This window comes from Zootoca vivipara, chromosome 3, assembly GCF_963506605.1.
Source record: "Zootoca vivipara chromosome 3, rZooViv1.1, whole genome shotgun sequence".
NCBI classification, from domain to species: Eukaryota; Metazoa; Chordata; class Lepidosauria; order Squamata; family Lacertidae; genus Zootoca; species Zootoca vivipara.
Genome location: NC_083278.1, coordinates 8,665,796 through 8,806,383, shown reverse-complemented (window position 1 = coordinate 8,806,383; position 140,588 = coordinate 8,665,796). Strand labels below are relative to the sequence as shown.

Here is a 140,588-nt window from a genome sequence, read left to right as displayed (position 1 = left end):
CAGGACCCTTCCTCCTGCAGTCTAGCTCCTTCTCCCTTTTCCCCTTATTTTCTTGTTCAATTCCCTTCCCTTCCCCCCCCCCACCTCCAAAACAAACCCTTGATCTTTTCCCCACATTCCTTCCCTTCCTTGGAAGGGAGAAACTCTGAGTGTTTTGTGTGCCCAGAAAATGTACCACCTAGCGCCACAATGAAGCTCCTTTCAGAATGCAAGCTCCTATTCATAGAATCGTAGAATTGTAGTGTTGGAAGGGACCCCGAGGGTCATCTAGTCCAACCCCCTGCAATGCAGGAATCTCAACTAAAGCATCCACGGCAGAAGGTCAACCTCTGCTTAAAAACCTCCAAGTAAGGAGTATCTACCACCTCTCATGGGAGTCTGTTCCTCTGTTGAACAGAATTTCCTTCCTTCCTTGTAACTTAAAGTCATTGGTTCGAGTCCTACCCTCCAGAGCAGGAAAAAACAAGCTTGCTCCATTTGCCATGGAACAGCCCTTTAGATCAGTGTTTTTCAACCTTTTTTGGGCAAAGGCACACTTGTTTCATGAAAAAAATCACGCGGCACACCACCATTAGAAAATGTTAAAAAATTTAACTCTGTGCCTATATTGACTATATATAAAGTAATTCTCTTGAATAGGAATCAAATAAACACAAAGAAAGTATTTTATATAATTACTTTATTATGAAATAGTAAGTAAACAGAAATATGAAAAATTATAAAATACTTTATTCAGTGCGCAACCTGGGCCTGTTTGGCTGAACACAAAGCTGATATTCTGGCTGGAATCGAAGAAAGACACACACGTAGCTCTTCGTCAACAGCTCTCAGTCTCTCTCTGTATTTAGTTTTTATAGCAATCATGCTTGAAAAGCTCATCTCACACAGATATGTAGTGGAAAAATGGGAGCAATGTCAAAATAGCTTTGTTTGCCAGAAGGGGGAACTCCTTGGCAGTATCCAACCAAAAACTGTCCAAAGGTAGATCAGCAAATCTTAGCTTGAAACCACGATTTTGTCTCAATTCAGTTAGTTCCTCCTGCTCCTGTAAAGATTTTTTTAAAAAAATCTTTCGAATTTTTCAATTTTTCCCACGGCACACCAGGCAACATCTTGCGGCACACTAGTGTGCCGCGGAACAGTGGTTGAAAAACACTGGAAGATGGCTATCACGTCTCCATTCTTCTCTTTTCCAGGCTTCTCTTTTCACGTCTCCATTCTTCTCTCTTCCAGGCTAAACATACTCAATTCCTTCAACCGTTCCTCATAAGGCTTGGTTTCCACCCAGACCCTTTATCATCTTGGTTACCCCCCTCTGCACACGTTCCCGCTTGTCAATATCCTCCTTAAATTGTGACGCCCAGAACTGGACACAATTTTCCAGGTGTGGTCTGACCAAGGCAGAACAGAACAGTACTCTTGCTTCCCTTGATTCTGGACACTTTACTTCTGTTGATGCAGCCTTAGAATAGCATTAGACTTTTTGGCTGCTGCACCACACCGTTGACTCATGTTAAGCTTGTGGTCCATTAAGATCCCTAGATCCTTTTCACAGGTGTTACTGGCAATCCAGATGTCTCCCATCTAATTATATTACATAACCTGTGCTGTGATCATGAGGTTCTGTTATTTTCCTTAGTGGGTCATGCAAACCGCTGTCCTGGATAATGCTTTTTATAGGGTAGGGTAGGGGGCACCGAGGATGAATTTATGGACCCAAGTGAGTGAAGGCTCAAAAGGTTTGGGAACCACTGATTACATTGTCTGCCATGCTTCTTCCACTTTGCATCCTTATTAAGGACCTCACTTAGGATACCACCTAAAATTCATCTCCAACAAGGCTAATTTAAAAATTTGCCATGTTTCTCTTTCTTGCTGGTTTCTGTCCTAAGGAACCAAAGTGTTTTGCTGAAGGCTGGTGGGAGATGTACAGAACTGCTGGCTTTTATTTTATTTAAAAATGGGGGAATCCGCCTTTTTGTGTCCCATCACCCTGGTAAATCAAGAAGCGATAGGTTTATTTCTATTAAAACAAAACAGGCGAGATAATGAGATACATTTCTGAGAAATCAGTAAGAAGTCCTTATGCACAGTTAACTAATAAAGCCACATTCCTAAATAACAAAAGAAAGCAATGGCTGATGTATTTTGCGTTATGAACTTAAGGGGCCTGAAACTGAGATACAAATAGGTGTGTTCTAAAACTTACCTACAGGAGGCTGTGAGCTGCCAGAAGTAGACTCACTCACTGGACACTGGCAAGGTGTGAAAGCCAAAGCTTGTTATTTAATTTAGCCAATGAACCTTGGAGTCGAGATCAAAGCAAAGATTTCTCGGTTGCCCCAGATGGGTCATGTGTGTGGCTCATGAGTCATTGCCATGCCGGTAGTGCTGACTCACTTGCAAGAAAACAAAGGTCTTTAAGTTAAAAGGGTGCTTAGATAGGAGGTGGCATCCCCCCCCCCCTGTTCTGGCCCTGATCCTGTGATTTAGCAGGTGAATCATCCATTATTTATATCTGTGGAAAGACTTCAACCAGCTAGCTAACTGTTCAGAAAACAAGTGGCAACCCTAGAAGCTAAAGGGGGGCTACTCAGTTTACAATCTGACAAATGGCTCCGTTCATCATCATAGCCACTAGGGTTGAGTGGCGGTGGTGAAGAGGCCATGGAGAAAGATGGAAGCGCCTAGGAGAGGCAGCTGTATATTGACAATTTTTAATCATGGAGATGGAAGTCAAAAAGATGGAGTGAAGGGTCAAGACAGGGAAAGAAGCAGTGAGAATATGCTTCTGTGTGAGTGTTTCCTAAACTTGGGTCTCCAACTGTTTTTCCAGACTACAGTTCCCATCATCCTTGACCACTGGTTCTGCTAGCTAGGGGGACGGGAGCTGTTGTCCAAGAACAGCTGGAGACCCAAGTTTGGGAAACACTGATCTATGTGAACCAGGGGGTAGGGAAACTGTAGCCCTCCTGATATTGTTGGACTACAACAGCCATCATTCCTGACCATTGGTCATTTGGCTAGAGATGGGGGGAGCTGGAGTCCTGTAGCATCTGGAGGACCTCGGCTTCCCTCCCCATGATGGAAACCATTAGGACCTTTCAAAATAGCAGTTCTGCGTATCCTTTTTGGGAGGATTTGAAGGGAAAACGAGGTAACCCGCTAGCCCAGGGGTCGGCAAGGCTTACCTTGCCTGGGCCGGTTCACTCCAGCGGAGATACCTCCGTGGGCTGGATCACGTGTGCGCCCAAGCATGCGCGCCCGTGATTTCCAGCATCTGCATCTGCGCCTACGCGATATTCGGCGTCTGTGTCTCCGTCTGCGCAGAAGCGAGTCCCTGCACTGTGCCACACCGCTTTAGCGCAGCGCATGGGGACTCGCCGAGCAGGCAGCTCAGTTGGGGGGCGGCTCATAGGCCGGTTAAATGACCCCCGTGGGCCGCTTGTGTCCCATGGGCCTTAGATTGCCAACCCCTGTGCTAGGCTATAAGACGGGGCTGGGCCACATGGTCTGCGGGACTCCTTCCAAACCTAGGATTCTGTGCCCATAGCTAATTAATAGTGAATTGGTCCCACTCTGTGTGCGTGAGACCCACCAAGGCAAAAGCAGCCCATCGGCTAGCTATTACGTGACTTGCCAGGCAGTTGGCAATCCCCCGCCCTGGTTTTGCTCTCCCAGACAGACTGCAGAAACCACGTGGGCCATCAGACGTGGCTGGTGTGATACAGATTGTATATGTTTGCATTTAATGCACACCCCAGGACTTGCCGAGCTCTGTAAACAGCTCTTTTAGCACAGCAGAGGGTGTGAGTCGAGAAATGAGATCATTGTTCCTTTAAACCTCATGAAAACAAAAGTCACTTTGAGATGATACCAGCAGGCTGTTGACATGGGAGCACCCATCATGCTTTTCGGCTGAAAGGTAAAACTAAGGTCAGTTCACTAGGTCTCTTGCTTATTGTTCTCCCCTCTGCTCCTAGGTGCAGTTCTTTGTCCCTTTTGGCTCTCTTTTCACCTTGAAAGTGTCTTAATTCAAATACACATGCAGTAACAATGGAAGAGTGTTAATGGGAAACTGAAATTTTCTCCCTACTCAGCCCTGCAGGCAGGAACAAATGGCCAAAACAAAAGGTAGAATGCCCAAGTTTGCTGAATGTATTGTCCATGAAAGCTGGCCACATGCTGGGTCCCTTGCATAATAATAATAATAATAATAATAATAATAATAATAATAATAATAATAATATATTTATACCCCGCCCATCTGACTGAGTTTCCTCAGCCACTCTGGGCGGCTTCCAACAGATTAAAGTACAATAATCTATTAAACATTAAAAAGTTTCCCTATACAGGGCTGCCTTCAGATGTCTTCTAAAAGTCTGGTAGTTGTTTTTCTCTTTGCATCTGGTGGGAGGGCATTTCACAGGGCAGGTGCCACTACCGAGAAGGCCCTCTGCCTGGTTCCCTGCAACTTAGCTTCTCGCAATGAGGGAACCGCCAGAAGGCCCTTGGTGCTGGACCTCAGTGTCCGGGCAGAACAATGGGGGTGGAGACGCTCCTTCAGGTATACTGGACCGAGGCCGTTTAGGGCTTTAAAGGTCAGCACCAACACTTTGAATTGTGCTCAGAAACGTACTGGGAGCCAATGTAGGTCTTTCAAGACCGGTGTTACGTGGTCTCGGCGGCCGCTCCCAGTTACCAGTCTAGCTGCCGCATTCTGGATTAGTTGTAGTTTCCGAGTCACCTTCAAAGGTAGCCCCACGTAGAGCGCATTGCAGTAGTCCAAGCGGGAGATAACTAGAGCATGCACCACTCTGGCGAGACAGTCTGCGAACAAGTACAGGGTCTCAGCCTGTGTACCAGAACCAACTACATGTGGATATTACCTTGGAATTATTTTTATACTTTTGGGAGATTATAGATAGATAGAGGTGTAGTATGGGGGGCTGCAGGGGGGGCGTTGCCCCAAGTGCAGTTTTTTTGGGGGGCGACGCTTTCTTCACGATGCCCTGCTCTGCCATGAGCTCTTGCATGCTTCTCACACTGCTCTCCAGCTGGTGGGTGCCTTGAGAAAGACACAACAGCTCAAGGCACTCGGCAAGCCCTGTGCCATTTTTTGCAGGTCTTGCAAAGCAGTGTTGGGCTTGCAGGGCACTCTGAGTGCACCCCTCAAAGCAGGGCAGGGCCGGCCAAGTCGGCTGACTGGGCTCCTCACTACATGGCTGGGCAGGCGGCGCAGCATGGCTCCACTTAGCTCCAGTGAGCGGGAGTTGCTCTGGTGCTTTTTCTTGTCCTGGGCGCCAGCAGAGAACGCTCTGCCACTGGTTAGATAAAAATGCTCAGAAGAATCCACCTCTACAAGCCAAAGAATTTATAACGGCCACACCCAGAGATCAAACAAAATAGCAAGGTATGGACAATGCCTGCCACCTTTTGATTGTTTCCTAAAACCATAATTTAAAAAGCACTGTGGTTTAATGTGAATATTGAGCATGCCACTTATATGCTGTAGAAAAGTTCTGCTCCTCCTATCCTACTGATGCTGAATTGTCAGGAAACAAGTCCCTGACGTGTGGCAACATTCAAATTTGAGCTGGTGGTTTCTCTCCAGACCACAAGTCCAGGGTTGAACGTCATGACAAGCCATACTCTAGCTTATTTCTGAGCAGTGATACAGGAACAGGAAGAGTGGAGCAATAACTTTTGAGCAGTATGCACTAGCATGCTGTTTGTTCACATTAAGCCATAGCTTGTTTTAAACTATGGTTTAGTGTGATGTGTGACCAGGAAGTGGTTGCTGCCTTGTACTTTGTAGTCTGATTGGCAGGGCATGGTAGGCCAAAGTATGACATGCAGGGAGCACACAGACCTGGGATCATAGTTAAGCCCTCTCCTCGCTAATGATAAACTGCAGCTCAGAACTTTCAAGTTCCCATTCTTAGCGCACTATACATGTGCAAGCCTTATCGGGCTTTTTGGTCAGATTTTGTCTATTTTTTGCATGTGCAGTATTTACTGAAGGGAGAAAGGGGGGGCTTCTGAGCAACCTGTGCATTTGTAACTTTTTAACGCTGTTCTTATTTGATTTAATAACACAGAGGATTTGGGGGATCTTGCCTGTTCTAGATGGAGTTGCCCTCTGAGGGAAGACGTATGCAGCTTAGTTGTGCTATTGAAAACCTATTTGTCCATGGAAGCCGCTCCATTGACCTCAAATAGCTGGAGTGGAAGAGAGATTTGATGCACAAAACTACTGAAATATTGACCACATTTCCGTTCAAGGGCCCCAGCTGCTTTTTCTTTGAATTCAAAATGTCCTGCTTAAGAATGCCATTTTATAGGTGTGAACTTCATCATCACCTGTAGCACGCTTGACTCTGAGATAGGTGAATGTCAGGGAAGGGGAGGTGGAAGAGCTAGAAGTATAGGGTGATATGTATGGAGAGGCATACATAGAGGCAGTGGGTTAGAGAAAGATGCAGAGGTGCCTTGTGTAATCACAACCTACTTAGAAGTGAATTTAATAAGAGATTTTTCACTACCCTGAAGAATAGCATTTCCTTGTTAAATTCTATTTAGTGCTCATTACAAGGAGCTTTTGTAGGTGGCAGAATGCTTGTTGGAAAAGTGTAGTCAATTCACCCCCTGGCAGTTTATAAAATACCCTCTCACACACAGTAAACGCTTACGCGTTCATTTCCTCCCCACAAAAAAAATATAGTCCAGCGGCCCCCCCCCCAAGGTCTGAGGGACAGTGTACTGGCCCCCTGCTGAAAAGGCTTGCTGACCCCTGGCCTAAAATCATTGCATTCCTGCCTATTTTGTGGAATATGTAGTTTTTGCATTTCTTTAAGGGATCATTCAGATGGAGAACTCCTGGCTGATGTTCTCTTTTATTAAGCTAAGCAGCGTGCCAAAGAGCATAAAAAAGCACATAATCTTGTTCCCCAGAATTGGCTGCCCTTTGCTTCCGATTTATGATGGAATCCAGGATTCTCAAGATCGAAACCATCAGCAAGTTAATGCCATCCTCTGAAAACAGAGGTCTGTAAATGGGGACTTGAAGCTTTGTGTTCTGCATTTTCCTGGTCAAGGCAGGTTTTTGTGTGTCACATTTGCACTTGAAAGGTTTTCACTTAGTCTGCTGTAAATAGAAGAAAAAGCCTTGAAGCGAGCTACTATTTTGTCAGGCTAAAGCTGAATTGGGGTGTGTGTGTGTGTGTTAATGAAACAAAGGTTACTCCTGTTAGAGCAGGTAGCCTGTTGGCAATCACTACTGAACTCAGCTATGTGAGAAACAGCTGGTGCTTGTGGCCAAGATTTATTTTGGTAGGTACACTAAAAATGACTTTATTTGCTCCTGGGAAACAAGGATCCTGTCTCTGTCAGGTGTCAGGTATCCCATGCAATGCCTAGGCTGGACAACTATAACATTACACAGGCTGTTCAACAGCTTAGTTGGTGCAGAATTCCTTAGTCCTTTCCCCAACAGAAATATTAAAACACTATTCTGCAGAGAATCTTCTCTGTGAATCTCTCTTTCCTTAAACTGGCAAGGGGGAATCACATAAGGTAGATCAGCTGCAGGACAGAGCATATCCATTGCTGCTTGGATGTTGTGCTCTCCAAGGATGCACATACCTTCAGGTTTTAAACTAAGGTGCAGACCTCTTTTTAAAGTTAGCTTTTGAGGATTAGGGCTGATTCTGTGTTGTTCAGTAATCTCTTTAAAAATGTCAAAACATGTATGTGAGATGGTTGTATTCAGTTTCTAAGCTACCTGAACTCAAGGAATACACAAACAGATACTGTACATTTAAATGTAAGGCAATAATTGAGTCATCTCAGATTTCAAGCTGTCAAGGAACACTATTATATACTTTTTGTACTCATAAAAAGGTAGCTTTCCATTCTATGGGATTTGTGTCGGTAAGTGTTGCTTGTGTCTCTGCTCAGCTTAGCTGTCTGCTTGCTACCCCACTGCATGCACGCAGCTGGTTTCCCTTTGTGAAAATGCCAGCTGTGTGGAATCACCCAAACCTGCTCCTACCTAGCTTGATTCCCCAATACCTCAACACGAATAGCAGCAAAACACTATTCTGAAGAACAGAACCCAGAATTCTCCAACTCGAGAGGTACTGAACCATATGGCCTTGTTGTTGCCATAACAAACTACTCCCAACCATATTTTGCACACTAGCAAATTATCACAAGCTCGGCTGCCTCCAACTTCTCTCCTTGTTTTTATACAGAGACTTTCTAGTTTCTTAAACTCTAATGCAGGCATAGGCAAACTCGGCCCTCCAGATGTTTTAGGACCACAACTCCCATCATCCCTGACCACTGGTCCTGTTAGCTAGGGATCATGGGAGTTGTAGTCCCAAAACATCTGGAGGGCTGAGTTTGCCTATGCCTGCTCTAATTTAAGCAGATGGATGGATGGATGGATGGATGGATGGATGGATTACAGTTCTTGACCAGCACAATTAAGCAGATTTTTAATAGTGGATGTCATAGGAAACTGGTTTAAGAAGCGAGGTAGTCTCCTCTGCAAACAAAAGGAGCAGGGAAGGAGCTCCAGCTTGTGGCACATTCATATGCAAACTGGTATGTTGGAGTGGCCTGTTGCATCTGAATTGCGTGGCTTGTTTCTCTTTAGTGATTTCATTTTTCTAAGTCCAACAATAGTTCCTGCTGGCTTGAGTGGTGGAGCTTTCTGAAATGAAGGCATCCAAAAACAATGCATATCTAGATTCCACATTTGGAATACATCATGCCAGCTGAGCTGACTCACAGGTGGCACAGTTGTACTGTTTACAATCTAGATTTCTACAGATTTCCAGACCTTTGCTTTGGGGTAGTACAAGAGATTCCAGACCTTTGCTTTGGGGTAGTACAAGAAGTGTGGAGGATCGTGAGAGAAAAAGGAACACGAACGATCTTAAGTGGTTCAGTGAATGCAATGTTGAGATTTAAATGTGGGAGATCTGGGCTGAAAAATAAAGTAGCTATTGACTTACTGCCTAACCTTTGGCAGGTCTCTCGCCCCTTAGCTTCAGCTACGCATTATATAAACAAAAATATGAATTACCTATGTCTTTATAAAATAAATTAGGTCACTTTGCTAATGAAAGATGCCCAAGACACCATACAAAAATAAGCCACCTCACAGGATTGCAGTAGAGATAAATTAGAAAGGTTTTTTAAGCCCTTTGCACAATTATCTGAGTGATTACAAATCGTAACAAAGAAGCAGAATCCTTTATCAGCATACAAGTCTTCAAATGAAAGACAACACGATTAAAGCAATATATATACACATTTATGGCTTTGTACAAAGGATTATTTTATGTTTTTTTCCAAACATCAGGCACTTCCCCCCCCCTTACAAATATCCAAATGAAATTCTGCAGCATATTAGCAGTGACAATCCTCCAATGTTCTTACAATTCACACAAACAGCATGCAAAGTATTTTCATGTCAGCAGTGCTGCTTACGTAGAAAGTGGGGGAGAGCATAACAAGGAAGATGCCCCTCTATAGCAAAAGTCCCATTTTAATGCAGAGTTACAAATTTATTTATTTTTTGCTTGCATGAACCACAGTATTACTTTCAGTAATTATAAAATACAAAAGAAAATTTACCTTACTTAAAAATTAATTTTAAATTAACAAGCCTGAACATTTCATAATGTGAACTTAAAATATTTTAACAAAATAACACCAATCCAGTTATTAATCAAGTGCAAACTTAAGGTTACAATCCTAACACACACCGCCATGGAAGTAAGTCCCAAAGAATACAGTGGGAAGTACCTCCAAGCAGATTTGTGCAGAACTGTGCTGTAAGACTGTAAAAGAACTGGTCCACTTTAATAATCTTTTCTCCTTTTCCTTAGGGATGCTCTGTTGAACTGTCAGCATTCAAGAATACATCTGATTACCATTTTATGCAACTTTGTCAGTTTATCTAAGCCGAGGTCTCAGTAATGCAGGTAATTAATATAACACACGAACAATATATTACAGAATTAGAACAGTTCTGTTGCAGAATACATTTCTCACAGACTAACAGAGGTGTGAAAATCCCCAAACAAGGCTGCTATATATATATATATATATATATATATATATATATATATATATATATATACGTTGTTGTTGTTTAGTCGTTTAGTCGTGTCCGACTCTTGGTGACCCCATGGACCAGAGCACGCCAGGCACTCCTGTCTTCCACTGCCTCCCGCAGTTTGGTCAGACTCATGTTGGTAGCTTTGAGAACACTGTCCAACCATCTCGTCCTCTGTCGTCCCCTTCTCCTTGTGCCCTCAATCTTTCCCAACATCAGGGTCTTTTCCAGGGAGTCTTCTCTTCTCATGAGGTGGCCAAAGTATTGGAGCCTCAGCTTCAGGATCTGTCCTTCCAGTGAGCACTCAGGGCTGATTTCCTTAAGAATTGATAGGTTTGATCTTCTTGCAGTCCATGAGACTCTCAAGAGTCTCCTCCAGCACCATAATTCAAAAGCATCAATTCTTCGGTGATCAGCCTTCTTTATGGTCCACCTCTCACTTTCATACATCACTACTAGGAAAACCATAGCTTTAACTATACGGACCTTTGTCGGCAAGGTGGTGTCTCTGCTTTTTAAGATGCTGTCTAGGTTTGTCATTGCTTTTCTCCCAAGAAGCAGGCGTCTTTTAATTTCGTGACTGCTGTCACCATCTGCAGTGATCATGGAACCCAAGAAAGTAAAATCTCTCACTGCCTCCATTTCTTCCCCTACTATTTGCCAGAAGGTGATGGGACCAGTGGCCATGATCTTAGTTTTTTTTGATGTTGAGAGCATATTTTGTGCTCTCCTTATATATATATATATATATATATATATATATATATATATATATATATATATATATATATATATCCACACAGTCCACAAAGCCATCATGTACATTTTTAAATCTAAAGTACTATAAAAATTAAGATCTATAGAGAAGCATATTCAATCCGCGGTTACATGATTTGTTTCACTATACCACCCCTTCGCTAATGTTTTGATTCCCTAGAACTACTTAGCAGATTCACTATGCTACGTAATTTGGAATCACAAGTGTGGGGAGAGCACTGTTGTACCCAGAGGTCCAACTTTCAGGCTTCTCATAAGCAACTGGTTGGCCACTGTGGGAACAGGATGCTGAGCTAGATGGGCCACTGGCCTGATCCAGCAGGCTCTTAACATTTTGGCTACCCAGTGTCCTAAGTAAGGCCTTTCTGCTTTCAGGGATATGCTAAAGTGTATGTAGGGAAAATTGAGCTGAAGACTGGATGAGACGGATTTATGTTTAATTAAGCCCAGGAATTTTTTTTCTGACCTCCCCACTCCACTCCCAGGTATATATTATATTATATATTAAATGTTTTGAAGGGATACCAAGTCTCAGTGAGACCTATCCTTGGGAAAGAGAAGCTGAGAGCAAGGGCAAGGAAACGCATGCTTCCTGGCCAAAAGCAGGTTTTGACCACCTAGGAAAGAGTAAACATGTTGAAAGGCACCTTGGGGACTACCCTAACCTTCATATGGATGGTTTATGGCACATGCTCATCACCCCTCACCCTCTTAAAAAACATCAAAGTATTCCACAAAACTTATATAAATCTGAAACAGGGACACAGTGGCTCGCTAGGTATTACAAGGCTCCAGCTCCCCTCTTCTCTGATCAATGAAAGGAGGTTGATACCCAATGATGTTGGTATGCCAAGGAGCCACCAAAACAATAGCTCACAGTTTTTTATATTCTATATAATTACTCGCCTCTATGTTGTAAACTTGCTCTCCTAAACCCCTTCAAAGAGAGTAAACTGAGGGCTCTGAGGAAACACCAGCTAAAGCTATTGTTATTTCTATTATTTGAGACTGCAAAGTTAGTCGCTGAGGTTTTTTCCTGCAAGATGTGGTCTTAAACCATAATGTAATAATAAAGCAGCTTCTGGCTCTTTGAATAAATAAGAAAAGGAAGCAATGGAAAAAGAAATGACAGACCCTACAATTAAGAACAAGTGAAACTAAAAATGGATTGCTAGAGCGACGTTAAACTGAGAAGTTTTTGCTCCTGGAGTTACAAACATTATAAAACTCTAGTAAAATAAATACAAAAATGAGTATATGAATATACAAACCATTTAACAACACTTAACACTTTGGGGTAGTCAGTGTTAATATAAGAAATATAAGTTTTCTGTATGGATAGACCAAGGGATCACCTTTGTGCCAGGAAACCACCTCCCACCAAAAATTATACCTAAATGTCTTCTCTTTAGAAATCTTACACAGTGCTAATAAAATCCCCCCATATCTAGTTAAAATACTGTATACAAAATGTTATGAATGTTATTAGTCATCTTGGATTCTGCAAGTTTTTAAGGAGCTCATATAACAAAGTAGAGATGTAAGAAAAATATCTATATGCCTATTACAAAAATTCAAGTTGATCAATAAAATTGAAATCAATCAGGAAGTCAGCCCCACAATAAATCTACATAATCAAACACATAGGCGACAAAGCAAAGCTTTCAATCTGCTCTCTGATTTGGAAGTCCAAATGGCCAACAACTTTGGTTAGATCATATTCCACGATGTGTTCTCATACAAAATGTACAATTTTAATACACTTAAGGCAGTTAATCCGGCTGTCTGCAGCTCTCTATGAGTTCATCAGATCAAAAGATATATGGGATGAAAGTTATGAAGGTTTAAAACTATCACAGTATTAAAAGCTTTAACCTTTTCTTGGGTCAATGCAAAACATGATGCACAAGTATTTTCTTCGTTTCTACGACACTGTAGTGAGTTTGGCACTTCCAAATAAAGACATTTCCAATGGCACATTTCTCACCAATAGCAGCAAATAATATGCAAGTATCTTGCAAACATCCTGAACAGGAAAAATCTATCTGCTGCCAAGTCTGACAAGAGAAAATAAAATAAAAAAAGAAAAAGCAAAGAGGTTGAAGGACATCTTTGGACTTCCTTGTTCACTTCCTGCAGTCAGAGATGTCTGAAGTACTTTAAATTGCAGCCTAGGATAATGGAAAGAAAATACACGTTGATGGAAAGCAAAGAAAAACATTCAGCCTGCAAGACAAGAATGCATATAGAAGTATCCAAATACCTAAGAGAACCAAGAAACAATTAGTCCACTGCTTTATGGAACACATCAGTGTTTTATAAATGTGAGCCAATTTCAGTATAATATTGGCAAATACATGTTAATTAAATTGTTGTAGAATTTGTTGGTCTTTTAAAGGACTTTCCTGGAAATGACCATTCCCGGATAAATACCTTAATGCATGACTGCAGGCACATTTGCAAGCTTTTAATTCCCATATGATAGTCAATGTATGTCTTAGCTTTGAGCATCTTTACATTTCAAAGCCCTTGTTAAGACATACTTCATATTTTTCTTGTGTACTCTACTGATATAAAGTAAATGTATGACTCAATTGTAAATCGAGATGCTTTGGGGTCACAAACTTTAACTGAGAACACTGAGGAATCCATACCTCAGAGTGATTGGTGTAAGTTCACTCTTAGCATAATAGTCTCAACAGATTTTAAAGAGCACAAATTTAAACTGATTTACATGACAATTTGCCACCCTATAACTATATGATGCCCTTTGAAAAACCTCCTTCTTTGACATAGTGACCAGCCTCACAAATTGTAGTTTATCTCTTGGACACCTGCAAACTGTGGGGTTTGACCTAAGGTGGTAGCTTGTTCAACTTCTACACAAGCTGATTTCATGAATCAGCTAGTGTAGAACAGCCCATTTCATTTTTTCATTTTTAAAAAGTTAAGAATAAAGAGCAAGACACTGTAATCTAAATAAGACCTCTGCCTTCACAACTCTACTATGGCTATCTCTGATTTCCAGTTTCAATTAACTTCCCTTAATCTTTTTTTTTTGTCCAGAAGCTACTACGGTGGTATATCACATGAATCAGCATTTCATCTCTTAATTACTCTTCAAAACCCCATCTTTCAACAACAAGGTAAACACTGTGTCAAACTTTCCCTTCTAGAACTTATCCCTAACACTGCAAATGATTGCTTATTATCTTTGGTGTATATTATTTTCCCATTTCATTCCACTTTTAAATGGCAAATGTTTCTTCTATGGCAGTTAGGGTAAGCCACACTGGAAAGTTGTCAGTTTGCAGGGAATTTTTCTGGTGCCCTAGAGATTTAGCATGTTTATTTTACTTCTGCTTCATGAAAATGAAGGTTTTGCAGTACCAATCTTACCACCCGCTTACTGTTACTAATGAACTCATGAAAATGATTTTTTTCCATGGAAAGAAATAGCACTGGAAAACTACTCATCCCACCTAACTGCTTCCCATCCCACCTCACTGCACCTTCATGACAGAGAAGGGTACAGTATGCATAGCCTCTCCCATTAGCATTAGACGTTGGACTGGTCATGTTGTGCGGATGCCTGATGGTCGTCTTCCAAAGCAACTACTCTATTCTGAACTTAAAAATGGAAAGTGTAATGCTGGTGGTCAACAAAAGAGGTTTAAAGACTGTCTCAAGGCAAATCTTAAAAAATGTAGTATAAACACTGACAACTGGGAAACACTGGCCTGTGAGCGCTCCAGTTGGAGAACAGCCTTTACCAAAGGTGTCATGGGCTTTGAAGAAACTCGATCTCAGGATGCAAGGGAGAAAAGTGCTAAGAGGAAGGCACGCTTGGCAAATCCACACCGTGATCAACTCCTGCCTGGAAACCAATGTCCCCACTGTGGAAGGATGTGCGGATCCAGAATTGGCCTCCACAATCACTTACGGACCCATTGTTAAAATCGTGTTTATGGAAGACAATCTTACTCGGCTACGACTGATCACCAAAGAAGAAGAAGCACAATATTATAATGGAAGAAGACACGCCTCCTGAATTTTGTCCTGCCATACACCTGCTGAGGGTACAGGAGCATCCTTTTAGAGTCAGGAACTGATAACATGTATGTATAAATAAAAGAGAACCACATGTATGTATAAATAAAAGAGAACCAACCTTATCCCGAAACCCAGCTGTGTGTTGTTGTCTTTACGCCATGCGACAAGCTTTGATTAGGCAACACACTGTCAAAGTTAAAATCTAATGTTTCCCCATCCATGAGCTCATTCCGAATTATTGACTCCATATCACAGTCCAATCGTTCAATCGACATGTCATCTAAGTCACTGGGAAGCTTCTCCTGATGGAAAGAGACAATTCCCATTCTTCCATAGCCATTGCAGCTGTTCACAGTGGTATAAGGGTTTATGCTGTTCATCTGCATTGGGTGGCTCATAGGCACTTGTACTGAGTTTTTCGCGGCGGATGAACGATTTAAACTCGATGCATGAGACACAGTGCTAAGTGTGAGAGACAATGTATGGCTGTTAACTGCTGGTGTTTGTTGGACATGTCCCTGGTGTGGGTGGGCACTGGGGGAAATTATTTTGTTATGGGCCTGTTGGCTGCCATATGGTGATATTGCAGAGTTAGTGGCCATCAATACATTCTGTCCTAGCACTCGGCCACTAGGCTGGGAAACATGAGTATCTACAGATGCCAAGATCTCATTGTGTGGAGGTGAGTCAGAAGTAAGCAACTCCTTCAGAAGTCCTACAGGGCAGTTATATTGGCTGAGGTTTCCATAGCTTGGTTTACTATCTTGAAGAGCTTGCATAGGTATATGCGACAAGGAGTTCATGCTAGGCTGACCATAACTGTATTTCCTGTAGTCTGCACTGGGCGAACCTATACTTGTGTTGGATGAAGTATATGAATAGCCGGGAGACTGCTGCATCATGGTAGTGGGTGGGGACTGGGTTGATCCGGTCAGGGATGTGTTAGGAGATAAAAGATTGAGGTTATCCAGGAGGTTCTCCATGTTTTCTGAACTACTCATCTCAGAAAGGCTTGGGAGAGTTGAAGCCATTTTGGTTGTGGATGGAGGGTAGACCATGGTGTGTACATCTGCTTCTCCAAGGTCATCTTGTTCTGGAACAATTGGAGAAAGCCTCCCGCTGATTGTACTAGCATTAGAGCTGGTTCTAGGTCTAAAAGTGCTCCAGTTATTATCAAAGTCATCATTACTGTGAGAGCTGGGGCTTGCAGGCCATTTTGAGAACTGTGTGCCTGGACTGTCACAATTTCCCTCTTGACCTGCCTGAAGAGCTGCTTTTTTCTTTGCAGCTCTACCTCTGCTTTTGGCAAACTTGCTGCTGTTGTCCATGGATGCAGCCCTTCTCCTGGGGGACTTGCCACTTTTGCCTCCTTCTGGATTGAGCATCCACCAAGAGCTTTTTCCTGTTCCTTCATTCTGTACTCTGATAAACTTGCTGTGCAGTGAGAGGTTGTGACGAATTGAATTCTGGGAAGAAGAAGAAAGTTGCAAGAAAAAAGGTGAGTTACGCTTATCTCTCGTATTTTTCTTCAACTAGAAAGCCATTTAATCAAATGCATGAAAACTACTGAAATCCCATTTGCCAATGCAATAATTCACTTACCGCCATGTAGTAGGCACATTTGCTCTTTTGGGTCAGTGTTCTACAAATAAGTCCAGTCTGTGCAAGAATTTCTGCTTGTACAATGGGTTTACGCCCTTCTTCCCCCCATGTGCTCTCCAAATGGTTGCGGGCATCAGGGAGGAGGAGAGTGTTCCATTGTAGGAGGAGACATCTTTGCACTCCCAAAATGGTTGCCTTTTAAGTAAAATGGGGGGGGAAAGACTTCAACAGAGTGACTGGGGAGACTCAGCCAGATGGGCAGGGTATAAATAAAATAATAATAATAATAATAATAATAATATTATTATTATTATTATTATTATTATTATTATTATTATTATATCTCTGCTGTGAACCATTCCCTGTTTATGGAAGGTTTGTACACATAGAACTGTTTTCATAGAATTGTAGAGTTGGAAGGGACACCGAGGGTCGTCTGTTTTTCAACCTCATTAGCTGTTTCTATCTATCCTTGGAATTTGAATGCCTAGCAACTTATTATACTTTATTTGTGCCTGGATCCAGTATTGTGGAAATGTGTATCTATCTTTGCCAAAACAGACTTTTAAAGAAAGTTACCTGTTCTTTACCTTGAAATATAATTCAAGGAAAGGTGTTCTATTTACCACTGCTGTGTTGTTCTTAAAGGTTTTAAAACCCTAACCTCAAAGCCACCTCAAGAAAAATCTGTAATCCAATAATAATATCTGTCCAATCATCCCTGGCTGATATCAGAGCAAACCAAAGTCTGAGCATGCACACCATTTCATTATTTTTTCCAGAGAGCTTAAAATGCAAAATGTTGGCTCAACGAACGGTAACCCCTTTATCCAAGCCATTATTCTCAAAAGTCATAGTGTACAAGTAAGCAATAATGAATTTCAGAAAAACTGCTATAAAGCACACAGTATGAGTGAATTTACTAACACCTATGATTATAATTTGTGTAAAGTAAATTATTCATATAACTGTAGAGTTGGAAGGGACCCCATAAGTTTTTTTAAAAAAACACCTCAATGCATTTTATATAAAGATAACCAAATGGCCTTTAAAAAGGAACCATAATTTGCAGCTCCACCCCTACCAATTAAAAGGGGGTTCCAAACAATGTCAACAAAGTAAAATTTCAGTTGATTAAAATAGACAACAAACAAGGACAAAGTCAGTACACGCTGTTTTACCATGTATACTGCTACCCAAGGAATAAGTGTTGGGATTGCTAACTAAGAGTAGCAGTGAAACATGCCACAAACCTTTGCTTTCCAAGAGAGAAAATTAGCACTGGAACAAGAGAGTTTAGAAAAACTGAATTTGTGGTTTATTACCAAAAATATACAGATCATTCGGAATTGTCTGGCAATTGTTAAGTCAAGTCAATAAAGGGGACAGGAAGGAGATGAGGATGGCTGAGAGATAGAGCAGAATGTGAGAGATCAATGAAAGCTGGATAGGGTAGCTAGAGAAATATAAGAATATGGGACAATTATAGATGGCAGACAGACATGCAGAAAGATACACTGAATTAGAATAAGGAAGTCAAATACAAGTAACGTTCTGCCTGAAATTGTGTAGCTAACTTGCTTGGCAAGAGAGGCAGCAGAACTAGAGATGGGATAGGTTGTATTTGTGCTTTGGTTCCTAAGGCAAAGAGGGCAGGTGCCTCTTCCTTAGGGGGCTGATTTGAATCTGGACTGCCGTCCTTTGCACCAGGACCCCAGAGGTGTTTGGATTGTTCCTTACAGACACCCTGGTTCTTAGATAACAAGGTGTAGATTGTTGTCAAAAAGCACACATAAAAAAAGCAGTGAAGGGAGATGAAGGGAAGACCAAGGTCCCGTCCTGAGCCTCCCATCATACAAAATATTCCCGGGTGAATGCAATGAAACAGGAAACACAAGCATTGACAAGCTACAAACTCCCTTGGAATCCTTTCAAAACCAATGAAAAATAACACACACTGAGGAGGTGAGGGGAAACTGGCGGAGGAGAGAGTTCTAGCTGGAGATTCCTGTTCTAGGCTTGGCAATATGTGGGAGGATATGTCCCCCTAACACAAAGGAAGGAAAATGTATTGACAGTGCTAGGGCAACTTTCTCATTCCTGCCATGGGAACCAAGTGCAAAGATGTGTGAACACCCTTTGGGAGGAGGTCCTTGATCTTAATGGGTGCAAGTGCCAGTGAATTGTACCTGGTGTTTTCCTTCTTTAGGTCTTGGTGAAGTCAATGAAGCTTAATCTCATTATTATTTCGTTAAAAGCTTGGTGGGGTGTGCATACATTCCAGAGGCCCCTGGCCTGCTGAACAGTGTGTTGGGAATTTCTCCTGTGGTGTGTGTTAATGGAGGACAGACAATGTGTATTGCAACCATCTTTGCCCTGTATACTCTGCTTAGTATACCTACCGGTATTTCCAGCAAATTGGTGATTTTGTAGGCAGCGTAGAGGAGAAATACTAAGAAGACAGCTGTGCTTAACCCTCAGTCTCAACATGAAAAAATGGATAAGAACACTGATCACTAGACCCACAATATTGCAAAGAGTCCATGCAACTATAGCCCTGGCCTGAAGACCCAAACTCACACCTGCCTGGTCGCTTTTCAAGGTACCCACATTAATGTTTAAAGCCCTAAACAACCTCGGCCCCAAATCTCATTGTGTAAGCTTTGTAATATGCTGAAGACACACCTCTTTGCCCTGGCCTTTGGCACCAGAGATTTTTTTAGGACCCACCCTATTCTTCCTATTGTAAATTGTGTTATTTGTTTATTTACTGTTATTGTTATTTATTCTTCAAAGGCAGCGTGGACCCTGAAACCACTGAGTGAAGAACAGAGAAAGAAGAAGCAATACAGAAAGTACATAAAGACACATCCTTGCAATATAAAAGGAAATGCTGAAATGAAAGCAAGGCAGCTGTACAGCAAAGACAACGCATCCTGCAACAACAAGCAGGGAAGCAGCTTCCCATGAGAAATAGGGTGAAGCCCTCACAGTGCCTCTAAACTGGGAGTCCAAGACACAAGAGCATCAATGGCAAAACCCATAGAGGGGCTGCATCTACAATCAGCAAAAAGCACCTGCATTAAGCAGCAATTGTATCCCAAAGGACCAGCCAGTGAATACAAGATTTAACTACCCCTGAAAAATAGCACAAATATCCAAGAGTCTGGGCATCAAGCACTCCATCAATAGACACTACTAACCAAACACTCTTCCTGCATTAGCATAGTTGGAGAACAAGCTCCATGATGAGCTGTGACTGTCTGCTTCAAAAAGTACTAGTGGCAAAAACCACTAGTGGAGGACTATATATGCTTATACAGGATCATGATGATCACATCCAGCAGGTGCTCCCATGAATAATCTACCTGCTGGAAGTCAACCCATCCATGAAGAAGACTAGGCATATGCGACCTTAAGAGGTAGAGAAGGATATTGAGTTGGAGGTGTTAGCTCCCAAGCAAAAGCAGTCAAGCAAGCATCCAGTGTTCTCAAAGGTAAAACAGATTTTTATGACTTAAGCCACATCTGCTCTGATTCAGTGATACTTTTTTGGCCCCAAAAAAGTGCCGAGCCCAACCTCTAGAAGCAACTACAGTGGTGCCTCGCTAGACGAATGCCCTGTAAGACGAATTTTCCGCTATACGAATAGGTTTTGCGATCGGAGGTTGCCTCGCAAGACAATGAGGTTTTTTATGGCCACCGCTTCGTCTTGCGAAATGTGGTCATAAAAACCTCAGATTGCAAAACCTAGGGGCATTCGTCTAGCAAAGGGGAATGAGCTGCAGCACAGGAAGAAGGCAAAGGAAGATCAGCTGAGAGGCGCTGACAGCTGTCACCGCCTCTCAGCTGATCTTCCTTTGCCTTCTTCCTGCGCTGCAGTTCGTTCCCCTTTGTGTTCCGCTGGTCTCTGCCGGTGAGGGGCAACCGGCAGAGACCAGCGGAACACAAAGGGCTGTAGCATGGGAAGAAGGGGGGGAGAAGTGGAGGAACTGATCCGTTCCCCCACTTCTCCCCCCACTACCACGTCATGGACACCCGGGAGCATCGGACGGGGCTTCGGAGAAGCGCTGCGCCTCTCCGAAGCCCCGTCTGATGTCGGCTTTGTGCCAGGCGGCAGTGGGAGAAGCGGAGGAGCCGCTTCTCCCGCCGCCACCTGGCACACAGCTGCTTCCCTTGGCAGCCGCCGTCTGAAGCCAGGCAGCGGCTGCCGAGGGAAGCGAAACCGGCTTTGTGCCAGGCGGCAGGAGAAGCAGAGGAACCGCTTCTCCCACCGCTGCCCGGCACAAAGCGGTGGCTGCTGCGGGAAGAAGGAAGGAATTCCTCCTCTTCATCCCGCCACCGCCAAGCCAGTCAGCAGCGGGGGCTTTTCACCGTTTGCCTGAGAAGGCAGTCAGCAGCGGGGGCTTTTCGTCGTTTGCGTTCCCCCAAGGGGGAGGCAAACGACGAAAAGCTGCCTCCCGTGCCGTACTTCGGCTGGGGGACTGGCTGGGTGACAGCGGGAGGAAGGGGAGGAAGGCAGTGAGCTGCGGGGTTTTTCGTCATTTGCCTCCCCCTTGGGAGAACGCAAACGACGAAAAGCCCCCGCTGCTGACTGCCTTCTCGGGGAAGGCAAGCAGGCGGGCTACGTGTGCCCCGCTTGCCTTCCCTGAGAAAGCCGGGGCGCCTCCACTGCGCCTGTCACCTGCAGAGCGGCTTCAGGCTGCTATCCTGAGGCGTGCGTGTCAGCTACAGCTGACAGGCGGCGGCTAAACACACCTCCCCAGGCAAAGAGACCCGCATCCATGGCGGCGGGTCTCTTTGCCCGGGGTGCACTGAGCCGCCGCCAACGCTTCGCCCCCTCACAGCGGAGGAACCGCTTCTCCCGCCGCTGCCCGGCACAAAGCGGTGGCTGCTGCCGAGGGAAGACGGCTTTGGCTTGGCTGCGGCGGGAAGAAGGAAGGAATTCCTCCTCTTCATCCCGCCACCGCCAAGCCAGTCAGCAGCGGGGGCTTTTCACCGTTTGCCTGAGAAGGCAGTCAGCAGCGGGGGCTGTGAGGGGGTGAAGCGACGGTGGCGCCTGGAGGCTAAGCGCACCTCCCCGGGCAAAGAGACCCGCGTCCATGGCGGCGGGTCTCTTTGCCCGGGGTGCGCTGAGCCTCCAGGCGCCACCGTCGCTTCGCCCCCTCACAGCAATGAGACCCGCCTGGCGCCCCTACGATCCCCCGCTGTGTGTCAGGCGGGATGGGGGGGGAAGGCAGATCTTTCCTGTCTCCCCCCCATCCCGCCTGACACACAGCGGGGATCGTAGAGGGCTTGACATCCCGCTCCCCCCCCCACCGCCCGACACTGCGGGGATGGGACGAGGCTTCTCAAGCCTCGTCCGATCCCCGGGCAGTGTGTGGGGGGGAAGCGGAGCCAAATTCCTCCCCTTATTCCCGCTGTCCCCCAGCCAGTCCCCCAGCCGAAGGCAGTCAGCAGCGGGGGCCTTTCGCCGTTTGCATTCCCCCAAGGGGGAGGCAAATGACGGAAAGCCCCCTCCCGCGCCGCACTTCGGCTCAGGGACTGGCTTGGCGGCAGCGGGAAGAAGGGGAGGAATTTGGCTCCCTCCCCCGATGCGCTTCGGCTCGGGGAAGCAGGCAGGGAGATGGCAACAGTCCGGGAAGCTGCGGGCTGTTGCCGTCTCCCTGCCTGCTTCTCCGAGCCATAGCGCATTGGGGGACAGATCCGAAGATCGGTGGGCACTGTTTGCCGGGGTTGACAAGCCCCGGCAAGCAGCGCCCCCCATCTTCGTGTGACAGTCGGTGGGGAAGGCAGGCAAGAGAGCAAGCGCCTGCCTTCCCCGCCGCCAGTCCCCCAGAGCCCACAGGAACACATTGATTAAATTTCAATGCATTCCTATGGGAAACCGGGACTCGCTAGACGAAGAATTCGTTACACGAATTGACCCGTGGAACGGATTAATTTCGTCTAGCGAGGCACCACTGTAATAGCATAGGATCAGGTTACCTAAAGGATCACCTCCCCCTGGACTATTTGAGATCTTCTTAGGAAGCCATTCTTCAGGTTTCCCTGCCTGATGAGGTTCAAAGGCTACAAAGAAGTAAGACTTTTCAGTAGTGCCACTCGCTCACCTGACATTTTGTGTTTATAGAGCCGGGTGAAAACATTTTAATTTTTGAAGCTTGTAAACTTTAAAATATATTAAGGATTATTATGTTTTTAGTGTCTAAGATTGGAAAGTTTTGATGCTGCTATGTTTTATTTTTTGTGCTTTTTATTCTGCATTTAAAATGTTACGGTTGTGCATTTTTTTCCTATAATTGTGTTTCTCTGCCTGTAAGCAGCTAGAGTAAACTTTGTTTATAAAATGTATATCCTGTCTGATTGTTTTTACTAAAGTGCAAACTGCAAAACACATAGGTTAAGGATCAAAATAGATGGGTATCTTAAGCATGTTGGCATATGAAGCAAGTATGTGTGTGGAGGTGGATGCTTTGCTCACAAAAAGGAGTTCACTAGTAAGGGGAGCAACCCCAACCCCCTTTCCTATCTTCCTCCAACTACAGTTAGTTGGTTTTAGCAGTTTTCTTATTGCTGTAATTGGAGCTCAATCGGGGAAAATCTGATTAAAAGCAACGGAGCACAGCAAAGTAAGGAAGAGGGAGGGATCAGGTATCAGTTTACATGCCAACATGCTCCTTCATGTGTGAGAAATACACCCCCATTATATGCAAAGGTGCAAACATGTTCTTAAGATGTGCAGATTGCTCAGCATGTCTAGTCTGTCCCTGCAGTCCAGATGCTGTTGAACTCCCAACACCCATCAGGTCTAGGCAGCGTGGCCAAAAGGCAGGAATGATGGGAATTGTAGTCTAAAACATCTGAAGGAGCCACTGATTAGGTAACACTGCTGTAGAAGATCCAGGATGCAAATACCATGTGGCCTGGAAAACTCTTTGGACTGTAACGTTTTATCTTGGCTGCCTGCTCAGAATTAAAGCCACTGCTATTCTACCTGAAAAGAATTCACAAGAACTCTGCACAAGAATGCAGTAAAAACCCACTGATTAAAAATAAATAAAGAGTGTACTGTTTTAAAATTTTGCATACTTACTCCAGAGCTTTGAGTGTTTATGATGAAAACAAGAGTTCTCGTGCACACAGAACTTCAAACCTATCTGTTCATGGAAATGTTTAGCATTTTACAGAAAGAAGCTTCCGACCTCCCTTAGTCATCAGAATAGTTACAATCTAGTATTCTTATACTGAGGACATTCAAGGTCACTCATGGAGTAGCAAAGCCATCTCCAAATTCTGCCAACAACAACAACAAAGTTCCAAACAGGAAAAGGTTTGTAGCAGAGTGCCTGTTACATAAATTCCTGTTTTTCACGCAGCCAGGAGAGATTAAAGTAGGGATAATTTACTACTTTGCCCGGGGGGGGGGGGGGTGGAGTGTGAAAGAGGGGTAAATATTGAAAAAAATTGTAGCATAGTCAAACATGTTGTGTCTATTAAGCTTTGCCAAAAGCAGACAACATGACAACAGTACACCATAAACATAAAGCATTGAAACTCAGCAGTTGGACGAGTGAGTACAGTCACAGGATTTAGAGGCTGCCATTTGTCAGCTGCTTTGTGCCTAGAAAGATTCTGATCATAGTGAAAAGTGCTGGATTTTAAACATTTAACTGCCTATTCTGAAAATAAATTCAAGTTTTACTTCAAGGAGGGGAGGAAAGACTCAAAGAGCTGTTTCGGATGCAACACTAAGCCACTGTTTAGCACAGGAATGGCTAATCTGTGACCCTCCAGATTTAGTTGCGTGGCAGCTTCCACCATCCTTGGCCCCTGGGCCCTGGCCATTCTGGCTGGGGCCAACAACACCTAGGAGACCACTTTGCTTTAGCATTACAAGAATGAACCTAGGCAAGCCTCAGGCTCACCCTCCATTCCCCAGTAAGGAAGGGGGCTGAAAGCATACCTCAACTGCTGCTTATGAAGCTGGCTTGTTTCAAACTGTAGCTAAGATGAACTACAGTTTGGGATTCAGACACAACCCCAAACTGCAGCTAATCTAAAATGGAAGCAAAAGTTTCCTGTCTCTGCCCCTGGCCTGAGGCTGGAATCAGGTCATCCAGGGGAGTTGCTGGATGGGTCTTTTGCTCTGGAGCCCAGATCTCCTGCCATCCACCATCTTGGATGTCTACCCAAAGACATCTGTACATATACATTAGCAGATGTGTCATGGCCCTGTGCGCAGAGTCCTTTAAATACCTAGCAATAACCTAGGCTCATCCTTGCAATGCTAAACCATAGTTTGAATTTACTTGTGAATCTCATGACTAATTCCATTGGCCAGTGTCTTCTTTCAAGTGTGCATAGGAACTTCATTTTTTAAAAAGCTTTGCAGTGGTTAGCAATTTGGGCTCCAAATTTTGTGAACTTCAGCTGGAAACACTTTGGCAGTTGCACACATTTGTTCCAAATGCTATTATCCGGTGCCCCTGGCATCCTAATCTCTCCAGACTAGCTGTCCTACCACACAGCCGCCAAAAGAATTTCCCTGCTACCCCAAAACATGTAAGCAGGCAATTGTGTATTAGACAGATAACTTGGGTTGGTATTCAAGTAAGTTCTACTCAAGAGTAGACCTACTGAAATCAATGAATATGGGCTCATCCATAATTCCACTTGTGCCATACCTAGAAAGCATGGATCCAAGTGGTTTTCACCTTGCCCCACTCCTTTCCAAGGGAAAACCTGCTTTTTAGATCAGAACAAGTGGCAATCTGGGGAAAAGAGTGGGACAAGACAACATGTGGATAAACGCTTCATCATTAATTTCAAGGGGTCTACTCTAAGTAAAAGTTACTTGAATTTGAATTGTAAAAATAATTTTGTGCAGAGAATACACTTATAGGGTATGAACAATGGCTTCATTTTTACTGTAATTTTACTTTACTTTCAAGTCTTAAGGAAACCAGTAGCTAATCTACTTATTTAATGGACTAGTGATTTTTAAAAGAAGAAGCTTATTCCCCAGACACAGTTATAGGACAGATAAACCAATAACGCACAGTATTCTCAACCTTTCCATTACCTCAGACACCAAGTCAAACATTATAAGGAATATTCCAATATGTCATTTCAAGTAGAGAGGGGGCATTTGGCATAACCTAAGCAGTGCAATGCCTTTGGATGGGATTTAAGTGCATTTACTTTGGCCTCAATGTGGCTCAGTGGGCAACTACACAACCAGGGGAGAGAAAGAAAACTCAGGTTTATGGTACCTTACCATAAATCACTTTTGGAAAACTACACATTACATAAAAAAAAAACCTGGCTGCCACCACTTCATGTCTCCTGGTAATGTTTGGTAAAAGCAGACAGATGAAGTGACGTATCTGTCACACTTCTCCTGCTTGGTGAACCACAAGCAAAGAGGGCAAGAGTATTGTGTTCCTCATATAGACGGAGGTGGCAGCTGTCCTAGCTCTCTATGGCTGTAATGTTGCCTTCCCATCCCAAGAACAGCAATTTCTCATGGCAGGCTCCTGCGCCAAGGGCGTGTAGGCAGTTGAGAAGAAAGACAATGTTTCTCCAAAAACAGAAAAGAAAGATATGAAAAAAGATATGGCCTACAGCTGCCGCAAACTACCGTACAGTACTACAGATCGCTACAGAGAATGTTCTTCTATTGCTAATGCAGCAATAAGGAAGGTAGGAAATCACCTTGGAAGATATGGGGTTAATGACCATTCAAGAAGGGAGAGGCAACCTCTGGCCCTCCAGATGTGCTGCATTCCAACTCTTTTCATACCAGGTAACCAATGGCCAAAACTGACCGACAGTTGTAGTCTAGCAACATCTGGAAGGTTGTTACCATAAGTTCTCCATCTCTGCGATATGTTGTCATTAAATGTGGGTCTTAAAAGGAATAATGGGACTTCAGTTGTTCAATATGTTCAATATCAAGTACAAAGCTTGATACTAACATTTATGTTCAAATAATGTATCAAAGAAGAATTAGTATTAGGATTGTGAGTCATTTTTAAAGTGGTGGAAGTTATCCAGCTAACAATAAGTTTTAATGTCTGAGAAGGCAGGCATACTCATTTTCCATTTTAGTCATCCTTTTGTACTGTTTTGGAATAATTCTAATTGACGAACTGAACCACAGGCTTTGTTGTCAGCTTTGTTAATTCCGGGTTAAACTGGATATACTGATTTTGTAACACACTTTTTACAAACTTTCTGTTTCTTTATAGCACTATATTCCAGAATTTTGTAAGTCATTTTCTTTCACTTTGTTATTTAATAACACAGTAGAAAGTTTTCAGAAAGGTACTCCAAGGTTAAGAAAATTTAGATTTTGGACACAGATGGCCATTCATTACATTAAGGTTTACAATAATGTCTGTAAAAGAGAATCCCTCTAATTAGTCTAATACTTATAAAGTCAGTTATGAACTGCATCTCTGATTAGTTGAACACCTGCCTCATTCTTTATTATTCTGTCCTATTTATAGTAGTATTTGGAGCAATTAGAAATTACAAGAGAATAGAACTGTAGGGGGGTTGTTTAGTCTACATCTATACTGCACATTGCATTGTCAGGAGAGGTTCTACAGCAGAGCTTTCCAAACTGTGTCGTGTTAGTGTGTCAGCTGCAGTGTGCAGGTGTGTCACGAGAAGAATCCCTGCTCTCCTCCCGGGGCTGGAAAGGGGTTAGTAAATCTGAATTACTGTGCAGTGAAATGATGCATGCCTAAAAAGTGTATCACCAATATGAAAAGTTTGGAAAGCTCTGTTCTACAGTTTTTATTTCATTTTTAAAATGTCTGGAGCGTTTTTTCTACCCAGGCATTTCAAATGAAAATGAAATGTAAAATAGATTTAAAATAAAACAAAAGGCCTTGGAGAATTAAAGATTCAATACCAGGAAGTAGCTAAGGTTGCCATTCTAAACCAACTTACGGTACATTGAGCTCAATGGGACTTACTTCCAATTATACATTTATTGCATTGCATTGCAGAAGTTTGTTTGTTTTTTTACCAAAGCTGAAGCTGTATAACATAAAAAGACTAAAAGCAAACAAAGCTAAAAACTGAAAGCTCAGCAGTACTGAAGTTTTATAACTTGGTGTGGAACCATAGAGAAAAGGGGCCCATTGCAGAAGGTTCCAAGTTCAATCCCTGGCATCTCCAGATAGGGCTGGGAAAGTCTCTTGCTGTTAGTCTACAGTCTACAACAATCAACAATCTGGTGCTGTCCAGGTATTTTGGACAGCAACTCCAACCTGCCCTGGATAGTATAGTCAATGGTTGGGATTCATGGCAGTGGCTGCCCAAAACTTCTAGAGAGCACCAGGCTGGGGAATGAATGTTGGTGTAGAGAATACCAATGGCCTGGCTCCGTGCAAAACAGTTATCCACACTCCCAGAGAATATTTGTAAGTGGGCCTCTTGGTAGAACAGCTTCCTCTGGAAAAATCTCACTCTGCACCACACAATATTTCGCCTCCTGCAAAAAGTGGAACACTGGAAAGTGCAACATGCTATCCAGAAGTTATCAAGCATGGGCAGGCTCAAATGACCCAAGCCATTTAGAAAAAAAATCATACCTGGAATTCAATGGCATAAAATATTATAACAAATCCACTGTGACTGTTCTCAGTAAGTAACAGTGCAATGTTGGTTCACTTTTCTTTTTTAAGAAAAAGAACTATTTAAAGCAACTCAGTCTAATGGTACCCCCTGATTAATTGGGCTTGGGCAACATATATATATATTAAAGAGAGATTCTCCATCCTCTCCCACATGAATGAATGCCTCTTCTAAGGTGATGCCTACTATACACATCTGCAAGTATAGTTCTTGCTTTAAAATCTTTTTACTCATATGCCAAATTAACAGACTGATCAACTAAACTCGTATGATTCACAGATCTCTTTACTTAACACTATCCAGTAGCTGAATACTACCCAAAACTCTAAGGTGCTTCTGGAAGATACACGATTTCTATGCAGAGGGAATTACCCACTACGAAATGCTCTTATTATTCAGACAAGCTTTACAGAGAGCAGTCAATAAAGTGGTGTCAACTGATTTTATCAATGACCTTCTTTGGGATGGGAGATCTCTGGGCTATGTTTGGACCAGGATATCACGGATTTTATAGGTGAAACACAGTCACTTCCAAACTTGCCTGAAAAAGGAAAGGAAACTACTGCAGCTTGTGAAATACTGTACATCACCCGCTCTATTACACACCCCTCACCAGTTTACACACTAAACAGACAAACCAAGTCTACATTTTTATATTTACGTTTAAAATGATCAGCATACTAAAACTGCAGGTATTAAGAGGATCAGGGTTCAAGGAAGCCAGTGGTTACACAGGGCTACAGAAGCTTGGCGTCTGATTGTCATCCTAGCCTATGTAAACACTTTGAAAATGCCTCTATCCTTTTTAACGTTGACAAATAAAACATCTTAAGACTACTTTAGCCCAGGCTTTGTTGCTATTCAGTATTTCCTGCAATACCAGAGTCATAAAACAGGAATGCAGCAGTCCTTTCTGATGGGCCATGGGCCAAGAACCTCCATTGTTTTCAATGGAGGCACGATAGAACTGGCATGACACACTGGAAATGACACTGGAAGAGGCACCCTTTTTCACACTAACTCCCCCGTTGTCCCTTCCCGTCACAGGATGAGTTGTTCTCAAAAAAATTCCAGTACTGTACTACTTCCAGCACCAAGTGGGGGAGGGGGGGAGACTCACACTACACATACTATAATGAGAAAGTGTCTGCTTCATTTTTATCCCACCCATCCTCCACAGAGCTCAGAGCTGACTTTGAAGGCTTCCTGCAGTACCACAAAAACTAGCTTAAAGTATAGGAATGGGATAGGCAGCAACTAAGATCAAAAGGCTTGCAAGTTGCCTCTAGGAATGCAGTGTATACAAGACGATATAATTCTATATAGCATTAGTAGTTTCCTAACTGCCGTGGAACTATGTTATTTTACACAAAGCTTTTATTTCATTGCTGGTAAAACAACACATTATCAATACTTTTAACCTGCTTACTTTAAAATATGACACCCTAGCAGTGCATCAGGCTTTAAGACAGGCTTCCTCAATCTTGGCCCTCCAGATGTTTTCGGCCTACAACTCCCATGATCCCTAGCTAGCAGGACCAGTGGTCAGGGATGATGGGAATTGTAGTCTCAAAACATCTGGAGGGTCAAGGTTGAGGAAGCCTGCTTTAAGAGTACAATTCTGCTTTTTAAAAAGTTATTTGTGGCCTTTTTCATTTTTTTAAAAAAAGATTTCCTCCAGTTTTCACTTCTTTATAATAAAATAAAACATTTGGCAGGCAATACATTTTCTGCTTAAAAATGTTTATTTTTGTTCCTTCAAGTTATTGTCTGCCTGGCCACAATTTCTTTCTAGGCAGCCAAAAGGAAATTAGTAGTATCATTTTTTTCCACTGGGGTGGACAGAAGGCAGACTGCAGCCCTCAGTAGACCAGCTAAGATCCTGCTGGGATTTCAGTAAACAATATTAGACTAGGATCTAACCCTTAGATTAGACCTATAAACCAAGAGCACAAACAAAGGCTTCAACCCTAAACACATCTACACACCAGTAAAGACTGTGCTAACAGATTAGTTAAGGTCTCAACCAGTCCTTTTTTCTAAAAAAAAAAAAATGTTTAGGGGTACTCTCATTATGACTCAAGAAATTCACCATTTTATAGTTCAAATCAGGAAAAGTAAATACTTTAATGGACAAAAGTACAAAGATTCACAAAATGTTTAGGGGTATGCACCCCCCCCTGCGTCCCCGCAGAAAAAAGCACTGGTCTCAACTAATAGAGAGATCCTTAGCAGGCACTCCTGCTTTGTAATCTATTATGTACACCTCAGTGGACATGAAAGATTCTAGAGCAGGCATAGGCAACCTTGGCCCTCCAGAAGTTTTGGGATACAACTCCCATTATCCCTAGCTAACAGGACCAGTGGTCACGATGATGGGAATTGTAGTCCCAAAACATCTGGAGGGCCGTGGTTGCCTATGTCTGTTCTAGAGAGCTCACAAGTTGTTAGCCTGACTCTAGCCCAGGAGTCAGCAAACTTTTTCAGCAGGGGGTCGGTCCACTGTCCCTCAGACCTTGGGGGGGGACTATATTTTGGGGGGGGGAACCCGAATGAATTCCTATGCCCCACAAATAACCCAGAGATGCATCTTAAATAAAAGCACACATTCTACTCATGTAAAAACACCAGGCAGACCCCACAAATAACCCGGAGATGCATTTTAAATAAAAGGACACATTCTACTCTTGAAGAAAAAAAAACCAATCATTCCCGGACCATCCACGGGTCGGGCTTAAAAGGTGACTGGGCCAGATCCAGCCCCTGGGCCTTAGTTTGCCTACCCATGCTCTAGCCCAATGCTCTAGCCCAATCAGTAGTGACCATGTCCAAATTTTCTGGGCACAGTACAGTGTCTTTTATTGCCTGTAGTTGACTCCCAGCATCGAGCAGTTTTGAGCCCATGTTGCACGCAAATATCTTAACCAATCTAGGAATATCAGCTGTTTTCGAAAACATGAGTTTTTCTGCAAATTGATCAACAGCGCCAACAATCATTGCTAGTAGCTGTAGTGATATCCATAAGTTATTGTGTCAAACACAACAAGACAATTTAATATTTTATGTATGATAAACTGGGTACTATCAGGTTTTAGTACCATATGAGAAAGTACAATCAAACTTTTGGAAAACAGAAATCTATACCAGGACACAGGAACAGTAGTGGTCACAAAACATTTGTGAACTAGCATTGTCTACCAATTTTGCATGGCCAGGGAGTTGGAAAGATGAACAGCTTTTTCCAAATTAGGAAGGAATATGGAGACACTGTTTGAAATCCAAGTCCAGTCACTGACTGATGGGTTTTGCCTTGGCCATTTTCTAAAAATGAAGTCCTTCAGAGGCTGAAAAGAAATAGACTTTGAAGTTGCTGATATTAAGCTAATATGTAGGCTCAGTAGATGGTCACACTAGTTCAGATGGTCTGTGCCCCTTAAAAAGGAGGTAACACTACACCAGGAGTGAAAGACATAGAAATCAGTTTCTTTTTCTATTAAAAATACTGCATCTTTGTGAACCGGAAAAGGTGCTCTAAACCTCTTTCATTGAGAGTCTTCCTAAGGTAAGATTAAACATGTGGAGCACTCTTACCATATAAGCAAGACACACAAAACATCTTGCCAGGCAGAAGCTCCTCTTGTCCATAGGCAAGTGAAGGAAACATAGTTTGGGAAACCGTGCATAGTCTAGAGCAGGGTTTCCCAAACCTGGGTCTCCAGCTGTTTTTGGACTACAACTCCCATCATCCCTAACTAGCAGGGCCAGTAGTTAGGAATAATTGGAACTGTAGTCCAAAAACAGCTGGAGACCCAAGTTTGGGAAACCTTGGTTTAGGAGGGGTGGGCAACCTTTTTGAAGATGATGACAGCCTCCAAAAGTGGGCAGTGGCAAAGCAGGTCAGAGCACCAGTTTTGTCTCTCCCCTACAAAAAAAGATAAGATACAGGCAGCTTGCAAAAGCAGAGCTTAAGTCTGCAATAAACCAGATTTATTTGGTTTTTTTTAAAAAATAAAGCACAGCACATATCAATAGCAGCTAGTTTCAGATCATTCAACATCTGACATGAAAACGGAAGTCTCGTGAAGTGTCCAACGGCCCTGGCACCATCCATCCCCACTCACAGACACTTACTTACTTACTTACTTACTTACTTACTTACTTACTTACTTACTTACTCTCTCTCTCCCTCTCTCTCTTTGAGTTGATTTAAAGCTCTTCAACTCCCAGAACAGGCAGACAAATGTGCAGGTTTAGGGGCCAAACTACAGCAACCAGAGAGTTATTCCGAAGGACACAATACTGCTCTAGGGGCACTGCATTTTATGGTTGAGTCTTTGCACTCACACATGCACCAGCCTGCCTGCCAGCACCTCTTCTTTTTGCAAAGGTGGCACTAGATCAAAATGAAGGTGCAAGAGGTGCCAGGGGGCACATGGTGCTGCACTGAGCAAAGCCAAGGATGGCAGGTAGCCGGCTGATTGCCCACCTCTGGACTAAAGAGTTAACTTCACTGAGACCCAGTACAAAATAGTCAACTTCAGGGACACCATTTCTCTTCTCACACCAACTAGGTGAAGGATGTGTGTGCGTGTTTTGGCATTCATCTGTCTCCAGAGGCAATAGAGGAGTATACCTTCAGGGGTAAAGTCAAACCATTGGAGAATTACATCACCGGCTGTGGCTCTAGAGATAGGGGAGAGAAATGTTTTACTGCAGATGGGACAGATAAAGGCACCCGATTTTGCTGCTACAGGTGCACCATAGTGTTTATTTTCTCTACGCTCCTCCTAGTGGTCAAGGTTAAGGATAGATGCCATCTTTTTGCCTACTGAGAGACGGCACAGGTTTAATTCATGCCATCCCACCCCCGCCACAACCCAAGCATGGGCAGCAGTCTGTACTGAGGGAGGTGATCACAGGAGCCACAAAGCAGGTAGGGCAGGGGTCACCAACCTTTATCAGCTGTGGGACCATCCCTCAGACCATGTGGTGGGCCAGACTTTTTTTGGGGGGCGGAACAAATTACTATACCCCACAAATAACCCAGAGATGCATTTTAAATAAAAGCACCAGGCAGACCCCACAAAAAAACCCAGAGGTGCATTTTAAATAAAAGGACACATTCTACCCATGTAAAAACATGCTGATTCTTGGACCATCCACAGACCGGATTGAGAAGGCGATTGGGCTGCATCCGGCCCCCAGGCCTTAGGTTGCCTACTCCTGAGGTAGGGCATCTACCAATGGACTTCTCCACTATTTTAAGAAAAAATGAAAGCACTCTTTGAGTACTTGTTTCCACTAAATTTGTAAACTTCAGATAAAACAGCAAACCACTTAATTCTGCCCCCCCCCTCTCTCACACACACTTCCAGTGTTACGGCAACAATGAGATCTGTGACAATCTGTACAAAATAGGTTTAAAATTAGGAAGACGGGTGTCCTGAAGTCAGTCACCCTTTAAACAGGCCATTAATTATCTTCCATCTGCTTCCTGTTGCATGTCAAAGACCTAACGTTCAACTTGTTCAGTCAATCATGTAAATTACTCTTGCATATATAATATAAGCAAATAATAGACCTATAGTCTCCTAAATTGTACTAGTATCCCCCGTACAGAAGCTAACATTTTAGCTTTCAAAGTTATCATTACCAATTTCTTGAACTGTTTTTTTTCCCCATTGTTGTATTTTCTTTGCCTATTCCTTGAGTTATTTAAGAGCAATAACACACTGGATTTCAAACCATGAGGAATAGTCCTTTAAAAAATTATGATAACCTACATGTAATACGAAGTTGCAAGCAGGAGAAAGTAGAGCAAAAAATAAATAAATTAGGTTTATCTGACCAGTCAAATACTGTCAAACATTACAAGGTCTTTTAGAACAAAGAGAGATTAATTTCAATTACTATATGTCTGAGGGCTCCTGAGTATGTGCGGAGTTTTTCCAAGTTAAAGAAAATTTTCAAAAATGGACTCAAGGGCAGTGATTCCCAGAGCATATACAGAACAAATGTCCTTTGTGAATTGTATGCTTTCTGTAAGTTGGTTTCTGCTCCTAAATGATATGTCCCCTTAGTGTCATTCACAAGCTGCTTCAGGACTAAGGAACAGGAGGCCCCTCCTACCATCTTAAAAAAAGGCTTCTCATCCAATGATGGCCAAACTCGGCCCTCCAGCTGTTTTGGGACTACAACTCCCATCATCCCTAGCTAACAGGACCAGTGATCAGGGATGATGGGAATTATAGTCCCCAAACAGCTGGAAGGCCAAGTTTGGCCATCACATAGACAGTGAATTGGTTTTTGGTTTTTTTTAATATGAGGGAAGCATTTAACTAGGCAATCCTCCATCTGCATTCTTAAATTATATATAATTAAAGTAGGACTGTACCACATGACCTTTCTAAATGTCTTAGTTACCCATATTTTTTGCTCCATAAGACGCACCTGACCATATGATGCACCTAGTTTTTAGAGCAGGAAAACAAGAAGAAAAAAAATTCCGAATCACAGCCTCCTTGGGAGGAGAGCAATCCCCAGAGGCTTGGGAGGCTAGAGAGGGAAACTGCGCGCCCGCCAGCCATATGGTTGGCGGGGCGCAGCTTCCATCCTAAGCCTCTACACTACAGGGATCGCTCTCCTCCCGCAGAGGCTTCAGAGGCTTTTCTTCTCCCCACTTTTTTCTCCCCCTCCCCAAGCAGCACAGGCCCCTTTTCCAGCCTCCTCCTCTCCATCCCTTTCACTCAAACTCCTCAGGTGATGCCTGCAATTTCTCCCCTTCACTGCTGCCTCTCTTTGGCCCTCAACAATGACTCTCCACTCGCGGCAACCTACTTCCTCTCCCTTTGCCCCGCTTCTCGGTCCCCCTCCTCTCTGTCCTCTTCCTCCCCTCTCTCGGCAGCTGCCTCTACTCGCCATCCTCCGGCCAACATCCCCGGAGCCATCAGGGGAAAGGGGAGGCTGTTGGCAAAGCCTCTCTCAAAGAGAGCAGCCTGGGAGCACGAGGCAACGTCACGTTGCTGCCCACCGCTCCCAAACCTTCCTGGGGCTTCAGGGGAAATGGGAGGCTGCGGCAGAGCAAAGAGCAGCCCAGGAGCGCGGGGCAGCAGCAAACAGCCTGCCCGCTGCTCCCAAATCTTCCCGGGACAGGAGCTGCTCCAGCTTTGCTGCTCTAAAGCGAGCCGTGGAGGAGGGAAGGAAGCGGAGCATGGCTCCCATCCATCCCTCCTCTGTGCAGCATTCACTTCATAAGACGCACAGACATTTCCCCTTACTTTTTAGGAGAAAAAAAGTGTGTCTTATGGAGCGAAAAATACGCTAGCTTCAAAATTAACCTACTCAAAAATTCTCTAAAACCTGAGTGTAAAACAGACAGAATTTTTTTAAAAAAAGATTACATGGCACTGGTTTAGCAAAGATAGTCATCTGACCATTTATGCTCAGTCTAGTAAGTTACTTTTTTGGGGGGGGAATGCTAGGCCTTAAATTTTAAGAGATATTTTGATGAGTGGGGTAAAAAATGGGAAAGGAAGAAAGGTGGAGGGGCCTGAGCAAGAAAAAACATTTTTAAAAATGGAAAATTTCAGGGGAGGAAATTTCATTTTTAAGGACTTTTCTCAAATGAAAATTAGAAATTTGGGGGAACACAAAAAAACTCTTGTGAGTTATTCTCTTTTGGAATAAATGCAATGATTTTTTAAAAAATGTTTATGTAAGATAATCCATCGCATTAGAGAATGATAATTCTGACATATACAACCCACAAATTCAAGATGCATTTCTGTACCCTGAGGAGCCTGCCTTCTTCATGCAGGGAGCATACAGAGCTTACACGGATTGTGAATTGCTGCTCTGCCTTCTGGTGACCTTTGATCTAGACTGGAGATAAACAGTATCCTGCATCTGTTATGTTTTGACCTGGCCCCTCCCTTGTGATTTATATTTTCACCTCTTCTCTCAAGTGAGTGTGACAGAGACACCCTGAGAAACAGCAACTTATTACTACCCTGCCTTGCTGGAAGATTAAAAGGTGGGCTAAAACTAGGGTTGCCACATTTCAAAAACTAAAATTCCTGATACCCTCAAAGTTTTAAGAAACCACCAAAATTGTTGAGTTTTGTTTTTCTGGGGAGGAAGCGGAAGAAGAAGAAGAAACAACAAAAATTATTAAGCAATTGAATTGCTTTTTGGGAGCAAACCTGATTTTTGCTGTTTTTTTCATCACATTGCCATACATCCGGGGTTTCCCTGACAGTTCGACAAAAATCCCATTTCTGCACCTGAAAACCAGGACATGTCAGGAATTTTCCTGACATAAAGGCAAGCCTACCTAACTCTGAAAAAAAAATGTTCTGGGTGCAAAAGCCTCTGAGGAATAATCTGAAAGCTCTAACCAAGACCCACAGGGGAACTGTGCTTATAAAACTATGGCATTTATGGGTTTAAATTTCAGAAATATGTGAAAGAATATCACTTTATATTCTTACTAAGCTGTAAATGATGTATTTTATGAGTTAAAGTAGAAAGAACAGTTAAGGTTTGATGCAAAATAAGTACTGTACTATATATATTTCTACTTCAATGGGATTTACTATTGAGTCAACCTACATAGGATTGTGATGTTAGTTTTGTAGCAGAACATCTGTGTCACAGTCATTTGAAGAGATGAACAGGTGAACCAGAAGGGAGAGGCCAAGTCAGAAGGGCAGCAGATGCATGATACTTGCTTCTCTAGTATCTCCAAACTAGACCAAAGGCCATCAGAAGAAGGCAAGGAGCAATTCATAAGCAATGAAAGCCCTTTGTGCTTTTCTCATGAAGATGGCAACACAAATGTACCTTGGATTTGTCATAAATGTCCACAGAATACACCAGAATTATCATTCTAGTGCCACATAATGCCTTACATTCAAGTCTTCACAGCTGAGTAAAACTAGGTCATCAAAGTCATTTCGTTCTATCAAAGTACAGTATTTTCAACTACTGTTCTGATCCTGAGCATCAATGGTAGGACAGATTTCCTTTTATATTCATGTAAACCAGGTGGGGGGGGGAGGCGGTCAGCTCATTTCCCTCAAACCATGCCCAACTGCCAGACAGGTGACATTACTCTGATGGGCAGGTGACATTAGTTGATAGGTGGGGTTCAGTTCTGTGTTGTCTGCACCCACAAGTTCACAACAGGGAGTTGGCATGTGAAGCCAAAGCAACAGGATTTAACCCTGCTCCTCAGCTTATCCTTATAAAACCTCCACTCATCAGCTGATGGGAAAGTTCAATCCTTCTGGATGCTATTTCACCAGCACATTCTCTGCAGCTGATGTCAGCAGAATATAATGGGAATTTTCATATTATGGGAAATTTCTTAGTTTCAACTTCCTTTCCTTCTATCTTAGATCCTCAGGGCTAATTCACATTATATTACCTTATCTTGATGATAAACGTATGAGGTAGGGTAGTTCAAGAGATAGCATTGACTTTATAGTTCCTCAACTTGGTGCCCACCAAATGTTTTAGACTTCAGCTCCCTTAAGTATGGCCAACGGTATGGAATGATGGGAACTGTAATGCACTTGGTTGTGAAGGATGCAGAGCTTTTAGGAACTGAGATGGGAATTGAACCTTCATCTGCAGTACCCAAACTTATACTACTAATGCTATCCATTCTACCAAACTGCAGTATAAAGAAAGTCAGGCGAATGTTTGTGTTCACAGGAGTAAAGATGTTTCTTCCTGAAAACCAGCTTTGAACTTGTTGCTTGCTCCCAAAGCTTCCTTAGTGGAAATCAGCAGCCATTGTTAACACTTAATGAGAAAGAAAACAAAGCCGAGCTTTCTTTGGCTAGAATTTTAGGTTAATTTTAGAAGTCAGTCGGTAGTTACTCAATGAAAGTTTGGCCAGACCAGAACACTAAAGTCAACCCTCCAATTCTTGCAGGATTTTTCCAAGGCTACTGAGACGACCTCCTGTTGAATAAATAAGGCATCCTGCTCCATTTCCTCAGACACAGATTGAAAAGACTGAAATCTGAGTAGTGATAATATATACTTACTGTCTCTATTTCTTGCATATTTTATTACCCTTGGTGAAGCAGAAAATATTATAAAGGACCTGAACTACAAAGCAATTGATAAGTTATAATTTTATTTTGAGCGCTCACCGCAGTTCAAGTAAGTAAGAACAATCCTAAATAAATTAAGGCAGCATAAATTGCCCCTGTTCAGGAGCGTGGCTACTGCCAGCTGAGCCGGCCTAAGCCTGTCAGAAGGAAAACAAGCCTTTAAGATAAAGGCAAGTTCTGCCAGGTTGCCAGGTCACATGACTGCGCTGAAAGGAGCTGTGATTCAGCACAAGTCCTTCCTGCCTAACCTGGACTGCTGAGCCTGAGATCTGCCGCATCCTGGACTGCTGATTTTTCAGGGATTACACCACTGTTCTGGGCTCACCCAGCTTAGCTGGGATGTAGTACTTAAGCTGGCATAGTCTGGTTCTGCTGGGATCTGGACAGCTGAGCCTGAGATCTGCCGCATCCTAACTCACATCCTGGAGCATCTTGGGTTTGGACCGTTCCCTTAAAGTGGTACCTGCTTAAACCAGCAGAGTGACTATAACTAGGCTTCCTATTCCCTTCCCCAGAAGCTCCTCCACTATTACAGGGTACATACATTTCCCAAGTCTGATTCTTAAGTCTTCTCGGCAAATTACCTTATGACCTTTTTCAAGAACAAATACATTTTAATGAAGTCCCTGCCTATCTATAGTAAATCTGCACAGAGGTCATTTAATTTGATGGTCAGGACAATCTTTCAGGAATCAGAAGTATCTTGTTTGTAGCTCACTACAAGCAGCAGGTAACCCCTCGCTTGGCACCCAGGTTGCTGTTCTAGTATCCCCTATTATTTTGCTTTTAAAGGCCTGAGGGTCAAAAGGTTCCCAGCAAGTCAGAGCTGAAATAATAAATGGCTTATTTTCCATCCTGGTAGAGGAAATACATCACGACCCATTGTGGTGCACTCACAGATGCTGTTTTTACAGGAAAGTGTAAAAATAACTGAATCAGTTTGCCTTGCTACTTGCATTCAAACAAAGACCCTTCAATTCATACTGGAAAAGAAAAGCATGTTTTCAACGCATTCAATGAACTTAAGAAGGAAGCTATCTTAAGAAGGGAAAACATTAGCATGCTAATTATTTTAAAAGTGGAAGGAACTTTGCAAAAGCACCTTGTCCCTTATGTCTAAGAGAAAGCTTGGACATAGACTGCTTTGGCTGTAGAGCCTTTTAGTGTCGCTGAGCTTTTGCAGTTCCTCTATCTGCAAGAAGCACAACTAAAGGTGCAATCCTACATCCACCTGCTGCATTAACTCAATGAGATTTGTTTCAGTTGACATATAAAGGTCTACACTGAAAAACTGGTTCCACATAGCCCTTAATATGCTATTATATTGTCCAGCAATGTGCTTCCCCATTTCCAAGAGCCTTCCAGAATGTTTAAAAATCCGTCCTGCTCTGGAAAGTTCCCCTGCACTGCAAATTTAAAGGTGTTCTCCTGCAAATTCTGTCAGTTTTATTTATTTCTGTTCAACAAAGACGGAATACAGTGGCACCTCTGGTTACGAGCTTAATTCGTTCCAGAGGTCCGTTCTTAAGCTGAAATAGTTCTTATCCTGAGGCGCGCTTTTACTAATGGGGCCTGCCTTTGGCACGCGATTTCCGTTTACATCCTGGGGCAAAGTTCACAAGGTTAGCGGAGCTTGTAACCTGAAGTGTTCGTAACCAGAAGCATTCGCAACCAGAGGTACCACTGTAATAGCAATTAATAACCTATTAGTCAGCTTTTGTTCCCTCTCAGAAGGGTTTAATTGCTGGCTTTCTTCTATTATTATTTTCTTTTAGAGTGAAATCATGCCATTTTGCTTTTAAATCAATTAAAAAATACAAGGAAATCAGTACATAACCCCCACCCCACCCCCACGTAGGCTAATTAATCATCAATCAATCACTTTTTCCCTAGCCAGGCTGACCAGGAAGCAATACAATTGGCAGACCTGCAAGCCAGAAGCTTTAATTAAAGGTACAGTAACTCTCAAAGCTCCTGTGCTGCTTGGTTTGTCCAGAATGAGTTTATTGTGTGTGTGTGTGTGTGTGTGTGTGTGTGTGTGTGTGTGTGTGTGTTGTTGTTGTTGTTGTTGTTGTTGTTGTTAAAGGCTACTACAAATCGGTTTGTGCACTGGAATGCACAACCACACCATGATGCTCTCAGGGCAGATAAGTGGGGTGCTTGCCACTACCAAGGGAGCCTGGCTGCTGTTCCTTGAGGCATTGGCCAATGCAAGGTGTATACAGCCAGTGCTCCAACTGTATCCTTGCTGCAATAATAATAATAAATTTTATTTATACCCCGCCCTCCCCAGCCAAAACCGGGCTCAGGGCGGCTAACACTAGATACAAAACAATTGATTAAGATAGAACTTTAAAACAAGATTAAATGCAACATTAAAATTAAAATGCAAATTAAAATGCAGCCTCATATGGAAAGGGAAAAGGGAAAGGGAAAGTGGGGGAGGGGATCAAGTTGGGTTCCAGGCCAAAGGCCAGGAGGAACAATTCTGTCTTACAGGCCCTGCGGAAAGAAATCAGGGAGAGAAAGAAATGCCTGGAGACACCGCCAGTTAAGCAGGTAGGGAGAGATTTGCAGGGACCGGCAGCACAGCAGATGCAGAGGGCAGGTGAACAGGACAGAACTGGAGACAAAGCTGGACCACAGTGGAAAGGGGCAGTGTGGGGTCTCCAACCCTGGATTGTCCAGGAATCTGTGGACTGCACTCCCTGTTACAACCATTCACCAATTTTGTCTATGCTGCTTTGCCTCCATGCCCCAATGCCCTCTTCGCCTCCTGCTGAGGTTACTTTTACCCTGCAAACCTCGCCCACCACCACCTTGTTGCCAGTGTTCAAAACTCTAGGCGCATTTTGCAACAGGGAATTTCACTAGTGCAAGCAGTTTCTGAGCTCTGGATAAAATACTGCGCCTAAGATTTCAGATTAAAACTGCAGAGTGGAAGGAAAATAGGACTTATTTCTGACTCCTCACTTCCAGCTACTCTCTAAAGATTGCAAAAGAGACCCCCCCTTAAGAATATTAGGGGGGTGGGCAGGGAATGCCATGTGAAAAATGAATATACTATTTTAGCTGCAGTTCATTCATTTTCAGTTTTGTATTCTTGTTATAAAAAAGCACGCCTAGACATTCCGTTGTTGCGCCCATAACCTTAGTTTAAGGTGCCATTCAGCTCCTGGCTTTAATTATCTCAGTGTCTAACACTGCTTGTTGCTGTCCATGTCTAAGTACCAGCCAAGATTGTGGGTGACTAGTGGGGGCAAGGTGTAGTGCTTTCCAGCTTTGCAGTTGTGCTTAAGGAATCTACCTCTATTTGGCTAGGATTCCTTCAAAGTGGAACTATGAACTCTGCTGAAGGCTGCATATTTTCAACATTTACAATCACAAAAATATTCATGAGTGAGCTCTAGCATTTAAGGATACAGTACGCAGGTGGCCCTGTGGTCTAAACCACTGAACCTAGGGCTTGCCAATCAGAAGATTGGCGGTTCGAATCCCTGCGACGGGGTGAGCTCCCAGCTCCTGCCCACCTAGCAGTTCGAAAGCATGTCAAAGTGCAAGTAGATAAATAGGTACCGCTCCGGCAGGAAGGTAAATGGCGTTTCCGTGCACTGCTCTGGTTCACAAGAAGCGGCTTAGTCATGCTGACCACATGACCCGGAAGCTGTCTTCAGGCAAACACCAGTTCCCTCAGCCAGTAAAGCAAGATGAGCACCGCAACCCCAGAGTCGTCCACGACTGGACTGAACGGTCAGGAATACCTTTACCTTTACATGACACTTTTAATCTGCTGTTCGATGTCAAAATTTTTGGATAATTTTCTTATTGTGTTTAAGGGTAATTTGTTCATTTTATGTATATGATAATTACTCATTTTGAATTTTGGGAGCTTTGAATTTAATTCAGAACAGAAATCCCCCAAACCAATATGGAGGCATAGTGAGACATTAGCCATGGGTATTTTCCAGCCACAAAGGGACACAATAAGATTGTTAATATCCGCTTGATGTGGGTTCCAATGCAAGCTCTCCCCTTTTGCTTTTGGAATTTTTCATTCTTGTTTCTACTCTAATTATCCATACGTACACATTTATTTTTGCCAATACCCTGGACTAGCAGGTTTTTGACTTTTCAATTTGTTTATTTTAAAATCATGTTAATATCACAACTGTAAGCACCCACCCACTAATATAACACACAGTGTGCCATAGCACAATAACTTCAAGGAGAAATTGAGAATATCAGATCATCTGGATCATTAAGTAGCCAGATCTAGCCACAATGAGCCAGTGACCTACTTCTGTTGAAACTTCTCCCTTCTGATTCTGTCCCACATGCCATTAGAAGGCCCCTTAAAGGGTAAATGGGCCCCTGACCGTTAGGTCCAGTTGTGACCGACTCTGGGATTGCAGCGCTCATCTCGCTTTATTGGCAGAGGGAGCCGGCATACAGCTTCCGGGTCATGTGGCCAACATGACTAAGCCGCTTCTTGCGAACTAGAGCAGCGCATGGAAACGTCGTTTACCTTCCCGCCTTACCTTTACCTATTTATCTACTTGCACTTTGACATGCTTTCTAACTGCTAGGTTGGCAGGAACAGGGACCGAACAACGGGAGCTCACCCCGTCGCAGGGATTCGAACCACTGACCTTCTGATCGGCAAGCGTCTAGGCTCTGTGGTTTAACCCACAGAGCCACCATGTCCCTTTTATCACTTAAAGTTGGGTTATACTAAATGTTCCATTTCTTCAAATGACTTCATCGTGGCAACTAAAGGGCTTCCTGTAATCCTGATTTGACCACCACATCTAACAAACTCTCTTCTGAAATAAAGTGTGTGGCTTTAAAAGTACTTGACTTTTCAGTGCTTCAATAACAACAGTTTTAACAAGCTGTTACTATTTCTTTTTAGCGCCATGTTTTTATTGTTTGTGTTACGATTATGCGTATTGTACATCAGCCTTAGCTTCTTTGAAAGATGGGTGGCTTTCCCATAGAAGGCCCCTTAGCTGTTCTCAACACTATAAACTTGTCAGCAGGGAGGCATGGAGCAATCTCGGTGCCAAAGGGAAGGGATCCTTACATCTCCCATGTACCAAGATGGGGGTGGGAAAACAAGTGGATAGTTTTTTTAGAGGGTACACAAGAGATAACTGAGGGGGGCAGGCGAGTGAGCTCTGGTTCTGCTCACACTGACTGCCAACCCCCCCCCCCACTGCCAGCATGTGCCTCTTGCTTACCCCCACCTCCTCCAGAGCAAAAAAGTTGTCCACCCTTGGCTTACAGAGACAAATGTACTAAAATAATCAGTTAATAAAGGAAACAATGGCGAAGAAAAGGAGAAATTTCCATCCAGACTAATGGCAGAAATACCTCATTAATGAGGCGCAAGATTTTCAGCATGAAACCGGAAATGGTGGTGAATGATGAGCTAATCAGAACAAAGAGTGGCAGGTCTCAGGATGCGGTGTAGACTGAGCTGCCTTCTTATGAGACACACCCTGTGTAGCTCAGAGATAAGGAACAGGGCTTGGTTAAAAGAGCAAGATGTTCATTGCCTAAGCAAACTGTGACATTTTCAGGTGCAAACCAGCAGCGTCTGATAGTGCCTTTCAATTCTGTTGACCATCACAGTGTGTGGAAACACATAAAATATATTCCATACTATTCTTTGTGGTTTCTTCCTAGCACTGGAAGTGCATATCAACAACTACTGGTACTCTTTAAAACCATTACTGTCACAATGGGTATGTAGAATCAATGCATTCTTGCAATTGTAGGCAACAACAAACTAGGCAGTTCTGCTTGGGTAAAACCTTGCAAAGAATATGCTTTCCTGAAAATCTCAGGTTTGGATTTCATTCTTTTTATCTAACTTTTATGACTGCAAGGGAAAATCTGAAGAAGTGTGAGCAGCATCTGCTGAGGACCAAGGATAACTCCTGATACCACTCTTCTTTTTGCCCTCTGCTATTCCTGACTGTGACAAAATGATCCAAGTTTTAAAAATACTGGCACAAAATGGAGTAATGGTATAAAAGTGGAAGCATTAAAGAAGAGCTCCTTCCCTCACAAGCAAGAATTACCGTATTTTTCTGTGTATAAGACAATGCTTTTTGCTTTAAAAAAGTTAGGCAAAAATTGGGTGTCGTCTTATACACGGATAGTGAATGCAGGGGGGGGACGTGCGATTAATGGCAGCAGGAGATTGGCAGCGGCGACTGGGCGGGTAATTGGTGGCTGCGCCAAGGCCTGCTGGTGATTGGCTGCGGCTGCGGTAATTGGGCAGGTGATTGGTGGTTGCAACAAGTGGGCGGGTTTGCTGTTGGTGGCGGTAAGCAGGCAGACAATTGGCGGCTGCAACAGGGTGTGCGATCGGCAGTGGCGGGCAAGCGGGTGAGCGATTGGTGGAAGTGACCTCCCCCAACCCCCCCAAAAAAGCTAAACAACTTAATTTCTTAACTTTGGGTTAAAAGAAATAGGAGTCGTCTTATACATGGGGGCATCTTATACATGGAAAAATACAGTACATGGCGTAGAAGACCTCGTGCCGACACTGCATCCTTTCCCCATACTTCTAAATAACTTTATAACTTTCCTCGGCGCTAACACAAACTAAGGACAGAAGCACTGTGATCTGTAGATACAGAGAGTTTTGGAAAAGCACATCTGCTCTACAGCACGTGCCCTGCGCAGATATTCTCATTACGAGCCCTGTAGAAACCATCTCTTTGCATGCAATTAATATTACATTGTCTTAATCCTGGGAATGCAGTAAGAGAATCAGAGAAAGAATACAGCAGAAGTACGTTCTACTAGCCAATGTCCCCAGATCACCCCAAAATCATGCCAAAGTTGTTTTTTTAAGTGGCAGTCTACTTTTGCTAGAATTAATCTAAATGGCAGGTCATTTCTATGCCAGCGGTAGGTGGACAGACAAGAATATTTGTCTCCTTAATCTGTACATGCATTTCTACTATACATGCATCCCAACTAACTTAATCAGCAGGTAAGACATAAGTAACTTTCTGCCAATGAATGAACATACAAAGAACAATCTGGACTTTTTAAGGCTGCAACAGAGGGAGACAGGAAGCAAGGCCACTCAACCAGCTCTGCTGAGAAATCGTAGCCATTTTGCTTCTCCAATTGTTTTCTATCAAGTTGGTTTTTATAATAACTTTGCAGCTTTAAGAACTGGCACATGAGTTTGTTTGTTTTCCTTTTCATCCCTTTTTTCATGCATTTTAGACTGCAAGCCTGAGAACGGGGACTGTCCTGCTTGTTATTGATCCAAGGTAAACCACACAATGAATTTTTACAGATGAAGAACAGGTTAACTTCTATACTTATAAATAAATATCCTGTATTGGAGTTTTACTTTTGCACAAGAAAACAACTGACATGGACAAGATATTTCCACCATGCCATGATCCAGCACACCAATTACTTGGAAACCACAACTATCCATTTCCAAAAGCACAAAACACTATTATACCAATTTAACAGTCATGGCTTCTCCCAAGGAATTCTGGGAGCTGCCTACACTTGGCACTCCCCCTGAAGGAGCAAGCATGCAATCAGAGGTGCTAACTGGGTGCAGCTTTGTAACTGCAGGCCCAGATTGCCTCAGTGACTAAAAACGTTTTTTACTAACTGTGCCTGCACAACGACTATTCCTGGACCGGGAGAGCTTGACCACTGTGGTTCAGGCACTGGCAACTTCAAGACTGGATTACTGCATACTGCAATATACCCTCCCTGAGTGGCTTCTCTTGTGCTTGACCCAGAAACAGCAGTTAGTGCAGGATGCTGTAGCACGATTGCTGACAGGATGAGACCTTGTCAACATATAACACCTCTGCTAAGAGATTCTGCACCGGTTGCTGATTCGTATCAATACATTATTATTATTATTGTATTTTTGTTGCTGATTTGTTACCACACCAAATTCAAGGTGTTACTACTGGTACATAAAGCCCTTAACGGTGTGGGGCCAGCTTACTTGTTTTATTCTCTATGTGCCCATTCAACTGCTTCAATCTGTGGAAGAGGAATTTCTACAGGTGCCATGTAATACATGTTTGCAGTTGTAAGATCAAACTTTTAGTCTGACAGCAACAAGACTTTGGAACTCCCTGCCTATTGACATATGTCTTTTCAGCACCTACTTAAAGCATTTTTAAAGGCAGCCCTATCCAGATGCATAGCTTCTGGCATGTTTTAATCGCTCCACATTTTAATGCTCTCCACATATTTTTAATAGTTTTCAGTAATATCCTTAATATTTATTGTAAACCGCTTACCGGTAGAGGTGTTACAATCAACTGGTACATAATAAATTTTGTTAATAAAATAAATTACGTTCCCCTTTTAGGGCTACAATTCCGTAAGTTGTATAACACTCAATCTTTCTTCCTATCTTTCTACTATAAGAATTGTAGTTCTGTGAGGAAAATGAATGTTTCGTTACTACTCTCAGCACCCTCACCAAACCACAGAATCCTTTGGGGGAAGCCATGACTGTTAAAGCGGCACAATAGTGCTTTAAACATGTAGTGTGGATGTGGTCCACTTCTCTGTGTAGTTATCAAGATCTTCCACCACTCAAACTATTTGTTAAAAGGTTACCCCATTATGAAATTGCAAAGTAAAGAAAAACAGGCAGTGTGTCCTCCTAATAGCTCCATCCTACACAGACAACTTACTGGTTCTCCTTAATTTGGCCTAGTTAAAAAGTATTATTTCTGGGTCAGACCTTTATTAAGTACCAGCCAGATTATCTAACCTTTCTCTTAGAAGACCAGTCAGCCCAGCCATCTATCCTTTAGTTTCCCTACTTGTTTTCCTCCCAGACTTCCAGTTTCCTTGTCTGCCTGGCTCCTTGCTGCTCTCATGAATGTCCCTTCCAGCCTCTTCCAGATGGGCACCCCAGCTTGAACATTTGTACAGTATACCATTTTGTGTTATATTTGTGGCCCTGCTTCCATTTCTGTCTGAGTCCTCCCATGGGATCTTCACCAGTGCTCCTCCAACCCAAACCTTTCAGGTCTCTTACTCGAAGCACCCCATGTGTCCATATGTCTACAGCCCTGTGCCAACATCAATTAAAATCACAAATTTCAAAATACATCTATGTCAAGTCTTTACTTTGCATTTAAACTGGTTATTAGGGAGGAACAAAATGAATGGGAGTGTTCTACATTGATTAGTTTCCTTGTAGCACCACTTAATTGCACTGAGGAAGTGTTTTAAATGTCATGAGGAGTTTCTGTACTAGAACTCTTGCTTTTCTAAAATTACCTGGATGTGGAATTTCAATGGAGGGTTCACACAGCACTTAAGATGCTGTTACATATCACCAACCAACGCTCTTCTCCTAGCCAAGGCCCTTCTATAATGTCTACTCATAAGTAAGCTCCAGTCCCCAAAGGTCCTTTCTAATCTCATTGAAAGGTGCAGCCAGTTTTACTGCTTCCTGGTGATTCAGATCAGATAAGTAACAAATAGCCTCTGATTTGACCCTTGAAAAAGCCTATATAATTATCTCAATATCAGTTTCTTCTCCCGTGAAGGCGAGGGCGGGTGATTTCCTCTCATTCTGGGGTGTCAAAACTGCACTATGTAAAGCATTATTTTACTATTAAAAATAATTAGAGGAAGATCAATAAAGCTCCCCACCCTGCCAAAAAAGAAATACGGACATCTGGGGAATCTGAGAAGCTATTCAAGGGTCAAATCAGAATATATTTGTCAGTAACTCCCCCAGCCCAGAACACACACACCCCCAAAAACCATAAAAGCAGGCTGTGATCTTGTAAAAAAAATGCATAGTACGGATATCAGATTTGCAGAATTTCTTTAGCCTGGCTGGTTAAAGTACAAACATTTAACCTTATTTAAATAATCCACTTTAACAACTGTACATTTACCAGCCCTTTGAAGGAAAGCAGCCAAATGGCACAATGCGTTTTCTTTTCTCTCTCCCCACACCTAGCAATACCTGAATGCCCATCTTGACCCTTCCTATTCAGAGAAGCAGTGCTATTGCCACCATGTGCTCAACAAGTGCCTGGGCTCTGACACTCTGCATCCGTGGGCTGGCAGATACCGGTATCTAGAGCCAGGAGAGGGACAAGAGCACCACGTGCAGTTGTCACATAACTGCAATATATCCCCCTAGCTAGAAACAGTGCAGTGGAACTATCCTGACAGGCTCTAAACTGCTGAGCAGGCACATAAAGGTAGCATCACTACAGTAGTACCGTAGGTAGCAAGTGGGAAATGAGGAACAGTCAGAAGAAATAGAATGGGGAAGGTGGAGGCAGAATCAGGAAATGGTCTGAGGGCACAGGATGCAGCCATCTTACTTAAGCTAAGCAAGCCTGGGTCTGGATGAGAAACAACCCCAGAATCCCATGTATACCATCTTGAGTTCCGTGATGGAGGAAAGGCAGAACTTAAGTCTACTAAATTAATCAAATAAAAAAGAAAGCATTTTAAAAATTGCCTCTGAACAATTATGGGATGCTGATGGTATGTATTTCTTCCAGATCACAACCTCTTCAGTTGTTGTTGTGTGTGTAAAATAGTGATCGCCTTTGCAATTGCATCAGTACTGCATAACTGGCTGAAGAGTTCTGCAAGAACATACAGGGCAAAACCAGAAAGATGTCATACAGAACAAGAACACCATCAACTGGAATTGATTAGATCATTGCCTGAAGGCTGACGCAGTTCATCACCCCACAAACCACTGTTATTTATTTGTTGACCACGTGTTCAAAAACTTTCCTACAACATGTTCAGGAAGGTATACACAAGATTCTCTCATTTCACCCCCAACATTATCCCTGCAAAACATATTAGGCAGTGAGTTGCTCAAGCCCACCCACTCATGGTAACTGCTGTCGCACAAGAAGACATGTAGAAGTGAACAGCCAGTGTCACAGGAATATTTAGGGCCATAAAGATAAGCAGAAAACACCACTCAAGATTTTCTCTACAGTTTAGACTGATACAAGTTTTAAACCCTCTTCTTACAGAAAGCTGGGAGATAATCTGGAAAAGAAATTAGCAAGGGGGGGGATTCTAAGGTCTCTTGAACGTATTGAACTACGTTGTCCCCATTTAAGGCCCCTGAATTGTGTTGTTGACTTCAGTTCTACCCATTATGACACAGAATGAAAGCTGCTATTAGCACTGCAGCTTTTCAAGTTGTGCAGCAGCAGACAGGTGTCAAAATCACATTTGTGTCCTCATTCTAATTAACACCCTCCATCATGATTTCCAGATAGAGAGCAGTTTCCTAAACAAGACTGTCTTGTCGATCTTATTCTACAACTAACTTGTCGATCTTATTCTACAACGTGACAGTAAATAATACAGAAACACTACCCCTGTATTATTATTATTATTTAAGTTGAAAACATTCTTCTATTTTGTAGCTTTAGATTTAGACTTATTCAGCGTTCTGTGGTTTGTACTACATCGATAAAGAGGATGTAAAGTAACTTTGGAAAGCAGTGTAAAGAAATTAAACTCTAGAGATGTACAACTTATATTAAAATGAAGAAACATCACACTGTTACTTGTTTCTAAAATCAGAAACAAACACTTCTTTGCTTTTCGTCTGTTTTTCATATCTAGAGAGAAAGTGGGTATTCAATAACACATTCCTTATTCCAGCCTTGTGCGTAAGCCAGCATTAGCCTTGTAGCCACAGGCAACAAAGAACTGCCTGCAGGGAAGTGCATGGAATTCCACCCAGGTGAGTAAGAGGGTTGGTGGGAAGACTGGCAGAGCAGTCTACCCCTCCACTGCGCACGCTCACGAGCACACACACATGCACAGAAATCAAACAAGCTGCCAACCGAGGGCTAAGCAATTTACCAGAACATTCTTAGTAAACTCTTCAAATGGACTAAGACTCTGCTTTTAGATCTTAAAATTCCCTACAAGACTACCCTCTCCTCTTGGCACTATCTTTGTACTAAATCCTACACTATAAATATGCCACATCAATGTAATTGTGGGTAGACCAAGTTCCCTAAATTTTGGTTGGCCTTGGTTGTGAGTCATTTTGTAGTCACCACCAATGGCAACCACACGAGTAAGAAAATAAGAAGAGCCTGTTGATCATGCCAAAGGCCCATCTAGTTCAGACTCCCTAGACTAGGACTATGGAAGCCCGGCAGCAGAATCTGTGTGCAACAGCATTCTCCCCACCTGGGAATTCCCACCAACTGGAATTCAGATTGCGGTATCCTGCCTCCAACGGTGGAGACAGAACACAGCCATCTTGTCTAGTTTCCACAGATAGTCTTATCCTTGATGTATTTGTGTACAGTAATCATCTTTTAAAGCTATCCATACAGTCAGCAATCTCTATCTCTAGTGGGAGCAAATTCCATAATTTAAGTACGTGCCTTGTGAAAAAAAGTACTTGTTCTCTCCCACTCTGGAGGCTAGGACCCGAATCAATGGATTCAAGTTACAAGAAAGGAGATTCTGCCTAAGCATCAGGAATACCGGTAACTTTCTGACAGTAAAAGCTGTTCAACTGTGGAATTGACTTCCACAAGAGGTGCCGACTCTCCTTCCATGGAGGTTTTTAAGAAGAGGTTGGATGGCCATCTGTCATGTATGATCTACTGTAATTGAGATTCCTGTATTGCAGGGGGTTGGACTAGATGACCCTCGGGTCCCTTTCCAACTCTACAATTCTATGATTCTATACTTTTCTTTGTCCTGAAATTTCCAACATTCAACTTCACCAGATGTCCCAAAGTTCTAGTGTTATGAGACAGGGAGAACAATTTTTCTCTGTCCACTTCCTCCACAATTTTATAGACCTCTTAGGTCTCTTTGTCTTTTCTGTAAACAAAAAGCCCAAATGTTGTTAAAACTTTCCTCTTTTCCTTCATCCCCTTGTTCATTTTGGTTGCCCTTTCCAGAACCTCCTCTTCCCCAAAGCCTTCTAGACACAGAGATGGAAAAAGCAGGGTGCCATATGCCCTCCTCTTTCTAAATTAATTTGCCATCTCCCATCAGTTTCTCCAAGAGTAGCATGTGCACAGCACATCTCCATGCAAGTTAAAGGAGTACAAGGCATCTGCCTTCAGTCAATATCTTGCTTGCAAGGCAGGGGGAGACTTGATCCGGCAAAGGAGGTAGCCTTTGCCACAACCCGAGGTATGATTTGTGTGATACATCTTCTACTGCTGTATAGCCTATTTCGAATGTGACTATGCAATGGGGACTTAGCAAAATGTGTTCACATGACATCTGCATATCCTGTTATGCAACTGCTCTATCTGCATCTTAATAAACCATAGAGCAGGCATAGGCAACCTTGGCTCTCCAGATGTTTTGGAACTACAAATCCCATGATCCTTAGCTAACAGGGCCAGTGGTCAGGGATCACGGGAGTTGCAGTTCCAAAACATCTGGAGAGCCAAGGTTGTCTATGCCTGCCATAGAGGAAGGTGTGGTGGAGCTGTACCACTCACCTGACCTCCCTCCAGCCGAGTTGCTGCTATATACTGGGACAGAGTGCAGGAGAGGCAAAATAAATAAAAGTGATAAGGTCAGTATGGTGCAAGCATGCTGGTGAAGCCAATCTGGCACTCCTGCCCCTGTATTCGCATTGTGCCAACCACACTGACCCATGTGCTGCTCTGGTTTGCCAGAAGCGGCTTTGTCATGCTGGCCACATGACCTGGAAGCTATACGCCAGCTCCCTCGGGCCAATAACGCGAGATGAGCGCCACAACCCCAGAGTCGGTCACGACTGGACCTAATGGTCAGGGGTCCCTTTACCTTTACCTTACTGTGCAATTGTATTTCACTAGCACAGATTAAGTAGATAACAGATTTCTAATTAAGGTTTAAATAACTGCTATCAATCTCAGTCCCTCCCGGCAGCCTGAAACACAGGGACCACTACCGGACTACAATTCAAGGTTGTTGTAAACTACTCATTCTCTCAACACCTCCTCCTCCCACTAGCCAAGCCTGCAATATGGAGATAACAATGAACTATGCCCAACCTACAACACTGACACAGTATCTCTAAGCCTCACCCTCATCTTCGATATAGGAATAACAACACTGGGCAGCTTACTTTTCTGTTCCTAGTACAAGACGTGTTTGTACAGCATTTTTTTTTAAACAACAACAACAACAACAACAACAAATGTTTTCCCATACAAGACGGCAGTTTGAAGGAGTATAAATTTATTGCTTTGATTCTACTTTGGGGTGGGGAAAACAATCCAGCCAAATCACTGCCAAGTCCTTGTTTCCTGTGAGCAGCTGTCACTTTTTCCACTCTAATGAGAGAGATACAGTATAGGCAAAGCGTCAAAAAGTAACCAGGAAACCCAGTTTGCAGACAAAGGAATTATCAGCAGAGCACTTTCTTATGTATATGCCTCTGGCATATGCAGAAAACATGCAGATGGGAAAAGGGATTCATGGCTCACTTCACACTGGGATTTAAAGACACTTGGAAGCAATGAAAGATCCTCAGCACTCTGAGGTGTCTCCAAAGCCTGATGTGAAGCGAGAGACTGACTCCTCCCTTCCTGCAAGTTCTCCATAAAAACTATTAAATAAATAAAAATAGTTTGTCAGAATACTCGCAGGACAAGAAGGGTCTGTGTCTCCTGTCCAGTATAAAGTGAGAGATTCTTCCCCCTTTTCAAGTTATTTGCAGTGTGTATGTGGGGAGAGACACACAGAGAACGGAAAAGGGCTCTCACTTTGTGTTGGGCAACCAGAGACAGATGGCTCAGTTCAGATTCACGGCTGGCACCTGCCAAACACATTTATGGACTCCCAAAACAGTCTTGCTGCCAGGGTGGCAACAACCATATTGCCATTAAAAATAATAATAACCAGGGAGGTGTGTGTTCTAGCAATGGAAACAGATCATAGCCTTCTATGACTAAAGTAAGCACCCTTTTCTTTTCAAATGGTGCTTATGAAAAAAAAATAGAGAAATGTCAGTGTGCTTAAGAGGCACCAAAGAAGAGAACTGAGCCTCTAATGTTGAGGGGAGGGGAGGTTCATATTGCCCACTGAACACTGAGAAAATAGAAATTTTCAGACAACAGAACCAATTCCTTAAGGGTAATGTCAGGAGCCCTCATAACTGGAGAGTAACTGGTTTTATTGCACAACCTCCCTTCCATTTAGAGAAAAAAATATGAAATACCTAAAACTAATATTCAGGTATTGATATTCCTGTTTTGGCAACCAGTTATAATCCTGCCTCATTTTTCTGTCCAGAGAAACAAGTAAAACTAGATTACTAGGTTCTACTTAACCAGAATTCACATAAATGCCACTAGGAATGGATAATTGTTTTTGACTAATGATAAAAGACATAATAAATTTAAAAAATTGTCCAGTAGCACCTTAGAGACCAACTACCTGTAAGTTAGTCCTGGGTATAAGTTTTCGTGTGCATGCACCCTTCTTCAGATATACAAGAACGTAGGATTGCTAAACTTAGATTATGCAGATTTCAATCACTGCACTTCCTGACAAGATTCAACTGGTGCAGATAATTCACAAACAGTACAAGCAGACAGTTCTCATTGGGATGTGTTATTGTTTTTGGGCTCTGGCCCACAGAAGCTTATCCCATCTATTAGCTTTTAAAGATGCCACAAAATATACAGTACTGTATAACCAAATGTGTTTTAGCATTCCTTTCTCCACCTCCCTTTACAACTGTAGAATTTAACAAACAAACAAAAAGTAAAGAAAATCTTCTTAAAATAATTGTGAGGAACTTGCTTAACAGAAATCTAAAACAAGTGCAAATTTAAAATGTTAACTTCCTGGGGGGTGGGGTGGAAATCACATTAAGGTATGGATTGGTGCCTGCTTGTAGGCATATAAGACAGATGGTTAGGGGGCACCTGCCATCAACAGAAAAATAAGAGGCAAGTTCAACTGATGACACTACAGGTGATTACAATAAAACAGCACACAACTGATGGAAGCGATAGGGCAGTGCTCTCATTAGAAAAGCAATATATGACTAATCATAAATCATAAAAGGGGCAAATTCTACTCTGACTTATTAAGGAATGCAACCATCTCATAAATATGAGACAATACTACAAAGCTTAAGGACATCTACTTTGCTGAAAGTGTATGAGTGTAGAAAACATTTGCTGTTTATGATCATGCAAACATGTGCACTGTATCTTAGAGGTTAGCATCAAGCAGCACTCCTGTGAACTACCGTAAGTTAGTAGGAGGTTCAATATGCTTGCAAGCAATAGAAAAACTACAAAGTACTTTTCTATCCATCTAGTAAAGTTTCATAGCTTCCTAAGACTCCCATTTTTCATTAAAATAAGCAGGCATTTAAAGCTCCTAGAGAGAAGCTCTCAAGAGAAGCTACAAATCTTTCTTTTGAATGCATCATCATTTCTAAGTCTGTATACTACAACAATTTGTCAAAGGCAGGTTTCACATCAAGGATGAAAATGGCAGAATGCAAATTGTGTAGAATCAGCCCAAGTCCAGCTTTAGTTTGGCATCAATAAAGTGTGTGCCTAATTAGATGCAGTCTGCCAGTACAGGAAGCACTGAGTTATGTAGCAATCAGCAGCAAATGCCTTGCTTAGCTTTACCATATGACACAGTATTTACCGGGGTAAACACCTACATTTTATCCTAACCCAGTAAAAAATCTATTTTTTCCGCAAGGGAAAACTCATACATACCAACCTGGCTATCAATACATGCAGCATTGTTATGTGATCATATAATGTAAATAACAGGTGAATAAATTAAATTTGGGGCTGTGCACATAAAAAAATTAAACCCGCAGAAGTGTTGATATATGTAGCTTAATATTGACCACTGAATATCTGCTTGTGAACTCTCTCAAAGCTGAGTCAAGTGGGCTTCCCTATTCCCTCTTACTGAAACAGAAAATCTTTGGCAGGATTTATTGCATTTCTAAGTACTGTTGCTGGAGTTGCAGCCCAACCAGCAGCTCAACAGAAAAAGTACATCACACAGTTAGCTTATCTGAAAATGGAAACTTGATTTCTAAAGCTTAGCTAACACACTGCTAAACAGTCATGGCATTAACTCAGCCAATAATTAGTTTCATATGTGGGGTACTAAGTGAAAAGCACCTCATTAGCAACTAGGGTTTTTTTTTTCTCTGAAAGAGTGGGGGAGGGGTGAAAAGGCCAATACAGTGGAACCTCGGTTTATGAACACCTCGGTTTATGAATTTTTGGTTTATGAACATCGCGGACCCATCTGGAACGGATTAATTCATTTTCCATTACTTTCAATGGGAAAGTTCGCTTCAGTTTATGAACACTCCAGTTTATGAACAGACTTCCGGAACCAATTACACCCATGCTTCAGTTTATGAACGCTTCAGTTTAAGTACTCCGCGGACCCATCTGGAACGGATTAATCCACTTTCCATTATTTTCAATGGGAAAGTTTGCTTCAGTTTATGAACGCTTCAGTTTAAGTACCCCGTGGACCGTCTGGAACAGATTAATCCACTTTCCATTACTTTCAATGGGAAAGTTCGCTTCAGTTTATGAACGCTTCAGTTTATGAACAGACTTCCGGAACCAATTGTGTTCATAAACCGAGGTACCACTGTACTTCATTTTCCTCTTCCAAATGAAATGCTACCAAATCTCACTGCCCAATATGCAGCTTACTCACATTCCTCCTTTTCTTCTGGAGTTGGTAAGTGAAAGGATCACAGCACAACCAAAGAGCAGTTTGGCACAGAGATTGCCAATTACTTATCCTTAGCATATTGGGTCAGTTATATGCCTCCTTTTTATTTACAGTTATCTGACATCTATTGCCAATCTCCAGTAATTTTGCTTAGTGTATTAATTTAGATTGTCCCTATTTTGGCAATAAATAAATGCCAGAGAAAACCACTTAACCACCTGTGCTCTGTTCAATACACTAGATCCCTCACTAGCCAATGAGCAGTTCAGGGCCCAACAGAAGCTATTCAGCCACAAAATAAATACAGCAAGCAACTTCCTCTGTAAGGAAGATTAAAAGGTCAAGTATCCCAACGTGTTTTACTTTATACCAGGGGATATCTATACAAAGATACATTATTAGTAAATGAGTGTGTGGCAACTGTTTCCTTAGTAAAATAAGTTTAGACTTTTTCAGAGACAGAAATTGTTCTATTCATTTATACTACTGTGTAGTCTCTCAAAGCTAGCTGCGCAGAAATTAACATGCATTTCCTGGCAATGGCTACCATCAGAACAGAATTCAGAAAAGAAGCAATATGCATCTGTCTTGGTGAGACCAACTTAATAATGTGGGTGTGGAGAGTTTTTATATATAAACTTAGCAGTACTTAGTTTATCTTTTGGTTGCTGTATTATTAACCCTGTTAATATTGTTTTATAGATTATAAATGCTGAATTGATTTGTTAATCATGTGCTGTGACTTTTGCTTTAATTTTGATGTTTAGCTTTAGTTTTGTTAACATCTTTTTATAGATTGCAATTGTTTTACCAACAATTTGTTAATTCTATATGATTTATGCTGTATTTGTGATGTTCAATTATGGTCTATCATGTTGTTGTTGTTAAGCCGCTTTGATGTTCATTTGAATGACAAGCGGCACAGAGTTGTCATAAATCAATCAAAAGCAGGATACCAACCTCGAATATGTTCACACATCTACACCCATCACATATTCAATCTGCTATCTATGGCTTTAGCCCAACAGAGCAATAAGCTACCTCCTCCTGAGCTGCCCCAGAGCCTCCCCAAACTCTACCCAAGTAGGATCGAATCACCGTCACTTTTAAGGGCCTCTCAAATCTGCCAGAGGAAATGACACAGCTCGAACTTGCAGCCAGCTGTGCACCGAGTTACACATCCAGCTCGACCAACTTTGACAAAGGCAGGAAGGCACAAAACTATCTGGGGACCGGCCGTCTACTCGGATACACCAAAGTGCTTAGCAGTCTCCCACGTCCCAGAGCCGGGGGGGGGGGGTTAGAACACGCCAAGCCATGCAGACCGAAAACACGGGCAAACCAACCCCACATAACCAACCCCCTCGGCCTGGGCATGCCCTGGCGTCAGGATGCAAGTGGCGCAGAGGGAAAAGGCGATGCAGGCGGACGAGCCGGCAATTCCGAGGGTCTGCCGGGGTGGCGGCGAGGAAAAGGGGAGGCAAAATCCTGCCGTGCGTTCTTCACCTTCACCCTCCCCTTTGCTGCCCTATCAACGCGGACCGTCGAGGAGGGAGGCAGAGCTTGCGCCCGTCCACTTTCCCTGCTGCACGCCAAAGCAAACTTTGCAAACTTTTTTTTTTTTGCAAAAATAAAAATAAAATCGCCCCGTTTTACCCGCCCGGCAAACCACCACCACCCCGCGCTTGCTGACCTTCCACCCGGCGGAGCTGTTGCTGTCGCCCTTGTCCTTGAAGTAGGGCACGTTCTTGACCATCCACTCGTAGATCTGGGACAGCGTGAGCCGCTTCTCCGGGGCGCTCTCGATGGCCTTGGTGATGAGGTCCGCGTAGGACAAGTTGCCCCAGGCGTTGCGCCGGGACGAGCTGCTCTTGCGGGGCGCCGACGCCGAGGCCAAGGCCGGGCCCGACTGCTGCTGCTGCTGCGGGTGCTGCTGCTGCTGCGGGTGCTGGAGGCACGGGAAGTCTCCGCAGAGGCAGCCTCCCGGGGCGCCCAGGTCGGCGGCGGCCGCCTCGAAGCCCTCTCCGCCGCCGCCGCCAGCCTCCAGCAGGCTGAGCAGGTCTCCTCCGGGCGACGAGCCGGCGCACAGGGCCGCGGCCACCCGCCCGCAGCGGGGCGGAGAAGCGGCCCTGCCCGGGGTCGGAGCCGGAGTCTGCCCCGGGCTGGGCGGCGCGAGCTCCGGGCGGGGCAGCGGCCAAGTGCAGGAGCGCGGGCGAGGCAGCGGCTGGAAGTCGGGGTCCGTCTCCACGGGCTGAGGAGCCTCGGCCATGGCGGGAAACGAAGAAGGCGGCAACGACGACGGAGGAGAAGGAGAGGCAGTGGCGTCTTCTTCCCTCGCTCGGCCTCCTGTTGCGCCTCCTCGGAAAAGCAGCTCCCCTCAGCAGCAGCCGCGCTCGCCTCTCTCGCGGACTAGCGGGCCGGCGCTGACACAACAAGCGCCTCCACTCCCGACTACCTCCCCGGGGCCGCCCCTTTTGCCCCGAGGCGAGGGACGCGGCCTCGAGGGCGGCCCGAAACGCCCCCTGGAGGCGCTGCTCTGAGGCGGAGCCTGGAGGCGGCAGCGCTTTCCCGCTCCTGGGAGGGGAAAGCGCCCGTCGGCCCCGCTGCTTTGCTGAGGGGAAGCGGCGCTGAGAGAGTCGCCCGCGACGCCGGGCGGGGGAACCAAACAGGGCAAAGCCCGCTTCCCCGGCCGACCCTTGCTTGCTTTCCTACCCTTCGAGGAAGTTGGGGGGGATAGTACACACGTGTGCGCGTTAACGTCGGTTGCGTGTGAGTGAGTGTGAGTGACGGTGGGGTTAGGATGTGGTTGCTGCGGCCGTGGAAGCGAGCGAGATTTCGGCAGGCAGGATGCGAGAGGGCGGAGGGCGCAGCGGAAAGAGCGCGAGCGCGCGGAATCCCGGGGCAGGGCACGCTGAGCGGGAGAAGAAGGTGCGCTAGGGTGGGGTCCCCAGGGTGAGCCGACTTCAGTTACCTATTATTTGTTTGTACTTGTATTTATCCACGTCAGATTTTTATACCAACTTTCTTCATAGCTCCTTGGGTAGTTTACAGATGGTATAAATAAATCTTTTTTAAAAAAATAAATAAATTTTACTTATTTATTGCATTTATATTCCACCTTTTCATCCATTTCAAGGTGGTGTGCATAGTTTACCGCCGCCCCCCAATTTAATCCTAACAACAACCCTGTGAGGTGGGCACAGCTGAGAGGCCATGGACAGCTGTAGCTGCCAAGTTTTCCCTTTTCTCACGAGGAAGCCTATTCAGCATAAGGGAATTTCCCTTAAAAAAGGGATAACTTGGCAGCTATGTGGACGGCCCTTCATCACCTAGTGAGCTTAATGGCCAAGTAGGGGTTTGGACCCCAGGTCTCAGCTTGACGCTAACCACTATACCACCCTGGCTCTTGACCAGTGCTGTTTTTCTAGAGAAAGAGATGCCGTAATTGACCGTGAACACCTCTCGTTCTCTTAGAATGGCAGTGGTCCAGTATGGTTTCAAATTGGATGGGGGGGAACATGCGTTGAGATTCCTGCATTGCAGGGGGTTGGCTTTGAGGACCCTCATTTTCCCTTCCAACTCTATTATTCTACAACATTATTAAAAATTAACAGTGCAACCAACACAACCAATGCAAACGAACTTGAAGCACACTAAAAACGTAACTAAAAATAAAAGGGGGGATTTTTAAAAAGCTCTTTAACAAGGGCCCCAAAGTCTGAAATCTGAGTGCTAGACAACCCTCTCTGGGGAGGGCTTTTCACAACTAAGGTGCCACTACTGAAAAGGCCCCCGTTCCTTAGTAACTACCTGCCTCGCCTCATTTGGTGAGTGACCACATTTTCCACTCCCTGAAGTTTCCAGGCTGTCTTCACAACCTCCCTGAGCACACATTATGTAAAATAGTATCATCTAGAGGTCATCAAGGTGAGAATGACAGTGGGGAGATTGCTATCTTCCAGCAGTGGATGTAACTGGCTCACAGTAACCCTGTGTGACAGGTTAGGCTGAGAGAGAAATAGACAACTGGCCTAGTGAGCTTCATGGTTGTGTAAAGATTTCAACTATATTTTCTTCCCCTTACTTCACTTTTTTTAAAAAGAATTACGGTATTAGTGTTCCACCATATAAATGTAAGGCTATGCACACTTAGCAGGATGCAAGAACCATTGAAGTCAGGTTAACAATGCAGCAGGTTGTGTTGCCATTGTGTCACTTTCCACAAAGGAAAAAACAAACACAAGTTTACACGCAAAAAATTTAAACCAGCAACTGAAGAAATATTTTTTTTAGTTGATTATATTACTAATGTAATATAATTACATTAGTTGGGGCTGTTTTTGGGGGGGGTAGGGGAAAACTGTATTTGTTTGCTTGTATTTGATTATATGCTGTTCTTATATTCAACAAATAAAATATTTTTAAAAAAAGTTTACAAAAAAGAATAGCAATTCCCTGGTTCCAAGCTTACAAGTCACTAGCTGTTCCAATAACCACACCACACCTAGGTATGTGCTGAATAAATGGGGAGGCAGGGGAGAAATCCAGTGTTTTAAATGGCATCGATTGAACAGTTAATGGAAGCATGTCCCCCTGAATGTCACGCGTTCAGTGGCTTGGGGATGGAACCACTCATTTGATACTGAAACTACAGTAGAGTTGGGCTAGCTCATTTTGGTGGTCCTCTTTTGGAAATTGGCAGGCAATTGGAACCTGGATGGGTGTTAACATTCCTGAGTTTACAGCTGCTGGCATACGGAAGTCCTCTTGGTCAGATGGTGCTAAGCAAACGGGAGACAGAACAGTTCTGGTGCGGACAGCCTGCACTCAAAATCTTTTTTATTTCTTTGTCTAAAACATTTATAGGCAGCTTTCCCAACATTCAAAGTAGCATACAACGCTCAAAAAGAACACAATAAAATAATAATAATACAGTGGTACCTCGGTTTATGAACACAATTGGTTCCGGAAGTCTGTTCATAAACTGAAGCGTTCATAAACTGAAGGGAACTTTCCCATTGAAAGTAATGGAAAGTGAATTAATCCGTTCCAGATGGGTCCGCGGCGTTCGTAAACCGAAAATTCATAAACCGAGGTGTTCATAAACTGAGGTTCCACTGTAAAGCAAGCAATAACTATATAAACAGCCCCCAAATTATTAACTGCAATCCCGTAACCATTTTCTTGGGTTAAAGCCCCCATGAACTTGCTTCTGAGCAGATATGTACATGTATAGGATTGTGCTGAAAACAAACCAAATGCCTGCCAGTTATGTCTCTTATCCTGCATGGAAAACAGCAAGAGTCTTCCTCTCATGTAAAGGCAAGCCCTTCCACAGCTAGGGTCACTTCCCAGTGGCTTATTACCAGATGTCCAACACAATCCTCCCGACTCCCTTGCCATATGTATCTACATGCTGCCCACTGCCAACACTGGGACTGTATTACAGAAGCAGGTGTAGCCAGCACAAATTATGGGAGCAGCCAACTAATTCCAGTTTTGTCCCCATCCTCCTCCCTGCTGAATTCTGCAACAACACAATACAGAGTCATGAGGAGGAAGCTGGCAGGCAGTGCCACCCTCTGGACCAGTTGTAAGAGGGCAGGCAGCAGGGCAGACTGAAGTTGATGGGGCAGTGCTCCTATTGCCCTAATGGACCAGCCTCCATGGGCAGTGAAACATTTGTGAACTTTAAGGTAAAGGACCCCTGACAGTTAAGTCCAGTCACAGATAACGGGTTGCGGCGCTCATCTCGCTTTACAGGCCAAGGGAGCCGGCGTTTGTCCGCAGACAGTTTTCCCGGGTCATGTGGCCAGCATGACTAAGCTGCTTCTGGCGCAACACAACACTGAAACCAGAGCAGCGCATGGAAATGCTGTTTACCTTCCCGCCGCAGCGGTACCTCTTTATCTACTTGCACTGGCATGCTTTCGAACGGTTAGGTTGGCAGGAGCTGGGACAGAGCAATGGGAGCTCACCCCATCGCAGGAATTTGAACCGCCAACCTTCTGATTGGCAAGCCCAAGAGGCTCAGTGGTTTAGATCACAGTGCCACCTGCGTCCCTTTGTGAACTTAACTAATGGCCTAATACTGACTGCCGTAAATTCAGGCATGTCGCCAGATTGCGTTTCTACATATTTTGCACAGTCATAAAGGTTTCATTTCTTCCTCTTCTTCTTCTTCTTCTTCTTCTTCTTCTTCTTCTTCTTCTTCTTCTTCTTCTTCTTCTTCTTCTTCTTCTTCTTCTTCTTCTTCTTCTTCTAGCTATTAACAGTATCCTTCAACATAATGTGAATGACTACAAGGAATGGAAGTGGCTCCTCGTAAAATTTCACTCTGGGGTGGAAAAAGGTGCTGTGACTTTCCAGGACAATTGGTATTTGTAAGGAATTAAACAAAACACATGCAGAGAATGCTAGTTCTTTTGGCTTCTTCATCTCCAACCCACAATTTACTGTATCTCCCTTTAAAGAGGACAAGGTAGCCTTTTCCTCACTCTTTGCCTAAGACTATTTATCCTAAGCTAATAAATACTTCAATACAACCTCAGCACAGAGTGTTACCTTTCTGGTATGAGCAGTGGACCTTTGGCGTGTTGAGAGAAATACTACTATATTTCCCTTGCTGCAGAATATTGCTATTCAAACCAAAGTACAAGTAGGAGCCTTTGGGTATCAAAGTAAGCATACGATGTGCACACATAAATGTAAGCAAGCTCTACCACAGCTCTCCTAACTTTCCAAGTGTAATTCCTGTGGTGGTCCCAGCAGGCATATATCTGTTTCATATACAACAGCCTGCAAGATCCTTTTTGCGAACGTTTACATCGCCCTGCTTCACTTCTTTAAAGATAGTCTTCTGAAAGGGAGAGAAGATGGCCAAGATGGTGGGCTTCCGTTATTTCTAAATATCTGGTGGAGTGGGGATTTCTATTCTCCAGTTGCTGTCTACTCACAAGGAATGGGGAGATAAGCTCCAACCTTGCTGAAGGGCAGCGGGGCTTTTCCTACTGTGTTATGCCATATTTTGCAGGGGAAAGCAAGCAGAAGAGCAGGGCCAATAAATGTTCCTGCCTGAGGCAAATAACAGTAGGTCATCCGTCTCTCCATTTCATGTACAAAAGCCAACTAAAATGGCAGTCAAATATTACTTCAACACTGACAACAGGTCACTTCCAGTCATAGATCTCCAGAATCTATAATCTGGGGCAGCCACCTCACTCTGCCTAATCATATGGCTGGCCTTGCAGAAAAATCTACAGGGAAAAAAAAAACACTAAAGAGGGAGACGCCACCCCAAAAAAATACCCCAGCATCATGGCATGAAATGTTTGCTTCTTCTTTTTTTTTTTTAACAATGCAAGAACGAAGAAAGCAATTGATCAATAATAAACAACATCCCAGAAGTCAAGGGTAAGAATGCATGGCAAAATGTCTCATCTTTCATACAGGAGGTTTAATTCAGCTTTTCTGCTTAAAATATATTTGAAATTATATTAAATCTTCAAGCTCCCTTCAAATTTTTAGCAATTTCATGTCTGGCATATGCTAAGAAAAACGCAAGCAGATATCTGTGTATGATTTTGTTGCTCACATCCTCAATGATAGATAAAAGACAGATTGTCGAGTAATGTTAGATAAAGTCCGGAACACTTTAAACCAATAAAGGTTAACTTGAGGGCAGTGCCACCACGTGTGAAGAAAAATGCTTCTCTCACTACATCTCCTCCAGCAGAGTATTGTTTATCTAATGCAGGCACCCCAAACTGCGGCCCTCCAGATGTTTCGGCCTACAATTCCCATGATCCCTAGCTAACAGGACCAGTGGTTGAAGAAGATGGGAATTGTAGTCCAAAACATCTGGAGCATTGAAGTTTGGGGATGCCTGATCTAATGCATCTGAACTGGAATCAGACACCATCTTTACATCACCATGGGAACTCACTCTCTTAATAAAGGAGAGGCAGAGAAAGGTAGTTTTCCATGTCACATAATATTTCGTTGCTCTTCACTAATCTCTATACTTAAACCATTCTCTCTTTGACTCGGTCTATAGCTTCTGTCCAAAACAGAGTTCAAGCAACCAGCAGCTAACAGTTGCCTCAGTTTGAAATTGTCCAACAACTGAGAGAGAAAATACTTTTTGTGTGAATTAGGAGCTTAATATATGGCTAGAATAAGTTGCTTGTCTCATAAGGACCCATTAACAAGAGCATATAGGTAGACCTATTGAGGCCCAAATAGTGGTCTCAACTGCTGCAAAAGGGCATCTAGAAGCCACAGTTGTAGCCACACCTCTAGCATTTGAAGAGTCCGTAGTCAATGCTCCAAAACCATAATTGTTAAGGAGTTTAGTGATGGAAGGATTATGATGGGTTTCTTGCTGTAAGGTAAGTCTGGAGACTTTCCTTCTCAATTAGGGACTCCACCTTTGCACATTTAATAACAGTGCTTAAACCATTCACATTGCAGGACAATACTTTAAAGTTAGACAGAATAGATCGCACTTGAAAGCTAAGGTTTGCATGTCTGACAACTCTGTACGAGAATATGGATGCCTGGAAATGTAAGAAATAGAAAACACAAAACAACAATACTAACAATAGCGAATACTCGCCACAAGCAAGCTAGCAGCCTCTATGTTCAAACCCACGTGGCCCTTTTATTTCAGAGGGAATAGCCCCCAAGTGTGGTAACTGCCTCACCTCAATCAAAACAAAAGGAATCAACACCTCCAAACAGCCCAGACCTATGACTGAACATGTCAACTTTGTGCTAGAGGCCCACAGAATACAGCTGTGCAATCCTTTCTTTTGCTGCATTTATACTAGACATTATGTGGTATTCAAAATGTAAAGCAAAGCCACACAACCTTATAATGTCAATGGTGCCCACCTGAGAGGTACCAGAACTGAGTTCTGGCAAGTTCCGGCTGAAAAAAGCCACGCACACAACGAATGCTCCTAAAATAGCCTGTTTTTCACATATTGGCAAAAACGTTCCAGAATGAGAATCAGAAATCTGAAATGGCATTCGTCACACAGCCGGCCTTGCTCACTGGATATATGTGAGCAGAAGTCTAAGTTACTGGATCTCTTAGAAATCAGAAAATTAAGACGGGTGGAATATCTTCAGGATTTGAAGCCGAGTTGTGAAAGGTATGACAGAGCTGCATGTGGCCATGGTGGATCTCTGCATATCTAGGCATTTGCTACTCCCTCTCAGATTTGGGGGTGAGGGAAGAATTATCATTGTTGTTAGAGCCTCCTCTCAGTTTCTTTTCTAATCCGTTTGTTCTGAGAAATATCAGAAGATGTGTGCGCTGTGCTGTACTGCAATGCCTGCCCAGCTGTCCTCTCTTAATGCAGTTGTGCTACCCACCCAAGTGGCTGGTAACAGACAGGAAACTTGACTCATACGACTGATGCTGTGGCCTGAAACTATTCCAAGCCCAGCTCTCAAATGTGGTGGCCCGCAGAGGTACGATTTGTACGCTGTGTAGTCAGGGCTGAGTCAAAATGCAAAAGGGGCAACCTCGCTACCATACAGAGAAAGAGGGATGTTGTCAGGTTGTGAGGCCAAAGAAAAGTGTGGCTTGTCTTAATTAACATCACTGTGCAGTTTATAATAAAATGCAATGGGATCCAGATTTAACACAGAGAAGCAGAGATCTCTAGGCCAGGCTTCCTCAACCTCGTCCCTCCGAATGTTTTTGGCCTACAACTCCCATGATCCCTAGCTAGCAGGACCAGTGGTCAGGGATGATGGGAATTGTAGTCTCAAAATATCTGGAGGGCCGAGGTTGAGGAAGCCTGCTCTAGGCAATGTAGAGCAGCCTTTCTTAACCATGGGTGCCCAGATGTTGTTGAACTACAACTCCCATCGTCCCTGGCTAGCAGAAGCAGTGCTCAGGAAATATGGGAGTTGTAGTCCAACATATGGGGACCCAAAGTTGAGAAAGGCTGGTACAGAGTCAAGATCAAATCTCAGGAAGAAGCACAGGTACCAGAAGTAAGCAGGGGGATATATCTCCCCATATTCTATGTTTTACTGTGTATGTTAATCCACCCCACACACTCCACTCATAGAACACCTATATTTCTGGTCAACTAACACTTTCAGCTCACCATTCCTAGAAGCAGCTAAATGGATATCAACGATTGTGTGTTAAATGTTATGATAAACTGTTAAATATATTTATTTTGTGTACACAAGACACAAACACTCAAATTACTCAGAAGAGCATTTTACTATATGCCTTTTTGCCATTTTTACTTGAAAATATCCAAGAACAGCCCTTTGAACTTGACTGTGAATCATGCCCCACCCACTGTGAAATTTGAAATGGTGTCCCTGAAGAACCATGAGCTATGTGATCTTGTGATTGCTTCCTGCAGCAGTCATAGTAATGAGCTGAGAACTGATCTTTTGATTACTATGAATCAGATCCAGAACCTTTTGTTTATTTCTATAGCAGCAGCAGCAAGGGTGACCAGCTGGTGTGTTTTTGCAATGTGTTACTTTAAGGATGAAATAGTTGTCAGTTTTAGAACATGAATGGCATTTCAAGCCTTGTGAATCAAAACGGATAGTACATGAGTGATGGAAAACTTTCACAGAGGTTTAAGGATAGGATGATCAATGTGGCAGGACTATAGAAAAAGAACAGTGGACTGAAGAACAGTCATAAAATCATAGAATACATAGTAGTTTTGGAATGGTCCGCGAGGGTCGTTTAGTCCAACCCGCTGCAACGCAGAAATCTTTGTGGGCTACTGACTGAGCTGTTGTGTTTGAAGCTGTTAGAATTATGGGGGGAGCAGATTCATGCAAATAGTTTCCTGCCCAGTTTCTACTTCTAACCCTATGGTGGACACTTACACATTGCTAGGGGTAGCCAAATCTGTCGATTTCTCTCACTTTCTAATTTTTACAGTCTTAAGTTCTGGCTTCCACATTTCCAGATCAGTTTGCCATTTCTTTAAAGAAGTCCTCGTGAAAATAAATTGGCATTTCAGGGGCAAATTTATCCTAAGATGCACAATTTTCTCTGCAATGCATAGCTTTTAGTCTGCCGAAAAGCACAAAAGTGTGTTAAAAGGGGTGGCATGCTTATTATCATAGTGACTTATTATTATATTTGTTCATTACTTTTTTACAAAATGTCTCCAAATGTCTCAGAGTGACGTACAAAATATTGCTACACCCCCCCCCAAAAAAAAACCTCCAAGAGCAGTTCAAGTTACCTGAATTAGTGTGGGGTGATAGTCAGGAAGGTTTTCCTTCTCTTTTAGTAACTACTTGTTGGAAAAGTAGATTACTTCCTTTCAGACGTTTACTTACTTCCTGCTTCCTCTTCAAATTTACTTAGCTCAAGCCAGTCCAAGAACAAGTTAGAATGTGCTAATGTTAACTTCTTGGCCGCATGTAAAACTTATACTTAGAATGGCTTTGTTTGCCATGAGTAATAAACCTTATCCTTTCAACCAGTAGAGTGTTTCAACCAGACTGTTTCTTTCTGCACACTTTTTGCAATATATTTATGAAACACCAAACTCCAACCACCACCGCTTTGAACTAAGCCCAGAAACCAGTTGGTAACCAGTGCAGTCTGTCCAGAATTGGTCTTATATCCTCGAGCTATCTGGCAACTGACTTGCTGCAATGCTTTTATTATAATACTTATTTGGTAGACATATTTAAACTGCAGGTATACAAGTACTTGCAAAAAGATGCAGAAAATGGACATGCGTCAATCTTCATAATGCACATTAATCCTTTGATTTTTTTTTTTAAATTTGGCACCATGGATGGACTTGCCACATATTATCATGTCATGTCAGAACTGCTCAAAGGTAAAGGTAACGGGACCCCGACCGTTAGGTCAAGTCACGGACAACTCTGGGGTTGCGGCATTCATCTCGCTTTACTGGCCGAGGGAGCCGCCGTACAACTTCCAGGTCATGTGGTCAGCATGACTAAGCCGCTTCTGGCGAACTAGAGCAGCGCACTGAAACGCCGTTTACCTTCCCATCGGAGCGGTACCTATTTATCTACTTGCACTTTGATGCAACGGCTAGGTTGCCAGGAGCAGGGACCGAGCAACGAGAGCTCACCCTGTTGCAGGGATTCGAACTGCCACCTTCTGATCGGCAAGCCGTAGGCTCTTTGGTTTAGACCACAGCACCACCCTCATCCCTTAGTACTGCTCAAACCCATGGCCAAATCAGTGAGAAGTATCAGTAACATGACTTATCTGACCAGTTGCATATCACAATCATCTCTCTAGTGTCAATTATCCATAATCATTCTTAGCATACAACAGCAAACCAATTGAATAATACATTTCAATAACAAATGCATGGATTATTAATAGTTTTTTGGGTTGTTTTTTTTTAAATGGAGAGCTTCACAGCCTTGTTCCAGAGGTTCACCCCCCAACCCCTTATCAAGTCAGCTTGGCCAAAAGTCATTGCCATCTGGACACGGTAATCAAAACACCAGAAAGCTTCTTTCTGGGAATGCCACGCAAATAGTGTTTGAGTACATTATTTTCCATTTGCTGTTCCAACACGCTGGGTATCTTTTGACCAAAACTCAGCAAGGCATTTCATCAATAATGAATAAGACATTTTATTCATAAAACCCGGTTCATCTGTTTTAGAGGTGCCATGTGTAGTCACAAGAGGTGAAGGTAGATCAAGTTGCAAAACAGTTGGCATCATGTGGTTCACCCATATGGAAAGGCCAAAACGCCAGAGAACACAACATGAATATCGTGTGCATTTTCCAGGCTGTCACATTGCTGTTTTGATGCACAGAAGATTCATTATAGCATTACCCCACCTAACACATCTTGAAGCACATTCATGATTTGTTTTTCTATTTGGTCATGCTGGAAAGTAAAAAAGGGACTCACTGTGCAAGGTGCCTTTGTAGATGGGAATAATTTTAATGTTTAAACAAGGAACTAGAAACAGTACATGTGATGACCGACTACGCCAATTCGTTTCTTTTTTTTTTAATGGAAGAACGTGAATTATTGTTCAGCTTCGTAAGGGGGGATCTGCAGCAGTAATTCTATATGATGCATCACAGCTCTTTTATTTACTTTAGTGATGTTTTCTTCCCATTTTCTACATGGCTGATGCCTTTATGTATTTAAACATATGGTCAACCCTAAAAAGTTCACAAGAGCCAAACATAGATCTAAAACCATGGGATAGCAAGTTGAATAACCTCCCACTAGCTGAATTGCAGCAACCAAATGTGCAGTCAGGCAAAACTTGAGGTGGGGGCAGTACACAGGAACATACACCAGAAACATACCTGCCAACCTCTATTTATTTCAGTTGGGCACTTGTATTATTATTGGTAGGAGGGCACTCTTGGTTTATCTAAAGTGTCACAGATACTTTGATCAATGTAGATAGCCTCTCTAATAATAATAATAATAATAATGGTTACAGGTAGGTAGCCGTGTTGGTCTGGGTCGAAGTAAAATAAAAAAATTCCTTCAGTAGCGCCTTAAAGACCAACTAAGTTTTTATTTTGGTATGAGCTTTCGTGTGCATGCACACTTCTTCAGATACACTGAAATAGGAGTCCCCAGGCGCTTATGTGGAGAAGGGGTGGGGAGGGGGTGGGGTGGGGAGAGGGTATCACTCAGAAGGGTGGTGGAAGTTTGTGATTGACTGACTGATAGCTGTTGATGACTGAAAACGACTGCAAATGGTTTTGCATGAAAAAGCAAGGGTTGAGATGGCTGAAGATCGCTTTATCATGTATAATGAGATAAGAATCCCATGTCTCCGTTCAAACCAGGTCCCTCCATGGTTTTGAGCTTGGTGATAAGTTGTAATTCAGCAACTTCTCTTTCCAGTCTATTTCTGAAATTCTTTTATAGTAAGACAGCTACTTTGAGATCTTGTATAGAATGTCCTGGGAGATTGAAGTGTTCTCCTACTGGTTTTTCTGTCTTGTGGTTCCTGATGTCAGATTTATAAATATGTCCATCAACAGCTATCAGTCAGTCAATCACCCACTTCCACCACCCTTCTGAGTGATACCCTCTCCCCACCCCACCCCCTCCCTACCCCTTCTCCACATAAGCACCTGGGGACTCCTATTTCAGTGTATCTGAAGAAGTGTGCATGCACACGAAAGCTCATACCAAAATAAAAACTTAGTTGGTCTTTAAGGTGCTACTGAAGGAATTTTTTAAATAATAATAATAATATATTATTTATATTCTGCCCATCTGGCTATGCTTCCCCTTATCTCACTCACTCCACAGTCCCACTGTTAGATCTGCCTATCCTCACCATTAAGAATTTTTTTAAAAGTTTCATTGAGCTCAAGAGTTACTTGCATGCCCAAGACTACCTGGTGAATTTATGGCTCAGCTGAACTTTCAAAGCAGAAATTCAAAACGTGTCCTTTTTCATGTTAGGTCTATCCTATCCGTGGTTCCATCATATCAGAACAGATTTGTTTGTGTCTGTGTGTTTCTTATTGTTATTACCACCCCAGACCCTGAGGTCCAGCTCTAAGGGCCTTCTGGCTGTTCCCTTACTGCGAGAAATGAGGTTACAGGGAACCAGGCAGAGAGCCTTCTAGGTAGTGGTGCCGCCCTGTGGAACTCCCTCCCATCAGATGTCAAGGAAAGAAAGAACTGTCTGACTTTTAGAAGACATCTGAAGCAGTTCTGTTCAGGGAAGTTTGTAATGGTTGGTGTTTTACTGTGTTTTTAAAACATTTTGTTGGGAGCCGCCCAGAGTGGCTGGGCCTGGGGCAAATTAGTCAGATGGGTGGTGTGTAATAATAATAATAATAATAATAATAATAATAATAATAATAATAGCAGCAACATCTTGATTCTAAAGGTTGTGTATCACAAGGGAAGAGCACTTCTACTCCCAAAAGGCAGGTACCAAATTTTTGCTTTTTTCTCTTACCTGCTGCACCTCGCTGCACCCCTATAGATCTACTGTGTTGTGTTTGATGCAAGCTCTTTGTGCACATGTAAGCACACCCTGCACATATAACTTCATGAAATAGATTTGGTACAACAGGGTTTTTTTTGTTTTTACTTTTTTTAATTGAAGGCTGCCAGATATAACCCTGAAACTTTATAACTTAGTCAGGTTCTCTCTCTCTCTCTCTCTCTCTCTCTCTCTCTCTCTCTCTCTCTCTCTCTCTCTAACCGCCCTTGCTGTCTGCTTGCCTTTGTGTGTTTGGAAGGAAGGCAAGTGGGCAAAACTGCTTATGCTGCAATTTCATCACACATGTAACTAGCGGTTCAGATTTTCGGTAAGGGTGGCTACATTTACCGCTCAGAGATGATGACTCGGTTGGAAAAAGTGCAGACACAGCAAGTGTCTGTGAAGTCTCCTTCGTAACAACCTGAAAGATGTAAACCTTGCTGGAGGGAAAGAGAAGTTGTGCTAAATCTGCATACAAATGTATTCTAACTACATGTGAAATTAACCTGAGTATTAGTTACAGGTAGGTAGCCGTGTTGGTCTGCCGTAGTTGAAACAAAATCTGAAGAAGTGTGCATGCACACGAAAGCTCATACCATTAACAAACTTAGTTGGCCTCTAAGGTGCTACTGGAAGGAATTTTTTTAATCTGAGTATTGAAAACAAAACTTTACAATAACAAAGTACTGTCATATTACTCCTAAAGGAGATGTTTCTAAATGGAATGTAAAGATCGCGGCCGGCCCTACCATTAATCAGTGTTAGGTGACTGCCTCAGGCAGCAAATGTTGGGTGGCAATGGAGGCAGCCTCTACCCAAGTGTTCCTCTGATCCATTCATCTGTTAGATGAGAGATATGCATGCGCATATATCTTGTCTTAGGTCCCCTACACTAGCCTGCTGCCTCAGATATAGTGCCAATCATTTCCAGGCTTTTGTATGTAGAATCAGGAGGGGACTGTTTTTCACCTCAGGCAGCAAAATGTCTTAGACTGGCCCTTTTAAAGATTATTGGAAATCAATGGAGATTATTATTGTGCTGTCTTATAGCCACCAGAGCTGTGCTGTTCCATTAACTGTTGTCAAAGCTTATGTTGTCAGCCCCTATGGTTTCACCATCATTACTTTGGTATCTGTTTAGGGGGCTGCCATGGATTGTTCAACAACGTGTCAGAATCAAACTGTGGTTTATTATCCTGGCTTGTTCTCTAAACCAACCGGAGTTCCCCAAGTTCAGATGCCTTCAAATTTTTAGCAATTTCATGTCTGGCATATGCTAAGAAAAACGCAAGCAGATATCGGTGTATGATTTTGTTGCTCACATCCTCAATGATAGATAAAAGACAGATTGTCGAGTAATGTTAGATAAAGTCCGGAACACTTTAAACCAATAAAGGTTAACTTGAGGGCAGTGCCACCACGTGTGAAGAAAAATGCTTCTCTCACTACATCTCCCCCAGCAGAGTATTGTTTATCTAATGCAGGCACCCCCAAACTGCAGCCCTCCAGATGTTTTGGCCTACAATTCCCATGATCCCTAGCTAACAGGACCAGTGGTTGAGGAAGATGGGAATTGTAGTCCAAAACATCTGGAGCGCCGAAGTTTGGGGATGCCTGATCTAATGCATCTGAACTGGAATCAGACACCGCTGGTTAGCTTAAAAATAGGAACAGATACTTCCAACCTCTGTCTCAAGGCTGAGCCAGGGGGAAAGAAGGGAGGGAAAAGCACACAAACCAGAAGCTGTTGCATATAACATCAAACCAAACTTTTAATGATACGTCTGAACTGTGCCATTATGTTGTTTGGTGTGTAGCTGCCCCCTCCAATAAAATATCTCATCAGAAAATTTAATCATGAATTTTAATGGTTGTGGCTTACTTGTGTTGGGTTATTCATGCTTTTGGGGGGGGGGGAAAGCATGCTCAGACTAGCTAGATTTTTTTTTGGGGGGGAAAGCATTTTTATGTCTTTAAACTGGCAGCAGTTTCCTGCTGAAAATGCACCCACCACTCCTATTTTGTCCTCAAAGTGCTTTTTTATTTGAAACTGCAAGTATATTTTAGATCATGATCCTGTGTGCATGACTGAGTGTGGGTCTCAGTCACATTGATCTACTGCCATGTCCTGAAATTTCCTGCCTTACTGTATTTACTTAATTCTGTGTCCCACCTCCCTTATAACATATGAGGGATATTGCAACAGAGGTAACTTGCTTAGTGTTTGTCCTTGTGCATTAGAATAATATTTTAATCTGTTGTTTCCTCAATTATAATAGCTTTCTGATACTGTACAGACCCTCCAAGTGTCCCTATTTGACAACGACAGCCCCGGATTCACAGAAGCCGTCTCCAGTTTCTGATTTGATCCCAGAATGTCCCACTTTTCCTTAGGACGTCCCTATTTTCATCAGAGAAAAATTGGAGGGCATGGAGTTATGCGACCCCTGACAACCTTTAGAAGACATTTGAAGGTGGCCCTGTTTTTCTAATGTTTGATGTTTTATTATGTTTTTATATATGTTGGAAGCTGCCCAGAGTGGCTGGGGAAACCCAGTCAGATGTGTGGGGTATTATTATTATTATTATTATTATTATTATTATTATTATTATTATTGAATAGGACATCCCTATTTTCATTGGAGAAATGTTGGAAGGTATGAACTCAAGAACTGGGCCAGGACTATATTTTCAGCAAGGGTTGGTTTTCAACGGATTAGTTACCAATAGTTTTGGTACTACAGACTTGACTGATGAAATATTTTTGTGACTTGATTGAGTCTGACTTTAAAAGAGGATTAGACAAATTCATGGAGGATACGGCTACAACATCTACCAGCCGCCATTGCTACGTTCTGTTTCCACAGTTAAAGGCAGTACTGTATGTCCTTAAAAACCAGCATCTGGCAACCACATGCAAGTAGAGTGCTGTTACACTTTGGTGCTACTTTAGGGCTTCTGGTGGACACCTGATTAGCCTCTGGCTGGACTAGATGGGTGATTGGTCTGATCTAGCAGGCAATATAAGCTGCATCGGATAAGACAGGGCAGCCAACGCTGACATATTCTGTTGCTTTTGATTTCTATTTGAATTTTCTACAAGTGTCTGCCTCTGTGCTCTTTATTATGCATTAATTATTAGAAGATTTTACACCGTCTTGAATAATCATAATAATAATTTATAATAATAATTTATTATTTCTACCCCAGCCACTCTGGGCAGCTTTCAACAGAACCTTAAGAACAGAATAAAACGTCAAACATTAAAAACTTCCCTAAATAGCATTGCCTTCAGGTGTCTTCTAAAAGTTGGATAGTTGTTTATTTCATTGACATCTGATGGGAGTGCATTCCACAGGGTGGGTGCCACCACCAAGAAGGCCCTCTGCCATAGCTGCCAAGTTTTCCCTTTTCTCGCGAGGAAACCTATTCAGCATAAGGGAATTTCCCTTAAAAAAAGGGAGAACTTGGCAGCTATGCCCTCTGCCTGGTTCCCTGTAACCTCACTTCTTGCAGTGAGGGAACTGCCAGAAGGCACTCAGCGCTGGACCTCAGTGTCTGGGCTGAGTGATGGGGGGGAGACTAGCAGTAATGAAACATTAAAGATGCTGCTTTAAGCTTTTAGCCACTACACCGATGGGGCTCATATCTACATTTATAAGCTAAAGTTTCAATTAACAGGAAACATCCTGACCACAACAGTATTCTTCATTAGCTTAGAGACTGGTGGAAAATGAATTAATTCAGACACAGGAAGCTGCCTTGTACTGAGTAAGACCATTGGTCCATCTAGCTCAGTATTGTGTGCACTGATTGGCAGCTGATCTCCAAGTTTCAGACAGGGGCCTATCCCAGCCCTATGTGGAGATGTGTGGGACTGAACCTGGAAGCATCTGATGCAAAGGAGATACACTTCAAATGAGCCACAGCCCTTCCCTGGAGTCTTTCTTATAATTAACTTACCCTATCCACTAATTTACCCCATTTTCTAAAGAAAAAAAATCATGTACTGTATTATATTATTATGGACATACACAGAGAGCATCCCTACTGAAAAATTAATTAAACAGGGCTAAATAATCTTACGGAATGCAAGAAGAATATACTCACAAGAGACGAAGTGTAATTTCTCTGGTGACAAACCTTATACTAATCAGAATCTCTACACTCCAAGGCCCTATTCAGGCACTCTCCTCCACAAGACGGTAATCATATCCTGTAAAAAGAACTCTAGAGTCAATAAACCTTTAATCATTATGTCTAAAAGAAGCTAAAAGGAAGATTTTGAAATCCACAGCCACGCAGCGAATCCTGAAAAGTGCCCCCCCCCCAAAAAAACCCTCCTATTTTAAACTTCAGCTTCTCCTCTCAGATCTGGGGACATTACATAGCACAAGAGAATTTCTAACAGAGCTTGCAGAATATCTGTGCTTATTCACAGCATGAAGCCAGGTTGGGTGGTTCAAAAGAAGTTTGATAACATTCCAAAAGTAAATTGCATGCTTGACCTGAAACAATTATCCCTGGCAAGAGGAAGGTAATCAACTCACTCATCACTGAGGTTGTTTCCAGAAAGCAAAAACTATAGCTACAAGGATTTAAGACAATGATTCCCAAAATTCTCCCCTCTCTGCATAGACCCCTCGAATATTGCTGATGGTCTTGGTGACCCACCTAATTATTTTTCTGCAGGTTGCAGCAATTGCCATATGCTGTGTGGTATATGCTTTTTTTATTGTATTTTACTGTATTACAATTTGAATTCTATGGAAGGTAAATATGTAACAATTTGCCTTCCATAGAATTGAAATTGCGATATAATAAAAGACAGTGTAAGATACTGAATATCAAAAATCAGTAACAGTATTTAACACGGACACATTGCAGAGCAAATGGATGAATCTCGTGGACCAAGTTTTGGAACTCCTAATCTAAGTTGTACAACAGAAGACCCTGTTGCAGTATGCAATAATGTAACGTGGTCTGAGCCGTAGCTGTTCACTGTGATGCTAAGCTGCTCCCCCAGGGTATTTCAGAAGTAGTCTAGTTAGGCTGTGAGGTGGGTTAAATACTCAGCCGCTACAGAAAACTGCCATTGACCTTGTGGTTTCCAGGACAAATTGTGGCTCTGCTGTTTTGTCTTTATTCAGTTTTTTTGCCACAGACAATGCATTTTAGACATGTGTTTAAGTGCTCAAAGCATGATTATCCCTATCTCGCCAAGGCGCTGATCCCTTCACTTTTAGCTTTCTGAGCGGCTATGTTATCCAACGTACAGCCGAACTGTATTCTGAATATTAACAACTTGGCAACAGTTGATAAGTGTCCGTTTCTGCAGTCTATTCCCTTGTCAGAAGCACAGCTGCGCATTCTCAAAAACAACCCTAACCAACTACCAACAGTCAGCAAGATAGCAAGTGCTGATAGTGTAGGCCTGTTATTTGCAGAGCAGTTTTAGTGGTGGGAATATAAATGAACATTTGCACTAGCAGGTTTCTATTTGGTTTGCTGCTGAATTTGTTCCCACCAATGTTCCCTCCGGTCGGGCCAAGAAAGAAGGCATAAAGGAAGGCTTTCTATTTGCATTTGTTTATTTAATTTATACCCTATACTTCTTCCTGAAGGAGCCTATCCCCACTCCTTTTAAAGTTTCCATATTAGCCCCTCCCAAGTTTTATTGTACTAGGCGGCTCTCTGGGCTCCCAATGTATTTGATCTTGCTTTGAATAAAATGCTGCAATCAGAATTTAAGAGTTAAAAGCAGCTACCAAGGAACATGGCAGGGGCTGGGTTTTTTGTCAGCTCCCCCCCCCCAACTCATTTTGTAGTAACTTCTCTTGCAGGTTGTTGTTCGATTATCGCTAGATTACTCTTCATTAAAGTCTGAGGAGGGGAAGCCTACATCAAGCCTAGGAAAACAGATAAATGCTGACATCTTGTGGGAGAGAATACCATGATTCAACCCTTTTCTATTCCCCAGTGAAAGGGGAACCTTCAGAAACTGATTCATCAAACAACAGCAAGATGTGGTCAAATTAAAGGAAGTGGTGCTGAGTTAATTCAGACACTATCTGGATGGGTTTGTCTTTTTAAAAAAAGAAATAATAGGGGCGGAAGTTGCTTTCACATCCTTCACGATCCAATTCTATTCCATTATCTTCCTATATACATAAAAATGTAAGGGTATCATCACATAGCCTCACTGTAGGAATTGTAGAGCCACATCTCAATCCTGGAATTGCATGAAGTCAGGTTGTGGGAGGGGAGCAAAAGAGGTTTTAAAGGTAAAAGGTAAAGGGACCCCTGACAGTTAAGTCCAGTCACAAACGACTCTGGGGTTGCGGCGCTCATCTCGCTTTAAAGGCCAAGGGAGCCAGTGTTTGTCTGCTTCCGCAGACAGTTTTCCCGGGTCATGTGGCCAGCATGACTAAGCCGCTTCTGGCGAAACCAGAGCAGTGCACAGAAACGGCGTTTACCTATTCATCTACTTGCACTTTGACGTGCTTTCGAATTGCTAGGTTGGCAGGAGCTGGGAGCGAGCAACAGGAGCTAACCCCATCGCGGGGCCTCGAACCGCCAACCTTCCGATCGGCAAGTCCAAGCGGCACAGTGGTTTAAACCACAGCGCTACCCGCGTCCTATATACATTATCTATATTATCTTCCTATATAAATAAAAATGTAAGGCTATCATTACACAGCCCCATTGTAGGAATTGTAGGACCACATCACAATCCTGGAATTGCATGAAGTCAGGTTGTGGTAGGGGAGCAAAAGAGGTTTTAAATTGGGCTATTTGAACAACTGTGTTTTAAACAACAGGGATGAAGAGATATAGAGGAACTGTGAAAACATATAGGGACTTGGAGTTGTGAGGAGATGGGACATTTTTGTGAGGTATAAAGCAGGCATCGGCAACCTCTGGCCCATGGGCCGCCCACTCGGTAAGTCCCACCGCGCTGCGGCAAACTGGCACAGTGCAGTGACTCGCCAAGTGGCGCCGGAAATCGCGTCTACGCAGCCACAGAAGCAATTTCTCGCGCTGCGGACATTTTGGAAATGGACAGCCAGCACCGGAAATCGCTTCTGTGCAGCCGCGGACATGCGAGAAGCGATTTCTGGTGCTGCGCTGCCCATTTCCAAAATGTCCACAGTGCCAGAAATAGCTTCTGTGCAGCCGCGGACATGCGCAGAAGCCATTTCCGGTGTTTGGGACATGGGCAGCGCGGCACCGGAAATCGCTTCTGCGCCTGTACGGTCCATGTCTGACCCATGGACGATAGTCCGTGGGAATCCTCCGGCCCATGGGCAGAAAACGTTGCAGACGCCTGGTATAAAGGGAGGAATGAGTTGGTATGAGGGGTTGGGAGAGTTGGCAAGCAATGCAAGCATGGGCAGTAGCCCTTATTTTATACAGATATACAGATGAGTGAGATCACACAGCTGTATTTCTTATATTTATCAGACCCTGGAACAGCAAATTTTGATCAGAACCAGTTTCTGGCAAGGATGGTTAATTTGGATGAGGGTATTCAAATCAAAGTTAAATCTAAGTGGTTTTACTAGAGTTTTTCTGGAAACAAAAGGAGTTGTTTATGGCCTTCAAGATACACATACCATTCATATCTCACTGGAAGAAGTTTTATCAGTCAGGTTTATGATGTGAATACAAGCTGGACCTTTTCTCTGATCCACTTCCATGTCAACTGCATCAAAGATTATGGAGAATAATCTGCAAAAAGAATTACGAAGTTGTTGCCTAATTTTGGTATTGATGAATTGCTGACCACCATCTTCTCCTAAAATAACAGCCATGACCAATGGTTTTAATAATATTTTTTATCAGTTCATATATTTTCCACATTAGCTTCTGTAACTGTCCAATATGTATTTACATAAATGCATGATTTTCTTTTAGAAGTTTTCACTTCGATTGATTCTCCATTTGAAGCAAGATTTCCTTCCGATGTTCTTCAATTTCCTTAAGCAACTCTTCCTTTTCCTTGAAGTAATTCCGGAACCATGCTATATGTTCCACCTTTTCTTGAACGCTTAAGTATGGATTTTTGGAAAGTCCACAGGTTACAAGTTCCATGAAATGGCGAATTGATTCTTCCTTAGGGAAGTCTTCCAAGTATTTATCCAGAAATATATGATCATAAAATTCCGCATCATCTTCAAGTCCTAACAAAGTCAACCACAATAACTGTTAGATCACTGCAAAATTAACAGTTAAGCCGTTAGCCAGAGAATGAACACAGAAGAAGTTTAGTGGAATATATATCTTCCATATATACCATCCCCTTCCTTGCCACCACTATTTTGCCCCAGAAAATGTTGAAATTGCAAAATACATATAAAGTGGAATCCATACTTACAGTAAACTCACTTATCAATGGGACTGAGTCATGACTAACATGAATTCCATTGATTTCAGTGGAGCTACTCCAATCAGTTTTATTGAGTTATGTAATTTATTCCAGTCACAGAACTAATTTGCTTCACCAAGAATTAAAGATCCTCTGACCAAGTCACGAAATGCCTAGGAATTTTGTTTCATTAAAGCAATTTAGCAAAACACCAGAATTAGAAAATGCATCACTAAATGGCTTAAAAGCTTAAGTTATCCATATTAATTGATATCCCTTAACTTTAAAAAGCCAGATTGATGTTTAGGGAAGCTTTTAATGTTTAACGGACTATTGTATTTTAGTATTTTGTTGGAAGCTGCCCAGAGTGACTGGGAAAACCCAGCCAGATGGGCAGGGTATAAATAATATATTATTATTATTATTATTATTAATTATTATTATTCTTTTAAAATGCAAAACAGCTTTACAATTCAGTATAACAACTGACTAGTTAGGGGGAAGAAAGGCTTTTAAAGTATTTTGAGGCAAACCACTGCTCTGCTGCATTGCTCCTGGTAATTGGAAGTACTGTGTGTTGAGCTCCCTTCAATGAATGGATAAAAGATACGTACAAACTTGCAATACAAGAACGAGTTGCATACAAACGTAGACTAGCCATGGACAAATTTTATGATATTTGAAATTCATTTTTATAAACACTGCATTAGGTTAAGTTTAGGTTAACTACAATAATGTTGTTATTTTTTTACACAGGTGTTATTTTCTTTTATTCTATTCTTTTCATGTCTTATTTTGCCTTGTACGCTTATAATTTTATACCTCATATTTTCCCGTAAAGATTATAAAAACAAAACAAAACCTAGTATGAAACTTCCAAGAGCAATTCCTCACATCTTTGATAAATTAGTATGGTAAAGCCTTCCCCAGCCTGGTGCCTTCCACATATTTTGAACTACAACTCCCACCAAGCCCTGTTCTGGCTAAAGCTGATGAAGAGTTATACAGTAGTCCAAAATTTCTGGAGGGCACCAGGTCAGGGAAATGCCAAGGAAAGCAAAACCGGAAAAGCCAATAACTTTTCAAGGCACATACCTGCTTCGTTGTTGATTGGAAATTCCCATAGTTTCCCCTCCTTAGTCCACTGTATCATCTCCTCAAAGCCATTCTGAGGTCCTTTCTGACGGACAGCTTCTATTTCTTTAGCAAGCTCCAGATCCCAAAGTGTTGGTGGTGCCACTATTTACAAATGGAAACAAATAAGCCAACAAGCCAACATTTGCCATGCAATTGCTGCTGGCTGGAGATGACAAAAAACAATCAGGATTGCTAACTTTAACAAAAGCCAGAAGAGCTGCAGCTTCAAAAGTCTGTAACAGCTGCTTCTTTGTGCTGCTGCAATATAAACCCACTCAGTGGCAGATTTATAAAAACAAATTTATTCTCAGGTCATAATGTTAAAAACAAGGATTTGCCTTTTCAGCACATGGTTTTTTCCTCCTTTTTCTTTTTTAACTCAAATTCCTCTTTATCAAGCTTTTTCTCCTTTTTCCACAGAGTTGCCTGTACTTTACTAGCCTCATGACTGGTTGGATTAACAGAAATCACAATAGTTTCAGAATTTGGTATGAGAGGGAATGGCTGTTTGCTCGATATCACTGTTACTACCAGACTTTTAGGAGACATCTGAAGGCAGCCCTGTTTAGGGAAGCTTTTAATGTTTAATAGATTATTGTATTTTAATGTTTTGTTGGAAGCCGCCCAGAGTGGCGGGGTATAAATAATAAATTATTATAATATTATTATTACTATTATATGGAACAGGAGCACAATATAGAAAAAATTGTCATTGCTATATGCTTCAGTCCCAATGAAAGATCCCCATTTTCTCTGAATTAGGTCCACGATATATAGTACGCCGGCTCCCTCGACCAGTAAAGCGAGATGAGCGCCGCAACCCCAGAGTTGTCCGCGGCTGGACCTAACGGTCTGGGGTCCCTTTACCTTTTTTTATCTAGTTCAACATAAACGTCAAAGGACTTAATTACCCGGAAACAAAATAATGTATCAGGAAATTCATCCTTCTCTCTTCTAAGAAAGCTGGGATACAATTGGGCAGTTCTAGCAATACAGATTTTGTGGATTGTGAATTCCACATGTAAGCAACTGAATGTATTCAAAAGTGTGAAAGAGCTTGAGGGAGGTTGATGAGATGTCCTCAAGAACCCCCCCTAAAAAAAAAAAAAATATCCCAGCTAACCCCAGAAACAAACCTTTACAACAACTTAGGATCAAATATTTGATAAATCATATATTTTTCCCCAATTCAGATTGGAGGGAAAAAACCTAGTATTTAGCACTTCTAGACAAATTTTATACACATTGTGTTAACTGTGTGTGACTAATATAAGAAAATTGGCAGCTTTCTTTGGCACAATCCTCTAGTAAATAGTAAAAAGTCCACTAAGTTCAATGAGCTTTATTTCTATTATGTACAGCCAGGATGGTGAACAACAGCTAACTGATGGCCCAGATTCTGAGCTCCCGCACGTCTTGTGGACCGGGGTTTGATAAGAGGGTGAGACCGCACACCCAACAATCACCTGTCAATCATTATGTCAGGTGACCCAACTTCAAAGGAAAGAGTTAGAAGCATGCTCTAAGGGTGCTTCCAATTCTTCCTTTGCAGCCCGGAATGTGCAGTGTTGACTGCAAACCCAGCTTTTTGAACCACATAGATGTGCGGCTTTAAGCTGGCCGCCCAAAACATACCAATGAAATCGCCACAAAGGTTGAGCTGCACACAAAGATTCACACACAATTATTAATTCTCTCCAGCATCAAAATTATTCGCTTTACAGTGAAGCAGCTTTGAGAACCAGATTCCATTAAGAAATTCATCTTTTCTAAGCTACGGAGACATAGCACACAAGCCACTTCCCTAGGACAACACTGTATTGCCACAGGTTGAGTTTTGTTATATTAAATTATCTTGTTTGCTTTTTTGTTCCGACTGTTTTTCAACTAACCTGTTTCAAGTGCTTCTTCTGTTTCAGGAGTAGGAGTAAAAATATCAAGTCTTCTCCCTGACAACAGTCCTTTTCTAGGTTAAAAAAATAGGGGGGGGATATATTAAAATAGCAATAATAGTGTAATAGTGTTCTGGCTAGGGTTCCACTGGGAATAGCACTGTGAATCTGTATTGCACAAACCCAGGTGAGTTTCTAAATGTGATGCCAGAATATGCACTTACTGAACAGCCTGTTTATACTACTTTGTGTTCCTGCTCTTAATGAACAAAACAATCTCCTAGTCCTTATGACTACAAAGATGCACTTGCAAGTGCACAGGCAATGAATGATGAAACTTCAAAAAACCAGAGGGCTTGTTGAATAAGAAGATTCCCAGTGGTTGAGGGCAGGATTCAATGGTCTGCATTGTTCTGTACTCTCCAAACAAATGCAAGTAAAGTTATTTACCAAGACTACTAACATTTCAAAAGTTGTTTATAAAACTGTATTTAGGCCAAAACAGTGCTCCACTTCTCAGTGGTAGTGAGTCCAGAGCTACATAGGAATTTGTTATTATTTATTAAATGTATTACCTGCCCAGGACCCAGGGTAACTCGCAACAATCCAAAATTCAGCATTAAATAAATTTAAAGCAAACTAGTCACAGGAATAGGGTGGGTCCCCAAAACACATGTCTCATGTGTCAAAGGCCAAGTATTCATATAATGAAGGTGGCAGGTGTACCTCTGTAGGGAGGGAATTCAAGAACAGAGGAGCTGCCACAGAGAATGCCTTCTCCTGGTCAACAGCACCTAAACCTCTTAGGGCATTGGACTTCCCAAGAAGGCCCCTCTCTGCTGATCTTAACACCCAAGGGGGTTTGTAGGATAAGTCTTTCAGAACAAATGCTCTGGAAATCATTTGATCTCAAACTCAGCACAGTCCCTCCTACTAAGCATCTTTCACTGAATGGGCCAACTGGCATTTGACTATCACCATATAACCCCTTTTGAGTGTAACGAATATGCTTTCTATCAGGAAGTAGAATATGCCAAGGAACACTAGGAGAAGTACCTTCTCATTCTACCAGCAGGTGTTCTTTCAGGTATATAACCTCGTCCATCATCATCAAACCGAATTTGATTGGTTGGTCTAGCAGCATCCCGTGCCGGTGGCTTTCTCCCAATCTTCATGTTTGCAACGATGTTGCTGAAATTAAGATCAATGTCTATTAAAGTAACATGCTCAGTACAGCCCAGCAATACTCTTTTCACATTAACTACCTTCCTGTGATATTAAGTTACATTAAAAAACTCACATACATCCCGTATCACCCACCTGTTTCCCAGTTTAACAAAATAATTATCAATTTACAATATAATTAGCATGCAGTAAAATGCTTAAGGTTACCATTGACACCCCTGAACCAATCACCCACAGCAGCACTCCACTCCCTAAAATTCCTACTAGAACCAGAACATGGATTTCCTCCACATCCTCCTATGTCAACTGAGACATATAGATGTTACAAGGGCATGACTTCTAAAACATTTGGACTGCTATAGAGAAAGCCTTGCTCTTCCTCCCATGATGTTTTGTTTTCTAACAACAGATCTGAAAAGCTGGAGAAGGAAGAGAACATTCATGGGAAGAATTTTTTCCCCTAGATATGCAGATTGCAGACTTTGAAGGGCATTGTAGGTCAGTAAGAGTGTATTAGGAAGAATTCAGCATAGGGCTATAACAGTCATCCCCAAACTTCGGCCCTCCAGATGTTTTGGACTACAATTCCCATCTTCCCCGACCACTGGTCCTGTTAGCTAAGGATCATGGGAGTTGTAGGCCAAAACATCTGGAGGGCTGCAGTTTGGGGATGCCTGGGCTATAACAATCACAAACATTTAAGCTTGCCAGAAAGAACAATACCCCCTTTCCTCTAACTGTGCCTTCGTTCTGGAGATTCTCCCCAAACCTCAGAACCAAGGAGTGGCATAGGGATGGGGGAGGGGAGGGGGAAAGCCTTATTGCACTAGCAAGAGCCCTCTCTAGCAGGACATGTTAGTTTAATCTTGTACACTGAATTGAGCATGGATGGCGACAGATAATCAGTGGAGCTATGCATGATTTTAGATGAAAGTTTCCTTTTATTCACGGTCATCCACTGGCTAGATACAATAAAACGGACTCTCTCACCAGTGCAGCTGCATCAACACAGTTTGACTTTACACATACTTCCCAACTTCTGAGAAGAATTAGTGCTTTACACCAGGCAAAACTTCCTACTTGTGAAGGAAGCAGCACACAGAACACTTTGAAACAGCCAATTCTCAAGTGTAGAAAGGGATCTAAGCCATACGTGATGGCATAGCTAGTCCTAAGCACTAGTCAACACATTCTCAAGGGTCATAAAAAGTAAAACTGCAGGAGTGACAAGCAGGCAGTGCCTCAGGCTTAGGCTCTACCTGGCTGGCTGGTAAGACCTGTAAATTACTTCCTCTCCAAGTGAAGCAGTTCAGGTAGTTCGCAGGCCCCTCATCACCCAATTGTTTCCAGTCAACAACAGCTTGCTGACTGCAATGGCAGCAGAGAAGTGAACCACATTTGCCACTATCACCACCATATCAAAGCCTTGCTGTGAGCCCTGCGGCTTGATCTGTGAGTTTCAGTGCAATATTCTGTTGCTCCTGTTCAAACCATTTACAGTGGTACCTCGGGTTACAAATGCTTCAGGTTACAAACTCCGATAGTACCTCAGGTTAATAACTTTGCTTCAGGATGAGAACAGAAATTGTGTACCGGCGGCGCGGCGGCAGCAGGAGTCCCCATTAGCTAAAGTGGTGCTTCAGAACAGTTAAGAACAGTTTCAGGTTAAGAATGGACCTCCAGAACAAATTAAGTTCTTAACCAGAGGTACCACTGTACTTGTTCATCTCACAATGGTAAAATGGGTTTCTGTGTATAGAGGTGTGATCGGGAGGGGTGGGGGAATAGGAGGCGCTGCACTTCCTTAATTCTTGCACAAAAATATGGGTGTCTGTGTAAAACATCCTACTGGTCCGTCAGAACACCTTGAAGCATGGGGGCACATGTCTTCTCTGGTAGCAGACAGTAGCACACAAATGCAATACAGGATCGAGAATGAAGGGGAGATTTAATTGTGATGGCTGACAAAAGTAAGCAGACAAGGACTGAAAAATGCCTCCTCAGTGGTCACTATTTGTAGGCCAAGGTGGTCACAAGGTAGAGAGAAGTGGGTTAGGAGGCAGGGTTTCGTTTAACGTGTGATTGCTAAACCACACACTGCATCTCTTCAGTGGGTATTTTGAGGGTAAAGGGGAGACCCTTCCTTCCCCTCCATAGGGAGTGTGGGAGGGAGAAGGGCAATGAGGGCAACTAATGTAAGGGCTGAATCTTCAGCAAACAAGAAGCAGTTGCCTCTTAACACATAGTTCAAACAACTGCAAGAGAGTCTGTAGTAAAAGTGTCAAGATCACAATGATCCAAGGTGGTTTATGATGATGAAGAGCTGTCTAGAACATTGGTAAGGATATGACAATTATACAGGATTTAAATAAATACTTAGGCAAAGAGAATGGGTTGAGGCACAATAATGATTTTTTTCCTCTGACAGTAAGCAGATTGCAAACCACGTGTACATCATTCTAAACATATACATACAAAAAGACTTTCTGGTTTGAATATATTTGACTGTAAAACAAAAACGTTATTGGAAAATGTTTAAAAAGAATACTTCTCCAGAAGTATCAGATTTGGATATCTAGATGGCAGCAAAAGCCAGGATACCACAGCATGATGTCTGAATGCTTCCCTTACTCAACAATGAAATGAAATTCAATCATTTTAGGCATTAGGTTTTGACAGTGGAAAAAAACAAGAGTGCTAGACTCTACTCTTGTTGTTGTCATCACTTGTGGTCAGTGTGATGACCAAATCAGAAAAAAACATCACAGTTAAGTTGACCTGGCAAGGATGGTACAGTTTGCTTCCTTCATCTTGTGGCTATCCGTGCATCTTTCTTGGCAGCCATAGTAACAAGAAGAGCAAACTCCTTTGAAATAAACTCTTCTTTCCTCCAAGCAAAATGTTACTGCCTTGCAACATGCCTCACTTTCTGTGGACAGACTAAACCTCTGAGCTGGAAGTCAACAAGTTACAGACAAGGCCCAGATTTCTTGCTTGCGGGGTGGGATTCATCAGATCTTTAAATCTGGATTATAAAGATCATAAATATCTTGGAATAATAACTATCACCTTTAATCTGAAGGCTCAGACATTCAGTATGTCTCCTAAATTCTAGATTTTGTTTGTAATGAAGCTCAACCCTTTGATGTTTTTGTAAAATGATGCCATAATTTCCACTGAGAGAAACCTCATTCCTCCTCAAAATTCTGCACTGTTGTTATTTCCATTTAGCAAACATTCAGTGCTTCCTGTTCTGCAAAACAAACTGATGGATGAAGGCTCTGTAGAGCAGTGACACCCACTGGTAATACATGCTACTACAAATGGAGAACAGCTTGACTTTAATTTACTGACAGAAAGCTCCCTTTCCAAATGGGGTTTGGTTTTTTTTTGTCCCTGCACTTTCACTGGGAAAACCTGCATTTTACCGCTGAAACAGAGCAAATGGCAAACCCTATTGCCGTTTGCTCTGATTCAGCAGTAAAATATGGGTTTTCCTAAGGAAAGTAAAGGGCAGGGACAAAAACCAAACCAAACTGTTTGGACACAGGGCTTTTAAGTGTGGACCTGTGCCCGGGAAGTGTAGCACAAAATGAAGTTCTGAATGAGCCCATAATTAAGAAGGTACAGCAGTGATCCCCTTATTTATATTTGAAAAGGTAACTGTCCCTTATGAAGGAGGGTTGTGCAATAGACCTAACCTAGCTAAAGGTACCCCTGACCGGTAGGTCCAGTTACAGACGACTCTGGGGTTGCGGCGCTCATCTCGCGTTATTGGCCAAGGGAGCCGGCGTACAGCTTCTGGGTCATGTGGCCAGCATGACTGAGCTGCTTCTGGCGAACCAGAGCAGCGCACGGAAACGCCGTATACCTTCCCGCTGGAGCGGTTCCTATTTATCTACTTGCACTTTGACATGCTTTCAAACTGCTAGGTTGGCAGGAGCTGGGACCGAGCAATGGGAGCTCACCCCATCACGGGGATTCGAACTGCTGACCGTCAAGCCCTAGATTCTGTGGTTTAGACCACAGTGCCACCCGCATCCCTAACCTAACCTAACCTACTTAGTACTTAAAATGGGATTGGTGGGTATTAACAGAGCCACTGTGTTATTTGATAGGGAACTCTAATGGAGAAGTGCCAAAAGATTTTGCTAACAGGCAAATATTTAACTTGGAGAAGAGCAACCAGTAGTGCCCAGTGCATCATTCTTATTACTGACAGTTAGGAGGGAAATAAGAGAATTCTAATAAAATTTGGGGATGTCATTGAGTTAGGAAACACTGCTATTATATCTTCCAAAGGCATAGCTTAAACTTTTTTGTTAGCCTTTCAGGTGCCACAAGGCACTGTTGTTCTTACTGCTAATATATAGTATCTGGACTGGAGATTAGGCACTATTAAAAGGATTATCTGAAACTGGGAAAAATAGAAATGGAATGAAATTTCATAGCACAAATGTGGTCCCCATGAGTATGGAGATAACCTGGAGTCAGGAGGAAAGAGATCTTGCAGTAGTTGCTTATAACTAATGGCTGTGAATCACGATTGTGATATGGCAGTTCACAAACATCATGCTTGTGACAGTTTCTCTTAAGACAGGAAGCAGCCATGGTTTTGAAATACTGACAAAGCTACTATATAAATTTGTGTTTAAATGTTGCTTCTCTTGAACAGGTAAAACAAAAAATAAGATGTTTATATTGTGTATTCAAAGCATTAGGGACACAGGTGGCGCTGTAGTCTAAACTCTAAACCACCGAACCACTTGGGCTTGCCGATTGTAAGGTAAGCCGTTCAAATCTGTGCAGTGGAAAGAGCTCCTGTTGCTTTGTCCCAGCTCCTGCCAACCTAGCAGTTTGAAAGCATACCAGTACAAGTAAATAAATAGGAACTGCTGCGGTGGGAAGGTAAACAGCATTTCTGTGCATTCTGGCACTCATCATGGTATCCCGTTGTTCCAGAAGCGATTTAGTCATGCTGGCCACATGACCTAGAAAAGCTGTCAGTGGACAAACGCCGATTCTCTCGGCCTGAAAGCGGAGATGAGTGCCACACCCCATAGTGACTGTACTTAACCATCCAAGGGTCCTTTACCGTAACCTATTCAAAGCATCATAAGAAAACCTAAAATTTCTATGTATAAAGCCACTTCTAGTCCTTCATCTCCAAATGCAGGGTACACATTTTAAAGCAAAACAAAGCAAATATCAACAACCTCCTTCACTTTGTTTTTTGACCAACAGTGTGACAAATATCACAATATACTATTGGGAACAGCATGTAGTTTGCAAACCTTATGTCAGTTACTTCTCCGCTTTTACGTGCATCAGTGACTTCCTTCTGCTTTTTCAGTAGTTGAACCAATTCTGAAACTGTCCTTTTCCGGTCAAAAGGGAGGGACGATGCAACAGTAGAGGCTGCTGCCACAAGCTCTGGATTCAGTGTCTCACTACTGGTACAATAACAACAACAACAACAACAATTATTATTATTATTTATTATTTATACCCCACCCATCCAGCTGGGTTTCCCCAGCTACTCTGGGCAGCTCCCAACAGATTAAAAACAGAATAAAACATCAAATATTAAAAACTTCCCTAAACAGGGCTGCCTTCAGATGTCTTCTAAAAGTCAGATAGTTGTTTATTTCCTTGACATCTGATGGGAGGGCGTTCCACAGGGTGGGCGCCACCACCGAGAAGGCACTCTGTCTGGTTCCCTGTAACCTCACATCTTGCAGTGAGGGAACCGCCAGAAGGCCCTCAGAGCTGGACCTCAGTGTCTGGGCAGAACGATGGGGGTGGAGACACTCCTTCAGGTATACTGGGCCAAAACAGATTAAAAGAACAGGTGCTATTTTTTCTTTGCTCATTGTTTCCCACATTGTATTTATGCTTCCAACATTGCATTTATATGAAAATAGACACAGTTAGAAAAGCTACTGTGTAATTACTACGTTTTCTAATACTGCCTATTTTTATACGGCAAATAAAGTAGAAGAAAGCATGTTTTGTGGACTCAAGTTCGTAACTACCTGCTAAAATATCAACATGATCTCCCTAGGTAACCTGCAACCTTCCAGATATTGCTGGACTGCAACACCCAACATCCCTGACTACGGTATTGGCTATGCTGGCTGGGGTTGATGGATGTTGAGAATCCAACAATAGAAGAGCTTAACCAGGATAGCTCCTTTCTGCACTGCTGAGGTAATGTGGGAGATGCCCACTCTCAGCTTTTTCACACACCAGCATTGCCAATATCTAGGAGGATAGTTCATAAAGTATTATCTCTGACCAACAAAGAAGCAACTTTCTACAGAAAAACCAAAAGGGGGGGCATAAATGGAGGTCCCTCCTCTCAGCCTTTTACAAAAGTGGTTCACTCTGTCTGAAAGGGACAGAACTCAAGTCTATTGTTGCCCTTTTATCAAGCATTCCATATTTTTCTCTGGAAGTTGATAACATTCTTAGCTACACCTCCCAATGAATGAATGTACTTTCCAAAATCCATGTTACTTATGGACAAAGAGAATGAGACACACATCCAGAGATTTACCTCATAGCTTTGTCTTCTGTAGCTTTCTGGAACATGCTGCTTGTACTTTCCATATTTTCTGGCAAGTTTGTTGTTTGATCCTTAATCTTCTGGGCTTTCAACATCTGGAACTTCTTCTTTGTAGTGATTTCTACTTTCATTTCACTAATGATATTTAGCAAGTTCTTTTTTGTGGTTGCTTGCAGTTTCTTCTCCTGGTTTGGTGAAGTCTCTGTATCTTTGATATTGACTGGAGGAGTAGGGTCATCTTCTTTGGTACACAAAACAGGGCTGGTGCCTAAGTACTTGTGCGTCTTACTAAAAATGATATGGAAAGTGGGTTATTATTATTATTATTACTACTACTACTCATTTCTATACCACTTTATATTTTTAATCTGAAAGGGGTTTACAACCTAAATTAAAATATTGAATAAAACAACACAGAATAAAACATTACTGAAGAAAATCAAATATAAAGCAACACAATTAACAGGAAATTAAAATGTTTTATCTTGAAGATTTCAAAATAAATCATTACAAAGCGGGTCAACAGCAGAATGCACATTTAAAACAGCATAATTAACAAGCGAATAAAATATTGGCCGGGGACCCAGGTGGCTCTGTGGGTTAAACCACTGAGCCTAGGGCTTGCTGATCAGAAGGTCGGCGGTTCGAATCCCTGTGATGGGGTGAGCTCCCATTTTAAGTACTAAGTAGGTTAGGTTAGGTTAGGGATGCGGGTGGCACTGTGGTCTAAACCACAGAATCTAGGGCTTGACGGTCAGCAGTTCGAATCCCCGTGATGGGATGAGCTCCCGTTGCTCAGTCCCAGCTCCTGCCAACCTAGCAGTTCGAAAGCACGTCAAAATGCAAGTAGATAAATAGGAACTGCTACAGCGGGAAGGTAAACGGCGTTTCCATGTGCTGCTCTGGTTTGCCAGAAGTGGCTTTGTCATGCTGGCCACATGACCTGGAAACTATACGCCGGCTCCCTCGGCCAATAATGCGAGATGAGCGCGCAACCCCAGAGTCGGTCACGACTGGACCTAATGGTCAGGGGTCCCTTTACCTTTACCTTTAAAATATTGGCCACTCAGAAATTCTATTGTACAACCTAAATCCCATGGCAAATGAAGACATGGTAGCACCACGTACAACAAGACTGCAGTGCTTGTGGCCCAGATTCAACCAACCCAACACATTAGTAGTGGAAGGCAGTGCAAGACCTTCTCCACTAGCACAGCATTTCCCAAACTTGGGTCTCCAGCTATTGCTGGACTACAACGGCCACGATTACTATCTGGCAGTACTAGGGATGATGGGAACTGTAGTCTAAAAGCAGATGGAGGCCCGAGTTTGGGAAACGCTGCCATAGTACAACAACAATTTATTATTATTATTATTAATAATAATAATAAAGAGTCTAGAGCAGCATCCGGGGGGAGGGGAGGGGAGGGGAGACAGACCCTGCACATATCCTGAGGGAGAAATTTTGATGTCCTTGGGAAAGGAGTGCCGAGTCTCAGCCTCCCCAGGTAGGGAGTCGCCTTCCCACCTGCCACAGCCGTACCTGCCCCAAGGCACGGCCCTCTGCAGCCAGGCTCCCGGGCGAAGGCCAGCACAGAAGCTCCCGGGAAGGAGAACGCTCCTCCGCCACATTGTTCCCCAGAGCAACGAGGAAGGAGAAGAAGCAGCCCGCTCCCCCAGCACTTCCGGTCCGCTCCCGTTAACCGTCCGCCTCTTAAGACACTTTCGGAGTAAAGCGTCGCCACGCTCTCATCCGTCCGGCCAGAAGGCACGAGCGCAGCGGTTTGGTGCCGTCGCTTAAATGAATACCCCGCTGGCTCCGCCGCCCGAGGGGAGTTTTGTGCAGTGTTTTTTCGGGTTTTTGTTTGTTTGTTTTTGTTTTCCCCGAAGAACAATGGGCAAAAGTGGGCATACAGTGCAAGACTTCAGGGAGTTGGGATCACAGGGAACCAACGTGCAAATCATTTGGTCATGCCCTAAAGAAGACCTAGAGCCAAGCGTCCTATAAATCCGTATTTGTCTATTTCTTCCTCCCGTCCTTATGGGCATTTTGTAAATAGGATGCTTTATGGATTCAGCACGCTTCCCCCTGGCGGCTACGGGCATACATTTAGGTAAGTTGACCCAGTTTCTCGTTGCAGGTCATAGAATCAGAGGGTTGTAGAGCTGGAAGGGACCTCGAGGGTCATCTAGCTCAACCCCCTGCCATGCAGGAATCTCCATGACAGATGGGCAACCAACCTCTGCTTAAAAACCGTTCCACTGTCGAACCACTCTTACTGTCAGAGGTTTTTATTTCATGCTTCATGCATCTCTTTCTCCTTCCCCGTCCTCCTCTTTCCTTTCTCTCCATACTGACTTGCCATTCACTTGTTTATTTCCTTCTTTTCCTATTTATACTGTTCACTAAGGAGAGTTCGTTGAACATACTTCTAAGAAAACATGCTCGTGCTTCCAATGGGCGCATTTGCCAAGCCATGACAAGTCAGCAGAATAAGGCTGGGACTGAGAGAAAGTTCCATTAAAATGGGTGGGAACTCCAGGTGAGCAAGCATAGAATTGGTTTGCACCAGTATGGAAAAGCTGTGGCACAAGTTTGGGAAAATCCTAAGGGACTCCACTGCAGTGAAAATTCTGGATCTCATCTAGATTCTCCAGAACTTTGCAATTATAACCCACGGGGCAAGCCCCCTGACATTTCAAGGGACAGAAGTCACACAACTGCTTCCTACACACTATATATTTAAAGCACATGCAAAGCACATTCTCCACCACCAAAGAATTCTGGGCACTGTAGTTTAGCCCTCACAGAATTACAATTTGCAGTAACCCTTAACAAACTACAGTGCCCAGAATTCGAGGTGGGGAGGGAAGCTGTGTTTCGAATGTGCTTTAAAGGTATGCTTTAGTATAAACACAGAAGAAGCTGCCGCTGCTACCGTCGCTTTTCCTCGAGCTGCAGCCAGCGCGGGTGCCGTGAGTGTGCGTCGCTTTTCCCCCAGACGGGTCCGTTCAGTGCGCCTGCGCGAGGCGCTGTGTATCCCCTCTTCCTCAAGCGAGAGCTGCTGCTGCTGCACGGCGAGCGCTAAGGTGAAGGCGGTGGCGGTGGCGGTGGCGGAGAAAGCGGCGCTTTTAAGGGAGCTCGAAGTGGTGTGCGTGGTTCTTTCCGCCCACCTCCCTATTCTATCTGCACAGCAAACTTGTGACGTAGGTCAGGCTGGGAGGCAGTGACTGGTCCCCAAGCTTAATAACTGAGTGGAGAATTTGAAGCTCTGAAGTTGCCCCGGCCCTCTTGGAGATACACACGCTCCTTTGAATTGCACTTCCATCCTGCGAAGTGCCCAGGTCCTGGCTTGCTAGTTTTCACAGCCATGGTGGCAACGGAAGAGAAGAAGCCGGATTCAGAATCAGCCAAAACACAACCAACACCCTCCTCTTCAACCAATCAGGGCAAGCCTGCCCCTGCAAAACCAAACTATGCCCTGAAGTTCACGCTGGCAGGACACACAAAAGCTGTCTCATCCGTGAAATTCAGTCCCAATGGAGAGTGGCTGGCTAGTTCTTCGGCTGATACGCTTATAAAAATCTGGGGCGCCTATGACGGCAAATTTGAGAAAACCATACCTGGCCACAAGCTGGAAATCTCTGATGTCGCTTGGTCATCTGATTCAAGCCTCCTTGTATCTGCCTCAGATGACAAAACTCTCAAAATTTGGGATGTGAGCTCAGGGAAATGCTTGAAAACCCTGCAGGGGCACAGCAACTATGCCTTCTGCTGCAATTTCAACCCACAGTCCAACCTCATTGTCTCAGGGTCGTTTGATGAGAGTGTGAGGATATGGGAAGTCAAAACCGGGAAGTGCCTAAAAACCCTGCCAGCCCATTCTGACCCAGTTTCAGCGGTGCATTTTAACCGTGATGGCTCCCTGATAGTGTCCAGCAGCTATGATGGCCTCTGCCGAATCTGGGATACAGCATCAGGACAGTGTTTGAAAACACTGATCGATGATGACAACCCCCCTGTGTCTTTTGTGAAGTTCTCTCCCAATGGCAAATATATTCTAGCTGCGACGTTGGACAACACTCTTAAGCTTTGGGACTACAGCAAAGGGAAGTGCCTAAAGACCTACACAGGCCATAAGACCGAGAAGTATTGCATCTTTGCCAACTTCTCCGTTACTGGTGGAAAGTGGATCGTGTCTGGTTCAGAGGACAACCTGGTTTACATTTGGAACCTACAAACAAAAGAGATTGTACAGAAGCTGCAAGGGCATACAGATGTTGTGATCTCTACAGCTTGCCATCCAACGGAGAACATCATTGCCTCAGCAGCTCTAGAAAACGACAAAACAATTAAACTTTGGAAGAGTGACTGTTAAAATGCTTCCAGCATCACTTCAGAGACTGCTGGGGGATGTCTGTGATTGTGTTTTTTGAAGACCCATTTTCCAGGAATCAAAGCAACCTGAGAAGATTATGTCTCCTAGTCTTGGCCCAAAGAACTTCTCTCTTTGGCTTGTCTCCAAACTGGGCAAATATAGCTTTTTTTGTGTGGGGGGGGGGATAATAAAAAGGTTCTGTTTTATTTGATGAATTGGCAGCTTTTCTACTGGGAAGCCATTAACTATTCTCTCCTTGGAGAATAAGATGGCATCCTCATTGCTTGGAGGGAACTCTGTCTCCTAACAGCAACCACCGCCAAGTCATAAACTTAGAAAGAATCTGGATAGGTGAACATTTTTAAAGAAAAAAAAAGATCCAGGCAGGTAGGCCGTAGTACATAAAACTTAAAATAGATGGCTCATTACTAAAGGCAATTTTTTAAACGTGACCAAACAAGTGTTCTTTTGCCTTGCGCCTCTTCTCATTTCCCACCCATCCAAATTTCCAGAACTTGGGATTAAATCACCCTTTCTTTGTCCTTCTGTGTAATGCACCATTCATCATGCTCTCCAATAGATGCTAAAAGGTAAAGGGACCCCTGACCATTAGGTCCAGTCGTGACCGACTCTGGGGTTGCGCGCTCATCTCGCATTATTGGCCGAGGGAGCCGGCGTATAGCTGCTACTTGACAGTAAAAGTCTTTTCACTCTTTTCACCCCACCCCAAATTATCTGTTCAACCTCTGTCCTACAGAGTCCTTGCTTGTGGCTTTTTGTTTGTTTTTACTTAAAAAAATATTCTGGCAAATTTCACAAAGTCTGTACAGTTATTTCAATGTAAAAAACAAAACAAAAACACTTTTTTCTTTTCTTGGAAACCTCACTGTATGAGCTTGTATTTGCTAATGGTATGGCTTTATTCTACCCCCCCCTCCACATTGGTATATTCCTTTTCTACCTGTTCTTCCCTCTCCTTTGTGCTTATCAATATTTTATACATCAAACCTGGTCACCATATGCACAAGGACAAAAGAAAGAAAAGAAAACCTGCACAAAAAGGTTCATGACGGTTCTTTGAGGCAGGTAGGGAAGGATTATTTGCATATCCTGATAATGGTGAAAAATGCAACACCCCTTCTTTCTGCCTGTCACTGGTTCTTCCCGTTTGCATCAAACCAAAAGAAATACCCCCAACCGAAGGCGATTTTTGACACCTGGAAGCTACACAAACATAACCAGATATGAGGAGGAAAAGTAATAAAGGTCTACTTTGTAGAGTTGACAAGCATAGTTGTGGGAATGAGGGTCAGGGAACGAAGAAGCCTGGCTAAAATTCGGTAAAGCACAAAATGTAAGCACAGGTGTGGAGGGATTATAAAGCTAGGATGCTTCAAGAAAGCATGGTAACAACTGGCCAAGTTTTTCTATGGGTAGCTTTCCTTTTAAAAGAGTTGCCAGGGATACAAATAATAATGTTTCTTATAGTGGCAGCATAGGGGAACTGTCCTAAACACCAACCAAATCTGACTGGTGCACTGTGGGCATAGTCATATAAAAGTTTAGCAGTATAGATAGAGGTAACCAGTACATGCATGGATGTTTTAGGACTAATGCTGTGACTACTCTTGTCCTATTCCTTGAGGGTGGTGGGGTTTTTTTGTTTACCGTTTTCATCATTCTATTTTATGGAAAGCAATAAAAGACCATTTAAAAGTCAGATCAAATGTATTTTAACGTTTCTCCTGAAGGACAAAAGCCTAGTCTTGTTGAATCATGGTTATGAACTGTATAGACTAGATTGGCACTCTGAAACCATGAAATTCCCTGTGAAGATCTTCACAAACAGAAGCAGCTTCAGTGTTCTGTTAAATATCTAAGGTTTCAAGGGTGGGTTCAAATACTAGTGCAAGTAGTTAGATACTGCTGCGACGGGAAGGTAAACGGTGTTTCCGTGCGCTCTGGATTCCATCACAGTCCTCCGTGCACCAGAAGCGGTTTAGCCATGACCCAGAAAGCTGTCTGTGGACAAACGTCAGTTCCCTTGGCCTGAAAGCAATATGAACACTGCAACCCCATAGTCGCCTTTGACTGGACTTAACTGTCCAGGGGTCATTTACCTTCCCCTCGCATGCTACAATTAGAAAGTCAAACTGTTATGCATTCTGTTTCTGTTCCAGTTCAGGTTCTTTTAACATTTCCTCATCTCTCCAGTTTGGTCACAAGAGGGCAACTTAATTTTAAAAGGCATGGTGTGGTGACTGTTTCAACCCCTTTGAAAATGGTCCAGATACATTTCACGAGGTGTTGTACTTGTGATGCACTTGCTATAAAACACAGCAATAAATAGTGAAGGGAAAATGTTTATTTTTAAGCACAGAGTTAAAGACCTGCACAACATACTTCTAGTACAATAGAAGTACAGTAGTTGTAACAAAGGCAGTGTAAGAACAATTAGAAAGGACACACACTGCCTTCTTTATGTATGCCACTTATTTTGTATTTGTATGCAAGATGCGGTGAAACTCTGATGAGAATTAAAATAGAGTAATAGCAAAATGAAAAGGAGGGCTGTGCAGGAAGCGACTCTTACGGGCACACTTTTATTCCAGGGCGGCAGATTTTGAAAGCCGAGACCCTTTGACGGATTGAAAGAACAAAAACGCATTATGAAATTATGCGTAATGAATTGGAAAAAAGAATTGTTCTTTCTGTTGGGGATAATTCGGAATGAAATTTCCATGTGTCAAAAAAGCTTATTTATGTATGCCACTACTGCGGCCTGTGTTTTGTTAGCCCCCAAATGGAAAACGAGCAAGGTACTGTAGCAGTGATTTTAGATTGATGCTGGCAAACCGCATCAGATAAAAGCTAGCTATCAAAACCCTCAGCTATCAAACACAACGTACAGTGCTGGCAAACCTTCCTGTACGTCAGTATGCACAAACACGCATCCACAAGTTGGGTCAGGGGGACATTAGAGGGCAGCAGGTCACTACTGGGCTGGCCAGAGTTGGGAGGATCCTGATGGAACCGGTTAGAGTAGGTTAGAACAGGGGAGGCTGGTCCAAGCCTGAAGGGTCAGACCCAGGTTAGGAGGAAGACAATGGGAAAATGGCAGAGTGGTGGAAAAACCCCAAGAGTCACAAGATTGAGAGGAGGGGGATGTTTAAGGAGTAGGCATGTGACAGGGCGAGGTCTGAGAAGTATGTGAGGACCAGGCACTTCCTCTATGGCGGAGTTTTGGGGTGTTGGCAGGATGTGACCTATGCAAGGACACCACCTCTTTTGGAGTTGACCACTTGTCATTGGATGAAGGATGCACCTCTAGTTAATCATTGACAGTTCTGAAACTTTACAATAAAAGGGGGTGCCTGCTTTCATTCTGGGCGACCTTCCGGATCCACATTCTGTCTCCCGCTGTGTTCTTTGTTGCGATCTCCCCACATCTGGTGACCCCGACGTGATAACGATCTGGCAATCATCCCTTCTCATACGAGACTGGAATAGTCTTTGAGCTCTCAGCATTCGTGCTTCTCGTGAGTATGGGGTTTTCGATGTCAACTCCAATTAAGCATGCAGAGGAGTTGAATCAGGTTTTGAAAAATTTTAGTCAGACAGAAACTGCAACTTTGCAGGAATTGGAACAATTAGTTCAGGAAATTTGGATACAATGTCCGTGGTATAGTGAAAAAGGGTCTCTGGACTTACGTGTCTGGGACAAAATAGGAAAGCAACTGCTTTCCCCGCCACGTGCACCCGTTGCGTTAATCGCAATCTGGAAGAAGTGTCGAGATGCAATTGAAATGTTGGGGGTTCAAGGGAAGTATGACAAGGCGCCACCTCAATCTGAATTTCAGCTCTCGGGGGAGTTTCCTGACCTCCCGTCAGCTTCAAAGGCGATGGCTCCGTCATTGTCTTTGCAAGCTCACAACCTGTCTGTCGCCTCTTCCTTGCCCCATGAAAAGGCTGGGAGGAAGGCTTTCAGAATGGGTTTCTTAAAGGGACAGCTGAAGGGAATGCTAGCTGGGGAGGAATTAGAGGCAGGGCTGCTTTTGCTGCTGCTTTGTTTTTGCTTCTTTCTCCTCCTCTTTTTGCTCTACCATTCTCTCTCCTGCTGCCACCATTTGCCACCCTCTGGATGGCTTGGTCACGGAGGGCAGTGTAGCGGGGATGGTGGAGCTGGAAGGTTTTTTGATGGCTTTCTTTTCATCCTCCTTGTGTCCCTGATGGGTTTGTTTTTTGCTATTGCCACTGCTGTGGGTCTCGCACGGCTCCTGCTGCTTCTCCTGCTGCTGCTCCTCGTGCCTTTCGCCATCTTGGCGGGAGCAGCAGAATCCTCCGCCACCTCAACAACTTGCAACTTGCAACTTGCAGGGACAAGTGCTGGCCTCCCTCCTCCTCCTGCGGTCGCTGCTCAGGTGGCATGCGAAGACGTAGAGAGGTGGTGGATGTGGACACACTGTCATGAGTGGCTTACATTTTTATGGACATGGGTTTCTTGCATCCTGTTCAACCACTGACAAAGCAGATTTAATAATGTGTTTATACACTGTAGGTCAGTTCTCTGAGCCGGAGTTCAGTATATTTTTGGGAACTGTTCCTCATGGCTATAGAGATTCATCTTCCACTTGCATGACTGGGGCAATGCTTGCTCTGGGGTTAACATGGTTATCAGTTTCATTTGGTTATCCCCCCACAGTAATTTTCAGAGTCCATTTAATGTGCTGGTTTTTGTGATTGAATGGTTTGTGGTAACAGCCCTTTGATAACTACCGTAGTACAGGAAATGGAGGCGCACAGTAAATCCTAGTAGCCTCCTTTCCTTGCCTAAGCTGTTGTGTGTCATCTTCCTTGCAGCTGCTGTAATGCTTCTGCTGCCTGTTTCTCTCCACGCTCTCAATGGAGCTGGGGTGCAAGCTCAGGCAACACCTTTTTGCAGTCAGACACCTCAATTAGTTGTCTGATTCTTTCAACTCTCTGATTTGAAAGTGATGCAGACTTCCACAGGTTTTAGTTGTTGTTTTTATTATAAATTCTTTCCCTTCATTTTCAAATGCATGGTTGCCCTATACCCATTTATGTATTAATAGTTTTAGATTTGGTTAAAGAATGGGGAATGCTGGAAAACTCATTGTTTACATTTGTTTTCAAGAACCACCCAATTCATTGCCAGTAGCCCAACTCCAGAGGATTTCACTGCTTGCATTAAAATGAGTCTTCAATTGTAGAATTGGTAGCTGATTTTTGCTGTGTACTTTATTTCCCATTTATAGGTGTGAGCATGGGAGTCTTACCTCTTCTCTATGTAGTCTAGTTAAATCTGATTTCTATCTTTGTGTAAGAAATTTATTTCTGATTACTCTTCATAGAATTTTTCCTTTTCAGACTCTGGCTAAAATTCATTTTCAGAAGAATACTGTATTTGATAAATTAATGTTTTTCCCCTCCAAAATTTAATTCTTTCTTTTAGCACTGGGTGAGCTGGGTGAATATCTGGAGAGGTGTTTAAATCCTACTTCTCTGTGTGTGAGCGTTGGCTCATTGTTTTCCTTTCACAGATTTGTCCTCTGCACATGCTCAAGCAACCACCAATTAACTGTGATTTTTTCTCTGAAGGAAGTTCCAGGAACAAGCTTGTTTGATTAATAATATTCCTTACTTACAGGAGTCATTGTCTCTTGATTTAAAGTATTTTTATCTCATGAAGGCAGGATATTTCTGTTTCAGTTTATCCTTTGGATAATTTCTGGAGATTCCTTTCCCAATAGTACAGCATTAGAGTTTTATTTTTCTCTTAAATGTTAGATTCTTGGACCTTTTTGTGATTTTTTGAACCTCCTTGTAAGAATAAATCAAAAATCCCTTGATAACCTCAAACAGAATGCAAAATGGTTATATTTGGCTAGATTTGGCTTATAAATATGCTCACTCCTTTTAAAATCCAGGAGTGAATCATCAAAATTAAATTACCTCTTAATTGGCAGCTGATTTTTTAGGTTTGTGTCTCATTTGCAGGTTTGGAGAGGCAAACCTTGCTTTAAATCAATCCACATTTGGTTACATATTTTCTCTCCATGCTAACTTTTATTGTTCTTTTTAAAGGGTTCAGTGCAAATCATTACCCTTTGTTTATTTTCTTCTTCAGAGATCTCCAGTGATGTATTAATAATGTTTAGCTACCCATAGAGATTGATATCTCTTGATGTAAAGTTTTGATAGATCTAGATTTAGTTAATGTTATTCTTCTTCTAAAGAATGAGAGAGTATGGTCAGTCTCTCCATGTCATTGCAAGCGTCTTTGCAGATCCACGCTTGCTTACCTTTAAGCAGGATATTACAATTATTGCAGTTCCACACATGTCAGCTTTCAAACAAAAATAAAAAAGGAGGAATACCTATAGGATTGTATGGTGATGGTTAAAGTATTATTAAATTAGATTAGATTAAATTAAAATCATTTAATTACTTAATTATTCTTAAATATTATTTCAAATTTATTTCAAATCATTTGTCCACACCTGTAGATGACCATTCTGGCCAAAGGACAAGTTATCCTCAGCCAATGGTCAGCTATACGCTTTTGCCTAATCTGTCTTGGGTAGGACCCGCCCCTTTTTTGACATGGGGGCGTGGCTGCGCAAGTGTGCTTTCTCCAGCAGGAAATTTAATTTGGCTTCCAGCTCGGTCTGTGGAAAGATGGCTTGGTGCCAAGGACTGCAGATGCTGAATCCACTGCCAGACTTCGCAGTGCTCTGGATCCGGGACTCACCACTGAGAGACCGCAATCGAGTTCCGCTTCAACATCACCAAGTGACCTGGGGAATGGTTAAATCGCTGTCCGCATAAGCTGTCATTTCACTGAGAGCACATAACATGGACCTTACACCAAAAAACCATTTACTTGCAGTATTTTCCTGCCTCGCTGCAAATTCTGTGAGGCCAATAGACCACAGCTATGCACGCTTCCGGTAATGGACACTATGGACTCTGACCAAAGTTTCAAGGCAAGCACCTTCCCTTTGCTAGGGAATGCAAGTTACTTAGCTCAGTGTTTGTAGGAGACATTTTCCCTCCGTTGAGGGTGAAGTTACATTGTTGCAGTTTGAAAAGAAACCATACGTTTTGGAGCCCTCGCTTTGAGAGACTGAACACTTTCTTTTGCACTATTAGTTACAGTGTTTGTTTGTATTTTTGCTACGAAGGTATATACAAAGGTTGTATAAAGTTATTTATATAAGTTATTCATATAACAAAGTTTACAATGTTGCAATGCACTGGTTACTTTTGACAGGTTGCACCCGTAAAGCAACTGTCTGTGCACAAGAGTTGTTCCCATTCAGGTTTAAGAGTATTTCTGCCCTGCTCATACACTCTTCACATTTTAAGAAAAGAAAAGGTGAGATGTAGCAGTGATTTTAGATTGATGCTGGCAAACCGCATCAGATAAAAGCTAGCTATCAAAACCCTCAGCTATCAAACACAACGTACAGTGCTGGCAAACCTTCCTGTACGTCAGTATGCACAAACACGCATCCACAAGTTGGGTCAGGGGGACATTAGAGGGCAGCAGGTCACTACTGGGCTGGCCAGAGTTGGGAGGATCCTGATGGAACCGGTTAGAGTAGGTTAGAACAGGGGAGGCTGGTCCAAGCCTGAAGGGTCAGACCCAGGTTAGGAGGAAGACAATGGGAAAATGGCAGAGTGGTGGAAAAACCCCAAGAGTCACAAGATTGAGAGGAGGGGGATGTTTAAGGAGTAGGCATGTGACAGGGCGAGGTCTGAGAAGTATGTGAGGACCAGGCACTTCCTCTATGGCGGAGTTTTGGGGTGTTGGCAGGATGTGACCTATGCAAGGACACCACCTCTTTTGGAGTTGACCACTTGTCATTGGATGAAGGATGCACCTCTAGTTAATCATTGACAGTTCTGAAACTTTACAATAAAAGGGGGTGCCTGCTTTCATTCTGGGCGACCTTCCGGATCCACATTCTGTCTCCCGCTGTGTTCTTTGTTGCGATCTCCCCACAGGTACGAACTAAGAAGAATAGCAACTCAAATTGACACAATACGCGCAGCTCACAGACTTAATATATAGAACAAGAAAAGAACGACATACGTTTAGAGAAGATTGGAAAACGTTTATTGAATATATGGGAAATAACAGTGTATAGCTGAAAACGCTGGCAGCATTAAGATAAATTCAACAGTGTAAATAAGTATTGATGGATGTAATAATGGAGTACTGAATGGTATAGCTTTTGTAAAATATGCAGCGATTTATGATATGTAAAATGAGTTATGGAAAGTGAAGAAGGGAAGTCATTGGTATCTTAAGGATGTAAAAATGAGTACTTTAAATTGTAAAACAGAAAATTAAATTCTATCTATCTATCTATCTATCTATCTATCTATCTATCTATCTATCTATCTATCTATCTATCTATCTATCTATCTATCTATCTATCTATCTATCTGCCTCCAGTTCCCCTCAGTGGAGAGGTTATGGGAGTCCACCGCTTGGAGCGCAGACTCGAAGGCCTCTTTCCCAGCCTTAGTTCCCGCCTCCTGGGTGAGTGTGGAGCCGCCGGCCAGCTTCGTCCCCTGGCGGGGCGGGCTTCGGGTTCCGCTTCCCAGGCCGCGCAGCAAGAGGAGGAGCTCCTCCTCCTCCTCCTCTTTTCGCCAAGCGGGAGGCGCCGGGCGCGCGTCTCCAAAGCCGGCTGGTTTATAAAGGAGCCGCGGAGGGCAACCCGAGGGGTCCGGTGCAGGCGATGCGGGCGAGTCGGTGGCGAGGCGCAGCTGCTGGAGGTAAGGCGGCGAGGTTGGCGTCCTTCAGCAACAGGCGCCCACGTGGCGCACGAACCGGCCGAGCCGGGCGCCCCTTGGAGAGCAGCTGCTTGGAGCGTGCGCCCAGGCCGGGCGCGCATTTTCCGCCCGTGCGTAATCCCGCCTCGGCGCCTGGGAAGCCCCCGAGCCCTTGCACCTCTCCGCCTTGCAAGGCCACAAAACTTGCGTGGTGCCCTTGCTTTGGCAGCAGCAGCAGCAGGCGTCTCATTTTAGGGGATGCAACTTAATTTTCTGCAAATTTCTCCGGTGACGGGTCTTAAAAATGTGGTTTTGGGTGTGAGGAATTCACACCTGCTGTTATTTTGGAGGCTGGACAGCAGTTAGCTTGGTAAGTCTGCATTTGATGAAGATGCACATAAAGTGCTTTAGGAAAACCAAGGGATTTCAGTTTGACCACCTGACAATGCCAGGTAATGCTAAACAATTATAATGTTAAAAAATGATATTAAATATATATCCGCAAGCACTCGGCAATCATTTTTAATGATTTCTATGTCCAACCAGATGCCTATGGAAAGTTGGGCATGAGAGTGATAAATACAGGAGATCACTGAAAATTGGGTGTGTCTTCTTTCTTACTTACATGGGCAAGAAGTGCTTTTCACTAGCTCAAATCCACCCATAGATAGATTCCATATCCTTTTGGTTTTGGTAGTTCATTGAGATTAGTAAGATAAAACCTAAAGATAGATGTGTAGTGAGCTATGCGACTGCTTCAGCAAGACTACTAGTCGCAAGAGCATGGAAGTCAAAAGAAATCCCAAGAAAGGAGGAATGGTTAGAAAAATTAATTTTATATTATAACTTGGCAAGAAAACACGAAATATTGAAAGAAACAAACCTGGAGGACAACGTAGGGAAATGGGAGTCACTTACCGTTTATCTGAGCACTTATATAGATAAATCGTCTCTCCTCTCTGATGTAACAGGACTCTAGAATCAAAAAGATAGCAAATTAGTTATATGAATGTTATTGACATTGTAATAACCATAATCTTTTTTGTTTTGTTTTGTGAATTTAGTAGATACAAAAATTAAGTACTTACCGTGTATCAACGTGTGTGACCGGAAACAAGTATAGTATAGATAAGTCTAAGTTAGGTTGTGAAGGATTAGGGATAGGGGTGGGGGTAGGACTCAGGGTGGGGGTGGGGGTAATTAAAAATTTTTTAAAAAAAAAAAAAAAAAAAGAGATTAGTAAGATTCCCATTCTCTAAAGAGATTGCTGAGTTGTTTTTCTGTTGGAATGGCAGCAATTTCTGAACCTGGGAGAGAGGCTAGAAATCAATTTTTGTGTGACAGTATAAGTGGTTTATTTGTTAATAATAAAAAACAATAACTAATTGATTAACCAAAGTGGTTAATTCACTACATGAACTTCCCCTTTTCATCCAGACATTGGGCACTCCAGTCCTGGCTCTGGACTGATGGTGTTGATGGGGATAAAGTTTTTTAAAAATATTGAATGCTTAAGGATTGTACAACCATCTTTTATGTACAGTATGTTGTTGTTGTTTAGTCATTTAGTCGTGTCCGACTCTTCGTGACCCCATATATATACAGTACAGTATATATATATATATATATATATATATATATATATATATATATATATATAAACTGTTCTCCGCTGTGGCGTTACTGGAAAGGATGTTCAAGTTTTATTCTTTTGTTTTGCAGGCTCACTTTGGTAAGGGTTGAGAACAGTTGATACATGAAAATGTTCCCCATTGCACTTTTGCTTTTAATATGGCTTTGTCTGAATCCTTTGATTCTGGCAATTCTTGCAGACCCAGCATGACTACCTAGTACTTGTGTTTAAGTAGGTTGCATTAGGAATTAGAAGGATTGGGGGAAACACATGGTATTATAGGATAAAGTTACTGCAGCACAGTTTAGTGTGTGCTAAAGCTTCCCTTTTATAGTGTGCTTTTTTGTCTGTACTGGTCCTCATCTACTAGATTGTTTATTTAATAAAGGGATCGTACATTCTCACAGCCTTCTCCTGGTCCCTGAATCTCAATGTATTTTTAAACTATCATATCCATGCATATTATAATTTGTACAGTGGTACCTCTGGTCGCGGACACGATCTGTTCCAGGGTGCTGTTCGCACCCCGAAAAGTCCGCAACCAGAGTGGCGCTTCTGCGCACGCACAATAGCGCAATAGAGTGCTTCTGTGCATACGCGAAGCGCGCAGAACGCTTCTGCGCATGTGCGTGCGGCGAAACCCGGAAGTAAACACTTCCAGGTTTGCTGCGTTCGCAAGCTGAAAAGACGCAACCTAAAGCGGACACAACATGAGGTATGACTGTATAATTATGGTACGTACACACACTCATGACAGGCCTAGACATATGGGGATGACAACTGGATAAGGTTTTGAGTGTGTATGTGTGACACTGGTGGGTTGCTGTTATTGGTAAGATTCTTAACCCTCAGCAAGGTGTTGTTGTCCCCCTGCCTCCTGTTATGGAGGAATATTGGCCCACAGTGTAATATGTCATGTGTTGTTTTTCACCTGAGGTTGTGTTTACCTAATTTTAAGACCTGCTAAGGAACAGGTTTATTGTTATTATGTCCTGATGTGTAAAACTACAGAATTCAAAAAGGGTGTACTTTATTTTTCTCATAACTGTAAGTCTAAAAGCTAAAACTATATCATATTCAAGTCTTGTTTTATGTTTGTTAATCCTTTTGTTCAATGTTGTTCGCTATAATTGTTTCAATGTGCAGGCACAATCATTTTCTTCTTTCCACCCTTTTAGGGGTACCCATCACATCTCCCTGTGGGCTGCAGCAAACCTGATGATTTAGAGCCACCACAAAACCACTGGGAAACATGAAAACGAACCCCGTCATCCAAGCTGCCATTGACCTCACAGCAGGGGCTGTAGGTAAGTCTGAAGAAATCCTATTTTCGCAAGATCCTTTAGAAACTGATAGCCCTTCTCCGGGTGACAGAAATGCAGGTCCTTAAAAGTGCTGAAGGAGATAACTTGTTGACTCCACCATGCATTACCAGCTTCTGTTGTGTTGCTTTCCTTCAGTGAAATCTTGGCTATTGCTGAAAGGTAAAACTGTAAACGTGTCTGTCTTAATAATTTTCCAGCTGTGGCTCTGAATTCATTTAGTGTTAGCTTTCACAAACATTTCAAAATACGTCACAAATAAAAGTTGAGCAATAAAGGCAACCAGAGACAAGATAAAGTTGTTTTCTGTGTTTCACGTTATTGAACCAATACAGGGTTAGTACACCAGTCCTGCTATTAGTCTGCAGTCAAATATTCCAAGAGTACTACTGTGCAAATAGCATCTTACTGTTTTTTTATTTCATCAGGCTGTGTTTTATTTTATATAAAAGTGTTTTATTTTATATAAAAGTTTCTCCCACTGCCTGCCCACTGTAATTGCAGGCATCTCCAAACAGGAACCCAGTTGAGTGCCAGACTAGGAGCTGCAAGACCCAGGTTCAAATCCTCACTAAGTCATGGAGCTTATTAGGTGATGTTGAGTTACTGTCAGCCTAACCCCCTTCACAGTGCTGTGGTGAGGATAAAATAAATCAGTTTTTTTAAAGGTAATAGCATTATTTCAAAAGAACAGCTGTCTAATTTTTCTTTGAAAGTTAGCGTAAATATCAAACCTGCTGATGTTGTCTAAGAATACTTTGACCAATAATTGGCAGCAATTGGGGGAGCCTGGTTTCATGGGCCAGGAGTGAAGCCAGCACTATTTTCCTCCAAATTCAGCCACTTCAGGCCTTTGGCCTTAGGGAGACAGTGCCTCCACAATATAGGTCTCTAGGCATTTTGCACCAATGTGTTTGCACTGCACACTGGGAGGGGGGATGAGAAAAGTCAGGCTATTGCTGCCCACTCTTTTTGCAAACACTGTTCAGAAGAAACATCATATAGTATCAGGTTTTTATTATATTACATTTCTTACACGTGCCCCATTGTTCTGCCAAAGGGGCTCAGGGCCTCATAGTGAGGCTATCCCATCCCTCTCCCCCACCCCCTGACAATGCTAAAGTACAGTAGTTCAGAGAGGATGTGGCTATTTAACTACAATGGAACCTTGGTTCCCAAATGCCTCCGTTGTACGTTTCAGTTCTCAATGGGCGACAACCCAGAAATAAATGCTTCCATTTCCGAATGTTTTTCGGAACCTGAATGTGTGATGCGGCTTCCACTGAGTGCAAGAAGATCTTGCAACCCATAGTAAGCCGTGCCTCAGTTTTCAAATGTTCCAGAAGCCGAAAAGGCTTCCGGAACGGATTTCATTCGAGAACCGAGGTACCACTGCACTGTTGGACTCAAGTCATTCTGGCTCTTGATATTACAGTTTTGCAGCACGTGCATTTGTACTGAAAGGAAATTAATTGGTAGTATTCTGTGGAATTAAGTAGTGCAGTGCCTATTCATTCTAGCAGTTGCTACTTTTAAGCATGCCACATCCCTTTTTCTCAATCATAATTTTAGCTCTCTCAGAAACTTATTGCATTTTGCTTTATTTGCTTTGTTTCATTTTTTTTATAAAAAAACTGCCCTTCCTCTGTTAAGATTCCAGTATGGTTTACGAAATATAGCTGAAACAATATATTACTTAAGGAAAGTTATTTAAAACCTTAATCCATATTTTAATAAGGGGCATTGGTGAGTGAAGAGATTAAATTTGTGCTGTCGCAGAGAGACTTCTCACGTTTGCAAACGATTGTTGGTTTTTTGTGTGTAGGAGGCACTGCCTGCGTGATTACTGGCCAGCCATTCGATACCGCCAAGGTGAAAATGCAGACATTCCCTGCCATGTACCAAGGGCTTGTGGACTGTTTTGTGAAGACTTACAAGCAAGTGGGGTTTCGAGGCTTCTACAAGGGCACCACCCCGGCTCTGGTTGCTAACATTGCCGAAAACGCGGTGCTCTTCATGTGTTACGGCTTTTGCCAAAACATTGTGAGGAGAATCGTTGGACTAGACAGGAAAGCAGAGTTGAGGTTGGTGACTGACTTCCCTCTTCCCTCATACCATTCTTGTCACTAGGAGATGCTAAAAATAAGTATCCAAACAGGCAGGGCTAGGAGCACAGTCCTTTTACGAGCTGCACAATGCATGGCTTGATTATTTTATTGTATTTTTTATTTTTAAACTTACTAGCTGCTTGACACCTGAAGGTCTCCAAGCAACTTGGAGAAAAACATACAATGCATAAGGGAAAGGGGGCGGGAGTCATATAACATGTTAATATTTTATATAGCAGAACATTTATGGAAAAACGAAAGCAACATCAACATACAGCATGTGAAGAAATATATTAGCTGTATGTGATTCTATTCTCAAACATGTTTAACAGAGAAAGGAAGATTAAGGGAGAGAGGATGTAAATGAAATTTTAAGATAATTGGGTTGTATCCAATGTTTGTCAGAATGGACCCACTGAAACTAATGGAAATGACTAATTTTGGTCCATTAATTTTAGTGAATCTGTTTTGAGTCTTGGTTGGACTCGCCCCATTGTAGCTTTATGGAATAAGTTGCTTCTTGTGGCTGGGAAATTCCTTAGAAGTTTGCTAGAGGAGTTTGATAGGAAAGGCATCAACTTCAGTTATACCATATCCTGCCTGACAGCTGGGCTGGACTACAGTGGTGCCTCACTAGACAAATTTAATTTAATCCTGCGAGTAGCTTCGTATAGCGAAAAATTCGTTTTGCGAAGCGGCTTCCATAGGAATGCATTGAAGTGCGGTTTCCCATAGGGTGCCTCACAAGAGGGGGGGGGATTTTGTCTTGCGAGGCACCCTATGGGACGAAAAAGAATCGTCTTGCGAAGCGCACCATAGGAAACTTCGTCTTGCGAGTCTCCATTGAAGTCGCAAAACGCTTTCGTTTTGCGAGGTTCTCGTCTTGTGAGGCATTCGTCTAGCGAGGTACCACTGTACTTGATTCAGTAACATCTCTTCTTACACTGATTCTGCATTGGAAGCCAGATGCCCTGATCCTTGTACTACCAGTGTCCCCTGCTTCTGTGTGTGGGACCACTCTGTTGTTATAAGGTGCTCCTCTGCAGGGAGAACTGGAACTCTGCACGGCCACCGTTGTGATGCAAGTCAAGGCTTCTGACTCCCATGTGCCAAATACAATTTGTCTTTCTTGCAGTGACCTTCACAATGCTGCTGCTGGCTCCTTTGCTTCTGCCTTTGCCACCTTGGTCCTCTGCCCCACAGAACTTGTGAAGTGTCGCCTGCAGACCATGTACGAAATGCAGTTATCTGGGAAGATCGTGCACGGACAGAAGTAAGTGTTGTTTAGAATAGGGGTCGGTAACCTAAGGCCCATAGGCCATAAGTGATACTGGCCCATGGACCCCCAGCTGCCCGCTTGGTCTGCTCCCGTGCACCACGCTAAACCGGCCTGGAACAGAGCGGGGACTGCCTTCCGCAATGCTGGCCGGCTTCCCATTGGCTGCAGGAAGCTCCTTCAGCCAATGGGAAGCTGCATGCGCCTCCTCCGTGCCGGAAATAGTGCTTGCACGCGCACTCTGGCCCACCGCGGCGTCTGCAGGACTGTGAACTGGCCCAAGCCACAACTTTGCCGCCCCCTGGTTTAGAAGCTCCTGTCCAGAACAATGCTTTGTGCTGTACGCAACAAAATCTATTAAGTGCACATGCCCCAAAGCCATTAATAGTAATACTTAACATTTCCGCACACTCCTTTTGAGCATTCAGATTCTTTCACATGCGTTGCCCTTACAACTATGTCAGTATTCTCATCCCTCTCATGTTGCAGATGGGTAGGTTCAAGATATGTGTGGCTACTTGCCTAGCAGGTTCGCTGGAGAGGCTAGATTAAACCAGAGACATACTGTTTTGTAGTTCTGTTTCTTAGCCAGCAGGCTACACCATAGCTGCCAAGTATCCCGTATCCGCCTGGAAAACCCCTTTTTTCTTACTGTTTCCCGGCGGTCTCCCGTTTGGTGATATATCCCGGCATTCTCCCTTAAATTTGCTTCTTCCCGGCGGCCATTTTTCTGGTGCCGCTTTGCCCTTCTATGGGCACCAGAAAATGGCACCGCCGGCGCCGGAAGTTGCTTCCGCGCATGACCGAAAGTTGCGTGACGCGACTTCCGGTGGCGCTTCGCCCTTCTATGGGCATCAGAAAATGGCGACGCCGGAAGTCGCTTTTACGTGTTTCCAGTCATGCGCGGAAGCGACTTCTGGCGCTGGCACCGCCATTTTCTGATGCCCATAGAAGGGCGAAGCGCCACCGGAAGTTGCGTCACGCAACTTCCGATCATGCGCGCGCTGCCGATCCCGGATCTTTACGACCCGGACTTGGCAGCTATGGGCTACACCTGTTCTGACAGTTAATCCTTTGTACTGCTTGTAGAGATGTTGTTGCAAGCTGCTACTTCCGTTGGGCCTGCCTCAAAGACTCTTGTTGGTTCTTTCCCCTCTTAATATCCAGCCTTGCATATGCTTTGGCCCAATTCATCTCAGGTCTTGCATCCGTTGCAGTAGCACTTTTTCCTCAAAGTAGGAGCCTTTTTTCCTCCTGGGTTCTTTTGCAAATACTGTATATGTGAGGGCATAACATTGCTACAATAAACACACACAGAGCAGTCCTGGCTGAGCCGGATAGTCTAAAGGGGTGTTGTAAAACACAGAAGTGTTTTAATAGCAGTGGTAAAGGGAGGGTTTAAATCAAGCGGGTGGCGAACTTATCTCCCCCACCACCCAAGGGCCGACTTTGACGGTTGGAAGAAGCCCTGCATCTCCTCCACTCTGCTCAGCTTCAGTATGTAGATGGAGAGCAGCTTGTCCCAGTTGAGCCCAGCTTGCAAAAGGATAATTGGGAGCTCAGTTTCAGCTCCAATGTTTCCTTGAAAGCAATGACCTCGCCTGCTCCACACCCAGCTCCACCTACGGTGTTGGGTGTGGTTTGAGGAAACAGACATCCAAGCCAAATTGGGACCTGTAACAAGGTCCATGGGCTAGAGATTACTGCCGCCCTTGTTGGGAAGCATCATCCTTCGGATAAAAGGCTGCCATGATTGCTGCCTGAAACAGAGTTTGAATTGCTGCCCACTCAGTCTTAGGGATGAGGCATCTTTGCTGTAGCTGAATTGCAGGCAAAGGCATGGCAGAGAATTAAAGCCCGGAATTCCCCCCTGAGAATCAGAATCAGTTTATTTCAGCTTTAAGCTCATAAAAATACAGAAGCAACCAAGGCACTCGTAATTGAGGTACGATTAATAAAATAAAATATGGATAGAAATAAAATATTAGGAAAATATACAAAATCAGGGATAGGATATAATAAAAGAGTTTCAGTTTTCGTCCAGGAGACCATTACGTCTCTTTATAAGACAGAACAGAAGTTTAAAAAATTTCCACTTGCAAGGTGACAACCAGGTCTGTGTCTTGCAATAAGAAGGCAAGGTGTGCCTCTGCCGGATACCCGACCAGTTTTTGGGCTAGTGGACTCAAGAGATTTCTCTGAGCAGCACTATATAGAGGGCAAGTAAACACTATATGGTGGAGGGATTCAATCGAACGGTTATCGCACGGACACAAAACCAAGGCTTGACCCTTGGAAAATCTATGCAAAAGAACGTTGGAAGGAAAAACATTAAATCGTGCTTTAATAAAAGCAAAACGATGGCTGGCAATAGGGAGAGAAGATAAGGAATTCCCCCCTGGCTGTTTGGCTTCTGCAAAGGCAAGGGCTCAAAAATCTCCTGTATGGGAATGGAACTACCGTATTTTATCACTACATGTCGGCCAGGGATGTGTGTGATATGGTATATATATAGTTGCTGCCTGGCCTGCATGGGCCACATCCCAGTCCAGAAGCAGCAAAAGGCCCTGTGATAAGCTTGGGCAGTTGTGTGTCTGTCTGTCTGTCCCTGCCAAACCGCAAGAGATGGTGATTTCATAAAGATGGAGCTGGTAGCAAGGCTATGCCTGCCAAAAGGTGTGGGGTGGGGTGTTTATTCAGGGATCTCCATGTTTCTATCCTAATTATGGCAAGTTTCTCCCTTCAACAGGAGGCTGTGATTCACTTATGCCTGTAGAGCAGTGTGTCCCAAACGTGTTTCTCCAGCTGTTTTGAGACTGCAACTCCCATCATCCCTAGCTAGCAGGATGATGGGTGTTGTAGTCTAAAAACAGCTGGAGACTCATGTTTGGGAAACCCTGCTGTAGAGCTTGGCCTCAGATGTATCTAGAGATGTATCTAGAGCTCAGACTGTGATCCTTTGGCAACTCGAGACGAAAATTTTCATCTGAGATAACCAGTGATTGGACATTTGCATGTCTAAATCGTACAAAACCACAGATAAAGCTGGACTTGATTCTTGAGGAACGGAAGCCTCCGATTTAATTTTCTGTGATTATTTCGTTATCTCAGCACCTTCTAGGACAGGAGCTTGACGTTCCCAATTGTGCTTCTGCCAGCCTTGTGCTTGTGTATACAAGGCCTTGAGCAAAAGGCACCACTCTTTCAAAAAAACTTTTCACAGAGTTTCCGTTTACGTAACTGTTCCTGACAGTCTTATTCCTTTCTTAGTACAGTTTGGTCAGTAGTGAAAGGTGTTCTGAAAAAGGACGGTCCCATTGGATTCTACCGTGGCTGGTCCAGCACTTTGCTGCGTGAAATCCCAGGCTATTTTTTGTTCTTTGGAGGCTATGAACTGAGCCGAACGTTTTTTGCATTTGGAAGGCCAAAAGAGGAATTAGGTATGTTGTTTGACTTGTTAAGGGTGTTTAAATGAGTCTAACTAGTTCTGATAGAGCAACCTTCCATAGTTTGTTTTTTTTACAGTGTTTCTAATGTTGGGAATGAAACTCTTGCAATCCTTCCATAAACAAATATTAATGAAGTGCATCGACTTGGTTCTGCAGCCAGCCATGTTCTTTCAAAATTCACTGATCGGCAATTGGACGATTTCTTAGGAAACTGGATTACTGGAATATATTTTTACATGCAGCACTACCCTGTTTCTCATATTTTAAGACATACCCATAAAATAAGCCATAGCAGGATTTTTAAGCATTCAAGGAATATAAGCCATCCCCCCAAAATAAGACACAGTGATAGGCGCAGCAGCAATGCTGGCCGCGGCAGGAGGAGGAGGAAAAAAATAAGACATCCCTTGAAAATAAGCCATAGTGTGTTTTTTTGAGGAAAAAATAAATATAAGACATGTCTTATAATATGAGAAACACGGTAGTGATGGGGTGTTAAGAGGATGCACATCCTACACATATTGTGGTTGTAGAGATGAATCCTACACCTGCTCTTTGACACCACCACATCCTCCTCAGTTATGAATTTGGTCTCACCTGCCCCAAAGCAAGAGCATTTGAGAGAGGCAAGTGTTGTCCTCATTCCCTGAAATACAGCAGACACCACTCATCTCAACAGCTGGCTAGCGGCACACACAGAGGCTCAGCTGAGAGCACATCCCAAGGGAGGCCAAAAGGACAATGAAGTAGGAATGGAAAGACAGGTATCATACGATTAAAATCAACTCCCCATCTGTCCAATCTATATCTGCCTGCTAACCTTCCCTTGGAGATTTAATGCATCTTGTAGTGTTTGTGCATGTCTTTTCCCAGTCCGTGTGTGTGTGTGTGTGTGTGTACAATTAGTTTTTACACTACTAGAGTGAGGGAAATGGATGGATGTTTTGCTTCAGATGCCGAGACGTCTTAGGCCACCTCTGCTTTGTTTTGTAGGTCCTGTGGCACTGATGATCAGCGGCGGTTTTGGTGGCATGTGTCTCTGGATTGCGGTATATCCCATCGACTGCATCAAATCTAGAATTCAGGTTCTTTCCATGGCTGGAAAACAGGCAGGCTTCATGGTAACGTTCACAAGTGTGCTCCGGAAAGAAGGTTAGAAAATGAAACCATAACTAGGGCTATGGGACAGGGAATATCAAGGAATCTATACTGACACAAATTGTGGACTATACCTAGAACTAAATGTCTTCTGATTTGTTTTTATTTATTTATATATTCTCTACTCTCTACTATTTTATTATCTCTGCCTCTAATTCCTGCTAAGGCAGGCATAGGGAAACTCAGCCCTCCAAATGTTTTGGGACTACAGCTCCCATCATTCCTGACCACCGGTCCTGTTAGCTAGGGATGATGGGAGTTGTAGTCCCAAAACATTTGGAGGGCCGAGTTTGCCTATGCCTGTGCTAAGGCAATCATCATCATAAAATGAATTCCATTTTGGTATTAAGCAGTATGGGTTGCATGCAACTAACTTTTACTCAGAGTAGACCCAGTGAAATTAATGGCTACGACTAACATGGGTCCATTAATTTCAATGGATTTACTCTGAATAGCAGTATGTAAGCCCTCTGGTATAGCTAAGGCAGTAGAGCATGAGGCTCTTAATCTCGGGGTCATGGGTAGTTTATACTATTCTAAATATAAATAATGCCATTATTCCACATTTTTTAAAATGCTATAGTTGCACCTAAGCTTTTAAGAAACAGGAGGGAGACTGGTTCCAAGAAACAGCTTTTGTTAACACTTTAACTCTTATTGACAGGTATCTTTGCCTTGTATTCAGGACTGAAACCTACTATGATTCGAGCTTTCCCAGCCAATGGTGCATTGTTCCTTGCCTATGAGTACAGTCGAAAACTGATGATGAACCAGTTAGATGTGTAATATTTTTTATTGTAGACTAATAATTGGAAACCTTTATAGGTCATGAGAGCTGCTGCAAGAACAAAATAATAATAATCATGTTTTAAAGAGTCTGGTTTTATTTTTTAAAGTATCTGATGTTTTAAATAAATATGTTGGGGTTTTTTCCCTAAACTTTTTGTGGTTACTTTGTGGTTCATTGCCTAGACAACTGCAGATAATAAGATCTCTTTAAGAGAGCTTGGATGGTCAACTAATACAAGAGTTATAAAAGCAGTGCTGTGTTTTGTTTTTTTTATTAAAAAAAGCATGTTAAAGTAACAAATTTAATTCTGTCAGGTTATAACAACTTCTATGCCTTAAGAGCAGAGAAACACCTGTCCAGAATTAATCTGTTGGGAAGCCAAATGACGTTAAGAATTCTGTACAACTGGCTTGGCCAATTTGCTTATGTGACTCACCAGCACTAAAAGGCAAGCAAGGTAAAAGTAAAAAGGTAAAGGACCCCTGGATGGTTAAATCCAGTCAAAGGCGACTATGGGATACTGCGCTCTACTCGCTTTTCAGGCCGAGGGAGCCTGAGCAATGGGAGCTCACCCGATCACATGGATTCAAACTGCCGGCCTTCCAATTGGCAAGCCCAAGAGGCTCAGTGGTTTAGACCACAGCGCCACCCGCGTCCCCATAAACCAGCACTAAACAGTAGCTAATGCATGGAAGCACAAGCTGCCCCGTATATGATAGCACAATGTCACTGCTCTTATGTTGCTGGTGAAATCAAGAAATTGAATCCTGCAGTTAAGTGCAGTAGCTTATATTCACATCTGAGTTTTCTGTATCGCTACAGAGTTTTACACAGCTGTTTTGCTCCGTCTTTTGTGTGCATACTTCTCAGAATATCTCAAAGTAATATTGCCTTTTTCTTTAGGAAAAAACAAAATTACTGGTGTGTAAAAGTGGGAGAGAAGTTTGTCTTTTTAAAGACAGCAAATTTAATATGGCCTAAACTGCTGTGTCTAATCCGCAGGGGTAGGCAACCTAAGGCCTGTGGGCCGAATGCGGCCCAATCGCCTTCTCAATCCGGCCCACGGACGGTCCGAGAATCAGCATGTTTTTACATGAGTAGAATGTGTCCTTTTATTTAAAATGCATCTCTGGGTTATTTGTGGGGCATAAGAATTCGTTCATATTTTTTTTTCAAAATATAGTCCGGCCCCCCACAAGGTCTGAGGGACAGTGGACCGGCCCACAGCTGAAAGATTGCTGACCCCTGGCCTAGGGCTTGCCGATCAGAAGGTTGGCGGTTCGAATCCCCTTGACGGGGTGAGCTCCTGTTGCTCAGTCCCTGCTCCTGCCAACCTAGCAGTTCGAAAGCACATCAAAGTGCAAGTAGATAAATAGGTACCGCTCCGGTGGGAAGGTAAATGGCGTTTCTGTGCACTGCTCTGGTTCGCCAGAAGCGGCTTAGTCATAGTGGCCACGTGACCCGGAAGCTGTACGCCGGCTCCCTCGGCCAGTAAAGCGAGATGAGTGCAGCAACCCCAGAGTCGTCCGCGACTGGACTTAATGGTCATGGGTCCCTTTACGTTTACGCTGCTGTAAACAGTAGCCCACTTAGCAAATTTGAGGAGTTTTTTTGACAGTGCTATCTTTCAGGTCAACTCTAATCCCACGTGAGGTCTAGAATTCAGGAATCTAGTTGAATCCATGAGCCTCTTCAAGGTCTGGGCAGAACATTCCAATTTGACTGCTGTTGCAATGGGTTGGGTAGGATGAGTGGCTTGTATTCTGTGTCATTAAATCAGGGATGAATAACCTCCAGACAAACAATAGCTGCAGAGCCACAACACTAGTCACATTCATTATTGCTGGACTTGTGGGACTTGCAGTTCCAACGTAATCTGGCAGGCCACCATCTCTGCTTTAGAGGTAAACGGTAACCTTTAATAATAACATCACACTGCTGAAGTCAAGTCCTTGAGCCATCCAAACGTCTGGAGGCCTATGTGCAAGTAGATCACAACAAGGCTGAGCAAGTTCCAGTTCCAAATAACAAGTCCAGGAAGGGAGTCCGCTGTGCAAGTGAAGTGGTCAGTTTGCCAATATAACGGCCGATGTATCCCAAGCCTCCCAGTTCCAGGAACATCCACGGCACATCAGCAAAAAAAAAAAAGGGTACTAAAAGCATTCTTTTCACAATGCTGGGATATCGCATTCCCAGCTGACTAACCCCAGCGAGCACAGCCAATGGTTAGGAATTATGGGAGTTGAGAGTGCCAAAAATATCCAGTGAGTTGCAGGCTCCCCATCCTTCTTATAAATGCTCAGTTTGATTAAATGAAAATTGCTGCTAGGATTAAATGGGTGAATCTTAACATAGCTAGTCAGATCTTGGTGACCGAAGCAACGTCTAATGGTCTCATTTAGAAGACCATGCAATGTGGGCATACCACAGAGTTTGAATTGAGGTCAGCCACCTGAGAAGATGGGAATGGGGTGGGTAGAGTTTGAAACACTGGAAACTATTTTTCACATGGAGACACAAACAAGCTGCCAAAATTAATCGTTTTAATCATTATAAGCAACACACAAAATAGCTAGGCAAGCTCTCTGTTCAATCTTCAGTTCTGCATGCTCCTATACAGACACAAATGAGATTTAGAAGGCAATGCCATAGTGGTGGCAGAGGATCATGATCCTGGGAAGGAACTTGCCACTGTTCACTTCTGGTTAGGGTTCAGCAAAGTGCAGCTCCACAGCAAAGTCTTCCCTGAAAGTCTTCCACATCCTTGGCTTGTGTAGGTTATCAATTTCATTTCTAGAAAGGTAAAGCCTGGGGAAAGTGGGGAGGGAAGCATTACGTTTAATGAAGAGCATGTAGATCCATGTGCAGGGAATGGCACATGTTCAAGCATTTTCCTTCTGCGTTTGATCAACCTACCGGTATGGTGGAGGAGCTCCCCACACCATTCAGAACCCTGGAGAACTTGGGGTTCCACACCTCACATGGAACCTATGGCACAGAGAAGGGGCTCCCCCTTGCAGAAGTTACCATTCCTGACTCATGGGGAGGTGATAGCACAGAGCTCGTCCTCACCACCAACCCCCCCCCCCAACCCCTGGCACAGTGATACAACACAGAAACAGAACACCTGACTAAGTCACATTGGAAATACAAAACGAAGTAGCTACTGGCAGAACACGGGAGCATATACTTCATCTATAAATGCTGTCTTCATCTCCAGTTTTAACCACACAATCCATTTTTAGCACAAAAGCATGGCTGCCTCCCATTTGTTGGGGACTTGTCCTCAGTCATTCTCCTAGCGTTGATGAGCTACAGTAGTAGTTGCAGCTATGAGGCAGCCATTTCTGTTCTGTCCTCCATTTTTCACCATTGTTTCCATTCCATTCCATTATGCTATAGTTCACCTTTCTAGCTCACCGCACTGTGGCCAAAACCAATGTAATGAATCATGTGATCAATGTCAATGAAAGGGACACATCGGAAACCATGCAGAAAATAACATTTGTGGACTAAGAACAACAATAGCAAATACCACTTATATTCATTTGCATGGTTTCTGCTCCTGACCTTGGATGAATGTGCAAGTTGTGGCCATTTCTACTGTTTCTGATGTCCCTTGTTGCACCCCCAAAAAGAATGTATAGCTCATTCTGCTTTACGAGTTAATAGTGGCTTTTAATTTGTTGTCCAGCTAGTGACATTCTGCTAGCATTCTGACTCATTAGACGTCCTCTGTCCCTTCATATATTACATAACATGCTGGCCTGCAATTGGAAATGGGGTAGATAATGATTCCTTTCCAATACAGGGCGAGTCTGATTACGTGTACCTGGAGACAGATGAGCAAGTGTTCATATTCCTGCTACTTAAAAGTAGCAACATGCCTGCTTAATCTTTAATTTCTCCTACATGGTGTTTATTTCTCAGCAGTAATGCTTCAGTAGTGAGCAATGAGGCCTCCATCCCTGAAAGGAAATTGATTTCTCCGTTCTTCACTCAGCCAACTTCCTTTATTGGAGACTTGCCCAACAGTGCATTTCCATGTAAGAAAAACCTGCAGAGACTTGAACTCATGCCCTCTTCCCCCAACAAGGCGGAGACAGTATTTTTTAGCCTGCGTCTTTTTGAAGAGTTAGGCTCAAGGCAAGTCCTCAGTAGCAAATGACAGGCTCTACTTTCTTCTGTGGGATCATGTGAGGGGGAAAGGGTGGTTGTTTACCTTTAAAAAACATAACGCGGTCCCATGGAAGAAAGAAAAGCCTTTCTCTTGCTAGTGGAGACTTGTATTGAACCCATTTTTTCCACACAGATAAAAGTTTATCACACTCTGGTTCCCAAACCAGCCAAAGTTTGAGGGCATCTTAGCTTTTTGCCACAGGCCTCTGATGTCAGTCATTACAGCTTACCTGTTGTCCTCTACAAAGGCTGTGTGGAACCAAAAGAAGAAAGCGCAGTCATCGTAGCCTTTTGGAATCGCCTGCAAAAAGATTGAATGTTTAATACCTACCCACCTTTGTATAGTGCTTTCCCGTGTTCAAAATGTGTCACGTGCATTACCCCCCCTGTCACAATCACAACACATCCCAGAAGGTAGCTCTCTCTAAGCCTAGAGCACGTCACCTAAGTTGATACAATATTCGAACCAGGGAGACAGACTTCACTCTGAGTCATTACTCCACTACACCAGCTTTTTAATTTAAGATTTAATGTGATTTATTATATTTGGTGCTTGTCATTTCATCTACCAAATAACTCATCCTTTGATACCCTTGACACTCGGCCTTTTCTGTGTCAAGCTAGTTTCCAATATTCGTTGTTTTGTTTCTACAGCGTGTTGTGTTTTTTTAAGTTAAAAATCTTCCCTTCAATAACACCTCCTTTACTTTCTGAAATATCATAAGTCACGTTCCATTTCTCCAGGCGTTCCTGCGTCTTTAAGTTTCATCATAGTTTTCAGGATTTAGATTCCACGGGGTCAAAAGGCAGGTTATAGAAATTCCCTATCCACTTTTATAATTCTGAATGTTAAGCAGGATCTAAACAAAGCGAACCTTGTGTTTGAGATGGGTCAGCTATGGGCTATAGAGGACACAACTGCTGTGTGAGAGAAATACAAAAGATCCGCAGTTCATTTACTTACAGATGAAGAAGATTCAAATCTGACTTTCACATCTTTGCTAACTATGGGGCAGCATTCAAAAGCAATTACCACCCAGTCGTTTTCGCCATCAAAGAACAACTGAAAGGAGATCGGACATCTCATTCACAATGAAATATTCTTGTTACAAAATGCATGAACTTTTATCTACTGAATCAGCTATAGCATCCTACTGTGGCAGCTTGGGAAGTAAGGTCCCAGCAGCCCCCTCCCTAATGACCCAACTTAATTTGCCCTCTGAAAACTAATTTGGACTGGTAACTTTCCTTTGGCCCCATTAAAGCATAAAATTCTTGGCTGCTCCCCAAATCGCCTAGCAACACTCCCTCCCGTTAATCTATTACTACTTAGGAGAACACAGCTGGAACGTAAGGTTCACAGGCATTGCTGTTGAGGGAAGATTTTAGAGCACCATATACTGCCAAATTCTGTTTAGCTGAAAGATGGGCACCTTTTTCTCCCATCCATGCTTTTCTTTTAAAATGTAAGGTATTTTAGGGAAAGAATTTCCTGCCTACTGCATTTCATCCTGTGTGTGCTATTCCTGTATGTCCCAATCTAACAAATGTGCTGTATTTATGTAATATATATTAACTGGGGGTGGTGGAACCAGTATGTGATCATTGTCCCCCCCCCCCGATAAGGCTGCTAGTCATAACTCCATTTCAGAAGAAGTGCTTAGCTTCTAGAAAATGTGTTAAGCGTTAAATGACGCAGGAATAACAGAGTAGATGGGCTGCTTGCCAATAATCTCATCCCAAGAGTACCTGTGACAGCCATGCAAGTTATTCAGGATGCAGCAGCTAGATTGGTGACTGGGAGTGGCGCCCGAGACCATTAACACCGGTCCTGAAAGACCTACATTGGCTCCCTTTACGTTTCCGAGCACAATTCAAAATGTTGGTGCTGACCTTTAAAGCCCAAAACAGTCTCAGCCCAGTATACCTGAAGGAGCATCTCCACCCCCATCGTTCAGCCCAGACACTGAGATCCAGTGCCGAGGGCCTTCTGGCAGTTCCCTCACTGCGAGGGCCTTCTCAGTAGTCGTGCCTGCCCTGTGGAACACCCTCCCATCAGATGTCAAGGAAATAAAGAACTATCCGACTTTTAGAAGACACCTGGGCAGCCCTGTTTAGGGAAGCTTTTAATGTTTGAAGTTTTATTTTTTATTGAGGTTTTTATTTTTAATGTTCTGTTGAAAGCCGCCCAGCGTGGCTGGGGAAACCCAGCCAGATGGGCGGGGGTAGAAATAATAAATTATGATTATGATTATGATTCCACACAATTATAAGAACAGCAGGAACGCAAGGGCCATTTGTGAGAAACACTGCATTTTTTCAGAATTCTAGAATGCTTCACTTTTAGAATGCTCAAAACGTTAGCTCTCCTTGCATCAAAAGCACATCCCCAAAGCATGTCTAGCAAATTCACATTAATTATGGGGATTAAGTAATCCATCGCACAGAAAGAACCTTAAATATACCACCTGTTGCAAAAACTCTGGACAGGTAACAATTTCTTCTGCCAGCCACTCATGACAGGCTTTTAAAATTAAACTGGGAGTCCCTTACCTGGCAGTTTTCTTGGGTTGCACAAACACAACAAAATACCACTTGCTTCTCCATTATTATCTTCACCCTCAAATCGCTCCCGTTGCCTTTCCCAACTCCTACAAAAAAGTTTTTCGAACGGTTAAATAGTGATAACAGGAAAATTATTAGACTGAATTTCAAGGACTGATGCTGAGTTGTTTACTGCAAAGTAAACTCGCATCACAATAGAGGAAATGAGAAAGGGGGACATGTAATGCCACTAGAAATCCTACAAAATTTTAGCAGTGCTTACCATGGATAGCGTAGAGCTTTATGCTTTTTATTTCAAGTGGTCTCGGTTTTGGGAGCTGCAGGTTGTACTTCCATTTCAAGGTTGCGTAATACTCAACGTACCTATTCTGCAAAGAAAATTTGAGTGTGCCTTGAGAAATAAGTTACAAACAAGCTACAGCATTTTCAAAGCTAAAAGCAAAAGCAAATCTCCCAACTCAACCCTGAAGAAGGAGCAACCTTTTGGCTGCAAGAGAAGATGACCTTCACACCCCATCGTTGCAAGCCTTGCTTTACCCAAACGCTCCCAAATCCTGGACTCAACATATGTTAAAAGGCCGTAATATTATAGGTTGTTCACTGGACTGAAGGCACTCTAGGCACTATCCAGAAATGGAGGGGTATGAGAAGGGTGGTGCGGGAAAAATGGTCAGTTACAGAACTGAATCGTGACAATCTGCAAGTTGTGTTAATCCCTTGCTACAATACTAGTTCCGGTTTCTTTAGACCAGGCACCCCCAAATTGCGGCCCTCCAGATGTTTTGGCCTACAACTCCCATGATCCCTAGCTAACAGGACCAGTGGTCAGGGATGATGGGAATTGTAGTCCAAAACATCTGGAGGGCCGAAGTTTGGGTGACTCTTACCTGTGATGGAGTTTCAACACCCTGAAACATCTGGAGGGCTGAAGTTTGGGTGACTCTTACCTGTGATGGAGTTTCAACACCCTGAAACTTGGAGCTTGTGCTTTCATCGGTTCTTCTTTTACCAAAGTACTGTAAACTTTCCTTTAAAAAAGGAAGATGATAACAGGTGTCACCATATCTTGTTGTGTTTAGTTTTAAATCCAAGGAACTATAAAGTGTTCTTTTAGAGACACAGGTTTGGAGGCAAAGTTTTTCCTCTGTTCACATTGGAGCGGGGTGGATTCTGCCAACTTCCTCTTTAATCTGCTCCCTTACCCCTTATTCCTACACCATTCCCATGGGGTTCCTCCAAAAGCAGGTTTTCAAGGGAGACAAGAGGCTGCAGAGTTAAAGGAGCTGGGAAAGTCCACGTCTGGTGAACGTGAAGTTTGCTCCTGCGTACAGATTGGCTATGTACACATTAGTGGCTTAAAACACAGCATTCCTCTCCAGAACCATTGGTTTTCTCTGATGGCACTGTTCTGTTTACAGAAGGATCTTCAATACATTAGAGTCGTGGGGGAGATTCTTTTGTGTCAATTGATTGCTCCCCATGAAGCCCCCCCCACCATCTTCTATGCTGTTCAACGATCCCACAACACTCTGGAGCAAGCTTTCAGGGGGTGGAGATGGCAAAAATCACCCCCTGCTTTTCCTCCTCTCCCAAAAGACACTGCTGGATTTTTTCCAGCAACAACCTTGGGGTTAAGTAACAGGTTTACCAGTCAAATTTCATCATTTTCCCCGTCTGAGAGCTGCATTCCTTTCTGAGCAATCTTCTAGAAGTCACATGGCAGTGGTAGGCAAGGCCAGAGGCAAAAGTAGGTGGAGGAATCCATGCAAATTTTACCTTTGTACAGCAGGCTAATTTCTACGTAAACTACTCTCAAAAATCCAGGCAAGCAAGAAAGGCCTGAAGGCTGTATTCAGAACCTGGGCCTAGGGCACCCCAACTCTGGACTAGGTCAAACATTTCCCTTGGAAGTGACAGAAAAAATGCCACACGGTGGTAGCAGTGTTTGCATACTGCTTACTACGTGGTTCAGCCAAATTGCATTGAGGGATGAGCCTTCACTCTGTGCACAAGGCATTTCTGGCAATGGAGGGATGGTGCTATAAGCATAGCTGCCAAGTTCCGGCCTGAAAAATAAGGGACTGGACCGGAAGTAGCAGACCGGAAGTAGCGCTGCCGCCATTTTGGAACTGGGCGGAGCATGCTCAGAAGCTACTTTTGATGCTGCTCTGCCCTGTTCCAAAATGGCCGCCGCACCAGAAGTCGCGCTGCAGCCATTTTGGAACTGGGCAAAGCAGCATCAAAAGTCGCTTCTGAGCATGCTCCGCCAAGTTCCAAAATGGCCGTCGCGCCAGAATAAACCGGGGGGGGGGACAAAAAAATCAGTTTTTTTCGGCCAGGGATAGCTGGAAAAACGGGGGTTCCCCAGGGAATACGGGAGACTTGGCAGCTATGGCTATAAGCCAAGCACACGCCTCCTGCAACTGAGCTGAACCATGTATATAAACTTCAGATTGTCATGCCACTCAAATGAATCGCCACCCAGGTAGAATACATTCTTCAGCATTCTCTGCACAGAGAAAAGCCACCCTTTGGTCTTTGAGAGAATTAAAGCACACAAGTTCAAAGGGAAGACCATTGCTGCCATCACTTTACGTACCTTTGCACTTTCAAACAGGCTGTTCTCAATAAGCCAGATGCAAATCATGGTGCCAGTTCTACCTGCATTTTTTTAAAAAAGGGGCAGGGAATCAAGACTTCAGAGGAAAGTCATCAGGGCTGGATTCTAGTTGTACTCAAGAAGGGAACCACTAGCGCATTCAGATTATGCTACAAAAGAGATAACCCAGTCAGTACAGCATGAGACTCGAACTCATGACCCTGAGATTGAACCCCACATTGGGCACAAGATTCCTGTGTTGCAGGGGGTTGGACTAGGTGATCCTTGCAGTCCCTTCCAACTCTGTAATTCTATAATGTGAATTACGAAGAACGGTTGAGGGAGCTGGGGATGTTTAGCCTGGCAAAGAGGAGACTGAGAGGAGATATGACAGCCATCTTCAAATATCTAAAGGGCTGTTGCGTGGAAGATGGAACAAGCTTGTTTTCTTCTACTCTAGAGGGTAGGGCCTGTACCAATGGATTTAAGTTACATGAAAGGAGATTCCAATTAAACATTTGGGAGATCTTTCTGATGGTAAGAGCTATTGGACAGTAGAACGGACTCACTCGGGAGGTTGTGGACTCTCCTTCACTTGAAGTGTTTAAGCAGAGGCTGGAAGGCCATCTGACATAAATGCTTTAGACTAGGACCTAGGTGACCCTCAGTATTCCTTCCAACTGTACCATTCTATGATTCTATGGCCTCCACGCAGAACTCAAAATGCATCTGGCTTCCCCGACATTGGCTTCCCTGAAGCTTTGAGCCTCCCCTGCTTCCTACATCATGCACCCTAAAGGTAAAGGTAAAGGGACCCCTGACCATTAGGTCCTGTCGTGACCGACTCTGGGGTTGCGGCACTCATCTCGCATTATTGGCCGAGGGAGCCGGCGTATAGCTTCCAAGTCATGTGGCCAGCATGACAAAGCTGCTTCTGGCAAACCAGAGCAGCACATGGAAATGCCGTTTACCTTCCCGCTGTAGCGGTTCCTATTTATCTACTTGCATTTTGAGGTGCTTTCGAACTGCTAGGTTGGCAGGAGCTGGGACCAAGCAACGGGAGCTCACCCCGTCACAGGGATTCGAACCGCCGACCTTCTGATCACCAAGCCCTAGGCTCAGTGGTTTAACCACAGCGCCACCTGGGTCCCTCACATCATGCACCCTACAAAAGGGTATAATGAACTCCAAATCTAGGAGCACATTTTGTGGCAGAGATGAATAGTAGCATGTTCTGGTATTTAAATATGAAGTTGTAGTTTTTATTCATGCGTTCCAACTTTTGAAGTCTTCCACCCTACCTTCCTTAAAAATAGTAGCTCCATGTCAATGTTTCCACTAAAAAGCACTTACTTACCCTTGCCTCCTTTGCAATGTATTGCTATGATGTTGTTGTCATCTTGCAACATCCATTCCATCACGTCTTGCGTAAATTGGACCATCTCCCTTAAGGGCAGAAAGAGGAATCTCACTTAAATTTTCTTTTCTGAGATGTTCTTTGGGGGAGGGGGGAAGGGAACCTAACACACAATCATTTTATCAGAGCAATAGTAAGCCCTTAGCAGCTTAGGATCGGTTTACCTGAAAGGTTGGCTTGCCTTGTGTGTACGTGCTCAACCCCTTTTAGTCTGTGGAACTTGCAATATTACAAGCGCCGAACAACATTCACAAGCAGACTGATCTTTTGGGGTGGCAGCTCCAGTGCTTTGCAACTTGCTATCAACATCGGGCACACACCCTCACTAAAACACTTTAAAGAAGTTGACTAAAAACATTATTCCAGCAAGTCAACAATAATTTAGTTAATAATTTAGTACTTGTCTTGAATTTTTTCCTGTGCATTATTGATAATTTTATAGTAATTTTTTTTTACATTGTTTAGAGATTTTTGAAAGTGATCTATATACATAAATGAAATACATTAACCAAGTTAAATCTCACCTGGCTTGGAAATATCTTGTTTCAATGCCATTTACAAATGACATTGGCACCGTGCTTTTTAATTTTCTCTGAACTGGTTTCTCATGGACTAGAGACATTTGCGTTCTTCAGCTGCCCTGATGGGTCTTTTTATTTAAATTTTCTCTCCTTATATGCACACAGAAGCACCTTGAAATTATACTTACTCTAGAGTGGGAACATTATGGTCATCAATAAATATTCTCTCCACCCTGTAATGGAATATCTTTGGGTCATAGCCCTGTTCACCTGCAGGGGAGGGAAGGGTATATAAAATATTTTTATTTATCTTACAAAATTTATTCACTCTTTGATTGTAAATAGAACCACTAGGCAATTTACCCCAAAAAAGCCAATAAAAGACCAAGCTAAAACCAGGTATTTAAAAAAATTCAAAATACAATTAAAATAAGGTAAGCTAAAAACAGATTAAAAACTCGCGTCAGCTTCTACATGTCTGGATATTGAGCATTTAAATCAACCCCAAACAGCAGCTTTTTGTTCCAAAGTCTCAACTTGAGTGGGGTTGGAAAAACAAAACCACACCTGTCAAAAATATTGTTTCCCTCCCCTCAAGTGATGGGTGAGAAGGCACAGCCTTATTTCGCAGACACAAAGTGGTTATTTCAAATTTACAGCTTCCACAGTATTACAGTGTTCACAGCTCCACTGTATCAAATTGGAATTATTGTGTGTTCTGTCTCACAAAGCTAAGCATAGTGGTTCACAGGGATGTTTCTTGTTATCTTTTCTTTAAGTTTTTCATTAAATATTGAAATATACTCGGAGTCGAGAGTGAATTTCATGCTCTTTCTTCAGCTCATAATCATCAAGGAGAAGAAGAGAAGAATGGCTCTTTTCCCAAAACCATCTGCTTATATACATTATTTACACAATGGGCCTTGCATGATTGGCTACTTCAGGGCTACACCTGTGGGCCAATCAGGTTGTGGATTGACTTCTGCCTGCAGCCTGATTGGCTGCTCCTACAGGCCAATCAGGTTGCAGATTCACTTCTGCCAGCCGCCTGATTGGCTGCTCCTGCAGGCCAATCAGGTTGCAGATTCACTTCCACCTGGAGTTGGATTGGGTACCTCCTGCGGACAAATCAGACTGCTGATTCTGAATCCTATTGTTCTAGGATTCAGCTCAGTACATAACAAATATCTACCTAAGCAATCCAAGCAAGCAAAACTAGGGATCACTGTTATAGGTGAAGCCACCCAGGGAGGTAGGGAGGAGTCTGTGAAACGTGGTTAAAAGTAACGGCAGTGAACCGCAAGGGCCTCTTCTTTTTCCTGGACTTCACTAGTATTAGGGACAGGCCCAGAGACAGCACTTGCACCCTATAGTGGCTCCTTGCACCCTAGTGCCTCAGCAAGACCCACCTGCTGCCTCAACACTAGACAGTCAGGTCTACAAGCCACCATTTCCCACAATGCCCCAGAGTTATTCTGTGACATTATAATGCTTGTTCTCAGACACCTTTTCAGTGCTGCTGCCACTGTCAGGTTAACCCGAGGAAGCCCGCCAGAAAGCACATTGCTCAGAACTGGCCCTGGCCCTTACTGGGGGGAACAGGAATTAAGCAGTGTTTACTTCTCCTTCTTTTATTCATGGAAAGGTATTCAGAAGCCACCCATATTTCAAAGCAGCTCAGGCTGATGTACAAAACGCATAATCGTAACACAAACAATAAGAACAGGGCGCTAAAAAGAAAAAGTAACAGCTCGTTAAAACTGTTGCTATTGAAGCACTGAAAAGTCAAGTACTTTTAAAGCCACACACTTTATTTCAGAAGAGTTTGTGTTAGACTTGGTGGTCAAATCAGGCTCACAGGAAGCCCCTTAGATGCCACGATGAAGTCATTTGAAGAAATAGAACATTTAGTACATTATAACCCAACTTTAAGTGGTAAAAAGGGACACGGGTGGCGCTGTGGGTTAAACCACAGAGCCTAGGGCTTGCCAATCTGAAGGTCAGCGGTTTGAATCCCCGTGACGGGGTGAGCTCCCGTTGTTCGGTCCCTGCACCTGCCAACCTAGCAGTTCGAAAGCATGTCAAAGTGCAAGTAGATAAATAGGTAACACTCTGGCAGGAAGGTAAACGGCGTTTCCGTGTGCTGCTCTGGTTCGCCAGAAGCGGCTTTGTCATGCTGGCCACATGACCCGGAAGCTGTACGCCAGCTCCCTCGGCCAGTAAAGCAAAATGAGTGCCGCTTCAGGTTAAGTACGGACTTCCGGAACCAATCACACTCATACCTCAGGTTAAGTACGCTTCAGGTTGAGTACTCAGTGGACCCGTCTGGAACAGATTAATCCACTTTCCATTACTTTCAATGGGAAAGTTTGCTTTAGGTTAAGTACGCTTCAGTTTAAGTACTCCGTGGACCGTCTGGAACGGATTAATCCACTTTCCATTACTTTCAATGGGAAAGTTTGCTTCAGGTTAAGTACGCTTCAGGTTAAGTACAGCCTTCCGGAACCAATTGTGTTTGTAAGCCGAGGTACCACTGTATATGCTCAGATGTAAGATGCCTCCTTTGCAAGTTACATTCTATGCCAGGCTTCCTCAACCTTGGCACTCCAGATGTTTCGAGACTACAATTCCCAGCATCCCTGACCACTGGTCCTGCTAGCTAGGGATCATGGGAGTTGTAGGCCAAAACCATCTGAGGGGCCGAGGTTGAGGAAGCCTGTTTTATGCATAACTAAATTAAAAACGGTCTAAATAGGAGATGCTTACTGCAAAGGTTGTAGACTTTGTAGTGGCCTTCATGTTTCGTATCCAAGAACCTTGCAACTTCCTATAAAAGCAGGAGGAGATATTCAAAGGACGCCAGAAGCATTAGGACCCAACGATGTGGCAATGCATTGGTGAAACCCATTTCAGAATTCAGAGAAGCTAATCCAAGCAAAATGGAGATCTCCCCTTGTGCAAAGAGGCCTTCAGTGCCAGCATATTGCTGTAGATATGGTTGGATTCCAGCAATGTGTTAGCCTTAGCCTTAGCGGGGAGCATAGCTGCCAAGTTTTCGCTTTTCTCGCGAGGAAGCCTATTCAGCATAAGGGAAAATCCCTGTAAAAAAGGGATAACTTGGCAGCTATGGCGGGGAGATTAAATACACATTTAGAACCTATAAATGCAGAGGGAGTCAATGTAGTGCATTCTTAATCTTGTTGGACACCCATAAGCCACTGCCAGCATAGTCAACATTCAGAGATGTATCCCAAACAACATATGGACAGTACCATGTTGAGGAAGACGGGATTAGGTTGACATCTAGACAAAATTTAAGTCTACTGTCACCTCTACACCATGTATTTAAAGCATGTTCAAAGCACTGAACACTTTCCCCAAAGAATGCTGGGAACTGCAATAGTTTACCCCTCATAGAGCCACAATTCCCAGCACCATTCACTACAGTTCCCAGGATTATTTGGGAGAAGCCATGTGTGTGTTTAAATGGATGGTGTGGATGCGACCCATGCTTAAGCAGACTTGTGAGTTGCCCTTAAAAAGGTGGTGTGGAAAAGAAAATGTTTTAATGCCTGCAGCTTATTGGCTTCTAATTCTAAGACATAGCACACCCATTTTTGAGGGCCAAAAAACCAAATCCTAACTATGACCCTCTGATCGTAGAGAAAAAATCAAGCACAATGCCAGCAGCCTGTCATTAGCTCTGGCAAGGAAAGGAAGGAAAACAAATCGTCACCAATTAAGTAAATATTTTGGTTGTTTATCTAGCTTCTAGGTCAATTACAGCAATCAAGATGTACTGTAAGTAAATTAGCATGCTATCAACCCCTCAATGCAGGAACTTGAAGAAAGGGCATAATTTCTCTTCAATTGCAAGTGTGGAATCAAAAACAAAAAAGGTATCAATTAAAAAAGCAATACTGTATGCCATAGTTATACAGTGAGAACTATTTGCACACTTTCAGAGTTTATGCTACCTTTATAGGATTCCTGTACCAAGACTGCTTCCCAGAAGATGGAAAGGACATTGCTATAACACGAGCTGAGAGATAAAAACACACACATACAGGCTGTATAAGTCTAATGAGACCGCAACACATTTGCTGGTTTATAACTTGCAGTATTTCAGGTCAAAAGTATTTGTTTTCACAGAGATCAGACTTCTGACAACTCAGGAGTTCATCCTCATGAACCACTAGACTTTTACAAGTAAGATAAACTAAGAAGCTTCTTCTATGCTATCTCAAATTCCCTCTTTAAATCCAACTTTAAAACAGCGTAATCCCATGGACCATTTGTGCACACAGGCTGCGTGTATACACAGTTGTGTAAGAATTTTACCCAATTCTTATAACATGAAGGGCTAAAAACAGTCCTAGTGGGGGTGATTTGTGGTGCTGAAGGACAGCACGCAGGGGGGGGGATTAAGCCCACCTGTTTGAGCATGTGGACACACGAGTGCAAGCCTGCATGTAGCTAACCAATCACTAAAACCTGATACAACTGAAAGTTTTGACTTGTGCTGGGGCTTACAGCCATGCAAAATTGATGGCTGGGCTTTCGGTCAGAGAAGAGTAGGTTCAAGTTCCCATTCAGTTATGAGGCTGACTGGTTAGCTTAGCTGAGCAGATCGCTGTATCTCAGACCAGCTTCCCTTGTAGGGTTCTTATAACCCAAAAATAGGATTCCTACCCAGCTGCCATAAGCCCCTTGGACAACAGACAGGCACACAGATGGAATTATATACATTTTAAAAGTGCACTGCTTGGCAGGTTTAAGATTCTTCACTGATGGAGAAAGACAGGTTCTAGAATGCCTTTTCAGTGTTGGCTCCTTGTATATGGGACTCTCTCTCTCTTGGCCCATGGTCCAGCAGAGTGGAATTGGAACCCACAGCCTGCACACACAAGGCAAGCAGACCACCATGTGACAGCAGCGAATGTTTTGTTTCCCTCCTGTTGGACCAGCACCCTAGCCTCTGCCAGGACCATTGGTCCACAGTTCCATTTCACATTTGAACAAAGTCTCTTCTGTGGGTGTTAGCGCCTCAAGTCTGTCTTGTCATTTAGATCAGCAATCAAGAGCTAATTCTAAGATGCAAAAGAGGAGAGGTGTGACCGCAACTCGTATGACCAAAAGCTCAAAGTCTGTTTCACTGGCAGAGTGGCAAAAGCAGCGTTTACGTGCCTCTGAGTGCCTTGGCTCTATGTGGTTAGACTTTAACTGCCCAGGGCTATTGGCAAGATCTGCCTGGGCACTTATTCACTTCCTTCAGAGAAGTGATAACCAAGCAAAGGTCATGCATTGCCATGTCTGCCCAGTTAGTAGCTGCCCCAGAAGCAAGGCCAGGTGAGGACAAGAGCAAAGGATGCGCTGGCAGACACGCACGCACACACTTAAGTTTTCTTCCATGATTCTTGGCTGCCTGGATCTTTCCAAGCTCCCATGAGAAAAGTACATAATAATCAACTTCTTCCCTTTAACCAGGTTATTATACACACCAGTGACATATGTGAGGTCCAGATCAAACCCATCTTTCGTGTAACGCCTTTTGTTTTCTGATACCTGCCAGCAAAACACATAGAAGAAAATTGAAAGGGGAAGTTGGGAAACAAATAGACTAGTTTAGTCTGACAGGTGTTACTATTTCCAAGGCTGCCCATAACGGCTTAAAAACAATAAAATTAGAACAGCAGCAAAAGTCATAAATATAAGGCAGTGCATTACCAAGAAATTGGAAGTTCTGCACTCCAAATCATGCAAGTATGACTGATCTTGATTGTTCTACATTTTTAAAGCATTTCTATCCTGTCTTTTAATTAGACTCCTTCAAGTCAACTTAAAATAGAAATACAACAATTAAAATAGTTTAATGTTGATGCTGATTTGTTTACATAAACCATATTGGGGATGTCAATATTAACTCTTGTAAATTAAAAGTCAAACAGAAACAGGAGCTGAAAGGCAAGCAGCAAGATAACTACATGTGCCTTCCCAGGGAGAAAGTCCTTGTGTCTAGCTCCCATAGTTGACAAGCCCCAGTGTTGCTTACTAGCCTCCTCGTGAGCTTTTCAAGTCGTTCCTTCTCCGATGCCAGTCGAAATATTCTTATCAGAATTATAACCCTCAGGATACGAAAAATAATAACCGCTCTGGTGAAAAGGAAAAAAAAGTGGTCAGCATAACAATATGAAAAGCTGGCAAGAGGCTACATGTTTATGTCTGTCTACAATGCACAGCATAGCTCCAGCTTCAACAGCCTTTCTAGATGGAGGTGTTCGTAGGCATGCCAGGTCAGTGTGCAGTCCTTGCAAACTGCACAGAGTTATCAGTATGCTAAGCCTCTGTGACCAGATCTTACCATAAATAAGGAGCACCTGATGTTTAAAGGTAAAGGTAAAGGGACCCCTGACTGTTAGGTCCAGTCACGGATGACTCTGGGGTTGCAGTGCTCATCTCGCTTTATTGGCCGAGGGAGCCGGTTTTCCACTTCCGGGTCATGTGGCCAGCTTGACTAAGCCGCTTCTGGCAAACCAGAGCAGCGCACAGAAACACCGTTTACCTTCCCGCCGCAGCGGTACCTATTTATCTACTTGCACTTTGACGTGCTTTCGGACTGCTAGGTTGGCAGGAGCAGGGACCAAGCAACAGGAGCTCACCCCGTCGCGGGGATTCGAACCGCCGACCTTCAGATCGGCAAGCCCTAGGCTCTGTGGCTTAACCCACAGTGCCACCCGCGTCCCTACCTGATGTTTAGGTGCAGATAAATAATCCACACCATATACTGAAAGCACTTTAAGGGTGCTGAGTGTTGTTAGGAGACCAGCCATTCAAAGAGCTATAATACTGACAAGATATCAGTGGATAAATAACCAGTTAAAAAGCACAGTACACTAAATCTAACCAAATGAGGACACAGGCAATTCAACATGATGGACAAGGGAAAGAGAAAAGCAATGGAAATACAGGCACTGCTTTGTGGTTATTTTTAAAAGCTTTTATGGTTTAAAACCTCATGATATACCATTAAACAAAAAAGAACCACTCTTACACTGCAAAGAGCCCTGTGATCCCCAGCTGAAGGGGGGGGTATATAAATTTAATGGAAAAAATAAATTGCATTATGAGGTTTTGAACACAAATAAGAGACAGAAACAAAGCTGGAGAGGCCCAAAGGTTGGATGTGATCACAAGGTGCCTGTTAGGGGGCATTATTTTTAAATTTATTTTTATTTGTTAAGTTTATATACCGCCCTTCACCAAAAAGATCTGACTACATTAGCAACCCCACTCAACACCCGGCACTTTTAAAAGCCAAATTATCCACATGCTTGTTTGCATTTTGCCTTCACCACCACAGATGAAAAACGGACACCTTTGAAAGGAAGGAGGGGAGGGGAGAGAGAAAGAAGAAGATTCTGCACTCTCCTTGCCTTGGAATTAGGCTTATTCCGCTGAAGTCAGAGACGGCATACACAAAATCGATCAGCAGCGTGACCCCAACAATGATAGCATCTAGAATATTTAGATTGGATTCAAAGTACTTTTCGAAGCTGAAATGAAAAAGAGATCTGCAAAAGACAACTAGCAACAATGATTTAGCAACAGGAGCTCACTTTGACAAGTACTTTGTAGGCCACCTAGGATTATTCAACATTGGCATATGTAGGTGCTTAAGAAGCCAATTTTGCAAGGAGACATTGGTCCAAGTATCATGCTGCAGGGTATAAACCACAGTTAGCCCAGGAAAGCCCTGTTTAGCGGAGGCAGGGGTTAGCAATGGGGCACCTATGGGCACCAGTGTGCCCTCCAGAGCCTCTTATGGCGACTGCATAAGGTCTCTGCAATTATCCCCTTGAATGCACACATACGTGTTTTCGGTCTTCCTATTCCCATTTGCACCAGCTCAGCCTCTCCTACACTGAACACACCACCCCTTCACCATGCTCATATTTCACTGCAAGCCAGGATAGGACAACCACCCTCCATTCCATTTTGAACAGAGGAGCGGGGCAAATAACTTCCCTCTGTCAGTAAGCATAGTATTGGCTCATAGTATTGGCTCATTCTCCCCTCCGCTGTTGGGAGGAGCATGCCTGCGCCACTCAGTGGCGTTGCCTTTTCCTGCTTTTTTAGATGTGATGGCCATTTTACGTTGTGCCACGCAGCCATTTTGCGAGTGTTACGCACAGCAAATTCGAGATGTGCCCCTTATCCCAGAAAGGTTGGGCTGAAGCAAGGTCTGCCCATTCCCAGAATTGGGCCTGTACACAGAGTTATGATAAAATGCCAGTTTTAAATATGAGACTGACTATATGAGTCTGAACGAGCCACAACATGGGTGCGCATCACATTGCGGGCAGGACACCAAAAAGAACAGCTCAACTATGCACACTAGCAGCCAACTCAGATACCGCATTCTGACAGTGCAGGATTTTGGGCGGTGCAGGTGGTTCCCTTGCACAGTGCGCTGAGCTGAGCAGGCCCATGATTTGGGGGGGCCCCACAAAATATCGGCCTCGCACAGGGCGCTGTATTATGAAAGATTAACAAAGTCGGCCCTGGCGTAGACAAAATGAGGCTAAGAAACAAGAGAAGGAACCTGTAAGCTTTGGGGAGGGAGGGGGGCACATTTCCAGAAATGCAAAAGTTATTAAAGGGGGAAAAAACCTAAGGAGGCAAACCCCCTCTCTCTGAAAAGAAGAACAATACCCCCAAAACCAAGACCAATTAATTAGGAATGAACGTGCTCAGTGGCTACAGAATATTGACTGCTGGGGAGGAAAAAAATAGGGGAGGGGACTGAATCAGGTGTGTGTGTGTGAATAGAACAAAATATCATGAAAAGAGGCTGGTGGTGGAATTCTGAACAGCAGCAGTCAGCACAACAGGCTTCACTTTTTCTTCCTGTTTCCTAAAGAACATTTTCAAGCCTTTATCCCTATTCCAGATGCAGTAAGAATACTGCTGCAAGGGGGGTTTTATGGGGAAGGTTACGACCTCTCTGCTAGCCCTCTGAATGCAAGGTCAATGTCTTATTCTTATTCTATGAAAACTTATACAGCTAAGAACACAACGGTTTCCACAGCAGCACAGCTTTACAATGATTCATGCTCTTACCCTTCAATGGACACTCGCAGGAGGACATCAAAGAGGAAGAAGAATGCTATGGCCAGAGAGATATTTCCAATCATGACATCAACAGAGTGGTATTTGTGAGCAATCATTAGAGACAGAATCACAAGGGAGATGTCCACAAAAATAAGCACAACTCCAAAAAGCCTAAAACAAGTGAAGGGAATGGGGAAGAAAAGTGAGGAAGACGGTCACTTCAAGGGAAGAATCATGCAAATGGAAATAAAAATAATTTTACTTCATTGTAGTGCAAATATTACTCCTGGAAAAGGGATAGACAAATATACTTTTATGAAGACATATTTAACACAATAAAGAACGGAAGGGGCAATCTTTGTCCACCAATTAGGCTTTGGTCTGAAGAGGGAGTCCATGTGTTCAGCAGGCAGAAAGGGGTGGCAACCAATTTGCATCTGTAATGCAAAGCAAAGCAACTGACTAATGCAAGTGGCTGGTCTCAAGTTTCCAGAAAATTGATATCCCATTATGTGTATGTAGTACAACCAGGAAGCAGAGTTGTGTGCAATACAGATTTTGGGAAGTGTTACTCAGGTGGAATCATACCCTATTGCATGCAGTTGATGTGCTTACAAATTATGCTTAAGCCACCAAAAGTTAGCTGGCTGGGAGAACGAATGAATCAAAGTTGATTTTCTTAAATGAGAGCAATTTTCATGTTCGCAATTCTGTAAGTAGAAAGCTGCAAGGTATCGATCTGCCAATCTACAATTGCCTTGCCATGTTTTGCTGATGTTCATGTTGTAGTAATACTTACCTGAATCCAAAAGACATCACAAACTGGGAGACTTTTTTCTTTATTAGGCTAGTTCAGGGGGAGAAAGGGAAATTATTATTATTATTATTATTATTATTAGGACTATGATCAGGGTTTCAAAGAAATAGTAACTGAACAGATCAAGCCCACCAAACAGAAAAGTACTTCACCTGAAATATTTCTATGCTGCCCTTCATTGTAAAACAATGCCAATAAAACATAAATCATATACATAAAGCAGCAGCATAAAAAACAAAACAAGGCACATAAATCACAAGCAAATGTTTAATTACAATGCAACAAAAAAGCCCTTCTCAAGTCCATAAGTAGTGGCAGCTATTTTAATAGTGGTTAAAGTCAGCAATTTCCATAGTTCAGCCATATGATTGTGGCAATATGGACACCTGTATACCTACAGCAATTTCATTTTTAAAAACACTGCTTTTCCGGGGCTCCTGGTTCTAGGCTGCGATCCTGTTACTGGCTTAAACTGCAACTAGGTCGTTCCTTTTCTCAATTTGGATCAAAGCTGGCTCAGGGAAAACACATCAGAATGCAGCCTATTTCTCAAGGATAGATATGGATTGCGACCAACATCACAAACCACAGGGGGTGCAAAATGGATGCCATGCAGTCATTAGGCCGAAAAGAAAGGTAGAAACCTCTGCTATATAGGATACTGTTAAGTTTTGTGAGGACCACAGTCGGAGCTGGCAAAACAAATACTGTCTTTCAGCAAGCTCAATTTAAAAAAGCAGAGGCGGCGATGAAGAGGTGATCCATCGTTCCTACTTGTCTAGCACAGTTTCTAGAAGTTCAACTCACTCTGTAGACGAGTCTGATTCACCTTCCTCTTTATCAGCACCATCGTCAAGATCCATTTCAATCTCCCTGATCCGCCTTCTGCCATGGAATTAATTGGGGAAGCAGATATATTAACACAATTCCTTCTTTTGACAAGAAATAAGAGCTAAAGTGATGGGGGGTAACAAGCAGTCAACAAGCTCACCTCCTCCCTGAAAGTTAACGGGGTTCAGCAGTGAGCTTGTACCAGCCTGCGGTAAAAGCTTAATGTTAAAGCAGTTCCGTCAGATTCTCATTTTTACTGAGCGAAAGGCTACCACCACTTTATACCCATCTCTTTTCTCACAAGACTTCAAGCACTGGAAGCAGCAGATCAAGGTCAGGAATTGCAAGAGGCATGCGCAGAAAGGGCATTTTGTGGCGATCAACCTTTTGCATGCAGCATGTGACTTCTGCTGCAACCACACACTGCCCTCAGGGTTCGAAATTCGCCAGGCGTGTTTTGTACCTGGCTATCAGCCACCTGAGACCAAGTGAAGATGCCTGGGCATCAGGATGGCGCATGACATCACCACCATCTGAAGGTGTGTGCCTGGGGATCCTTGGACTGCTTTTGCACACCAATACCGCATCATGTAGAATTCTCTCAGTTAATTTTATCTGCACCATCAGAATAAATTTCAGGAACCAAGAGGTCATTTCTGTGCAGCCTGAGCAAGAGCAGTGAACGACGTTATAGTTAATTGTTGTCACATGCCTTCACTTACCCCACTTCACTGACCTGCTCACAGTTGTGAAGAATATCCCTACCTTATGAATGGTCCATGTCACCATTAAGAAAAACAGGTAGGAATAGGCCAACATATATGTGTGGACTGCACCAGGATCAAGTGGCTCTTCCTCTTTAACTTTTCAAAGTTCTTAACCTAGCTCAAGGTCGTCATCTAAACTAGCCAGATGTTTGATTGAGAATCAATCACAGTCAGTCCATCATTTGAAAAATAAGACTTTAGAGCCGTCTTGCCCAGAAATGGCAGCTAGACATTCCGTTTTGGTGACTGCAAACTTGATTTAAGGAGCCATTTGGCAACTAGCTTATATATCTGAGTTTCTAACACTGGTTGCCCTGCTAATTGCCCACTTGTGTGCAAGGCAGGCAAATGTTGTCACAAATGGAATAGTATGCAAAGACAAGTAAATTGCCAGCATACAAGAGTTTCTCTTCCCCTCAAGATTCAGCAAAACAGAAGGTTCTGAGAGTTTTCACGTGGTTCTTGATATATGATAGCTTTTGTCAGCCAAAGGGAGGCTGATGTTTTTTTATCTTCCCCACCTGGTGATTCAAGATGGGGCAAGTTCTGCTGTTTGGGTCTCTGGCTGCACATCTTCCTTTAACATGGTAAGCACCAGAGCTAAGAGGTTAGAGTCAGACAGACAGACTTTTAGGATGCAGTTCTTGTCAGTCACCTTGAGAGCAATAGCAGCACCACCAAATTAAGGTCATTAAGGTCATTGAAAGAAGATTTAGGCTGCAATCCTAAAAGGGATTACTCAGGGGACTTACTTTTAAATATGGAGAAATAAGGACCGTGCTGTTAGAGTACCAACAGGGGAACAAAGAAGGTGAACAGCAGAAAAGACTTAAGTGGGCGGATTTAAGAGGTGTGATTTATAAACGTCATGAACCATATAAAAGGGCTGAAGGATCTACAGTATTTGTGCTCTCGCACTATGATATGGAGTCACTAGACACACTTACAGCAGGTCCAGGGTCTTAACCCAGGATCTTCTGGTTTCTGCACAGAAAACACACTCACTTCCACTGACCAGCAAACCCTTCCTGTTATATCCCTTTCAGGGTAACTCACACTTGAGTGTCGTGGGCCACCACATGTTGTCCATCTCTTTCGGTTTCCATTTTTCTCTTGCGGTTTTCAGAGCCAAACAAAACAGATGGTTTCCCTGTTGGGGCAAAATAGGATACCACAGAAGTTGCTTTATATACGCCAGGCTGAAACCCTAACCCCATTTACCTGGGGGGTTAAGTCCCAGCGAATTCAGTAAAGCTTCTGAGAGGACATGCTTAGGATTGCACTACCATCAAACTAGCCCCCATATACTCCCAAGGCTGTGTACACATTGCTGGCTTAAAAGGCAGCAAAGTCAACCCTTCTCCCTGCTCCAAGACATTCCAAGTCGCATTTCCACACCGCCGTAGACATGAGTACGGTTGGGTGCATTTCCAAGTCACCTGCTGTCTGCCCACTCCAGTGGGTGAAGCGGGGACAGAGATGTCAAATCAGTTTTCAAATCAGATCAAAGCTGATTGGGGGTGTGTGTGGAATTCATCAAAATGCAGTATTCTCAATTGCAGTTGATGTTGTCCAGTGTACAAGGCTTCACAAACCAGCGGTGGACGCATAGTGGTTGCAGAGTAAACAGGAGTGTGCACGCAGCCTGAACTGCCCTACACTTTGCTCCACAGAGCCCCATTCTGCAGAGTAACAGGATTCACACAACACATTATGAATTGGATCAAAGAGCTTTGTGTACATTTGCTCACCAACTCACACAACATCCCTGCGAAGCAGGTCAAAATCATGACCCCCACACTGCAAGCAACGAGGCTGAGACCCAGGAAGTAGTGGTTTGCTTAATGTCAGCCAGGCCTCCTGACCTGGTCAACCTGTGTCTTGGCTGCATCGCTTCAAGCAATGGGGTGGGGAATACTCTGGGGATTTAATAAGCCTCCATACAAAAAGGATTCTCTGCATATAGAAAACTAGAATGTCAGAGTTCCAGCCTAGATTCTTCCCCGATAAAAAGTATGTAAGGGAGAAGGGAGATTATGCACTAGAAAGGTTCAAACACTAGATTTCTGGGAGGAAGGGGGTTCATACAGAAAGGTATTCATGTTTCGTTTAAGCAATTCCCAACCTGTGGCATAAAGAGTACAAGAACACTTCTGTCAACAAATGTTGGAAAGAATAAGAGAGTCCCTTGCAGCTAAATCCTGCTCAAGTTTACCCAGAAATAGGGTTGGGAGAGAAATACAGCAGTCCTTTGAAATTCACACTTCTCCCCATTTTGTGTTGCAGTTCTCCAACCAACAAACTAGTACAAAAATGTGTGCTTAGAAGGCATTTGCACATTTTGCCCCATAACTTTCTAGGAGGGCTAGAGACTTACTCCCCGCCCCCTTTGTTTAAATGAAAGCTTTGGGGCACCCGTGGAAGCCTTCATGGGCACCATGACACCAGGTTGGCAACCCCTAAACTACTGGGTACCGGTAGCTCTGAACCATGAGTAACATTGTGGAATGATGTACTCAAAAGCCAGCAGTTGGTGAACACTGGAAGCAGAGTAAATGGTAATGTGTACTCAGCCTAGGTTTGCACAGGACCTGCAACCTTAAAATTTTGTCCAAATCAGTAAAAGGATACCTGATCTGCATTAA

The 140,588-nt window shown here is 43.2% G+C and overlaps 5 protein-coding genes across 11 annotated transcripts; 2 read left to right on the top strand and 3 right to left on the bottom strand.

Moving 5' to 3' along the window:
* Positions 1 to 1,064: 1,064 nt before the first annotated feature.
* FOXO1 (forkhead box O1) lies at positions 1,065 to 58,569 on the bottom strand. 2 transcript variants are annotated; one of them, XR_009557292.1, is made up of 4 exons: positions 57,776 to 58,569; positions 15,081 to 16,428; positions 8,882 to 13,080; positions 1,065 to 8,848 (listed from the first exon to the last, which is right to left on the bottom strand). XR_009557292.1 is itself a non-coding variant. In XM_035110210.2 (3 exons), exons 1-2 carry the CDS (start codon positions 58,349 to 58,351, stop codon positions 15,082 to 15,084), a joined length of 1,923 nt encoding a protein of 640 aa, XP_034966101.1. In that variant the 5' UTR covers positions 58,352 to 58,569; the 3' UTR covers positions 1,065 to 13,080; position 15,081. The 2 variants fall into 2 exon arrangements, 1 of the variants encoding a protein (XP_034966101.1); XM_035110210.2 differs by having other exon boundaries at positions 1,065 to 13,080.
* Positions 58,570 to 78,272: 19,703 nt separating this feature from the next.
* Positions 78,273 to 91,924, bottom strand: MRPS31 (mitochondrial ribosomal protein S31). 3 transcript variants are annotated; one of them, XM_035110212.2, is made up of 7 exons: positions 91,745 to 91,924; positions 90,208 to 90,504; positions 88,943 to 89,098; positions 83,520 to 83,654; positions 82,464 to 82,537; positions 80,530 to 80,673; positions 78,273 to 79,249 (listed from the first exon to the last, which is right to left on the bottom strand). In XM_035110212.2, the coding sequence occupies exons 1-7, from the start codon at positions 91,846 to 91,848 to the stop codon at positions 78,990 to 78,992; spliced, it is 1,170 nt and encodes a 389-aa protein (XP_034966103.1). In that variant the 5' UTR covers positions 91,849 to 91,924; the 3' UTR covers positions 78,273 to 78,989. The 3 variants fall into 3 exon arrangements, with proteins under 3 accessions (XP_034966103.1, XP_034966102.1, XP_034966104.1); XM_035110211.2 differs by having other exon boundaries at positions 78,278 to 79,249; positions 88,943 to 89,101; positions 91,745 to 91,923; XM_035110213.2 differs by having other exon boundaries at positions 78,543 to 79,249; positions 88,943 to 89,101; positions 91,760 to 91,923.
* A 113-nt stretch (positions 91,925 to 92,037) lies between these two features.
* On the top strand, positions 92,038 to 115,399 carry SLC25A15 (solute carrier family 25 member 15). 4 transcript variants are annotated; one of them, XM_060272386.1, is made up of 8 exons: positions 92,038 to 92,330; positions 106,212 to 106,340; positions 106,860 to 106,992; positions 108,181 to 108,439; positions 109,599 to 109,736; positions 113,010 to 113,179; positions 114,182 to 114,340; positions 115,011 to 115,398. In XM_060272386.1, exons 4-8 carry the CDS (start codon positions 108,234 to 108,236, stop codon positions 115,130 to 115,132), a joined length of 795 nt encoding a protein of 264 aa, XP_060128369.1. In that variant the 5' UTR covers positions 92,038 to 92,330; positions 106,212 to 106,340; positions 106,860 to 106,992; positions 108,181 to 108,233; the 3' UTR covers positions 115,133 to 115,398. The 4 variants fall into 4 exon arrangements, with proteins under 4 accessions (XP_060128369.1, XP_034966106.2, XP_060128368.1 ...); XM_035110215.2 differs by lacking the exon at positions 106,860 to 106,992; XM_060272385.1 differs by lacking the exons at positions 92,038 to 92,330; positions 106,860 to 106,992 and adding an exon at positions 103,181 to 103,403 and having other exon boundaries at positions 115,032 to 115,399.
* On the top strand, positions 92,337 to 102,903 carry LOC118082548 (WD repeat-containing protein 5-like). The gene is made up of 2 exons (XM_060272383.1): positions 92,337 to 97,414; positions 102,627 to 102,903. The coding sequence occupies exon 1, from the start codon at positions 93,588 to 93,590 to the stop codon at positions 94,593 to 94,595; it is 1,008 nt and encodes a 335-aa protein (XP_060128366.1). The 5' UTR covers positions 92,337 to 93,587; the 3' UTR covers positions 94,596 to 97,414; positions 102,627 to 102,903.
* Positions 115,400 to 117,682: 2,283 nt separating the features above from the next.
* On the bottom strand, positions 117,683 to 139,088 carry LOC118082880 (phosphatidylinositol 3,4,5-trisphosphate 3-phosphatase TPTE2). The gene is made up of 18 exons (XM_060272387.1): positions 139,000 to 139,088; positions 137,153 to 137,230; positions 136,328 to 136,375; positions 135,538 to 135,699; positions 133,851 to 133,970; positions 132,470 to 132,569; positions 131,919 to 131,982; positions 130,395 to 130,459; positions 129,184 to 129,244; positions 126,606 to 126,687; positions 125,837 to 125,925; positions 124,480 to 124,541; positions 122,828 to 122,908; positions 122,143 to 122,248; positions 121,869 to 121,966; positions 120,280 to 120,378; positions 119,546 to 119,616; positions 117,683 to 117,944 (listed from the first exon to the last, which is right to left on the bottom strand). The coding sequence occupies exons 1-18, from the start codon at positions 139,047 to 139,049 to the stop codon at positions 117,842 to 117,844; spliced, it is 1,539 nt and encodes a 512-aa protein (XP_060128370.1). The 5' UTR covers positions 139,050 to 139,088; the 3' UTR covers positions 117,683 to 117,841.
* Between the last annotated feature and the right edge of the window lie 1,500 nt (positions 139,089 to 140,588).

Bases quoted from the DNA above. Each gene is read 5' to 3' on its own strand.
- FOXO1 (XM_035110210.2), bottom strand. From the start codon at position 58,351: ATGGCCGAGGCTCCTCAGCCCGTGGAGACGGACCCCGACTTCCAGCCG. The intron at 16,429-57,775 runs GTCAGCAAGCGC...TCTTCTTCCCAG, and splicing joins ACAGCTCCGCCGGGTGGAAG to AATTCAATTCGTCACAACCT.
- MRPS31 (XM_035110211.2), bottom strand. From the start codon at position 91,848: ATGTGGCGGAGGAGCGTTCTCCTTCCCGGGAGCTTCTGTGCTGGCCTT. The intron at 89,102-90,207 runs GTAAATCTCTGG...TTATTGTACCAG, and splicing joins ACAGAAGACAAAGCTATGAG to TAGTGAGACACTGAATCCAG. The intron at 79,250-80,529 runs GTATGTGCCTTG...TGACTTTGTTAG, and splicing joins TCCAATCAACAACGAAGCAG to GACTTGAAGATGATGCGGAA.
- LOC118082548 (XM_060272383.1), top strand. From the start codon at position 93,588: ATGGTGGCAACGGAAGAGAAGAAGCCGGATTCAGAATCAGCCAAAACA.
- SLC25A15 (XM_035110215.2), top strand. From the start codon at position 106,286: ATGAAAACGAACCCCGTCATCCAAGCTGCCATTGACCTCACAGCAGGG. The intron at 108,440-109,598 runs GTTGGTGACTGA...TCTTTCTTGCAG, and splicing joins GACAGGAAAGCAGAGTTGAG to TGACCTTCACAATGCTGCTG. The intron at 113,180-114,181 runs GTATGTTGTTTG...TTTGTTTTGTAG, and splicing joins AAGGCCAAAAGAGGAATTAG to GTCCTGTGGCACTGATGATC.
- LOC118082880 (XM_060272387.1), bottom strand. From the start codon at position 139,049: ATGGAAACCGAAAGAGATGGACAACATGTGGTGGCCCACGACACTCAA. The intron at 136,376-137,152 runs GTGAGTTGAACT...CCCCTGAACTAG, and splicing joins GAATCAGACTCGTCTACAGA to CCTAATAAAGAAAAAAGTCT. The intron at 124,542-125,836 runs GTAAGTAAGTGC...AAAAAAATGCAG, and splicing joins ACATTGCAAAGGAGGCAAGG to GTAGAACTGGCACCATGATT.